Source organism: Erpetoichthys calabaricus, chromosome 5 (assembly GCF_900747795.2).
Source record: "Erpetoichthys calabaricus chromosome 5, fErpCal1.3, whole genome shotgun sequence".
NCBI lineage: Eukaryota > Metazoa > Chordata > Cladistia > Polypteriformes > Polypteridae > Erpetoichthys > Erpetoichthys calabaricus.
Window position 1 is genome coordinate 246,440,166 of NC_041398.2, and position 121,496 is coordinate 246,561,661.

The 121,496-nt window shown below is 40.9% G+C and overlaps 1 protein-coding gene across 2 annotated transcripts; it reads right to left on the minus strand.

Annotated features, from left to right (window-relative positions):
* Positions 1–24,147: 24,147 nt before the first annotated feature.
* On the minus strand, positions 24,148–114,329 carry anapc10 (anaphase promoting complex subunit 10). 2 transcript variants are annotated; one of them, XM_028802730.2, is made up of 5 exons: positions 114,173–114,329; positions 107,534–107,660; positions 96,085–96,175; positions 88,285–88,405; positions 24,148–24,769 (listed from the first exon to the last, which is right to left on the minus strand). In XM_028802730.2, exons 2-5 carry the CDS (start codon positions 107,646–107,648, stop codon positions 24,539–24,541), a joined length of 558 nt encoding a protein of 185 aa, XP_028658563.1. In that variant the 5' UTR covers positions 107,649–107,660; positions 114,173–114,329; the 3' UTR covers positions 24,148–24,538. The 2 variants fall into 2 exon arrangements, with proteins under 2 accessions (XP_028658563.1, XP_051784153.1); XM_051928193.1 differs by having other exon boundaries at positions 114,169–114,329.
* Positions 114,330–121,496: the final 7,167 nt, after the last annotated feature.

Consider the following 121,496-nt stretch of genomic DNA (forward strand, 5'->3'; position numbering starts at 1 on the left):
TTAATCGTAAAATGAATATTTAATTTACTAGATCTTCTCAAACCCCGTTATAAGTTATATAGCACATTAAATACTTTGTGTTAAGTGATTCTTAAACTGACTTCTTCTTGCACTAAGAGGAGGCGCCGGTGTTCTAACGAAACATCCTACCTATCGAAATAATCTACTCACTGATACTACGCATGCACAGACCAAAATTACGCAACTTTTCTACCTAATGTTGAAGTTTGAGGTAAGTGTTACTGTATTTCAGTAATATGTATGCTTTTCTTAGCCTTACTACATTAATGCATTTATTACAGTTTACTGCATAGGTATTTACTGTCAACATTTTATAAGTTGTAGGCCTATATTTTGCATGTGTGACTTTTAATCTTGTACAGCCCATTGTATCCATGCACGAGTAATGACCGTCTTGTGAAATCTTTGCATCAGGCTGTGTCTCTTTCCGTGCATATAGAATAAATTGAGAAATGTTAACATTTCCATAAATAAACTATGGTAGGATACTTCGACAAAGTAGGACAAATCGTCAGAACACCGGCAGCGATCGCCGCACAGAATACATTCACTTCATGATCTTCCTTCTCTCTGAACATTTAGAATGCTAACATAAATACTTAAAATAATTTTCATGGTGAAATGCATTAAAGCATGCATTAATCATATGGTGGCACGGCGGCGTGCCTACCTTGCATTTGCATGTTTTTCTGGTGGGTTTACTCGGCGCTTCAGTTTCCTTTCAAAGTCATGTAGGATGTGGGGTTTTGTTGTGCTATATTGACCCTGCTAGTGTGTGTTTTGCTTGTAGTCATCCTGCGATGTGCTGGCGACTCGTTCAGAGATGGGCGCAACTCTGAATGGATGGCATAATTAAACATGTATAACGAAGATATTTTTAAAGTTCTGAACACTCCGTGGGCTAAGTTTATAACTAGTTTTAATTTCACAAAGACGTTTATCGTGTGGTGATTGGTTATGTGGTGAAAGAAAAAGGAAGGATAGGAACTGGGGTTTTGGTAGCCTACGTCAGATAGAGACAGCACGCGTGCAATAAAGATAGCCCGCTCAGAAGAACATGCATTGAATTCTGTGTTCGTGTCTCCGACCACCAGATCACAAACCCAACATTTACACAATATTTAAGTTAAACCTGTGCGATAGCCATTCATACATTCAGTTTTTTGGAGCCTCGTCACACCTGCCATAAAGTTCTCTACACTGAACATACACCTGGGGACCCCTTACTGCAAGGGAGCAGCACTACCGCCTCACTACCGTGCATGTGTAATACCCGCTTTAATGCATTTCATCATGAAAATGATATCAAGTATTTATCTTAGCATTCTAAATGTTCAGAAAGCAGGAATATCATGAAGTGAATGGATTCTGTATGGTGATCGCTGTCTTCTCTTAGTGCGGAGGAAGTCAGTTTAAGAAGCGTAGTGATTAACCACTGGGTCGGGGAACACAACACAAAGCATTTAATGTGCTGCATTCATTTATGACGGGGTAAATTAAGTCATTGATTAAACATTGATTTTAGGAAGACGTTTAGTTTACGACATTCTACTTTAATTATGAAGTAAACTATGAGAATAAAGTGGAAATGTTGACTTTGTTCTCGACATATAGTTTGTTTTTTTCTTCCCAGTATAGCTTAGCTTGAAGCAAGGTCCATATTAATGCAGTTTGCCTAAATGATGGTTCAGTTGGTAAAGATGTCATCACCAAGTTGCACTTGTTGTATTTTATTTTAATTTGGTGAATACTGTGTAATGCACCTGGGCTTGAAGTAATAGTGCAACTATCAGTAATAATACTATTATTTATTTTATTGTTATTATTTATTAGTTTAAATATTATGCAGTTTAATGATGATAAAGTTGTTTAAAAAGTCACTTTAACGTGTCAGTGGACAGAGATTGTTAACATTAATAGAAAGTGTAGTTGGTTTACAAAAAATATGTACTATTTATTCCTTTTCTAAGATATATTCGGTGCAATACAATTTTTGACCAGCACTTCTGGATGTTTTACTAAGTCTAAATGCCTCTTTGTATGGTTGAAAATATGTTGTCAAAATTATAGTTTGTTTTTGCAAAATTTGTTCAATAAAAAGGTTCTATATTTTGACTGCATCTGTCATGCAATGTGATAACTTCTCCATTAGTGCCACCCCCTTGAAAACTATCACTTTATGGGGCAATGCAAAACTGTATTAATACTTGTGTGCACATTAAAATGTTTTTTTTTGTACAATGTACAATACTCTTGACAGTGGAATAGGATATTCTTAGCCAGTAATTGCAGTGGAAAATGTGGTTAACATCCACTCATGCATGGGGAAAAAAATACCGTCGAATACCGGGAAACCGGGATAATTTAGAAAAATACCGTGATATAGAATTTTGGTCGTACCGCCCACCCCTAGTGAAAGTTATCGATTAGTCCTGCAATTGACACACATTCCAAGATCTTCTGGTTCATCAGGTGCTTCTCTCATGATGTGCTCCATAAAGAGGTTGAAAAGGTTGGGTGAGAGAATGCAGCCTTGTTTTAATAGAATGTGTCATTATAATGAATTAGGAGGACCTGCAGAATTTATTTTTTAAGTTGGCCATTTTCTAGAACATACCATTTCAATGAGGTTCCCAAAGTGTGTGTTGTGGGAGATGTTGCAGGAATATGGGGTAACAGAGCCCCTCCATTGCATGCTATTTTTTCCCCACGTGAATGTGGCGACAGCTGTGTCCAAATATTTGGCCTTAAGTTGAATTCGTTCCCCGTGGGTGTCGGACTCAAAGCTGTGTCTTGTCATCACTCCAGTTTGTGGTTTTCATGGACAGGATATCAAGGCAGGTGTCCGTTTAAGGAGGGTAACGGTAGCATGGCTGCCTTCTGTAGATGAGGATGTTGTCCTCTTTGACTGCGACTTTCGGTACGCACTGCAATGATTCACTGACAAGTGTGAAGCGGCAGGGTTGAGGATCAGCACCTCCATGTCTGTGGTCCTGATTTATTTTTTCTTGGGAAAGAGTGGATTGCTCCCTCCAGGTGAGGTGGGGGAACAACTGCCCTAAGAGGAAGAGTTCAAATATCTTGTTCACAAGTGGTGGAGTAAGGGAATGTGAGATGGACAAGTGGATTGGAGTGGCGGCAGCCGTTTCACAGGTGATGTACCGGCCAGTGGTGGCGAGTATAAAGACAACGCTCTCAGTTGACCAGACGATCTACATCCCTGTCCTCACTTAGAGTCATGAGCTGCGGATAAAGAGCTAAAGAGTGAGATGGCGAGCACAAACAACAGGAATGAGGCTTAGCGATTCAGGAGAACCTCAGAGTGGAGTTACTGCTTCTCCTGATCGACAGGAGCTAGGTTGAGGTGGTTTAGGCATGTTGTAAGGATACCCACCTAGGAGGCTCCCGATAGAACATCTGCAGGCCTGTGCCACTGAGTGGAAACCCTGCAGCAGACCCTAAGATTATATCTCTCAGCTGGTTTGGGAATGCCTGGGAATTCCTTAGGAACTGCTAGAATCTGTAACAGGGCCTACCTAGCTTGGCCTGCTGCGACCGAGACCCTCACCAGGAAAAGCAGAAGGGAAGATGAGAGCTGAGATGAGAAGAATTAGGTTACCATTGTGACTGTTCACATTTCATTTTTTTATAGACATTAAGTGGGATTAGAAGATGGATGGATGAACAGATGGAAGGCATTTAGCAAAAGGTCTTCCTCTTTCAGCTGCTCTTCTTTATGGATCACCTGTCTCCATCTATCCCTGTAGTTTACATCATTATCTGCACACCGACTGCCTTCATGTCCTCCCTCATCACATTCATAAACCTCCTCTTTTCCCAATGTACCCCTCATCTCTCCTCTGAACGTGCCCAAACCATCTCAATCCAGTCTCTCTCACTTTGTCACCAAACTGTCACACCTGTGTTGTCCCTCTAATACACTCAATTCTTAATCCTGTCTACCTTTGTCACTCCGAGCGAAAATCCCAGCATCTTCAGCTTCACCACTTCCAGCTGTGCCTCCTGTCGTCTTCTCAGTGCCACCACCTCCCTACCATTCAACATAGCTGGTTTCACAGAAACCTTCCCTTTCACCCTTTTGCAGGTACTCTTCTATCACAAATCACTCTTCTCCAACAAGTGCACTTTGCCTGCACTCTCTTCTTCACCTCCCTGCCGCACTCTCCGTTGCTTTGGACTGTTCAACCCAAGTATTTAAATTCATCTACCTTCACCACCTCAGTTCCTTGCAGTCGCACCCTCCCACCATCTTCCATCTCATTCACGCCATCTTACTCCTACTGAATCTCATTCTCCTTCTCTCCAGTGTGTACCTCCACCTCTCCAGGTTTACCTGAACCCGCTGTCTCCTCTCAATACAGATCACAATGTCATCTGCAAATATCATAGTCCACGGAGACTCCTGTCTGACCTCATCTGTCAACCTGTCCATCACCACTGCAAACAGTAAAGGGCTCAGAGCCAATCCCTGATGTAATCCCACTGTCCAGGCTGTCATTCCTACCGCACGTCACCAGAGTCACACTGTCCTCACTCACATCCTGCACCACCCTCACATACTTCTCTGCCACTGCTGACTTCCTCATACAACACCAGAACTCCTCTCTTGGCACCCTGTTCTATGCTTTCTCAAAGTCCACAAACACGCAATGCAATTCCTTCTGACCTTCTCTGTACTTCACCATCAAAGCTCTTAAAGCAAACATCGTGTCTGTAAGACTCTTTCCTGGCATGAAGCCACATTGCTGCTCACAGATCGCCACTTCTCCTCTCAGCCTAGCATCCATCACTCTTTCACAAGTCTTCATGGTGTGGCTGATCAACTTTATAATCCCTGTATTTTACTGCAGTTCTCCAATATTCTTGGAAATTGGTACTAATATACTTCTTCTCCAATTCCTCAAGCATCTTCTCACTTTTCAAGATTTTGTCCAACATTCTAGTTAGAAGCCCTACTGCCAATTCACCTAAACCTCTCCATGCCTCCACTGGTATATATTGCTGCTGCCTGCATATAAACAAAGACTTAAACAGGAAAAACCGGTTTACAGGAACATCTACAAATGAGACAGTGAAGCTGAGGGGGTCATACAGGACTGCTTTGAAACAACTGATTGGGAGATGTTTGAGGATGCAGCTGATGGCAACATCAATGAATTCACAGACTCTGTCACAGGATATATCAGCAAGTGCATTGACGATGTTGTCACTAAAACCACCGTCTGCATATATCCTAACCAGAAACCCTGGGTAAATAGGGAGATCGGGGCTAAGCTCAAGGCGCGGACCTCTGCCTTTGGCTCAGGGGACTGTGATGCATACAAAGCAGCCAGATACGACCTCCGTAGGTCCATCAAGAAGGCCAAACGGGACTACAGGGACAAAGTGGAGTCAAGCTACCACAGCTCTGACACCAAGCGCCTGTGGAATGGACTGTGCTGCATCACTGACTATAAAAAGAAAAACACAGTCAGTGTTCAGCCCACTGCATGTCTTGCAGACGAGCTCAACACTTTCTATGCTCGTTTTGATGCAGCCAACAAAGAACAGGTGCTATATCCTCAAGGGGGCAGTGAGTCTGTCACTCTGATCCTTGAAACGTCTGATGTGAGAAGGTCCTTCAAAAAGGTCAATCCTCGCAAAGCTCCGGGACCAGATGGCATCCCAGGCCGTGCCCTCAGGGTGTGTGCTGACCAGCTAGCAGGTGTGTTCACCAACATTTTCAATCTCTCCCTGAGGCAGTCAGTGGTCCCCACTTCCTTCAAGGCATCCACCATCATTCCTGTCCCAAAGAAACCGGTGGTCTCCTGTCTGAATGACTATCGCCCGGTTGCACTGACATCGGTCATTATGAAGTGTTTCGAGCAACTAGTCAAAGGTTACATCTGCTCCTCCCTCCCTGACACGCTGGATCCTCTCCAATTTGCTTACAGAGCAAACAGATCGACAGAGGATGCCATTGCGCTAACAATAAACACTGCCCTCACCCACCTGGAAAGAGGAAATACTTATGTAAGAATGCTGTTCATAGATTACAGCTCGGCATTCAACACCATCATCCCCTCAAAACTCGTCTTGAAGCTTGACGACCTTGGGTTGGGGACGACCATCTGCAGATGGATTTTCTCTTTCCTCACAAACAGGCCCCAGGTGGTGAAAGTCGGCAAACACACATCCTCATCACTCATTTTAAACACAGGAGCGCCGCAGGGCTGTGTGCTTAGCCCCCTCTTGTATTCCTTGTTCACCCACGACTGTGTTGCAAAACACGGCACAAACACCATCATCAAGTTTGCAGACGACACAACCATCATAGGCCTTATCACTGACAACGATGAGACGGCCTACAGAGAGGAGGTGCTGGCATTGAGTAATTGGTGCCTAGATAACAACTTGTCTCTTAACGTCAGCAAAACCAAGGAGATGATTGTGGACTATCGAAAACAACAAGGCAGAGAACACCAGGCCATCTACATCAGCGGCATAGAAGTTGAAAGGGTTAACAGCTTCAAGTTCCTCAGAGTAAACATGTGGACCCTTCACATAGACACTGTGGTCAAGAAAGCTCGCCAGCGGCTCTACTTCCTGAGGAGGCTGAGGAAGTTTGGCATGAATGCCAACATCACCTCAAACTTTTACAGGAGTGTGGTCGAGAGTCTGCTGACAGGCTGCATTACCGTCTGGTATGGGAGCTGCTCTGCCAGCAGCCGGAAATCACTACAAAGAGTGGTGAAGGCAGCAGAGCACATCACGGGCAAGAGTCTTCCTGCCATTGAAGACATTTACCTCCATCGGTGCTTGTGTAAGACAAGCAGCATCATAAAGGACCACAGCCATCCAGCACGCCAGCTGTTCTCCTTGTTACCGTCCGGCAGACGATACAGGAGCCTGGCTGCTCGGACTACAAGACTTAAGAACAGCTTTTACCACCAGGCCATTCGACTCCTCAACAGCAACACCTGAACACTTACATACACTTACACTACATCTACATTGCACTACTCACACACAAACTGTACCTGCACACACTCAGAATACTGACTGGAACATGCATCTGCACTTTATGGAATATGCATCTGTACTTATAAAACATTATCTGTGCAATAACTGTCATTTGTACTTGCTGCTCATTCAACTCATATTGCTCTATAACTTCTTTTAAAACATACACATTTTATTTTATATGGCTTGTCTATTTTTAACTTGTAATCTTTTTTTAAGCTTTATTGGATCTAGGCTGAGTGACTTGTTTTTCTCGTCATACACATTTCATTGTATGTTGACCCTGTGTTAACCTATATATGACAAATAAACCTAAACCTAAACCTATATCGTCCAGGCCAACTGCTTTTCCACTTTTCATAGCTTCCCACACTTCAGCCTTTGCTCATCCCTGGTACTTTGTGATTTCCTATCTCCACTTCATCCAACCAACACTCTCTCTCATTTTCTATATTCATAAGCCCCTCAAAGTACTCCTTCCACCTTTTTGACCCACTCTCCCTGCTTGTCAGCAAATTTACATCTGCATCCTTTATCACCCCGACCTACAGCACGTCTTTCCCTGCTCTGTCCTTTCCGATGCTTTACTCCTTCCTTCGTGTCCTACCTGATTCTCATATAGCTCAACATACCCCTTTTCCTTAGCCTTTGCCACCTCTCTCTTCACCTCGCACCACATCTCTTTGTACGACTCTCTGCTTTTATCATCACTTTGGTTATCCCAATTCTTTTTCACTATAATCTCTTCCTCTTTATGCATTCCTGTACTTCCTCATTCCATCACCAAGTCTCTTTGTCTTCCTTCCACTGTTCCTCCCCAATTTATCCAGGCCTGGGACCGGTGCTAAAACCACACTGGCTTGTGTGACCCCGATGGCTGGGTTAGGGGGAAATTACTACTCAGGGTGGGTTAATTTCGTATCACTAATCAACTTCACTTTCACACTTGGGAATACTGGAAGAAACTCAGAGAAACACCCGACATGGCACCTCACTGCGCAAATGATAATACAGTGCTATGTAAAAGTTTGGGCCCCTTCTGAGGTTCATAAGAAAATGTTATGGTGTATAAAATCTACAAATATATTTTTATTATTATATTTTGCTCAATCCCAACAAGATGAATTCAGATGTAGGAGGCATTATAACAAAAGGCATATCATCTTCCCTTACACCTCACTTTTATAACAGTTGTTCACAGCATAGTGCTAAATTGGCATTACAGCCTGGGAAAGGAAGACTGAGCTGATACCTTAAGGCTATTAATTACTTTATGGATGGACATTTGGGACCAACAATTTGGTTTACAGCCTGGGAAAAGAGGACATGAGGCAACATCAAAAAACTTTTATCATCTGGGAAAAGATAGATTAAAGAGTTTGAGCAAAATTCATCCAACATATTGACAGCCAATCAGGTGCATGGAACATTCATGGGTGGTAAAACTACGGCATGAAACTTTATAATAAATATGCCTCATTTGAAAGCAAAGAAGAAGAGAAACAGCGATGACAAAAGAGCGACGTCAGTGAAGACAACAAAGACACGTGTGACCAGTTTTCATCCAGTCGTCAGTTAACAGCATTTTCATGAACGTCAATTGCTAAATCACAAGCCGCCTGAGACATTCATCCTTCTCATCTCTACTTTTTTTTCGTAAGCTTTTTCTAAAGACTATACATATTCAGACTTTCCTATCAGTACCTATTTTCTATTATTCTTTGTTCCAGTGGTATTATTATTCTTGTAATAAAGACCATGCTGCTTTTAACTTTCTATGCTTTGTCTTAATGTCTATAGAGTGATTGAAATAATAAGTTAGATTTCTTTGAGCACCTGGTGCGGCCGGAGGTTTGCCATACGCTCTGTGCTGCGAGGTTTATTAAGGCTGAGGGTGTGAGCTCCACCCAATAGTAGGGAACAAGACATAAAGAAGGTATTCTTGGCTGATAAATGGCCGATAGTCAAGAGTGCGGAGTCTTTGTATGTTTAAATGTATTCTTGTAGACCAAAAGTAATATTTAGGTCTGAGATATCATTAAAACATCGTTATGTTGTTCGTGCCGATTAATAAGTAAGTCTCTTGAAGTGCTGAGTGAGTGACAGGCGGTGTTATTCCTAAGGCACTTGTGTGGTTTAAAGTGCTAGAGGTTAATCAATGTGTGTGTGTCACTCATGGGGCGCTGTTGTGGTTAGGGTCTGTGTGTGTGTATAGCTATGTGTGTGTGTGTGTGTTCATCACAGGTGGCACAGTGGTAGTGCTGCTGCTTTGCAGTAAGGAAACTGTGGAAGATTGTGGGTTCGCTTCCCAGTTCCTCCCTGTGTGGATAGCGCTTTGAGTACTGAGAAAAGCGCTACATAAATGTAATGAATTATTATTATTATCTTAAAGTGCAACAGTAGACCAACCCGATAACGAACTTGATGACCCCTTGAGGGAAAACAGGTAAAGGGTAAGTAGAGGGAAATATTACGATAATACAAGAAGATCACAGAAATATGCCTTTTTTACTAGAGAAATGTAGACAAGGGGATGTTTATCCATCCAAAAGTCTCAGTGTAACATTATTGAGTTGTATGAAATAAAATAACATGTAAAAAAAAAATGGGATGTGCAAAAGTTTGGGCACCCATTTAATTGCATTAATTTGCAGATCTGTAGTCATGTAATTCTTACAGGTTGCAGTATGAAATAGCTTTGATTAGCTCATTAGACCTTAAACTACAAAGACAGAAGCAACCAATCATGACAAAGGTTATTTAACATACTGTGGGTAATTGAGAGATGTGCTTGTCCTTGGTTCTCTCTTTGCAACATGGGAACCTCTAAAGAACCCTCTACTGACCTAAAAAACTAAGATAATTTGTCATTATGACTTAGCAGAAGGGTACAAGAAATGATCACAAAGGTTTGGACCGTTTGTCTCCACAGTCAGAAATGTGATCAGGAAATGGAAGACCGTAGGAACAGTCCTTGTGAAGGAAAGATGTGGCAGGCCAAGAAAAATATCTGAAAGGTACAGCCAAAGGCCGGTTGGAGTGGTCACAGACAAACCACAGACCACCACCTCCAGAGAGCTACAAGAACATCTGGCTGCTGATGGTTTCCTTGTACGCCGTTCAGTGCACTTTTGCACCAGGAACAGCTCGGTGGAAGGGTGATGCACAAAAAGCCTTTTCTGAGTCCTCACCACACGAAGAGTCATATGAGGTATGCAAAAGCACATCTGGACAAAGCAGAAACATTTTTGATAAAAATGCAGTGGACAGATGACTCTAAGGTCATGTTATTTGGTTACAACCAGAGGTGCTAAGCATGGCGAAAAAAAACACACAGCATTCCAGGAGAACTTGCTGCCTACTGTAAAATTTGGTGGAGGGTCCATCATGTTATGGTGCTGTGTGGATAGCACAGGTACTGGAAACCTTGTTAACTTTGAGGGCCACATGAATCAGTTCAAGTATCAAGAGATTCTTGATAAGAATGTTCAAGAGTCTGTCACAAAGTTGAAGTTACTCCGGGGTTGGATGTTTCAGCACGACATTGAACCCAAAGCACCATTCAAAATCGACCAAGGAACTCATGCAGAGGCACAAGTCCAATGTTCTAGAATGGCCATCCCAGTCCCCAAACCTGAACATCACTGAAAAAGTATGGATTGCTTTGAAGCAGGTTTTCCTCGCTCAGAAGTCATCAAATCTGACTGAACTGGAGGCATTTTGTATGGAAGAAGGGTCCGAAATACCACCGGCTGGAATTCAGGGACTTGTCAGAGGCTATAGGAGAGAGGCGTCTACAAGGCTGTTATTTCAGCAAAACTAAATATTGATGGGATTATTCCTTTGGGTGCCCAAATTTATGCACCTGCCTATTTTTGTTTAAATGCACATTAATTTGGTTTGTTGGTCCGTTACAAAATATTACACTACTAAAATGTTGCTATTTCCATAAGGTATAAAATATGTGTGTTATCGTATTTCCCTCTACTTACCCTTTACCTGTTTTCTTTAAGGGTAAGTGTACTGGTCAAGTTCATTATCGGGTTGGTCTACTGTTGTACTTTAAGATGAACACACACATACATAGCTATACGCATACACACAGACCCTAACCACAACAGTGACCGATGAATGACACACACACACGCTGATTAACCTTTAGCACTTTAAAACCACACAAGTGCCTTATGAATAACACAACTTGTCACCTCCTAGGACTTCATGAGACTTACATACACACTGACCCTTATCACAACAGTGCCCTATGAATAAACTCACAGCTGGTTAACCTCTGGCACTTTAAACCACACAAGTGCCTTATGAATAACACTGCCTGTCACTCTCTCAGCACCTTCAAGAGACGTACTTATCATCGGCACGAACAAAAAACAATGTTTTAATGATATCTCAGACCTAAATATTACTTTTGGTCTACAAGAATACATTTAAACATACAAAGGCTCATCACTCTTGACTATAGGCCATTTATCAGCCAAGAATACCATATTTTACGTCAGGGGTCCTCAATCACAGTCTTGGAGGGCCGCAGGTTTTTGTTCTAAACCAGTTGCTTAATTAGAAAGCAATTCTTGCCAATAATTTAATTTCACGGCTTGTTCATTGCTTAACTCTACTAATGTCAGGTAATTCTAATATCTTAGATTTTCTTCCCCTTTCAAAGGATATCATCCAATCAGGGGTGTCGAACTCCAGGCCTGGAGGGCCGCAGTGGCTACAGGTTTTCATTGTAACCCTTTTTCTAATCACTGACCAATTTTCATCGCTAATTAACTAATTTTCCCTCCATTTTAATAGCCCTGTTTTTAAGGAGTCAGTCCTCTGAATTTATTCCTTTCTTCATTAAATGAGAGCTAAACAGAAATGAGATGTGAAACAAGCCCGACAGATCACCAGCTAAATTTGGATTTGAAACTCCAACCAATCTCTTAATGAAAAGCTGATTCTTGCTGTTAATTAAACTCGTTATTTAATGCCACAGCTTGTTGCTGCTCTCATTCTGCCATGGCAGACATTTCTAAAACTGTTGATTTTCTGTTTTTTTCTAAGAACATCATCAAAATGTTTTGGTGACCTGAGATCAACCTTACTGAGAGCTTCACCTTTCGTTATTTTCAGATATTATGTGCTGAGCATAGGTGAGCTGGTCATGTGGTGGCTTGTTTTGTGTCTCATTATTGTTTGGCTGCTAATTAAGGAAAAAGAGACAACTAAGGGGTCCGAGTCAAGTTAATTAACACTAAGGCAAAAGAAATTAATTAGCAGCAAAAACATGTCACAAATGAAGAAGGATAGAATGAAAACCTGCAGCCACTGCGGCCCTCCAGGAACAGAGTTCGACACCCGTGATCCAAATGATTTGAAGGCTAAAATGGATGAGTAATTCTCAGTCCTATACTTTTTTCTCTTCACTTTCCTTCCAAGTATTTAATTAAACCCAACAGTGTATGATAAATACACACAGAGGTGTAAATGGTAACAAGCTAATAGGAGAAATGCCGGTCTCTTTAGTTATTTGCATGTTATTGCTAATTAGGAGCAATTAAAACACCAAGAATACAGCTGTTTAAGACTAAAATAAGCAATAGCGGTTCAAAATCTTAACGAGCAAGACAACTAAAATGATGCAGAAGTGTTACTTGAGCAATAAGTGCTTCTTATTAAGCAAAAACCTGCAGCCACTGTGGCCCTCCAGGACCCCTGCTTTATGTCCTGTTCCCTACTATTGAGTCGAGCTCTCACCCTCAGTCTTAATAAACCTCGCTGCACAGAGCGTATGGCAAACCTCCGGCTGCACTAGGTGCTCAAAGAAATCTAACATTATTTCAATCACTCTATAGACATTAAGACAAAGCATAGAAAGTTAAAAACATCATGGCATTTATTACAGGAATAATAATAATGCCAATGGAACAAAGAATAATGATAGAAAAGTCTGGATATACACGGCCTGGCCAAAAAAAAAGTCGCCACCTGGATTTAACTAAGCAAATAGGTACGAGCCTCCTATTGGATAATTACTGCATGGGCGATTATCTTTCAGCTGGCAACAAGTTATTTAACCCCAACTGGTGCAATGAGTTGCTTCTTATTTCTTAAACAACCATGTCGTGAGACACATCTCGTGGTCGTGGAAAAGATGTTAGTCTGTTTGAGAAGTGTCAAATCATTGGCATGCATCAAGCAGAGAAAACATCTAAGGAGATTGCAGAAACTACTAAAATTGGGTTAAGAACTGTCCAACGCATTATTAAAAACTGGAAGGATAGTGGGGACCCATCGTCTTCGAGGAAGAAAATCCTGAATGATCGTGATCGGCGATCACTTAAACGTTTGGTGAAATCAAATCGAAGAAAAACAACAGTAGAACTCAGGTCTACGTTTAATAGTGAAAGTAAGAGCATTTCCACACGCACAATGCAAAGGGAACTCAAGGGATTGGGACTGAACAGCTGTGTAGCCGTAAGAAAACCACTAATCAGTGAGGCAAACCGGAAAAAAAGGCTTCAATTTGCTAGGGAGCATAAAGATTGGACTCTGGAGCAATGGAAGAACGTCATGTGGTCTGATGAGTCCAGATTTACCCTGTTCCAGAGTGATGGGCGCATCAGGGTAAGAAGAGAGGCAGATGAAGTGATGCACCTATCATTCAAGATCTTGGTGAAAAATTAATGCAACACTGGATGGAACTAAATCTTGTGACTTTTCAGAAGCTTATCGAAACAATGCCACAGCGAATGCGTGCCGTAATCAAAGCTAAAGGCGGACCAACGAAATATTACAGTGTGTGACCTTTTTTTTTTGGTGGCGACTTTTTTTTTTGGCCAGGCAGTGTATATAGTCTTTAGAAAAAGCTTATGAAAAGGATGAATGTCGCAGGCTTGTAGTTGCTCATGATGCTTTTCTGACGACCAGAAGGAAACAGCTTTACGTTGACGTCCCTTCTTCTTCCTTCCTTACTATATCGCTCCTCAGACGAGGCGTATTTATTCTAAAATTCTACTGAGGGGTTTTACAAGATGTGATTGTTAGGTATCCTGATTGGCTGGCTGTCAATTTGATGAATGAATTCACTGTCCGTTTTCCCAAACAATAAAACTTATGTTCTCTGAGGTGTTGCTATGTCTTCCTTTCCTAAGGTATAAAATAATTAGCTGTCCGTCTTTTCTCAGGTTATAAAGTAATTGAGCCACCAGCATGTCTTCCTTTCTTTGTTGGAGCAGCTGATTGGTGTGAAAAACTATTTGCCCCCTTCCTGATTTCTTATTCTTTTGCATGTTTGTCATGTTTCTGATCATCAAACACATTTAACCATTAGTCAAATATAACACAAGTAAACACAAAATGCAGTTTTTAAATGATGGTGTTTATTATTTAGGGAGAAAAAAAATCCAAACCTACATGGCCCTGTGTGAAAAAGTAATTGCCCCCTTGTTAAAAAATAACCTAACTGTGGTGTATCACACCTGAGTTCAATTTCCGTAGCCACCCCCAGGCCTGATTACTGCCACACCTGTTTCAATCAAGAAATCACTTAAATAGGAGCTGCCTGACACAGAGAAGACCAAAAGCACCTCAAAAGCTAGACATCATGCCAAGATCCAAAGAAATTCAGGAACAAATGAGAACAGAAGTAATTGAGATCTATCAGTCTGGTAAAGGTTATAAAGCCATTTCTAAAGCTTTGGGACTCCAGCGAACCACAGTGAGAGCCATTATCCACAAATGGCAAAAACATGGAACAGTGGTGAACCTTCCCAGGAGTGGCCGGCCGACCAAAATTACCCCAAGAGCGCAGAGACGACTCATCCGAGAGGTCACAAAAGACCCCAGGACAACGTCTAAAGAACTGCAGGCCTCACTTGCCTCAATTAAGGTCAGTGTTCACGACTCCACCATAAGAAAGAGACTGGGCAAAAACAGCCTGCATGGCAGATTTCCAAGACGCAAACCACTGTTAAGCAAAAAGAACATTAGGGCTCGTCTCAATTTTGCTAAGAAACATCTCAATGATTGCCAAGACTTTTGGGAAAATACCTTGTGGACTGATGAGACAAAAGTTGAACTTTTTGGAAGGCAAATGTCCCGTTACATCTGGCGTAAAAGGAACACAGCATTTCAGAAAAAGAACATCATACCAACAGTAAAATATGGTGGTGGTAGTGTGATGGTCTGGGGTTGTTTTGCTGCTTCAGGACCTGGAAGGCTTGCTGTGATAGATGGAACCATGAATTCTACTGTCTACCAAAAAATCCTGAAGGAGAATGTCCGGCCATCTGTTCGTCAACTCAAGCTGAAGCGATCTTGGGTGCTGCAACAGGACAATGACCCAAAACACACCAGCAAATCCACCCCTGAATGGCTGAAGAAAAACAAAATGAAGACTTTGGAGTGGCCTAGTCAAAGTCCTGACCTGAATCCAATTGAGATGCTATGGCATGACCTTAAAAAGGCGGTTCATGCTAGAAAACCCTCAAATAAAGCTGAATTACAACAATTTTGCAAAGATAAGTGGGCCAAAATTCCTCCAGAGCGCTGTAAAAGACTCATTGCAAGTTATCACAAACGCTTGATTGCAGTTATTGCTGCTAAGGGTGGCCCAACCAGTTATTAGGTTCAGGGGGCAATTACTTTTTCACATAGGGCCATGTAGGTTTGGATTTTTTTTTCTCCCTAAATAATAAAAACCACCATTTACAAACTGCATTTGGTGTTTACTTGTGTTATATTTGACTAATGGTTAAATGTGTTTGATGATCAGAAATATTTTGTGTGACAAACATGCAAAAGAATAAGAAATCAGGAAGGGGGCAAATAGTTTTTCACACCACTGTATAACTGGGAAGAAGACATGCTGTGATTTGTCCTGAATTAGTTCATCTGTTGTCTTGTCTTAATAATAATAATAATAATTCATTACATTTATATAGCGCTTTTCTCAGTACTCAAAGCGCTATCCACACAGGGAGGAACCGGAAAGCGAACCCACAATCTTCCACAGTCTCCTTACTGCAAAGCAGCAGCACTACCACTGCGCCACCTGTGAGGACTTTTGTCTTGAACAAAATATAATGGCAATACAAACCCAAATGTATAGATTTTGTGCACCATAACAATATATTACAATGAAGTTGCTGCCTCAAAAGCTTAGCAAGTTCTAAATTGATACGTCGATTTTTATCAGGCGGGCCCAAACTTTTACATAGCACTGTATAAGAATATTAAATTGTTTCAAGCAGCAGCATTAAGAAACCTTTATTTATTTTTACAATTCCCAGACACCTAATGTAGAAAGCATTGTGTTTGGTCTGCACACTTCATGGAAATTTCAGAGTTTTACAACAAAGCAAGGAGCTTTCCTGCTCATTATCTGTTCCAAATAAATGCGTATTCCCCTTTTTTCTTTTTGTTGACTACAACTTGCAAGTGCATGCATTCCAAAAATCCACCATTTTTCCCTCAAACATTTGGTGCAAATTAGGGCGGACTGAAGAGATCTCTGTATGCTCTCCGCAGAGCAAAACACAAAGTGCAAGTCCATGCCAGCTACCAACGAACAGCCAGACACCGCTTGTAAATATAAGGTGGCCTGGCATCTCAAAAGTATAAAATTGAGGATAATAAAGAGCATATTTCTGCATCTGTCTCAAGTTAATAAGGAGAAGATGTGTTAACAGTCCTACCCCATTAGCCTGGATGCTTATCTTCCCTCATCGACATGAGACTTCTCCATGTATTCTTCTGGATTCGATTATATTTGCTGTAAATTCCGGGAATTTATTGTCACAAATACGAATCAGCCAGCTGGAGGGAAGAATTGAGGCTGCTAAGTTAACTCCTCATGAAAAGAACGGACACTGTGTGCGCAGGTTTGGATTGAACGGGTCAAATGATCTGCCCAATGGCACCACCTATCAAAAACATCTTTTAATATGAAATGCCCGACAGTATGTCATTCTTTGATTTTTCCTACATATGTTGCTAATTGTGAGATTCATAAGGGATGTGTAAGTGTGGCCTGAGGGGAGCAGACTGTGGGACACAACCAGGAAAGGTTGGGGTGCCAGGTGGGCAAACCCCTTTTTAAAAATTGAAAACAAATCAAAAGACGGTCGTCAAAACGAGTCGAAACACGACATTTTCTCTCTCTGTGTACTGGGACGGAACGCAGTCTTTGGCGTGAGTCATTCAAATATTTGACGCCACCTTCCTGGAGTGTGCCGGCCTTATAGGGCTGGGACTGAAGGGGCGGAGCCATCTCTGGCCATGGAGGCGGGGTTAGGCATTCTTTTTTGGTATCCTTTCCCAGGTGCTGCCGGAGTGGAAGTGCTTATCTTACCAGAGCCAGGAAGGTGGTCCCCAGATGCGCATGTTCAACAGGGGACTTCTGTATCAAAAATACACAGTCTTTTCTAAGCCATACATCTACTTACTCTTCAGGTCAACACTTGCTCTATTATTAATAAAGTGCAAAGTTTTTGTTATAATTATAATGGTAAGTTGATTATGGCTGGCTTTCATTTATTTATTTATTTTTACCTCCTGTAACTAACATCATAAGAAGTTTTACGACTGAGCGGAGTTCTTTCAGTCCACCAAGCCTGTTTACAAATGTGTATTCCACACAAAGGGCACCTAGCAATGAATCAAACCCAGGACTTCTCAGGCCAAGAGCCATCTCTGTACTAAACGCTGCACCACTGAGCCACCCCTGAAAATAATAAAAAGATTTTAAAAAATAAGGTTAAGTGTAAAGGACAACTTTCAGTGTAACACACCAGCCTAACAGGTAGTTTTATACTTCTGTGGGTTTCCAAACTAGGACACCTTGGGAGGACCACTGCCGCCTGTCATATGGTGGATGGAACTACTCCTGGACTCTGGCTTCTGCTGGTCCATCCTTTATATACCTCCAGCCTGGCACGAAATCATCTTCCCATCCAGCTGGCACACCCATCTGCCCTTTGTGACCCTGATATACAGTGCATCCAGAAAGTATTCACAGCGCATCACTTTTTCCACATTTTGTTATGTTACAGCCTTATTCCAAAATGGATTAAATTCATTTTTTTCCTCAGAATTCTGCACACAACACCCCATAATGACAACGTGAAAAAAGTTTACTTGAGGTTTGTGCAAATTTATTAAAAATAAAAAAAATTGAGAAAGCACATGTACATAAGTATTCACAGCCTTTGCCATTGAGCTCAGGTGCATCCTGTTTCCCTTGATCATCCTTGAGATGTTTCTGCAGCTTCATTGGAGTCCACCTGTGGTAAATTCAGTTGACTGGACATGATTTGGAAAGGCACACACCTGTCTATAGAAGGTCCCACAGTTGACAGTTCACGTCAGAGCACAAACCAAGCATGAAGTCAAAGGAATTGTCTGTGGACCTCCAAGACAGGATTGTCTCAAGGCACAAATCTGGGGAAGGTTACAGAAAAATTTCTGCTGCTTTGAAGGTCCCAATGAGCACAGTGGCCTCCATCATCCGTAAGTGGAAGAAGTTCAAAACCACCAGGACTCTTCCTAGAGCTGGCCGGCCATCTAAACTGAGCAATCGGGGGAGAAGGGCCTTAGTCAGGGAGGTGACCAAGAACCCAATGGTCAGTCTGTCAGAGCTCCAGAGGCCCTCTGTGGAGAGAGGAGAACATTCCAGAAGGACAACCATCTCTGCAGCAATCCACCAATCAGGCCTGTATGGTAGAGTGGCCAGACGGAACCCACTCCTTAGTAAAAGGCACATGGCAGCCCACCTGGAGTTTGCCAAAAGGCACCTGAAGGACTCTCAGACCATGAGAAAGAAAATTCTCTGGTCTGATGAGACAAAGATTGAACTCTTTGGTGTGAATGTCAGGTGTCACGTTTGGAGGAAACCAGGCACCGCTCATCACCAGGCCAATACCATCCCTACAGTGAAGCATGGTGGTGGCAGCATCATGCTGTGGGGACTGGGAGACTAGTCAGGATAAAGGGAAAGATGACTGCAGCAATGCACAGAGATATCCTGGATGAAAACCTGCTCCAGAGCGCTCTTGACCTCAGACTGGGGCGACGGTTCATCTTTCATCAGGACAACGACCCTAAGCACACAGCCAAGATATCAAAGGAGTGGCTTCAGGACAACTCTATGAATGTCCTTGAGTGGCCCAGCCAGAGCCCAGACTTGAATCCGATTGAACATCTCTGGAGAGATCTTAAAATGGCTGTGCACCGACGCTTCCCATCCAACCTGATGGAGCTTGAGACGTGCTGCAAAGAGGAATGGGCAAAACTGTCCAAGGATAGGTGTGCCAAGCTTGTGGCATCATATTCAAAAAGACTTGAGGCTGGAATTGCTGCCAAAGGTGCATCGACAAAGTATTGAGCAAAGGCTGTGAATACTTATGGACATAGGATTTCTCAGTTTTTTGATTTTTAATAAATTTGCAAAAACCTCAAGTAAACTTTTTTCACGTTGTCATTATGGGGTGCTGTATGCAGAATTCTGAAGAAAAAAATGAATTTAATCCATTTTGGAATAAGGCTGTAACATAACAAAATGTGGAAAAAGTGATGCGCTGTGAATACTTTCTGGATGCACTGTATGTGTACTGCATGAGTGTGTTTACCTGTTCATCCCTGTCCATGAATTATTCTTTCCTAGATAGACTTCTGTGATTCTGAACCGAACTGATTAAACTGAAAGTGAGAATTCAAGGTGTGGTTTGGGCAGCTTACAGCGACGGTGACAGCATAATCATAATGTGGCCATGCAGTTCCATAAACTTAGAAATTAAATTTTGATTCCTGAAATAAAATAACTAGCATAATATAATCACAGAATTCAATGAAATCAAAGTATGATGATCATCTTTAAACATTTACCCAATTCCTGTTTAGTCCTACTCCATGTATGCAAACAAGAAAATAAGAAATTTAACAAACATGCAGACGCCATTCTATGGAGGAATATTTTGAACATAAATAAATAAATGTGCAAATAAATAAAACCTGCATGAAATGTAAGCAAAAATAAAGAAACGTGTCACAAGATCTGTTTTTTGTTGCTTATTTACTTATTTAACTTTGTCCATAATATTCCTCCAAATGCATCATGAATTATACGGCTTGAAATAAAACTGTCACATTCACTCATCAAAGTTGAGCGGGTGGGCTCTAGCACATACTGAGTTTTGATTGGTGAATCATCTTCTGTAGATTACTCATGCCTAATTCAACATGTCGGTGTGGTAAGATGGCATTAATCGAGACAGCACGAGAATTAGAAAAATGCTTACTACTGCCGAGGAAATGGATTCTGCCAAAGTTATCACGTATTTCAGCGAGAAAACTGAAGATTTATTACAAAAAAATTACAAAGTAGGCAGCCCTTTAAGACTACGATATTGGTTAAAAATATTTTTGAAAACTTCGAAGAGTTGGTGCAATGAACTGGGCTACACGGCAGGTCAGGTGACGAAGTTACCTGCCCTGGATTGCCAATGCATTGACATACAGTATGCGGTTTACAAATACAGCAGACTGCAGATCTACACGGTGTATCAGAGAAGACCATCACAAAGTGAATGAGATACAGTGAGCTGCCCCGGCTGTATCAGTTTAGACACTTTGACACGGAAAGCCCAAAGCAGTGCCAACTAATATTCTGAATTGAATATTTGACCCTTGTTTTACGAGTCTAAAGTCACATGCATTCTCACAGCTACTTCTTCAAACAGCTCTGATCAGTGGCAAACATGATATTTTCTTACCTACCACACTTATCTATGATATTTAACAGGCACTGCAAAGGGTTCTAATCTCAGACATGTAGCAGTTGTGCGATAACAAGCACCCCGACTTAACCCTAACCAAACCTCAATTTAACTGCAGCATGCTTCTTGTCAGAAAACTGTCACAAGTCAGATGGCCCAATGCAATTCAAGCAGCATGTACTAGGTTTGCCAGGTAATCTGACTAGTATTCATGAACCTACAGTGTCTGCACAACCCTCGAACGCACCTGAATGCTACGCCACACTTACATTTTCTAACTTGTTAAATGCTAAGGTAGTATACAATCGTCCACTTTCACTTTACAGGCAAGCATATCCACAAATTTGGATCATCCATTTAATCCAATTCACACAGTATTACCTGAATATCAGATGTCACTTGGATGGACTTTCATAGGCAAAATGCTAGAAGAGAGCTGAAGGAAACTGTAAGAGAAGTGGGTGAGAAAGGCACATTTGTAATACATGTAAAAATAACGAGTGTTAGGTTTCAAAGCAAGATTCCAGTTTAAGGTAGTTTTATACTTCTGTGTTGAACCTACGCTGTAGTTATGCTCATAGCTTACATTGCCGGCTACACTGTCGACAGCAGCTTATACTCCTGCAGGCACATGTCTGAACGCCAGTTGCCGGTTTCGTAGCATGCGGGAAAAATGAATGATTCATAAAAATGCAGGCAAGCTTCTGTCCTCCAGGATCACTGCTCCTCTTGCTACACATTTTCTCCAATAGACGAACATATTTATCCCTCATATATTTCCACTTTTACATAAATTCTTTCAAACCGATGTTAGTCGATATTTTACTCCACAAATTGGCTGCCATCTGTTGCCTTTGTAGTGTTGTGATTGTGATGATATGTATGCTTCCTAACTTCTTTGATAAGGCTTTTCTCGATCCGCTCCTTGTTTACATCTGAATAGTGGAAGACGAGCAGGAAATGCATTAAATACATTACCAAAAAACTCGATCAGAGTTACAGGAGTCTGTGCAGAGTAAATCACAAAAAAATGTGTCTTCGGTCCTAACTTTATGAAGGGTACTGAATATTTTTTTTTTTAATTCTTCAACAAGTCTTTTCTCGATTTGTTCCTTGTTTATGCCTGAATAGTGGAAGACAAACAGAAAGGCGTTAAAGGAAATACATTACTAAACTAGCCAATCACAGTGGCAGGAGTCTGTGCAGAGTAAATCAAGTAAAAATGCGTCTTTGTCCCAAATATTATGGAGGGCACTGAATATTTTTTTGAATTTCTTCGACAAGCCTTTTCTCAATCTATTCCTTGTTGACTTCTGAAGAGCAGAAGATGAACGGTTATTAAACCAGCCAATCAGAGTCATACTGTAGGTGTCTGCATAGGGTTCAGGTCAACACGAAGCGTAATTGCATTTTTGAGAAGGTGGGTGTCAGGCTGTGCCGTGGGTATGTCGTAGGTGATTTGGACTGTGGCGTACGCTCAACGCAGAAGTATAAACCATCCTTTGGACATTTTCTTTTGGAATGAAATACAATGATCCATTAAAATTCAGTCAGCTTTTGCCCTTCAGGATCACAGCTGCTCTTGCTATACATTTTCCTCCGTGGACGAACATGTTTAACCCTAATATTTTTCATACATTTGCTAGCTTTCAAACCGATGTTAGTCAATATTTTGTGCCACAAACTGGCCGACATTACCTTTGTAAAGGTGTGATGAAGTATCTATGTATTGTGATGAAATGTAGATTTTTCTAACTTATTCGACAAGTCTTTTCTCGATCTGCTCCATGTTTACTTATGAATAGTGGAAGACGAATGAAAATGCGTTAAAGGAAATAAGTTACCAAACTGGCCAATCAGATTCGTAGGGGTGTGTACAGGGTTCACGTCAAAACAATGCGTAGTGACATTTGTAAGGAGGTGTGTGTCAGACTTTACCATACGCTAGAGGTCTACACCGTAGGCTACATGCAGAAGTATAAATCAATCTTTAGACATTTTATTTTGTAATAAAATACAAGGATCTGCTAACATGCAGAGTTTTTGCTCTCCAGGATCATCACTCATCTTGCTATACATCTACCTCTGTGGACGAATGTATTTGTCCCTCACATTTTTCAGCTTTTTGATAAACTCTCTGACTTTCAAACCAATGTTAGTTGATATTTTACCCTGTGAATTGGCTGCCATCAATTGCCTTTGTAGTGTAGGGATGAAGAATCTATGGATTGTGATGATATGTAAGCTTCCTAACTTCTAACTTCCTAACTGAATGCTTCTAAAGTCTTTTCTCGATGTGCTCCTTGTTTACTTCTGAATAGTTGAAGACGAACTGAAACGTGTTAAAGGAAATACGTTACCAAACTTGGCAATCAGAGTCGTAGGGGTGTGTACAGGGTTCACGTCAAAACAATGCGTAGTCACATTTGTAAGGAGGTGTGTGTCAGACTTTGCCATATGCTAGTGGCCTACACCGTAGGCTACATGCAGAAGTATAAATCAATCTTTAGACATTTTATTTTGTAATAAAATACAAGGATCTGCTAAAATGCAGAGAGTTTTTGCTCTCCAGGATCATCGCTCATCTTGCTACACATCTACCTCTGTGGACGAATGTATTTGTCCCTCACATTTTTCAGCTTTTTGATAAACTCTCTGACTTTCAAACCGATGTTAGTTGATATTTTACCCTGTGAATTGGCTGACATCAGTTGCCTTTGTAGTGTAGTGATGAAGAATCTATGGATTGTGATGATATGTATGTTTCCTAACTTCTTCTTCTGCTTCTGAAACATGGAAGGCAAATGGAAATGCGTTAACGGGAATACATTACCAAACTAGCCAATCAAAGTTGTAGAGGTCTGTGCAGAGTAAATCAAGTAAAAATGTGTCTTTCTCACAAACATTATGGACGGCACTGTATAATTTCTAACTTCTTCGACAAGTCTTTTCTTGATGTTCTTCTTTACTTCTGAATAGCTAAAGGTGAACAGAAACGCATTAAAGGAAATACGTTACCAAACTGGGCTATCAGAGTGGTAGGGGTCTGTGTAGGGTCCACATCGATGTGGCGTGTAGTCACATTTCTGAGGAGGTGCGTGTCAGACTTTACCGTAGGCTAGAGGGCAACGCCGTAGGCAAGAGACAGAAGTATAAATCAGCTGTTAAAAGTTTTGAAACCTGTGGCTACAAAGTAAGAACTGAGCTGTGCATTATTAAAACAACTGCAATCAATAATAGGAAAACTTCACATATTTTTCACTGGCACATCCAATAACTTTTCCACATGTAACAGTCAGAAGGTCTTTAAAACAAAAAAAAGTGCTTTAGCATGTAACCTTTTAATTTAAAAATAAAAATGAGCTGATGAATTCCAACGAGCTTCAGATAAGTGTTAGGGTGTATTTTACAAAGAATGACAAACTGTAAAAAAAAAATAATAATAATAATAATAATAGTCATAAAAAAAAATAAAAAACAAAACACGTACACCTGGAGCAAAGCAGTGGGTTTTTACAGAAGAGATCCAATATAAAATGCTTGAACCAAAAAGAATTTTGAACAGGGCTGTGTAAACTTCAGTCTGCTGACATTTCTCTCTTAACAACTTTTATACGTCCAACCAGTAAGGAGGACAATTGCTTTCCGTTCTGCTATAAAACTGCACCCAATCCAGCAGCTTCAAGACAAAACACAAAGATGAGCAAATGGGATTATCATCTGATCGTACGGTACATCATGAAATCCACAGTGGTGCACCTCGGGTATTTGCCGATTGAGCTCTCTTCAACTGGTGTGTAGACTTTAATTTGTCTCATGTGTGTGTCTCTTCCATTTTGATGGTTTGCCAGGACGGCAATCTGGATCATGAAGGTTCGAATGGGGTTGTTGAGCATATCCAGAAGGGGTATATGAATCCATCCGCTGGGTTCTACCAGTTCTAGTTGCTGAAAGGAAGCAAAGAAAGTTAAAATATTAAAATGTAAATATAATTTGAGTAAAACTTAATCTTATGCTCCTAGGCTCAAACTATATTAGGAAACAAAAAACAAACGCAGGTAATGAATTGTCCAGGACAGTGGTACCACGGCTGACTCACAACCAGGGCGCTGGGGTTCAAGTCCCAGGTGCTCACTGGTTTTCTCATGTGGGTGTGACGGCTTGGTGAAGTGTGACCACAAGGAGGAGCCACTGAGCTCCAAACCTCAGATACAATATCACCCAACACAGTTCAAATAAAGGATTTTATTATACAAGTACGAATTGGCAAACTTGCATAAGCAACCAAAGCACAAATACAAATAAGTGTCTCTTCTTTCTCTCCTTCCACTCCTCCTTCTGAGTGTCGCCCACTGCCTCCCGACTCCCACTCCTCCAGGTGAGGCAGAGGGCTCCTTTTAACATAGTGCCATAGTGTGTCCTCTTGGAAGCACTTCCAGGTCAAATGGAAACCAGGGAGGTCCTCCTCTGACATTCACTGACTCTGGGCCCTGCCTCTGGTAATGGCGCTTTCACAAAGCCAGATACCTGTTGGACATCTGAAACCTCTGTTATCCTGTACAGTGGGAACCTCGGTTTGCGAGTAACTTGGTTTACGAGTGTTTTGCAAGGCGAGCTAAAATTTTTAATAAATTCTGACTTGATAAAGAGCGAGCTCTTGCAATACGAGTAGTATGTCTGCTGAGTGTCATGTGATCACAACTGAGCTGATGGTTCTTCTCTCTCTCTCTCTCGCTGCGGGATTGTGGGTAATCGTCTCCTATTCTCCGTCTGAGTCGGCGTGCCTCACTCATATAGTCAACATCCGTACGAGCATATACCGTTTACTACAGCATTGTGATTGTGTGTGTGTGTGTGTGTGTGCTGTGACGTGCGAGTCCCCGTCTTGCACCCCAAAACACGAAGCCGAGTCTCAGTACTTTAGCAACACCAGCTTTATTCAGCTTGAAACAGCAACAGCGCGGTTATTTATTGTCGCGGGATCTGCCGCTCTCCTATACACAGACACAGCAGTTAGTCAGGCAGGATCGTGGCCAAGTAGAACTGTGCCCTGCGCATTTATAATGTTCCTTGTTCCTTGTATCACCCATCGACAGCAGGCGCTTATAGCATGTCTGTGATCTTTTCAGATTCGCTTTTACGGTGAACTGCTACAGCGCTGGGAGACTGCGATTGCTTTGGGACGCTCTTCTGCGTGTCGTCCCGTTGGGTGGAATCCCACAAGAGTTTAGAAACTCACTCACACCAGCCATGATTCTTTTCAATGGTAAAGTGCAGGTTAATTTGTTTTATGTATTGTTACTTTATATTTTGTATTAATCATTTTTATATGAATAGTTTTGGGTTGTGGAACAAATCATCTGAGTTTTCATTATTTCTTATGGGGAAATTTACTTTGATATACGAGTGCTTTGGACTATGAGCACATTACCGGAACGAATTATGCTCGCAAACCGAGGTTCCACTGTAGTTCATTTTCCCTAACCCTGATTAACCCTAGTCCTATAGAACCTCTGAGAACAAAAAAAAAATGTAAAAATCTAAACCAAATTAATATTAAAAAGTGTTACCTTATTGATTAAAGGACAAAGAAAAATACAGTAATGAAAATAGTAAGTCTTAATGCTTTAGGGCAGTGATGAGCCACTTCGGTCACGCAGGGCTGTAGGTTTTTGCTCCAACCCAACTGCTTAAGGAGAAGTTGATTTCTACTGATTGTCACACACGTGCGCATGGGAGGCAGCTAAAGGGCTTGAATGACCCGGATGTAGCAGAGTGCACGGACTCTTTTTCTCACTTTTCTACAAACCGTTCACGGAAAATCCTGCCTGGTCCTGATGATGTCAAGTCTGCTTCCGACCCCTTTGACATCAGTTCCGAGTCCGAGCCTATGGCTGAAGACCTTTCTGGGTCTGGTCTCTCTGATGTCATTTCTGGGTCCGAGCCTATGGATGAAAAACCTTTCCGGTTCTGACAACCCGATATCATTTCCTATATTGGCCTTTAAAAGCCACCACCTTTCCCCTATCCCTTCAGTTCTATTTTGGAATCTGAATCGTGCACCTCAGTGCTATCAATTTTTCACCCAGGAAACAATATACGGGTGACTGCCCCAAACCTTGCTATGGCTCTTGGTCGTGTTTGTGACATGATGAAACCCTTATTGCTCAAGTGACATTTTTCTGCTTCATTTTAGTTGTGTCGTTTGTTAAGATTTCAAGCCGAGGTATTGTATGAAGCCATGAAACATATACAAGGAATGACAAACACCTGGGACAAATAATGCTGTAGTATATTTAAGTATATATGACAATTGCTCACTCGGACAATTTGTTTTGGGGGCCCCCAAGAAGGCAGGGGCCCTAAGCTATAGCTTGTGTAGCTTATACGTAAATCCTGCACTGGGGATGCCAATTGTCCCAAACCATATGAGGCTCTGAAATGGGGGGTGGGGGTGGGGTGGTGAATTTCACACAGAAAAAAGTGCTGGTTGACCAAAATTGTATGCAAGTCACTTTAAATGAAAGCATTCAATATGCACTTTAATCAGAAGGTCTGAATTGATTAATCTGTAATTTTAAACTGCGGAGCAGAGGGGATGAATCAAGGAGAAATGAGTCTTTGTCCAAAACAATACAGAGGGCACTGTAGGTTAGTCTACCATACCGACTCACCACAAGTTGGACCTTCCACATTCAGGTGTACAGTAAACCAAAACCCTGGACAGGTGGTGTCAATTGAAACAATGAAGGGACTTACTAATTTGCTACCCCAGTGATGATTTAGGTGTGTCATAGTAAAGTAGGTGAAAACTTATTAGATCAATTATTTTTAAAATTAATTTAGATGACTACAGCTCATCAAAATCCTGGTTTTAACATTAAAAAGGTACAAATATAATGATTCTGGGCTCTTTCCATGTTCACAAGTCGGTACAGACAGCCGGATGAACATCGAGCTGTCCTCACGTTGCTGGAAAGGAGCCGTGTGCAAGTTCTCCTGAATGGCACCTATGAAACAGTGATGGGCGGCACTGTGGATTTTCTTTTTGATTCGATACCAGGTGAAATTGAGGCCAGTATTGCCGATACCGATCCCAATACTGATGCAGCCAGAGAGTTGTCTTGCAAGAATGGTTAATCTTTTCTAAAAAACAGTATTTGTGGACATCAAAAAGTTTTAAGGACTTTGCATGAGTAGACTATTACATACAGTGACTTCTTTGCTTATTAACAGAAATTATTGAACATATTCAGTTCTTGCAAACGATCTGTGGAACAACAGCAAGCACTGGCGTTACATTTTTTCTCAAATGGCATTTGTTACTATAAAACATGCAAAACACTAAAAGTACACAAAAGTGTAAAAAGTACAATGATAATGTGATTACCAAGCAATGTCACTTTCGGATTTATCAGATTCCCTTTCGGTTTTACTGTACGTTTCAATTTCATTGACTGAAGACAGATTCACTTCGTCATCCCGGCTGAAGGGAGGCTCCTCAACATCACTGCTCGTATCACTGCCAACAGCATTCAACACTTGGACTGGCGAAAAATGTCTTTTTTTTTTTTTAACAAGATGCCATTATTACTAGGCACATCAACAGGTGAGAGAAGACACGGCTATAATGGTGCCCGGGTAATGATTGGAACTACCACTTTTAGAACTGTTTTTATGGTCTGAGTAAAGCAAAGCTAATAGCGAGTAATAATTATTTATTTTTTTTTACAAAATGGACATACCGTTTTTACTCGTGTACCACATGCCCTTGTGTAAGACGCGCACCCTAATTTTTACAAAGAAAATCGCGAAAACCCGTTTTGCCCCATGCACGACGCACGTTGTGATTGTATAGGAAGCAGGGGAGGTTGGAGTAAGACACCGACATGAATAACTGTAATGGAGAATAATTATGTCTCATTTAATTCTTTCTGCACATATAAGCAGTACCCCTACTGCAGAACGTTCAGTGTTTGTCGCACCATGCTGCAAAAGGTGGGAATGACCAATTGCCCTGTGAAACGAGAAAAGAAAGAACCGTATAGAGATAAATCGGTAAAGGACTATAACGGCAAGTGGAAAATTATTGTGCTCACCAGACTATTCCGGTTTAATCATCATCTTCCGATTCGCTGCTGGATTCAGATTCGCCACTGCTACGGACGTCGTCGTAGTCGCTTTCCCATAAGGCGTCGTCTTTGCTTTGCCTCGTGTATGACGCACACCTGATTTTCTAATGCTAATTTTCGGGGAAAAATGTGCGCGTGGTACACGCGTAAATACGGTAATATAGAAAGTTTGAAAATGTGTTCTAAGTATGTCCATTCATCAAGCTATAAATATAATATACTCCTCACTAAAAACAGACGTTTATTATTTTCCATTCAACCAATTACAACAACCTTACATCAGATTACAATTCTAACGTTACCTGGGTACTGCCTGCCTTTCTGGAAGGGTTCTTTAAGATTAGGCTACAGCGGTGTGGTGCTGAGGTGTCACCCACTGCACTCGGGTCCCGATCCAGGTGGTTCAGCATGTGGTGGGTGTGGCGACGCGTGATCAGTGCATGCATCATCCCACCCACCTACCTACCTACCTATCTACCTAATGTCAGGCGTTTCAGCCCGAGTGTCAATGCAACTCTCTTCTGATCACCTCTGTTGTAACTCCTCGTGTTCAGCAACGCCACCGACTTTTATGTGTTTTACTACGTTTTTGGTGTTCTCACAATAACTTACGGTCCTCCGACACGTATCACATTTTGCTTCATTATTGTTCACTCAGTGGAGTAAAATAACTCCAAACAATGATTCGCTTCCTTTCTGTCATTGCCTCACATACTCCGCACCACCGCTTGGGCATGCAGGGCGATGAAAAGCACGGAAGGAAAAGTAGCTCCAGTTTTACACAACATGACATGTTTAATTGAATAATGATGCCCTCAGCATTATATGCTTTTAAAAAAATACTTTCTAATAAACTTGCATAATAATGAAAATGTGTAATAACGATACTTTTAATGTGAACATTGATGTTTAAATTAAAAAGGGTCAGGATCGGAAGCATCAATACTTCAATATCAATCCGCCCATCCCTACTGTGAAGTGCTGTGTGGTGTGAAAGTTTTCTGTAATTTCTTCTATTTGCCTCCTATGTCTGACATGGTATTCTTTTTAGCAGGAGATGTTCCAAGTGCTGCGGTGGGTTGGCACCCTGCCCGGGGTTTGTTTCCTGCCTTGCGCCCTGTGTTAGCTAGGATTGGCTCCAGCAGTCCCCTGTGACCCTGTAGTTAGGAATTAGCGGGTTGAGTAATGGATGGAAAGATGGATGGATGTTCCAAGTGCACCGAATTGCATGTTGCACAGGGTTATTAATGCTCAATTATGTAGTAACATACTGATTAAGACATCTAGTAAGATGCTTCTCAAAAAGTGAACAATTGTGAAAGTATTTGCCTTCTATGTCTGACACGGTATTTTTTTTAGCAGGAGATGTTCCAAGTGTACTGATTTGCGTGTTGCACAGAACCATTTGCACAGGGTTATTAATGCTCAATTATGTAAGACATCTAAGTAGGATGCTTCTGAAAAAGCTGACAAACATATTTATTATTATTATTTCTATTATCTTTATATATAATATGCTACCGTGGCAGTTTGTCTGTCTGTCCAGGATTTTAAATCACCTGTAGCTTGCAAACCGTTTGACCTACTGACCTGAAATTTGGTACACATACACTACATGGCGTCTACTATCCGCTTTCGGGGTCATGATTGACCTCCAAGGTTATTTCTCTTTTTATTTTCATCTTATTTTATTGTAGAATCATCTCTTGGCAGCTGCCAGCAGGGCGGCAGTGTGGCGCGTGCATAAGGGCTCCATTCTCATCCCTACCACCTTCACCGTCACTTCCTCTACCTCTTCATATCTTAAATCATTCTTGAGGCAGATTGAAGACTTAGGTGTCAGCTTAAGTGAAGAATTCAAGAAAATGTACTAAGTAATTGCAACACAAACACTGACTTAATCAGTTTTAAAGCAAAAAGATGGCGACGAAAGAAGAGAAGAAGCAGGCCGCAAGGGTGGAGAAAAGAAGAGCTGCTCAGAAAGGAGCAGGCGTATCAACCTCTGAGCAAACAAATGGTAAACGTACAGAGAAACAATATGAAAACTAGGAATGTTCAAGTCAAGTGTATTCATTGCATGTTATCGAGCAGTGCGCTGTTACTGGCTATTAATAATACTTCAGATAATACAGTTGTATCCAGCACGGGGCACATGCACCCTGGGAAGAGGTTTGTTAGAGATTGCAGCTAAGGAATCCATTCCCGGGAATCCCGGGCTCCCGGAAATGACACAGTGCATGGGCATCTCACATGTGAACGGTTTTAGAGCGAGCGACAACATATTTTTAATAAAACTACTGCAATATGTTGACACCAATAAAAGACTAACCTTAACTACAAGCAGTTCATGCTGTCATATAAGTACATGTATCTAGTTAGTTGTGGTAATAAGAGCGTAGAAAGCACAATGTGTCGAGCGTGCAGTCGTCCAGGCGAGAGCATACCTTCATGTAGAGTATGCCAGCCACTGAGAAAGCACGCTCTGCCTCCACTGAAGTAGTAGGCACTGTCATCAGATACTGATACACTTGTTCTAAACAATGCCCACACTTGCCGTTGCTCTGAAACACCGCCGTTTCAGCTTTTACTGATACATCCAGTTTCTTGTCATCATTCTGTGATGGCAAGTTTCTTGGCACAGATAATGCGGATGCAACAGACTGACAGATTGCAATTTCAAGTTGCTGTTCAGAGCTGTTGTCCAATGAAGTGCAAGCTGCAGCAATGGCGCCACCTTAATTATTTTTAACTATAACTCTGTTATTTCATGATCGATTTTTACACGCTATATATGCGAGTTTGGCTGTTCCCATTCAGCCGGGAATTCCAGCAGTTCGGGAATGGGAAATGTCTGGAAATTCCAGGCTCCCGGAATGGATTCCCTAATTGCAGCCATTACCAGCCAAACAATAGACATAAAGATATCTCTTATATCCTTTCCTAGAGGTACAGAGGTGATTCTAAACAGAATAAAGAATCAGTAACACTAAAGGAAAATTATACTAGCTTCTGTTTAATACAGGCTTAACACTCATAAGAATATAATACTCAAAGGAGAGCTACTTGGCCAAAGCATGATACAATCCTGAGATCGGCGCTTGCCTAACTTTGAGACAGAGTGTGGGAATGCATCTGTCTGTAGGTGAGCTCTGCTGTTCTGGCCAATGTCTAAGCATTTATACATTTCCAGCAGTACAAGAGTCTGAAACACGATCATGCAAGCTCCAAATATAAAGTAGGTACATTCTGGTTTGCGGGTTCTTCACGGACAGAAAACAGAACAGCCTTTAAAGCAGACACTGAACTTCTGCACACTCCTTCTTTCCCTGATTATCCTGCCTTGGCAGCTAACAGTTGTTTTTTGCTCATCTTCTTGTCATATTGCTAACCTGAGCGACTCTGCCTCCTCTGTCAGTCAGCTTGCCTTTTGTGTTATGTGAGAGACACACGTCTTTTTCTGTCTGTTGTCTTACCTCGGGGTCAGGTTGTTTGGGCGAGTGATAAACTCCATCCAAGGCAAAATACCGATAGCCAACCAGTACCGTAAGGGAAAGTTGAAAAGTTCTTTGAAGAGAGAGTTCAAGAAGGCATGAACCCACCAAAGTGCTCAAAGTGATTAACGCCAAGAATTTAAAATGAATAAATGGATTTGTTCTGTGTGCTCATCATCATTTTTACAAATAATTGCCGTTTACATGTGATGATGGCAATAACAATCTACAGAAATTAAAAACAAACTGCTTGTCGAACAATCATTGCCCCTTCAGATCAAAGCACAAAGCTGTACCAAACTCATCAGTACAAGATTTAACTGTTGCCGAAAAGTTTCATTTATATAGGTCGGCCTTTATGATTCGCAGGTTTGCAATTTGTGGATCCATCTATTGGCAATTTTGCCATCAATAATTAAATAGAAATTATTCTGGGAGTTTTGCAACCTACTGCGGAAAACCACCGATGACACTGTAGCAGTGCTTCTTAAATGGACTGCAAATCCAAGCAGCCCCTGGAGTATGTGTCATTAGGCAGCTTCAGCGGTTGCTGCCAGGGCTGCTAGGAGAAACAACGCAACTTTTAAAAGGGAGCTATAAGATCGATGGGTGTCTTTTGGTTTCTACGCTTCACTGCACAACTGGATTACAGTTCTCTCTGGATTTATGTTCTTGTCCTCATATTCGTGTAAATTTGTCCGAGTTGGAAAACATGTTCATCTGAGGAGCGCTTCAGATTTCTTCAAATCTTCACTTACTTCGGCATTACAATAAGGCAAAACTTTGCATAAATTTCAGGAGATGGTTCACTGGGGATTTCATTTCCTAATTACACCATCATATGTGTCTGTGAAACTGGACTGTGTTGTGTGTATCATTTTTGTATTATTGTTTTGTTGGATCTGTAATACTAATAATTTTTATCATTTACTACCACAAATATACACACAATTATAAGTAAAGTTTTGCAAAAACTCATAGTTACCTAAAGAACTGCAGACCTACGCCAACATATCTTTGTCTCGGCAGCTAGCCTTGCACACGCGACATTGTTCTATCTTGCATTTTTTGCAACTTTTTGCATCTCATTTAGTGCAATAAACTTCGCACGTTGTATAATCACGGGCTCAAAACATACTGTATTTGTGGATTGATGCATTCATGGGGGTCCTGCTCTCCTAACATCCGCGAATCACAAGTGGATCTTCTTCTTTGTCTGAGAGGATATCCTGCGTATGCAAAGGGTCCGCTGTCCAGCACACACATTTCCACGTGGCACGGGCAAGAGCATCCTCAGGGTCTACGTTAACGTGCTTCATATCATCCCTAACGAATCACAAGTGGATCTTCTTCTTCTTCGTCCTTTGGCTATCCAGCATCGGTGCAGGGTCTGCTGTTTGGCACACATATTTCCACGTGGCACGGGCGAGAGTGTCCTCAGGGTCTACGTTAACATGCTTCATTTCATTCTTAACGAATCACAATGGATCTTCTTCTTCTTCGTCCTAGCGGCTATCTTGCATCAGCAAAGGGTCCACTGTCCGGCACATACATTTCTACTTGGCACGGGCGAGAGCGTCCTCAGGGTCTTCGTCAACGTGCTTCATTCCGTTCTGAACGAATCACAAGTGTATAACTGTAATTATTTAATGCTCTCTGGTTGCAAAAGTATAGAACATTAGTGTTAACCTCAGTCTTCTCTTCAAGAGAAATGGGTTGCCCATCTCCTGCAATATGATTTCAGTTGGCATCATTAATAGTTTACAGTACAGAAGCCGAATTATGGAAAATATGGTTAGCAGCAATACTCATGATGCCTATGAATAACATCTATCTCAATTTATGATGGACTTTTTAAAATACAAGTGAATTGAGTGGAGCCGTTGTTACAAAGAGATCTAAAAGAATCCAAAAGCCTAAATGTTTGGTCTTGCTGGACTGCTGACACTAAGTTATGTTAAAAAGTCTATTATTCATCAAAAATGTTTTTAACTTTTAGGATGGTTTTACATAATTATTTTATTGACAATAGTGTTGTCTTGTTTGAGCTATTTTAAGCTGCTTTTTCACAATCAAATTATTCAAGAAATATATTAAAATACAGCACACATTCATATGCCTGTTTTAATTATTCAGACAAAATGAGTTGTTAGATTAATCGATTAATAGAAAGAACAGTCAACAGATTTACCGTTTACAAAATAATCGTTTGTGGCGGTCATAGGGGAAACCCTTATTGTGTACAAGGCCCTCAATCAAGGTAAGCCAGGCGTAGACCTTGTAACACACACTTCTAACAGGAACCCCAATGAAGATAACAATAATACTAATTCATATACAGTTGACCCTTGATATACGACTGGCCTGACATGCGAACAACTTGCTTTACAACCAAAATTTTTGTTTTGAATTACGACCAACACCTTGCATTACAACCCGAATGCGGTCATGTGTATCCGCTTGTGCGATTGTAAAGAAACAGCCGAGAGCGTTTATAAGTGTCAGTCGGAGCCCAGATACATGTGTTTGTGGACGTAATTTCGGTTAGTGCAGTGATTTATATAATTTATTTCGATAATTGTTAAGGAAGGTAGCGAAGGTAAAGAAGGTAAAGAAAGCGATCACAATCAAAACAAAGAAGGAAATTGTGTGGAAATATGAGAGTGGCGTTTGTGTGACCGATATCGCTAATATGTACAGCATGTCGAAATCCACCATCTCGACAATTTTACAAAGAAAAGATTTGTATAAGGAGGCTCCTTCCAAACAATAACCACCTTCCGTTTCTTTCTCCTCCTCCTCCCTTCCTGCAGCCCATAGATGTCAAATTAAATGGTGAGTACAGTACGAAATTGTTGTTTCTGGTAGGCTAGGCACTTTTTATAACTTTTTGGTTAGTACATTAGAAAAATTATTGGTGTTTTTGGTAAATTATGCACATTATACAACCCTTTTCTATTAAACAAAGTTAAGTAAGTGTTGCTGTGGGAAGTTCAGAACACATTAAGGGCATTTCCATTATTTCCTATGGGAAAAATAGTCTTGACTTACAACCAACTTGAGTTACAACCAGCCCTCGCGAACGAATTGAGTTCGTAAGTCAAGGGGCCACTGTATTTATATAGCGCTTTTCTCACTACTCAGAAGGGTTTAAGTCTGAGCTCTGATGAGACCACACAAGGACATTCACCTCTATCTCCTTCAGCCACTCTGTAGTCAACCTTGCTGGGTGCTTCAGGTCATTGCCATTGTTTTCCTGTTGACAACTTAGCGGGTTTTCCTCAAGAATTTGACTGTATTTTGCCCCATCCATTTTTACTTCTATCTCAGTGCTTCCCAAACTCAGTCCTGTGGTCAGACATGATCCCTGGACACCCTTTGTAAAGGACAGGGTGTATCCTGATTTCCAGGCTAAGTTGCCCACCACAGCCTGGTCATTCTAGTCATGCAATCATCAACTTCCTTTAATTGGCTGTCTCTCTCACCCCCTTCACCATCCAATATCTAATTTTGTTGCTTTTATAGCCTGAAATGAACATTTTCAGATAAAAACTGTATTTACAACGTATGCTACATATAACAGCCAAGCGAAAGAGATAACAGCAACAGTTTGTAACGGCCAAGTCACTCTCCCTGAACGGCAGCTACACCACCAAGACACCTGGCCCCGCAAGCTAAGAAACGTTAGACGCGACAAGCCATACTTCTTCCAAATAAACGACGATCAAAGATAAGCCAAAAGACAAATACTATGTGAAATAATAAACAAATATAAAAACATATAAAAATCTAAAATAATAAACAAACTGCCACCTCATCATAAGCAAATTTACAAGTGGCATAAAAAAATTTGTCGAAAAAGGTGGCACATGCGAACGTAAAAGCACTGGTCGTCCACGCATGTCACATGAAATTGAGGAAGCTGTGAATTCAGCAAATAGGGACCAGTTGACTCATGTGAGGCAAGAAATAGTCTGCCATTTTGATGTCTGTCGCACTACACACGGTGCTTATGTTAAGGGCATGCAACCTCAAGGACCAAACTTTGAAGTTTCCTTTATCCAGTGATGTGCGGAATATGTTTCTGTCTTATACAATTTGTGTGAAATCAATTTTTGAAATCTGCTCTTTCATTTTGAATAGCCCTGTATTTTACTTACTTTATTTACATGCTTCCGTTAGGTCAGATTATCTCAGGGCACAACATGAGCCACTACAGCTTTGCTGATGACACACAGCTGTATTTATCAATAGCACCTGATGACCCCGACTCTGTTGTTTCACTAACAAAATGTCTTACTTGTGTTTCTGAATGGATGAGTAGTAATTTTCTCAAGCTAAATAAAGAAGAAAACTGAAATTTTAGTGATTGGCAATAATGGATATAATGAGGTTATTAGAAATAAACTTGATGCATTAGGATTAAAAGTCAAGATGGAGGTAAAGAATTTAGGGGTAATTGTTGACTGTAATCTGAATTTTAAATCACATATTAATCAGATCACTAGGACAGCATTTTTTCACTTAAGAAACACAACAAAAGTTAGACCTCTTATATCATTGAAAGATGCTGAGAAATTAGTTCACGCTTTTGTTTTCAGTCGACTAGATTACTGTAACGCACTCCTCTCAGGACCACCCAAAAAAAGACATCAATCGATTACAATGAGTGCAGAATGGAGCTGCTAGAATATTAACTAAGAAAGAAAATCCGAGCACATTTCTCCAATTTTGATGTCACTACACTGGTTACCTGTGTCATTCAGAATTGCCTTTAAAATACTGCTTATGGTTTGCAAAGCCTTAAATAATCTGCTCCTTCATTTATTTCAGAATGTCTGACATCTTACATTCCAAATCATAACCTTAGATCTTCAAATGAGGGTCTGCTTAGAATTCCAAGAGCAAAACTAGAAAGAAGTGGTGAGGTGACCTTCTGCTGTTAGGCACCTCAAGTCTGGAATAACCTGCCAATAGGAATTTGCCCGGCTAACACAGTGGAGCACTTTAAAAACACTGCTGAAAACACATTACTTTAACATGGCTTTCTCATAACTTCATTTTAATTTAATCCTGATGCTCTGTATATTCAATTAATTATCATTACTATTCATGGTGGCTCCAAAATCTGTACTAACCCCTACTTTCTCTTCTGTTCTTTTACCGGTTTTCTGTGGTGGCGACCTGCACCAAAACCACCTGATCAAAGCACCGTGATGTCCCTACATTGATGGATTAAAGGCCAGAAGTCCACATGGCCATCATCATCATCAAGTCCTTCCATGAGAACCCTGAATACTATGAGGACTGATCATTGATGTCAGGTAGAATGCCTAGAGGAGGCTGGGTGGTCTCGTGGTCCCCTGCAGATTTTATTTTTTCTCCTGCCATCTGGAGTTTTTTTGTTTTTTCTGTCCTCCCTGGCCATCGGACCTTACTTTTATTCAATGTTAATCAGTGTTTTCTTATTTTAATTGATACTTTGTCTTTTTTTCTTCATCATGTAAAGCACTTTGAGCTACATTATTTGTATGAAAATGTGCTATAGAAATAAATGTTGTTGTTTATTATTTCACATAGTATTTGTCTTTTGGCTTATCTTTGATTGTCGTTTATTTGGAAGAAGTACAGCTTGTCGGGTCTAACGTTCCTCAGCTTGCTAGGCGACGGGTCTTGGTGGTGTAGCTGCCTTTACAAACTGTTGCTACAGTATCATCTCTTTCACTTGGCTGTTGTATGTTGCATACGTTGTAGTGAGTAAATATGGCTTTTTTTGTGTAAATCTTCATTTCAGGCTGCAAAAGCAACAAAATGTGAATATTTGAAGAGTGTGTGTGTGTGTGGGGGGGGGGGGGTTCTTTTCTATACACACTAATTTGTTGCATTGGCAGATGCTTGCTGATGTAGCCCTACACTAACTCCATATTCTTTTTGCTAGTCCAACTTTCTTCCTGGTTCTTTTAGGTCCATTTTCACCTTGATAATGACACATATGATAATGTGTTATTAAACCTAATTTTATCCTAATCCTAGCACATGTACACTAAAATTAAACAATGCACCTTGGACATATTTCATATCATCATAATCTAAAATCAATGTTAAAGTGAGGTGTTATCCAGCTTGAAAAACAGTGACACTATACAGAAGTACAAGTGTCATATTTACTAAAGCGAATGACATTCAAGCATAACTGTGCCTGTAACACAATGATGCTAAAAAAAGTTTTTATCTATTTGCAAAAGTAGACATTATATAAAACCACCGCCACACACTTGGACCCCCAAAGCTGCTCCTGTGCACTTCAATATAAAGTACTGGCAGGTGTCAACCTCAAGGCTTGATGCTTGAAGAGCCTGACAATGACGACAGAAACGGCAAAAATAAAAAAAATAAAAAAAGAAGTTTGGTCGTGAATTGAGAAGAGAATGAAGAGGAAGAAGAAGAAGAAAAAAAAGTAATAGCTTTCACATGTCGAAAAATCCCGAAAGAGCCTCCTGAAAGCAGAGTAACCTGGTTTCTTTCTTTCAAAAATCTACTTGAAGTGTTCTTTATAAAGAACAGTACCAGAAAAACTTGAAAAAGTGAAGAAAAAAGCCCCATAAAAGGTTCCAGATCCCATTTATAAAAGGACCTCACACTACGTTCAGCACATAATTCTTACCAGAAATTGGATTATTTAGTAAACAACTTGAAGCCAAAGGCAGCAGTGCAAATACTGAAAAGGAAAAGAAAAATAATGATAAAATGGAAAGTCTGACTTAGAGCACCTTTTTCTGCTTGTTTTATTTTACTGTGCTTTACTTCACATGCTGAAGACTACAGGGAAAACAAGTTACATATCTCCATGACTCACACATGCACACAAAACACCATTATAAATATGCAAATCTGATTTCAATGTCAGCAATTACAACTTGGTGTTTGCGAATTCAGACCTTCACCCCATTCACAGAACAATATAAACACTTTTCAAGCGGGTGAATGATGACTTTGGCAACGTGTGAAGAGCCAACTACAATTCATGACATGACCGTAGAATCTGCCACCCACACTGCTGAAAGAGCAGCTTTCAGACACGTGCACTGGACTGTAAAACCACTAGATCCTGTGCTACCCATATTGTCGCTTTCACTTTAGGTGAAATAAACCGGCCTTTATGTCTCCCTCATGTCTATGATTCCAAACGCTTACTAACTAAACTATGACTAACAGCCCTTTAAAATTCTTTCAAAAAAGGAACGTTTTGTATGAAGTTATACGACAGTTGATACTGCCCAGTTCCAAACTGTAAATGTGTACAGTGGTCTGCTGGGCTACCAGCTCTACAAATCAGGGAATCCAGGTATGCTTTCCAGTAGCCCAACTTTAAATACGGGATAGGTAGACAGACAAAAGTTAAAGGCACTATATAATAGATAGATAGATATGAAAGGCACTATATAATAGATAGATAGATATGGAAGGCACTATATAATAGATAGATAGATATGAAAGGCACTATATAATAGATAGATAGATATGAAAGGCACTATGATAGATAGATAGATAGATAGATAGATAGATAGATAGATAGATAGATAGATAGATAGATAGATAGATAGATAGATAGATGTGAAAGGCACTATATAATAGATAGATAGATAGATAGATAGATAGATAGATAGATAGATAGATAGATAGATAGATAGATATGAAAGGCACTATATGATAGATATGAAAGGCACTATAGATAGATAGATAGATAGATAGATAGATAGATAGATAGATAGATAGATATGAAAGGCACTATATGATAGATATGGAAGGTACTATATGATAGATAGATATGGAAGGCACTATATAATAGATATGGAAGGCACTATTTGATAGATAGATATGGAAGGCACTATATAGCAGATAGGAAAGGCACTATATGATAGATATGGAAGGTACTATATAATAGATATGGAAGGCACTATATGATAGATATGGAAGGCACTATATAATAGATATGAAAGGCACTATATAATAGATATGAAAGGCACTATATGATAGATATGAAAGGCACTATATGATAGATAGAGAGAGATAGACAGATAGATAGAGATAGATAGATAGACAGATAGATAGATGGGCGGCACAGTGGCGCAGTGGGTAGCACTGCTGCCTCGCAATTGGGAGACCTGGGGACTCGGGTTTACTTCCCGGGTCTTCCCTGCGTGGAGTTTGCATGTTCTCCCCGTGTCTGCGTGGGTTTCCTCCGGGCGCTCCGGTTTCCTCCCACAGTCCAAAGACATGCAGGTTAGGTGGATTGGCAATCCTAAATTGGCCCTAGTGTGTGCTTGGTGTGTTTGTGTGTGTCCTGCGGTGGGTTGGCACCCTGCCCGGGATTGGTTCCTGCCTTGTGCCCTGTGTTGTCTGGGATTGGCTCCAGCAGACCCCCGTGACCCTGTGTTCGGATTCAGCGGGTTGGAAAATGGATAGATAGATAGATAGATAGATAGATAGATATGCACACACACCACAGTCTAAACACACACCAGAATGAATAAAAAAAATCAACTTTCATCTTGCAAAACAATGGTTGGTGTGGTAGTGCCTTGCATCCCAAGGAAAGACAACTGACCTGCTTTACTGAACAGAATAAATGGCTTCAGCTTCTAATAACCAATTAGCATTAAAGTTGATTAAGGATGAATGAAGAGAGTTTACCTTTAGGGAATAGCTGCCAAAAATGCAGTCACAAATAAATAATTATAAACCAGTCATTTCAAGCAGTAATAGTAATCTCAAATAGTAATCTCAAACAGAACAGGGGCATCTCTAATATCTTGTGCATATCACACTACGACAGAATGGGAAAAACAAAGAGATGGACGGAGGTTATGGTTGAACTTGTACTTTCTTAGATGTCTCACCCACTTTTGCTGTTCCTCTGATTGTCTCATTTCTTATTCTGTCCTTTGTTGTAACTCCACACATCCATCTCCATATCCTCATTTCTGCCACAGCCAACTTCTTCTCCTGCACTCCCTTTACTGCCCAAGTGTCAGCTACACACATCATTGCTGGTCTTACTTACAAACCTTTATCTTTAACCTTCGCCTTAATTCTTTGATCACATAAGATTACTGATACCTTCTTTTAATGGTTCCATCCACACTGCACTCTGTGGGTTATCTCTGCATCTAATTTTCCATCTTGAGCTACCACTGATCCTATATATTTAGATGTATCCACTCTTTTCAATAGCTCTCCCAGAAGGCTAATTTCTAAATCCAAATTGATCATTAAACCTCATATATAAGAAAAAGATGAGTGAAGGAAAAGAAGCTTTCAAAGATAAAAGGGAACACAAACTCAGTCTGAATAACATGAAGGTGGTCTGGGCATCATTACTGGACTCAAGCAAAGCTAACACCCTGAACCAATTTTTTAATATATTTTCCATCCCACTACCACGTCTCCCCACACCATCCCTACCATGTCAACTGGAATGCCAAGTGATGAATCCACCTCTGACCATCAGTGTGGCCCGTCCATAACTAAAGACCAAGTTAGGAGACAACTGACAAAGCTACACACAGGAATAGTTGAGGAACCTGATGGAGTCCTTCCTCACGTTCTTAAGGCCTGTGCTGACCAACTTTGTGGTGTCCTCTGTCACCTGTTCAGTGTGTCCCTAAGGCTCCAGGAAAATATCTGGCATTGTTCCTGCTCCAAACTAGGCAGGTGCCTCTTCACCTAATGACTACAGACCAGTGGCATTTAAGTCTCAAACAATGAAGACCTTTGAGAGGATGGACCCGGACTATATGAGTCCTCTTGTGGTAGACCACCTGGACCGACTGCAGTTTGCCTGTCAGACAAAGACTAGACTGGAGGATGCAATTATCTGTCTGCTCCACAAAGGCTTATTCTCACTTGGACAAAGCTAACCACACTGTGAGGATGATGTTTTTTTTTATTTCTCCAGTATATACCATCAACATCAACCGTCAATACCACCCAGCCATTGCTGTTAAGGAATAAACACAGAGATATGCAGGTGGATGAACCTGTGGGGTCCTGGATGATGGACTATCTGTCAGACAGACCGCAGTTTGTAAGACTCCAGGGGCCTCATGTATAAACGGTGCATATGCACAGAAATGTTGCGTAAGAACGTTTCCACATTCAAATTGCGATGTATAAAACCTACACTTGGCGTAAAGCCACGTACTTTTCCACGGTACCTCATACCCTGTTGTACGCAAGTTTTCCGCTCGGTTTTGCAGACTGGCAGCACCCAGCGTCAAAGCAGTGCTACTGTTCCTGTGTGGTTACCCTTTCTTAGATCCACATCCACGACGGCGGCTTTATCAAATACACTGAAATTAACTGCATATCGTTCATAAATTTAATGCATCTGATTGTAATTAACCAGTAACAAATAATGGTCCATAGAATGGTCAAACTATTCTAAATACCATAACTGCTTTAGCGTTGTTACTCTCACTGCACCTTCTTCTTCTTCTTCTGTCAGCTGCTCCCGTTAGGTGTTGCCACAGCAGATCACCTTTTTCCATATAACTCGCACTGCACCACTCGGAGTATTTATATCACTGTATCTGAGTGTGAATCATAGATCTACAGCGATTGGAAAGAGAATTATCAGGATACAGCATCAAGCACACGCTGCCTCAGCCATTCGCTATTTGAACTGCTCTCATCCGACCAACGCTTCACAGCCTTTCCTGTTCGGACCTCGCGGTTCACAAACAGTTTCATCCCAAGAACTAGACACGCACTCAATCAGTCCATCAAGTGCTCCTTGTAGAACTGTTTGTACTTGCAAGTTACCGTGAGGTAATTGTACTTATGATACAGTTATAATATTGCACAACTTGAGCCACTTTATAAAGTGCGTATTTACATATGATGGCAATATCATTTTTAAGATGAAATGCAGCAAAATATGTTGATTACATTATACAAATAAAACTTAAACTTTAAGCACAAGGTGCTGCAGTGCTAGCGAGCTTGAGCTTCGTTCACGGTTTGTTCCTGCCTCGCGCTGTATTCATGCTGTGGCTGGCGTGACACTGAAAGGATAGATGGATAGAATAATTAAACCATTACGAAGATATTTCTATGTTCCTTAAAAGTTTTGAAGAATTGGCATTCTAAGCTTACAGACGGCTTAACGTCTATTGCAGAGCTGATTGTGTGGCGATTGGGTATTTGGAGAAAGAAAAGTAAGGACAGGAATTGGAGGTTAGTATGTTTGAAAGTGACGGTACTGCTGCAATAAAGTATTTCATTGAAGGTCGCGCATGGCGCAGCAGGCATATTGCTATAAGACATGAACAATCACTGCGCCACCGTGTTCCCATGTTTAATAACATGCTTTAACTCATATCATCATGAAAATTATATCACATATACTTCTCAGTATTTTAATTACTCAGAGAGCTGTAATATTACGAACATAATGGATTCTGTGTCCTGTCAGAGGAAGAGCACATAGTGATTCAGGCACATACAGCACATATAAGATCAAATACACAACAAAGCATTTAACGTGCTACTTTAGTTACGATGGGATTTGAGAAACTAGTAAATTAAATGATTTTAAGATAAAGGTTATGATGTTCTACTTCCATCCATCCATTCATTTTCCAACCCGCTGAATCCGAACACAGGGTCACGGGGGTCTGCTGGAGCCAATCCCAGCCAACACAGGGCACAAGGCAGGAACCAATCCCGGGCAGGGTGCCAACCCACCGCAGATGATGTTCTACTTTAATGACAAAATAAACTACGTGACTGAAGTGGAAATTTCAAGATTAAAGTTGACATTTCGTGCTTTTTTCAAACTGTCTGCCTTTTTTTTTCACTGTACCCTAATAAGCTTTCATATGACACTCAGACGGTGGGCTGCAAGTCGCCTTTTCACGCAGACTTTGATATGTAACAACTTTTTTATTTCGGGCACTGTGCGACTTTGTGAACTTGAGCTTTCGAGTTTCTCCGACACGCTATGTCACTCGATCAGCTTCCTTTTGTTGCTTATAGAACTGTTTAAACCAACAAATAGTACATTTTTCTTTGCCTCCATTTGGTATTCGCTGAAATTCTTCTATTTTTCCTTGTACTTTTGCCATTGTCTTTTCACTGAACACTGGGCTTAAGGGCTATTTATATTGATTTGCATATTCAAAGCTGCGTAATTCTGGGTGGAGTTGGGACAGGACAGCAAGCGCGTGCATGTGCGTTTATTTCCATGCTGAGCGGGATTTATGTAGCGGAAGAACGCGGAAGTTGGCGAACGCACAGATTCCTGCATCTGGATTTTTCTGTGCATAAGCACATTTCGGCTTTTGTGCTTACGTCATGTTATAGTGCGAATTCTACGCACGGCGTTATGCATGAGGACCCAGGACTGTGTGATTAACATGGAAGCACAACAAGGAACAGGCCCGTCTCCTTGCCTCCTCACTCTGTACACCTCAGACTAGAAATGTAGCAGCAGCTCATGTCACTTGCAGAAATTCTCTGGTGATTTTGTACTTATGGGTTATATTGATAAGGGGGATGAGACAGCAGAGGGGATTCAAGTGGAGAACATTGTGTCTTGGTGCTGATGTAAAGTTGTAGACAATTCTATCAGTAAATCCAGGGAACTGCTTATTGACTATGAAAACCCCAAAAAGCCTCTATGTCCAGTCACTATTCAGGCAGTGAATGTAGAGGTGGTCCACTCCTACAAGTACTTGGGGGTGCACACATTAATGACAGGTTGGACAGATCTCGGAGCACAGAGGAACTCTAGAAGAAAGAGCAGAGTAGACTCTTTTTCCTAAGAAGACTGTGCTCCTTTAATGTGTGAAGTGACATCCTTCACATCTTCTACGACTCTGTGATGGCCAGTGTGGTGTGCTGGGCTGGTCACATCTCTTCAACAGAGGACCACCGAATCAACAGGCTAATTAAAAGGGCAGGCTCAGTTATAGGAAGCACTCTGGACCCCACTGGAGTTAGTAGTGGAGGAGAGAGTGCCATTATGAACAATACTGCACATCTTGTCTGTGACACAGCAACTAAGGACTTTCAGACAATGAATTATTCAGCAGAAGTGTGTCAAGAGACACGATAGGGGTGCGGGGTTGCTTCCTTCATACCAAAGGGGAATACGTCTGTATAGCGCCTCAATGCGACTGTGATATAATAAACAAAAACACAATCCCTCCTCAGCAACCAATAGGCTATCTCAAAATAAGAAAATACAACGACAATAAGCACGATAAAACACCTAATAATAAACACTAATGACAAAGTCCAAATGCAGCGGGAACAGGTGATGTGGAACAAAGGAGGAAAATGACAATCCAGGGAACAGCATGCTGTAAGTAATGTATTGATAGTCCTACTAGTATTCCGGATGTGGCAAGGGATGTTGAGATTGGGGAGTGCTCCCTCCGACGAAGCATGATGATAAACCTGACTCATTACTCACATGATAGGCAGGCATAAGACGCAATGATCCACGATAAAGACAATAACCACAGGTGACGATTATCACTGACAAGACAGACAGGTCAACTCCAGACTCAAACAACAGGCCTTCCTACTGACTAGCTGGCTTCCCTTTAAAAAGCTCCTGTGGGCCAATCTTGTCCCCTGCAGCCCCAGCACTCTCCTCAGACGTCCAATCAGGGCTACAGCAGGGTCTGCTGGGAGTTGTAGTTCATAATTTACGTTGCGCCACTACAATCTAAGATAGCTGATCATTAGGACACTGAAGGAATGGCTGCTGGCAATGGGGCTTTGCAGCCATGTGTGATTAATAAATTAAAAATCAGTCATTTCAAGCAGTAATGGCCATTATACACACTAGTAATGTCTTTTTATTTTTATATACTTTATTATTCACAGAGCAAACTCTGGACATACTGAAAGTTAGTAAGAAAAAGAGGATGGTGGCAAAATTGGATGCCTTCATGAAAAATCCCCTCCTTGAGCACTTTCAGCCACAGGCTCATTCTACCACAGTGTGCTCAGAAGGGCCTCTGGGGGTCTTTTCTGCCCACTGCTATCGGGCAATTCAATGTTTCCACTCACTGTACTCATTAAGTTTCTTTGAATTTATTTATTTATTTATTTATAGCTGACTAGCTGTCTCTCGTGGCTCCGCTTGCGTAGGACAAACTTTAAAAATCAATAAAAACATTTTTCAAAAATGTAATAATTTGTACTGAGAAGAATTCATATTGATAGTTTTCATATCCAGGGGCCTCTTGATATACAATATGTTTGGTTTTGCTATCAGGGGCGAAAATGTAGCTGTGATCTCTTTGGCAAAAATGTAAAAAGTTGGCCAAGCGGAAGGTAGGTGCGCTCCAAGGTCAAACGTTGCAACTGCATCTGATTGTGTTCAGCTCTGATGGGAGGGCGTCCCCCGTGTGGGAAGAAAAGCACGTGGCTATGAAATCTCTGCCAATGAACAGCTACCCTCTAGAATACTGTGATCTCTCTCTCACAAAATGTCACCCCTTACGCCTTAACAATCTCTGGATGATAATGTCTGCTGAACAAACAGGTATCGCTGGCTAAGCGGAGGCAAGGTGCACTCCAACACGTGATGAGAGGTACAGCAACTCCAACAAAGGCTGGCATGTGAGTGAGGAAGTCATTGCCCGGCTCCCTACTCCTGAGGTCCTGCCTCCCCCTCCCCTCAGCCCGCAGCCTGTCTCTCAGATTTACACGAATAAATCGGTGCCTCAACTGAACTATGATTCTTGGAGCGATGAGAGAATTTGCAGCATCAACCGAAATGTTCAAGCAAATTATAGAAAAAAAAAACAGATCTAAATCCATTACGTAGTTCTCTTGTGAAAAGCGGACAGACAGACAGACAAACAGATGTTGGATTTTATAAAAAAAAAAAAAAAATTATATATATATATATATATATATATATATATTATATATAGATTGGTTGGATTATCTGTCCAGTGAGTCTGGATTTGTACTTTTTACGTTTCTGTTGCTGTATGCATTTGAATTTCCCCATGGGATTAATAAAGTTTACCTAATTTAATTACCCAAAAAGGAAATTGTCTTTTCCTATGACCTTTGGGGGTCACTGCACAGGGTTTAGCCATTGTAGAGCTCCCCAGGAGCAATTTTCAGATTAAGGGTCCTGCTCAAAGCCCCAATGGAACAGGATCCTGTTACTGCCAGAAGGGATTCTACTGCATTTGCTGTAATTTTTAAATCAATTTAATGGTATCACAATAGATAAAGGTATTAATTTCTATCAAAAACATTTCCATTTCTGGGTGACCCTAAAAGTTTGAATGGTACTGTAAATAGAAGGAGAATATGTAAGCTCCACCAGGCCTGGGCTTCAAACCAAGAACTCTGCAGCTGAGAGACCATTACACCATCATTGTCTAAATATCATGCCCCTTTGCTTCTGGGTCTGTGTGGTGGCGTGAAATTTTGTAGAGAAGTTGATAAATATTTTGCATGTTTTTATATGTATGTCAGACAAAGCAAATGCAATATTAGTGTTTTATTTCATTGATGAGAGTGACAATACTTTCCTGTCTAACCCCAACCTCCAGTCTTCAGGACTAACTTAGAGTGAAGAATTTGATGGCAGGGTTGGGTGAAATGGCTCAGACCAGTTTGACAAGAGATTCTCTGCAGGACATACTCTCAACCAACCACTGCAGGGAGACCAGACTACCTAGCTGGCACGCTCCACTCAACACATGGTTTTGGGGGCAGGTGTGAAAATAAGCCAGTAACTTGGGGATGTGTCACACCAGAATTATGTTGGTCATAATCTAGACCATAAGAACACAGCTAAGCCACATAAATATACTGTACTGTACACTGTACAGAAAAATAAGTGTAAAAAAATCCTTATCTTTATTCCTTCTCACATCTCAATTTTTTGTCTCAACATACGACGTTTCGAGTTTACAACACTCACTCCCATAAAAACTTAAAAAAATTGAGACGTGAGAAGGAATAAGGATAAGGATTTTTTTTACACTTATTTTTCTGTACAGTGTACAGTACAGTATATTTATGTCCTTTTCCTTTTTCTGTGGCTTAGTTGTGTGTTTATGTTCTAGATTATGATTTTGCAAATGTGTTAGGATAGGTAAGTGACTTAGGCTAGGGTGTGTTTCGACTTACGACAAAATTTGGATTACATCTCTGTTGTAGGAATGGAACTGTGTCATAACCCGAGGACCCCCTGTATTTCTATTTTTGCTATAGATTTAAATGCTTAACTCTCTTGTTGATTTCATTATATTTCATCCTTTCTCTGTGTGGTTTGCTCCCTTCATTGTGCCTTAATAATGACAATTAAAAACACCCAGGCAAAGAACACTGAATCACGAAAGGCTACTAAGTAACTAATGAATTAATTAAACAATTAGAACACCTGGAAAAGTAGAATGAAAATCAAGATGAAAATGTTAAAAAAATGTAAATTTTTTTCCTGTGTAGTAACCTTAGTTTTTTTTTACCAAACTTAGTTTTTAAATTTCTATATTGTTCCCAAAACACAGAATCTGGGAAATAACAGTTCACTTAATTAGCCCAGGAGTCCACTTAATAACAGAAGATGGTTGGAACAAAAACCTGCAGCCACAGTGGATCCCAAAAGACCAGGTTTGGAAACCACTGGTCTATGGGATTTGAGGAATTCTGACAAAGGCTACACATTAACGAATACAAAAGGGAAAAGTCGAGTAATATAAGACTCTACCAAGGCAAAACAGTCTGAAACGTTCAACAGACTTGAGCTGCAGACCTCCAGAGCTCCACTCCGTTTATATTATATGTCAGTGATAACACCTGGTTACAACTATGGTGGTCAAGTAAATCAAGTGAGAAAAGCCCTGCAATCCAATTGGCTGCCCAGTGGAGCTACTGAATGGCGGAGGTCTGCGGCGGGACCCATCTCGAAATGTTACTAAGTGATGCAGGTGAACTTCACAGCATTTCTGATTATAGATTTGAACTGGGAGATTTCTATTTCATAATTTTTATTTTTTTGGCACAAATTTTGAGGGCCCCCACCCCACACACCCACAGACACACATAATCTATTAAACAGGCTTACTACTGCTTAGGGCCTCAAAAGAGCTAGAAACAGCCCTGCATACATTGCTCCCAAAACTGAAATGGTTTCTTCATTTAAAAGGTAAAATGGCATTCCTTGTGAAAGTATTATTTTTATCCTGCCTTGCTAATACTAATTTGTCATTTTTTTAAGTCAACTTCGGTGTGGTGATTACTGTATACATTAATACATGAAGTAATTACCTTCACAGTGCTTGCCGTAGACACTGAATCAGCCTTTACTCACAGGGCAGGAAATATGAAGCAATTTAAAAAATACATATAAAAATAAAAACAAAAAAACAACATACTCTGTGATATTTAAAAATATAATTTTATGGGAAATTTGTTTTGGCACAAATAGATTTGTTTTTACACATTCTGTACGCTGCCCAATCATAATACCCTGTCAGCCAAGCACTTGCATTAACCTGCCCGGACTGTTTGCACAGAACTAAAATGCAATTTTTTTCATTCAATTGATAGTCTGCTAATGGAGCAGGGCTTGAACATTCAAGGTCTTTCAGAGGATGGTCATTAAATATTCATTAGCATGGTGGAAGAAATTTATAAGTACTGCTTCTGTGTGGCTCTTCAAGTTGAAGATGTAATTAAAGAATATTAAAATACTTTATGGAGTGGATTCCAGATGGTGAGATTCTGAACTCTTGTTAAAGCACTCAGATATGAATGCAGGCCCTAATACAACATGCTGGCTTGCTTGGACCCCAGCCTACTCCCAAATGGGTGTCACCTGGAAGCATTCAGGAAGATTGATCCATCCCGGTTCACAACAAACGTTTCTGTCTTTCTGAAAAAAACGGTAGGACAAAGACAGCTTCATATACAACATGGGGAACAGGTTATCATTCTATATAATCGTGCCAATATGGAAAACATCATTTTGGAAAGACACATACTTTTTATTTAAAATATCTCTATTATAATAAAAAAAATCCTGGGACGAGACAAGACTTTTTAGCCTGGGATGAGACGTGACTTTTTCAGTGAAATACTTTCATGTCCCGCGAGACGAGACTTTGTGCCACGAGATTTAACCAGGCCCGGGGCCGGAAATAAAAGACAGAGTAGATGACAAAGTAGAACGTCGTAAAGAATTCAAAAACGTTGGAACGATACACATGCAGAGCAGGTTACAGATAACGGAAGTACGAAAATTCAAAAGTCTCAGAAAAATGATAGTAAAGATTGCATTAGCGCAAACAAACGGAAATTATTACTCAGTGAAATAACAGAACAGCGAAAAGAGATTGAATATATTGTTCAGATTTAAACTTTAAGTCGGTGACTTGTAGATCGTCTAATTCATGTTGCCATCAGGGAAAAGTAGTGTTTCTTCCCAATGAAGAGGCCTATCCGCGAGATTTAAAAGATTTGTTGTTTGGCGAAAGTGAAATCCACATACACGAGCGGCAGAGACGTGAAGTGGCTGGCGTGCAGCGCAGGCTGCAGGATGGTTGGCGAGCGAAGTGAGCGGGGACAAAAAAAAAAAAAAAAAAAAAAAAAGGCTTGCTCCAGCTAAGGTCCTTATAAATACTGAATTCTTAGCAGGTGCACATTCAATATTTAAAGAGAAAACAAAATATACCATAAAAAGTAGAAACCTGATTTTTGTCACGTATCACAAAGTATTACTAATGTATACCCAAATAGGCAAAGCTCTCAACTGCTTAAAACGTTTTCATTCCCATAAGGAAGAAACAGCAAATGAACTCTGCAGTTTAGTATGCAGGGAGAGCAGTAAAAACGTAACAAATACGAGAAGAAGTGAGAGTTCTGCTCAGTTGATTCAATGGGTTTTATACAAGGACATTATCCATTAATCCATTTTCTTAATCCAATCCACAGTCACACACTTGACCCTTGGGAACAGCATAAAGGCTCTGGTGGGGATAATCCATCACCAATGCACAGGGTGCCACTGAATTCTTACGCCTATTCTCTTCCTCCCCACTACAGACCAAATAATTGACAACCTCTGACGTCACTTCCTTTGTCCGTCTACCTGGACATGCCTCTTCCTGCTTGGCTGACATTTAACCGGAACTGTCGCCATCTTGGATAGTCCAGTCCGAGACTCTCGTCCATCCTTAGGGGCACTCTTTTGCAGAAAAGCTGCATTTATTTGATGACATTTACAATATACAGTGGAACCTCGGGTCACGACCGTAATTCGTTCCAAAACCCTGGTCGCAACCCGATTTGGTCATGACTTGAATGAATTTCCCCCATAGGTTTGTATGTAAATACAGTGGAACCTCGGTTTGCGAGCATAATTCGTTTCTGGAAACGTGCTCGCAGTCCAAAGCATTCATATATCAAAGTGAATTTCCCCATAAGAAATAATGAAAACTCAGATGATTGATTCCACAACCCAAAACTATTCATATAAAAATGATTAATACAAAATATAAAGTAAAAATACATAAAACAAATTAACCTGCACTTTACCTTTGAAAAGAATCATGGCTCGTGTGAGTGAGTTTCTAAACTCTTGTGGGATTCAACCCAACGGGACGACACGTGGAAGAGCGTCCCAAAGAAATCGCAGTCTCCCAAGCGCTGTAGCAGTTCACCGTAAAAGCGAATGCGAAAAGATTGCGGACATGCTATAAGCGCCTGCCGTCGATGGGTGATACAAGGAACAAGGAACATTATAAATGTGCAGGGCACAGTACTATTTGGCCACGACCCTGCCTGACTGCTGTGTCTGTGTATAGGAGAGCAGCAGATCCTGCTACAATAAATAACCGCGCTATTACTGTTTCAAGCTGAATAAAGCTGGTGTTGCTAAAGTACTGAGACTCAGCTTTGTGTTTTGGGGTGCAAGACGGGGATTTGCACGTCACAGCACACACACACACAGTCACAATGCTGTAGTAAACAGTATATGCTCATACGGATGTTGATTATATGAGTGAGGCACGCCGACTCAGACGGAGAATAGGAGACGATTACCCACAATCCTGCAGCGAGAGACAGAAGAACCATCAGCTCAGTTGTGATCACATGACGCTCAGCAGACAAAGCATATACATACTACTCGTATTGCAAGACCTTGCTCGCTTATCAAGTCAAAATTTACTAAAAATTTTAGCTCGTCTTGCAAAACACTCGTAAACCGAGGTTCCACTGTATAATTATTCGTTCCAGACCGTACGAACTGTATATAAATATATTTTTTTCAAAGATTTTTAACCACAAAAATAGTTAATTATACCATAGAATGCACAGTGTAATAGTAAACTAAATGTAAAAACATTGAATAACACAGAGAAAACCTTGAACAGAGAAAACTAACATTGCAGGAGTTCTCGCTACAGCCTTATGAACTGCTCTCCGTAAACACTTTTTTTTTTTTTTTTAATGAGTTTTAAGCACAGGGAAAAAAATGAAAATTTGAAAAATCCTTAATTTATAGAAAAACTAACCATAAACAACCAAGAAAACTAACCTAGCATGAGTCGAGTTCTGGCATGAAGGAAGTGAGGAGGAAGAACTAGCCACTCGTAGAAGGGTAGTTCTGCAGCAAGTTGCCATGAATCTTTCTGACTTTCTCGCATAACATCACCTCACTTACGCTATTCCCCTGCAAGTTGCTTCTCGTTCAGCACACTAGCAACAGTTTTTCCACCTCTTCCAGCACTTGAAGTCTCTGCTTGGTTAACACTAACTCCTTTTGCAACATCAGCTGCTTTAATGGCCTCTTTCTGCTTTAGAATAGTCTAAATCGTAGATTTTGACTTCTTGTACTCGGCGGCAAGATCAGTAACACGAACGCCACGCTCATACTTTTCAATAATTTCTGTCTTTAATTCGATTTCAATTTTCTTCTGACCTTTTTTCTCACCAACACTACCACTCTTCACTTACTTAGAGGCCATGGTTAACTGCAAAATGAATGCAAAAGCACACGAAATAAAGCACAAAGAGTTCACAGCGAATGCACGCACGTCTGACCGAGAACAATGTACAGGGAGAGACTGAACACGTGCGGAAATCATCGGCGCGTACGAACCAGAAGGGAAACTGGCTTGTTCGTCACCCGAGTGTGTGGTCATGAACAGATGCAGAAGTTTGGCGAACTTTTTGGTTGTAACCCAATTTGTACGTGTTCCGAGACGTTCGTCACCCGAGGTTCCACTGTATGGGGTTGCAGTGTCACACAAAATATTTACCTGTGTCTTGTCTTCTTTAACACCTCAATAAAAGGATGAGCCTTTCTATGTTTGTTCGGTCGTTATGTGTCTGTCAATCCAAAAAATGGAGCATCACAGATGTTTTTAGTAACAAAATGCATTGCATTTGTTATTCCAACAAGGATTGTCAAAAGTATGAAAATATTGATAAATATCGATTTTAACATTTTTAAATTACTTCAATGTTCATTTTTTTTAATGGTATCGATTCTGCAGCATATGTTACAAAATGCACTTCTGCTTCGTTCTCAGTTGACAGTTGAGCCTCGTGGGCTATCAGATGGCATGGCTGAATTTGCAGCCCTGTTTCCACCCACTCACAGAGGTGTTAATGAGATGGCAACTTCAGAGTCATCAGACCCTTCACCAGCACACTTTACCTCCTTAGCATTACATTTTTTTTTGCAAAAAAATGAAAAAATACATGTAAAAAGCATTCCATTTCTTGGCTTGAAAATATGACATTTTAATTAAATTTCACCTTTCTACTGTAAAATATGTGAACAATTAGATAGATAGATAGATAGATAGATAGATAGATAGATAGATAGATAGATAGATAGATAGATAGATAGATAGATAGATAGATAGATAGATAGATACTTTGTTAATCCCAGGGGGAAATTCACATACTCCAGCAGCAAAAAAAAATTACATTAAAGAGTAATAAAAAAAATGCAGGTAAAAAACAGACAATAACTTGAATAATGTTCAATGTTTACCCCCTCTGGTGGAACTGAAGAGTCGCATAGTTTGGGGGAGGAATGATCTTCTCAGTCTGTCAGTGGAGCAGGACAGTGACAGCAGTCTGTCGCTGAAACTGCTCCTCTATCTGGAGTTTGTCCAGGCGTGAGGCATCCTTCTTCTCAATGCTGCCTCCCCAGCACACCACTGCGTAGAAGAGGGCACTCGCCACAACCATCTGATAGAACATCTGCAGCATCTTACTACAGATGTTGAAGGATGCCAGTCTTCTAAGGAAGTACAGGCGGCTCTGTCCTCTCTTGCACAGAGAATCAGTATTGGCAGTCCAGTCCAATTTATCATCCAGCTGCACTCCCAGGTATTTATAGGTCTGCACCCTCTGCACACAGTCACCTCTGATGATCACGGGGTTCATGAGGGGCCTGGGTCTCCTAAAATCCACCACCAGTTCCTTGGTTTTGCTGGTGTTCAGTTGTAGGTGGTTTAAGTCGCACCATTTAACAAAGTCCTTGATGAGGTTTCTATACTCCTCCTCCTGCCCACTCCTGATGCAGCCCACGATAGCAGTGTCGTCAGCAAACTTTTGCACGTGGCAGGACTCCGAGTTATATTGGAAGTCCGATGTATATAGGCTGAACAGGACCGGAGAAAGTACAGTCCCCTGCGGCGCTCCTGTGTTGCTGACCACAATGTCAGATCTGCAATTCCCGAGACGCACATACTGAGGTCTGTTTGTAAGATAGTCCACGATCCATGCCACCAGGTATGAATCTACTCCCATCTCTGTCAGCTTGTCCCTAAGGAGCAGAGGTTGGATGGTGTTGAAGGCGCTAGAGAAGTCTAGAAACATAATTCTTTACAGCGCCACTGCCTCTGTCCAAGTGGGAGAGGGATCGATGTAGCATATAGATGATGGCATCTTCCGCTCCCACCTTCCCCTGGTATGCGAACTGCAGAGGGTCGAGGGTGTGTTGGACCTGTGGCCTCAGGTGGTGAAGCAGCAGCCGCTCCATGGTCTTCATCACATGTGATGTTAGAGCGACAGGCCGGAAGTCATTCAGCTCACCAGGATGTGATACCTTTGGGACTGGGGAGATGCAAGATGTTTTCCAAAGCCTCGGGACTTTCCCCTGTTCCAGGCTCAGGTTGAAGATGCACTGTAGAGGACCCCCCAGCTCTGATGCACAGACCTTCAGCAGTCGTGGCGATACTCCATCTGGACCTGCTGCTTTGCTGGCACGAAGTTTCCTCAGCTCTCTGCTCACTTGCGCTGCTGTAATTGTGGGTGGGGATGTCTCTCCTATGTTGGTATCAGCAGAAGGATGTGTAGAAAGTGCAGTACTCCAAGGTGAGAGTGGGTTAGGGTGGTCAAACCTGTTAAAGAAGATGTTCATTTGGTTTGCTCTCTTCATGTCTCTCTCGATGGTGGTACCCCGCTTCGAGCTGCAGCCAGTGATGATCTTCATCCCATCCCACACTTCCTTCATGCTGTTGTTCTGCAACTTCTGCTCCAGCTTTCTCCTGTACTGCTCTTTCGCCGCCCTGAGCTGGACTCGGAGTTCCTTCTGCACGCGCTTGAGCTCATGCTGATCACCTTCTTTAAAGGCCCTTTTCTTCTGGTTCAAAAGGCCCTTGATGTCACTTGTAATCCATGGCTTGTTGTTAGCATAGCAGCGTACAGTTCTTACTGAAACTACAGTGTCCATACAGAAGTTGATGTAGTCAGTAGTGCAGTCAACAACCTCCTCAATGTTCTCACTATGTGATCCCTGCAGGATATCCCAGTCTGTAGTTCCAAAACATTGTCTCAGAGCATTCTCAGCCTCCGGGGTCCACTTCCTGAATGATCGTGTGGTTACAGGTAGGACTCTCACTTTTGGTTTGTAGTGAGGCTGAAGCAGAACCAGGTTATGATCTCCTTTCCCAAGCGCAGGCAGCGGGGTGGCACTGTATGCTTCTTTAACGTTTGCATACAGTAAATCAATAGTCTTATTTCCCCGGGTGTTGCAGTCCACATACTGGGAGAATGCAGGTAATGTTTTGTCCAGCGTCACATGGTTAAAGTCTCCAGCGATTAGCACAAGCGCCTCAGGGTGCTGCGTTTGTAACTTAGCAGCAGCAGAATGGATGATGTCACTCGCTATCTCCACGTCGGCCCGAGGAGGAATATACACGATGACAACAATGACGTGTCCAAACTCTCTGGGCAAGTAATAGGGACGCAGACTTACGGCCAACAGTTCGATGTCCCTGCAGCAAGTGGAGATTTTGACTTTAACATGTCCAGAGTTACACCACCGTGTATTAACATAGAGAGCGAGTCCTCCTCCTTTGTGCTTCCCACAGGTACTTGCGTCTCTGTCTGCTCTAACTGTGCTAAACCTGGGTAGCTCCACATTAGCATCTGGGATGGTGTTAGTTAGCCACGTTTCGCAGAAACACAACAAACTACATTCTCTGTAGGTTCTGACATTTTTCACCAGCGCAGCCAGTTCGTCGATCTTATTTGAGATTGAGTTCACATTCCCCAGAATAACAGAAGGCACCGAAGGCTTAAAACGACACTTTCTCGCAAGCCGCTTCATTTTTAGCTTAGTGCCGGCTCTGCTGCCACGATACCGCCTTCTTACCTCGTCAGGTAAATAGGGAACCACACCGGCACTGGCATTTGTTCTCAGCGCTCGAAGTTGACTACTTACATGTACAAAGTCAAAAGTGTATAAAGTATAATAGTGATACAAAACATTTCTTGGCTTGAAAATATGACATTTTAATTAAATCTCACCTTTCTACTGTAAAATATGTGAACAATTAAATGTACAAAGTCAAAAGTGTATAAAGTATAATAATGATACAAAATAGTAATAATAATGAATAATAATAATAATATGAATAGCACACTGCACATGTGCCAGTGACACAAGCATCACTTTCGGATTTATCAGAACCCTACACCGCTGCCTGGGTAATGCTCGGGCCTGACGCGTACGTGGCACATGCCTATTCCGTTTCCCAAGAAACGCTCAGCACTAACGCTGTTGCCATTTTTACAGCCGGAGTAATCCTCAATCTAACACTTGTGCGAGACGCGTCTATACCGTTGCTCGAGTGACATTTGGGACTAACACTTTTAGCATTATTTTTACAGCCTGAATGACACTTGGGTCTATAATGCTAAGAAGGTTAATATGGCATATAGGGATGGAAAATCACAAGATAGATGCAAGCCTGTAGGCAAGATTTGCTACCACACAATGCCAAGTAAAGTGGCTAACACAACCAATTTTAGTCAAACACTTGAAGGATTGACATGCCAATCAATACAAAGAATTTTGAAGGGTGTCTTGTTTCTAAATTTCATTACAAAACCCGGAATCATTAATAAGTGTAAACCTTTCTACAGGTTAAAGTATTTTTTGTAGTCAGTATAAACGTTTAACGGATCAAAACAGGGGTCTGAAATTATTTTAATCTCTGTGACAATTTTATTCTGTCCTGTTGATTCTGCACACTTTAGCACTAGAGCTTTGTCGTTGCCATGTAGTGTGCTACCATAGTGTGTTACTTCCTTTTGTTATGAGTCCTTTTCAATTTACATGTCATTACATTTACTGTAGTATAACTTTTCAGTGCTCAGTTGCATAAACCCACAATCACAGCAGCCCAGGTAAGCAGAGAGCTGAGGAGACTCCGTGCCAGCAAAGCAGCGGGTCCAGATGGAGTATCGCCACGACTGCTAAAGGCCGGTGCATTGGAGCTGGGGGGTCCTCTACAGCACATCTTCAACCTGAGCCTGGAACAGGGGACAATCCCGAGGCTTTGGAAGACATCTTGCATCACCCCCGTCCCAAAGATATCACGTCCTAGTGAGCTGAATGACTTCCAGCCTGTCGCCCTGACGTCACATGTGATGAAGACCACGGAGCAGCTGCTGCTTCACCACCTAAGGAGACAGGTCCGCCATGCCCTCGACCCTCTGCAGTTCGCATACCAGGAGAAGGTGGGAGCGGAGGATGCCATCATCTACATGCTACACTGATCCCTCTCCCACATGGACAGAAGTAGTGGTGCTGTAAGAATTATGTTTCTGGACTTCTCTAGCGCCTTCAACACCATCCAACCTCTGCTCCTTAGGGACAAGCTGGCAGAGATGGGAGTAGATTCATACCTGGTGGCATGGATTGTGGACTATCTTACAGACAGACCTCAGTATGTGCGTCTCGGGAACTGCAGGTGTGACATTGTGGTCAGCAGCACAGGAGCGCCGCAGTGGACTGTACTTTCTCCGGTCCTGTTCAGCCTATATACATCAGACTTCCAATACAACTCGCAGTCCTGCCATGTGCAAAAGTTCTCTGATTACACTGCTTTCGTGGGCTCCATCAGGAGTGGGCAGGAGGAGGAGTATAGGAACCTAATCAAGGACTTTGTTAAATGGTGAGACTCAAACCACCTACACCTGAACACCAGCAAAACCAAGGAGTTGGTGGTGGATTTTAGGAGGACAAGGCCCCTCATGGACCCCGTGATCATCAGAGGTGACTGTGTGCAGAGGGTGCAGACCTATAAATACCTGGGAGTGCAGCTGGATGATAAATTGGACTGGACTGCCAATACTGATGCTCTGTGCAAGAGAGGACAGAGCCGACTATACTTCCTTAGAAAGCTGGTGTCCTTCAACATATGCAATAAGATGCTGCAGATGTTCTATCAGACGGTTGTGGCGAGTGCCCTCTTCTACATGGTGGTGTGCTAGGGAGGCAGCATTAAGAAGAGGGATGCCTCATGCCTGGACAAACTGGTGCGGAAGGCAGGCTCTATTGTAGGCACAGAGCTGGACAGTCTGACATCTGTGGCAGAGCGACGGGCGCTGAGAAGGCTCCTGTCAATCATGGAGAATCCATGGCATCCACTGAACAGGATCATCTCCAGACAGAGGAGCAGCTTCAGTCACAGACTGCTGTCACCGTCCTGCTCCACTGACAGACTGAGGAGATCATTCCTCCATCACACTATGTGACTCTTCAGTTCCACTCGGGTGGGGTAAACGTTAACATTATACAACGTTATTGTCTGTTATACCTGCCTCGCAATCTCCACCTTGCACTGTGTTTTTATCACTCTTTAATTAATATTGTTTTTATCAGAATGCCGCTGCTGGAGTATGTGAATTTCCCCTTGGGGATTAAGAAAAAGAGAGAGAGAGAGAGAGAGAGAGAGAGAGAGAGAGATACTATCTCTCTATCTCTCAGTGGTGCTACTGCTCTGTGTGTTCATATACTTAGTGCATTTAATACATTAGGGCTCAGCTGCAGCCCAACTAAAGCACGTGTGGCATGACGGAGAGCACACTGACATGCTAGTCTTTCTTGCAAAAGAAAAAAAATAAAGACACTGTAGTTTATTTACACAAGAAGGCGAGGTGTACTGTTTGCATTTCTGCAAAGCTTGTAAACTGTGTGTTCAATACTTTTCTCAGTATTGTATGAAAGTTTTGATACCCCTAATTTCAACAGATAGCACATCACCAACATTAACGCTGCCTTTCCAAATCCCGCACCATATGGCATAAAACAGAGACACTACTGGTGAAAAGTTTTAGAACACAATTAGTTTTTCCAGTTTTTCTTCAAATTGAATCAGCTGGAATACAATGAATAACATAAAATGGTGAAAAGGTAAGCAGTAAAAGTTTAAATTTAAAGTTTTAGGTTAGCAAAAACTGAAAAAAGGAAATTATCAGAAAATTACAAATGGGGCTTCTTCACGGAACAACTAATAGATTACAACCTACAGATGCTCTGCTACAATGCAAGTAAATGAAGCCTTGCAAGTTGAAGCAAACAATTTGCACAGGTGACCCAACTTCTGTTGATTACTTAAAAACCCACTGTGTGTCTTAAAGCAGAGGTAGAACAGACTGTGTTACAACACCCTCTGGTGTACTACTACGTTTTCACCATTTGAGGTCAGTCATTGCATTCCAACTGATTAAATTTGAAGAAAAACTAGAAAAGCTGAGGTGTCAACCAATGGCCGGTGGTGTACGCATTGCATTTTTCATTCCAACAGATGGCAGATCACAAACATTAACACTACTTTTACAAATCCCACACTAAATGGTATGTAACTGAGACATATGCTTTGAATTTCTTATTCCAACAGATGGTTCATCACAAACAACACTGCTTTTACAAATTCCACAATAAATCTATACATATAAAAGGCAAAGCCCTCACTGACTCATCACTAATTCTCCCACTTTCCATATAGGTGGGAAGCTGAAATTTCGCGGGCTCATTCCTTGCAATGTACTTACAAAAGTTAGGTATGTTTCATGTCCTATTGCAACACCCAAGGGGGGGAATCGGGTGTACCCCCTAAACTGTATATATGGAATATATATGTAGGAAGGCCAAATTTCCCATGCTCGTCCTTTACACTGTATTTACAAACGTTAAGTTTATTTCATTTCACGTCATACACTGTAACGAACTTTTGAAAATAACGTCTTCTTTTTGGCGGTTCTCACCATTATGCCATAAGGAACTTCCGGAACTGACCTCTCCTTTTTGTGGTTTCATTCCTTATTTCCATTAACAGAGGATTTATTTCATGGCAGAGACGCATAAGGGCCACCCCTGGACCCCCTTCCTTTTTCCGCACAGCCGCAGTTCGTGCACCTACCACGTGGTTGGCTCCCTGCCTATATATAAAGTGCAATATAAATAAAATTTATTATTATTATTATTATTATTATACATTAATGACATCCCGCGCTCATGTGCCTTCCTCACTCGTTTCCTTACTTTCCTCAGCTGTTCGTCATGCTCACTGCTCCCTTCTACTTTACTCCACCGCTTCAAACCTGTTATTGTTCGCCTTCCTTCACGTCTTCCTGCTGGTGACTCCTGCCTTTTTATTACAATCATCAAATTCACTCTCAATACTAAAATAAGCCTATGACAATTACATTGATAATCATGTTACGTTATTTGTAAAATGTTTCCTTTTCTTTGTCATAACTTCTTTAACACACTACTTCTCCACTGCAAAACGCTGGTATTTTGCTAGTGGCATATAACAGAGACATACAGTATGTAGTGCATGGTACAGTGAAAACGTTAACACTGAGGCCTACATTAATTACTTATATTTCAAGCCGTATTAGACGCATGGCACAGCTAGTTATTCAAATAATAGGTTATAAAGGTTTTGTCACAGCCTGTGCTGGTAACAATCTAATCTTTACTGGAAGCCACTTAAAAGAGTATCATAAACACAACCAGCACTAGCCTGTTATTTTTTTTAAAAAATGTCATGGAGAGCACAGATTTTCTGCAAGGTTCTGCATGGAGTTAGAAGCTTACAAAATGTACGGTGCTCTCTGACCCCAAGGGGAATGCGATAACGACATTTTGTTGTAACTGTAAAATGACAATATCATTATTATTATGATTACCATTTTTCAAAATTGCACAGTTCTCCTCTGATCACCAGCATATTCCCTCCTATTATCGGATGGCTTACTACCATCTCTCTGCCCCTCTCAGTAGATGATGGACTGGCGTTAATAAGCATTAGCAAAGCATGTTTCATTTTCATGTCTAAGGCACTTCTTAAAGTGTGGTTTTATTAACGCGTCATGTTTTTAAACTTTTCGACTTTAACCCATGTGTTGGTGAGGCTGCTAAACACATGGGAGGCTCTATATTTTTTGCCAAGCAGCTATCCTTAGCACTAAATGAAATAAATAAATTCATGTCAAAAAAAAAATAAAAATAAAAAAGACTTCAAAAGGTCAGTGAGAAATCAGATTTAGTTTTAAAAAAATTTGGCATATGAATCCAGCTATATAAATCCAAAATGATGGCATCTTTAGCTTCAGCTGTTCTGACTTCATTAGGTGTGTTCTTAAGTCTAAGGAGGATGGACTGGGATAAGCTTTTAAGTGTGGAGAAAGTCGAGGAGCAGTGGAACAGGTTTAAAAATGTTTTACATGTAATGCAGGACAGATACATAGCTAAATTTGGAATTAATAGGAAATTTAAAAAAACTCCACAGTGGATTAATAAAGAGTTAAAGAAGCGGTTGCAAAGGAAAAAACTGCTTTATAAGGGCATATAAGACCAATGACTGCAAAGTGAATCGTAGAGCGTATGAGAACATGAGAGCAACCATTAAGAAGGATATCAGGGAGGCTAAAAGACAGTTGGAGACGAATACAGCAGATAAGGCGAAAGAAGACCTTAAGAGATTCTGCCAGTATTTTAGCAGTAAAAGAACAGTCAAGGAGGAGGTGAAGTGCATCAGAAATAGTAAAGGGGATTTAAAAGATACAGACAATGAAATAGCGGATGCCCTAAACTTACATTTTTCTGAGATGTTCAAAAGTGAGCAAGTGGATAACCTCTCAGCAGTAACAGGGGCTACTAAGGAGGTACTGAGGGATTTGGAAATTGCAGAGAGAGAAGAGCTGCTCAGATTAAATAAGATGAAATCAAACAAATCACCAAGACCAGGTGAGTAGTGCTGTGAGGTATACCGGTTCATACTGAAAACCATTTTTTATTTTTGTTATGATATGGATTTTTCTTATACTGCAACACCTTGTTTAAAATAGCCTAAACAACGTTTGGAACGTGGTGTGGCGGGAAACTGCTTACGGGGGGACCTTTTGCACTGCTACACCGCTAAACACGCATGCAATGGAGTACATGTGTTAGTGGAGGTATTGAGTGGTGAAAATGGACAGAGAACATTACGAAACTGAAGCTGTAGCAGACGATAAAGTTGAAAATGATGACACAGAAGAACGTTTGCTGAAAAATGGAGCTGTATCTGTTGTCTGGAGATACTTTAGTTTTAAAAAGTCGGATGTGGACCAAATAACTATCTACTGCAAATGCTGTTGAGCTAAACTTGTCGCCAGAGGCGGCAACACGAGCAATTTGCTGCACCACCTTAACCACAAACATGCTTTGGAGTACCCTGAATGCATGAAACTAAGATTGGCACTCTCCACGTCCTCAGGTAAACCTGAAAAAGCTAGAGGACACTCGAGTCGGACGTCACTTGTAGACGCGTTTGCTAAAGATACTGCCTACGACAAATAAAGCAAGCGGTGGATCAAGATAACCAATGCTCTTACAATCCATAGCTAATGGGTCAGTGGACAGAGATTGTTAACATTAACAAAGTGTAGTTAGTTTACAAAAAATATTGACTATTTATTCCTTTTCTAAGACATGTTCAGTGCAATACAACTTTTGACAAGCACCTCTGGATATTTTAGTAAGTATAAATGCCTCTTTGGATGGTTGAAAATATGCTGTCAAAATTATAGTTTAAGTGTTTGCAAAATGTGTTCAATAAAAAGTTTCTATATTTTGACGGCAACTATCATGCAATGTGATTTCTTCTCTTCATTAGTGCCACACCCTTGAAAACTATCACTTAATGGGGCCATGCAAACCTGTATTAATACTTGTATGCACATTAAAATGTTTTTTGTACAATGTACAATTCTCATGACAGTGGAATAGGTTATTCTTAGCCAGTCTACTGCAGTAATTGCAGTAGAAAATGTGGTTAACATTCACTCATGCATGGGAAAAAAATACAGTGAAACCGGAATAATTTTGAAAAATACAGTGATATAGAATTTTGTTCATACCACCCAGCACTACTAGTGAGTACATATATAAAACCATGACACATATTTTTAGGAAGTCACTGCGCACTGGAGAGATTCAGAAGGACTGGAGAACGACAAATATCATCACCTTTTACAAAAGGGGTGACCGGGCAGATCCAAGCAACTATAGGCCAGTAAGCTTAACATGCATCACAGGAAAATTAATGGAAGGAATTATTAAGTATACGATTGAACAACACCTGCCTCACTGAGTCACATGTTTTGGGCCTGCACCAAATTAACAACATTCTGGACCAAAATCTTTAAATGCCTATCAGACAGCCTTGGCGTCCCAATCCCTCCTAACCCACTAACAGCTGTGTGTGGTGGGCTCACTGAGGGTCTTAAAGTGGAGAAGGACAAACAAACAGTGATTGCCTTTACTACACTATTGGCACTTAGACTTATCTTGCTCAACTGGAAGAATCCTAACTCTCCTCTCTTAAGTCAGTGGGTAACTGATGTTTTATACTATTTGAAATTGGAAAAAATCTTAGAGAATCTCACTTAGAGGATCTGTGCAGAACTTCTTCAAAACCTGGCAGGATCAAATTAATAATATTTTAGAATAAGCTCTTAAAGCACAGAGGAAGCAGATTCTCTTCCCATTTCTTTTACTTCTCCATTTATCTTCATCCGCTTATTGAACTCATCAATTTACTTATTTTTACTAGCTTTAAGTTTTACTCTGTTGGCCATGCTCTCTTTCTCAGGGGTGGGGGTTGATTTGATTTCAATCCTATTTTTTTGTAAAAAATGATCTATTTGTATGGAATGATTACAATAAAATAAAAAGAAATCCTTCTCAGAGGTTTCTTCCTGTAGCTCAGTGTCTCCCATCTCGTATTTATAATTGCCCACATGTATCACTTTGCACTACTCTACATTAATGTGAATTTCCCCCTGGGATTAATAAAGTATCTATCTATCTATCTATCTATCTATCTATCTATCTATCTAACTTCGTTTTCCAGGTGTTCACCCAGTCCTGAAGGTTGTCCAGGTCTCCTGAGTGTCTGTCATCCCTCCAATTTTAGTGTCATCTGTGAATTTGACGTGTTTACTAACTACACCAGAATCAATGTCATTAACAGAAATCAGAAACAATAAGACGAGTCCAAGGACAGACCCCTCAGGGTCTCCACTCCATTCTCCTCTTATCTGTACTCTTTGTCTCCTGCTGGTTAACCAACTAGAGGTCCAAGTTTTGGAGGTTACCTCTGATGCCTACAGCTTCTAGTTTCAGAATTCATCTTTAGTGTGAAATACAGAAACACTCCACACCTTGATATGACCAGACCACTGAGTTTCCAGTCATCCACCTTGCCCCTTTGTTTCTGCTTTTTGCAGTAGAGCTTGTGCAGCACATCTGGACACACCTGTCTGCTTGATGAGCACCTCCTGTCTTGTCTCCACCATGTGCTTTTTTGGTATAAGATTTGCAGAATAAACCACCAAATCTACCGCAATATCTCCTTTTGAGTACGGTAGCCTCTGGCCTACTTTTTTCTTCCCCCTCTACACAGCTCTTTTCGTTTCAGTTCAATCTTCACATGACGTCATTGATCATTAGCAGCTTAATCAAGCATAGAACTAAAAAAATATCTCCATTTTTAAAAAATATCTCCATTTTTTTCTACCTAGAAGTACACTGTTATTGTGTTTGTGTCTTATTCTTAAACTGAAAGATTTTATTGTACTGCTTTACAGACATCACAGAACTGATGTTGGCACAATACATTACAATTACTGGCTGCCATGTCAATTGACATATGCTGAGAATATATGTTGCAAGAATGAGTAATGGCCTGATGTTGACTAAGCAAAAACGATGACAGTGTTGTGCACTAAATTTCATGCAATTCAGCAGATTTTCAGTCCATTATCTAAATCTGTTTTAGAGCTCAGTTCATCTCAAAAGTGATGAAAGCTAATTACTTAGAGTCGCTTCTCAGCACATTCTTAATTTCCATGAAAGCTTTATGAATCCAGACTCCAGACCAAGCCAAACTATTCAAAGGGCTCTCCCACCATAAAACAGTCCGTATTTTTATCATTAGCAACCCTCATCTTAGATCATTTTCCAGAATTCGTAAGCAAAGAAAGTGCCACACTTACAATAATAAAAATTAAAAAAAAAAAAGATAAAAAGCTAAAGCAAGTCAACTATTACCCCAGAATACATCTTGGATGTTGAAAACAGCCTACTTATGTATGTCAGGTTTTGCTTCATTATAACCAGATTGGTTCCTTCAATTAGTTAACAAATTAAAATACCAGTTTTTTTAATGCATATCCACGTAAGCATATTCCTGCCTTACTCTTGATGACTACTGGGCTAGGCGCCACCCTCCCCGTGACCCTGTTCTGGTTAAGCAGGATAAGAAAATGGATGGATGGATGGCTTAAAACAATTCAGGGTCTCAGGAAACACAACCTACCTTGGTAGGGAAGGTACGATTGACATTAAAAGCAAAGGAAATTTCAGTACTTGAATCGCTGCAGATTTTCCTGTATTACAAAATTTGGTTTCTATTCACTAAACTGTTATTTGCTACTTCCCACCTTTGGGAGGAGTAGTGGAGTGTAAAATTTGTTACACCTGGCAAATAAGATTGATAACTGTTTTGTATGTCATTATTTGTTGCATTTGCACTTATTTATTCGGTCAACTCCTTCATCCGAGGCGACTTACAACATTTATGAAACTAATTGATTGAAACTAATCTAATTGATGATGGCTTTAATAGATCCTTGTAATCCATTTTATTCTGAGAGCTTTACTTGATTGATTTTGTACCCTTGTCCCTTGACACTTGTTCTTAAGCAGTCTCCCAAACTGATGTCTACTCGATTATGTTGACCTTATTTGTAAGTTGCTTTGGACAAAAAAATTCCCTAAGCAAAATGCATATAAATGCAAACATAAATCTGTAAAAACCCGAAACTTAACGATGAGCCAATGGTGTTTCTGCATTAAGTGCAGCAAAGTAAGTAATAAACTTTCAGTTATTTCACTTATTATTAAAATATTGAGGATAAGCCTCAGTTTCATCTTCTTAAGCACTTTTTCCAATTTTCTATCATATGCTCACAGCAATCTGGCCTTTCACACGCATTTATTTTCTATGTCATACATGCGCATCTGGGGACCACCATACAGGCTCTGAGAAGGTAAGCAATACCAACCTGGAACGAGAAGGGGCAGTGACGCTAACCATCGTTCCTCTATCCTCTGCCATTCCAGAATAATGCTGGCTAGCCAAGTGAAGGCTCCATCCCTTCCAGTCAATACGCCATTAAAAAAAGGGGTGATCCCTGGAAGGAAGCATTCACTTGGAACCAGGACACCACCAGGTCACATTAGGACACGACCTAAAGTTCTGGGATGCGCTTGGTTGCTTTCATCTGCACAGCTTCAAGTGCCGCTCTGTTTTTCTTGTAACATGGTCACCAGAACTGCACAATATACTCCAGATAATTTATATATATCTTATTTAACACTAGTATTAGGGTGTTGTACCGTGTTAGCCATTATGAATGTAGAGAAGAGCCAAGTAAAATGACACCTTTTATTGGCTAACTAAAAAGATTACAATATGCAAGCTTTCGAGGCAACTCAGGCCCCTTCTTCAGGCAAGATGTGATTACATCTTGCCTGAAGAAGGGGCCTGAGTTGCTTCGACATCTTGCCTGAAGAAGGGGCCTGAGTTGCCTCAAAAGCTTGCATATTGTAATCTTTTTAGTTAGCCAATAAAAGGTATAATTTTGCATGGCTTTTCTCTTTATTTAACACTAGAATTCCTGAAGCCTACGAAAAAACTCAAACCCGGACCACCTTAAATCTGTTCGCACCTCTCTGTCAGCATCTTTTGTGTTGTAAATGTGTCAATAAATGCAAACAGCCTGCTATCCCATCCTGCCACAGCCACAGAAAGGGCAAAAAGCTCTCTCAGCTCAAGCCTTGTTTATCTGGGAGTGAGGTACCGGGAGCTGCAGAGGGTAAATAATATCTCATTATTTGGAACACATGCATTCCAAGTGTGATTTGTGTCTACAAAGATCTATGCAAGTGTAGGATGACAGGAAATGCAAGAAATGATGAACACGTACCTAAATGACAAACTTTTTTTTATGTTTTAGTACTAACAACAAAATTTTGACACAAAGTGTATAATGTGTGAAGACTGAAGTCCAAATGTCAAATAAGTACTTTCACAAAATGTACAACAGAACAAGTGTGTTTTTATTCAAGAATATAACCGAAGAAAAAAATCAGGTTAGTGTGGTTTGTTGTCACGACTTCTTTGGTAGTACACCAGTAAGAACGACCGAATCCTAATCAAGAGGTCGTGGGTTCAAGCCTTGCCACTTTCCAAAATAAACGTATTGAGTAGTGAGCTGCTCTTATTGTTACTATTATGCAATAAAAACATACATTTGATTGGAGTCTGTAAAAGCCGGTGTAAATGTATGGTACTTGTAAAGGTTAGCATATTTTTTATTCAGTTTTATTCTCTCAGTCGTGTTCACGCTTCCCGATTTGACACCGCTGTTTTCAAATAAAGACGTGCTATAACAGAAGTGAAATCAGATGAGGATGAGGGTTCTACATCGGAGAAAGAGAACAGAAGCCATCACCGCAAGAAACGTCCACTCACATATAGGAACAACGCAGCTGCACCAGGCGTAAAGGTGAAAGATGGCACCATTTGGATGCAAGACGAGGTCAGGAGTCATCCTGTCAGTCAGTCTGCCCCACCCCTGTCCTTCAACAAAACAGCACGGCTTACAGAGCTCCCCAACGTAGCGTGCAAACTCCTGTTTGTGATTATGTTTTGTGATGGTCTTTATACAAAAACATTTATATGTTACTTATATAAAACCCAGATTGAATGTCATTTACCTTGATTTATTTACATATCTTCCTACAGCGTAAAGTCACAAGTAGACTGCAGAGCTTCCTCTGTTTGATCGACATGGGCATGCTGACCCAGTACATGCATACTGAAGTGACTTCAGCTGTAGGGGCAAGCTCTACACAACTGTTACGGTTCTTCTGCCTTTGTCCAAAAACGGTGCCATAAGCTTTATGACCTTAGTCTTGGAAAGTCTTTCTCCTGTGGGGCGACTGGGATCTTTTCCTGAACAAGATCAAACACAGTTGAGACAGGAGCTTCCACCTGCAGCTAAATCATCAGATCATGAGCAGTTCCTTCTCTTCTCCATACTCTTCTGTTTCCATCATTCTGGTACATATTGTTCTTAGTTTCATTTGTCCAAAGAAAACTGTTCCAAAACTGAACTGTTTTTCTTTTCTTATATTTTCTGGCAAAGTCTAATCTTTCCTTCCTATGCTTGAGGCTTACCAGTGTTTTGCTGAATGTCGAGGAAGGGGTCTTCTTCTCCAAGGACAGAATTCTGTGATCATCCAGCACAGTTGTCTTCTGTGGTTTTCCGGGTCTTGTGGAGTTGCTGAGCTCTCCAGTGTGTTCCTTCTGTTTAAGGATCTACCAAATGGTTGCTTTGACCACTCCTGGTGTTTCTACTATCTTTCAAATGGATTTGTTTTGTTTTCTCTGCCAAATGAAGGCCTATTTTTTTTTTGGACCTCATATTGAGAATTCACAGTGACAGCTTCCACATGCAAATTCCACACTTGGAATCAACTGCAGTCCTTCTACCTGCTTAACAGTTGATGAAATAATGAGAGACCTGCTCACAACTGGCTATGGAACAGCTTGTCAGTCAAATGTCCAAATACTCTTGAGCTCCTGTAAATGGGGGGTACCATGTATGAAAATGGCTGTCATTCCTAAATGGCTCATTAATACTGAAAGCCTACACTTCAAATCGTGGAATGATTTCTTCATTTCAAATCCAGTGTGGAGGCGTACAGAGCCAAACTTATGAAAATTCTGTCGCAGACCAAATACTTATGGACCTAACTGTCAATAATAGAAACCAATGTGAAATAAATAGATTATTAGAAAGTTTTAAAAAATGTTGGATGGTTGGGAGACAAAGTCAGAGAGGTGAGATTGCATTGGTTTGGATGAGAGAAGGGTGCTAAGGATAGAGCTGCCAGGCAAGAGGAAGGCCCAAGAGGAGGTTTATGGATGTGGTGAGTTGTGGCAAAGCAAGATGACGAGGACAGGAAGAGATGGAACAAGATGATCCACTGTGGCAACACCTAACGGGAGCAGCCAAAAGAAGATGAAAAAGATTAGAAAGGTTCAAAAATAGTGCTGAATAAAAAACAAAGCAGGACCAGTCAAAATGCTTCAGTGGCCAAGTGGAGTTTGTCCACTTCCCTTACGGTTATCTATGGACACTTTGGTTTTTCTCCACATACTGGAGCTATGAGCACATGGTGGTTGAAAGTGAGGAACATTTTCAGTTCCCCACATCCCTGTAATGGATTAAGTACATCCGAAAAAATGGAAGAATGAATAAATGAAAGCACAAAACCAATGAAAATATAAAACGTCTGCAAGGGTCTGAGCACTCTTGAAAGGCACTGTTGCCAACAACGCGGTGATCTTATCCAGCATTAAGCCTCAATGCCTGCAGTTAACTCTGATAACTGTCACCATTGCACAAAGCATATCCAAAGCTAAATGACTCTTTCTATAAATACTTTTAAAACCTAAGGAAAATTCTAACTTTTGTTGCTTTTCCCCTTGCTGCACTTGTCAAGCTCTGGCAGGAAGTTCTGAACTTCTAATCTGATCTTGTAACAGCTGCTTAAAAACATATGATGAATTCTTGGTGGTCTGCTCATTTATTTAAATTACAACCAGAAAAAAATATTGCACTGTATTTTTTTTTTTTTTTTAAGAACTGCTACCAGGCTAGTGTGCAATGAACGCGGCTCATGGGAATTTGGGTACCCTTGTAAAGGCTCCCCAGATGGTTTTAAATTCAATTTGTGTGAATTCCTGTGATAAGCTGCATTTTAAAGCAACACGCATGTTAGAAATTTATCAGATGAACAGAGTTTTGTTAAGAGTTACATTACTTATTCGGCCTCTTTTACGTTTATTTATTTAGCTGTTGCATTTATCCAAGGATAGATATATTGACCATAATCATTTCTATAGTGTGAACAGGCTGAACGCACCCCCAAGGAAATGTGGTCACTGCTCTAAAACGGTGATTCAATGGGAAACAAATACAGTCTTTTACCTCCTCTTTGCTAGATTAGCTGCAGGCTTGTTGCTGCTGATCTGCATCTTGCGTTGCACTTCGAACATTTAAAAACCTGTACCGCAGCTGTCCTTTTGTCTCACTGCCTTGTCTCTCCCCCCCGACCCCACAAGACATCCTCTGCTCCTGTTGGGGATCCCTGCTCCTGAGGTGTGCCCTTATGAAGAGGAAGATTTTCAGTTCTATTAATTGAGAGATGGAGCTGTGCCCTCCGGGTAGACACGGAGCCCGGATCACTCCTGAAAGAGACTGTTTGTTTGTTTGTTTGTGTTTGAATAAAGTTTTTGTCTCTGGAATCTTGAGTGTATCTGTGCAACTTTGTGACCCAAGCGTGACAATAGTTTTATAAAAGGAGTACAGGCAGGTGAGGTGCCTTAAACCAAATACTGAATCAGTGATGGAAATGTAACCCAAACCACTTAAATATACAGGGTGGTCCAGATCTAATTCTGCAATTTTCATTAACTTATATACAGTAAGCTATAACTTATTAAGTTTATTACATAGAGAATTCACAAAAAAATCTTTTTGTTGCCAATAGATGGCAGCACCTGCCCTGCATTCAAATTCTTTCGTCTCGCATTGTTTTCCTGCATTGCATTAAAAGTTGCATAATTAGATCTGGACCACCCTATACTATTTAATTCTTCAATGACTAGGCAATACTGGCTTAAGCCAGCTAGAAAGTCCAAAATCCACTCCCAGAGAGTGCTACTGAACCCAATGTCACATTACCCAACTTTATTGCCATAGGGCATGTCAGATAATACGACTGAAGTTGCTGATCTTGTCACTGCACCATGTCACATCACACAACTGAAACCTGCAGGCCATGTCACACCAGCTGAGCACAGATCTTCCAGCAGAACTGAGCGAACACGGTGTTATAGAGGTGGATGTAACAAAGTTTTCCTAATCAGATGAATGTGGATAGGACATCTTTTTTCCCCTTGAGAGTTACTTATACAAAATGAAAAAAACACAAGGGATGCTGCCATTTTTCTCCATTCCTCTTTGCTAAACTGCTCAACTTCCGTCAGGTGTCCTGGTGATTCAAGCTTCGGGAAATCAATATTTTCATTTTGAAGCCATTCCTGTGTGGCCTTGGCTTGATGTTTAGTGTAAAGTGGATACACAGTTTCTTAAATATGTCTTGTAAAATTTTATTTTATTTTGATATACCTTTATTTTCAGATATTCTAGATGTTAGCTGTGCTATCCATCTTAAGACATGTTGATATCTAAGTAACCAACGTAAACATCTGTGTTAACATTTGTAGTGCACCATGCAATGCACATGTCTCTGTTATATGCCATGTTTGTGATCTGCCATCTGTTGGAATGACAAAGGCAAAACATATGCTTTCATTATGTGCCATTTGGTATGGGATTTGCAAAAGCAGTGTTAATGTTTGTAATGCTCAATCTACTCACCTCTGGAAATGTATTTTGTGAATGCTTCTAATGGTGGCTGCTGAAAGAATGTGAAAAACAAAAACATTCGTAGGCCAATAGAGTGCAACAGACATTAGAACATTAGAATAATTTAGATGAGAACCCAACAAAGCTAGTCGTTCTATCCACTTAGTTCTAAAATAACATCAGGTTGAGTTTTGAAGGTTCTTAAAGTCCTCCTGTCTACCAAATTACCTGGGAGCTCATGTAGTATATAAACAGTGCGTACGCACAGAAAGGTTGCATACGAACATTTCCACGCTCAAATCGCGATGTATAAAACCTAAACTTGGTGTAAAGCCACGCACATTTCCACGGTACCTCATACCCTGGCGTACACAAGTTCTCCGCTCGGTTTTGCAGATTGGCGGCACCCAGCGTCAAAAGCAGTGCTACTGTTCCTGTGTGGTTACCCTTTCTTTCTTAGATCCACATTCCTGACGCGGCTTTATAAATACATTGAAACTAACTGCATGTTGTTTATTAGTGTAATGCATCTGATTGTAATTAACCTGTAACAATATAATGGTCCAGGGAATAGCCATAGTATTCCAAACACCATAACTGCTTTAGCGTTGTTACTCTGACTGCACCACCTTCTTCTTCTTTCAGCTGCTCCCGTTAGGTGTTGCCACAAGAGATCATCTTTTCCCATATTACTGGTACTGCACCACTCGTAGTATTTATATCACTGTATCTGAGTTTGGAGTCACAGCAGCAGCTGATCGGAAAGAGAATTATCAGTATACAGCATCAAGCACACGCTTCCTCAGCCACGGCAAAATGCTTCAGAGCCTTTCCTGTACGGACCTCGTGGTTCAGAAGCAGTTTCATCCCAAGAACTTTAAACGCATTCAATCAGTCCATCAAGTGCTCCTTGTATAACTGTCTGGACTTATAAGTACAATCACCTCACTGTAAACTTGGGATACAGTTATAATATTACACAACCTGCGCCACTTTATAAAGCGCATATTTACATATGATGACTATATCATTTTTAAGATGAAATGCAGCAAAATATGTTGATTATATTATACAGATAAAACTAACTTCATTGCAATAATCTATATTGTTAATAAGTATACTGCTGCTGGATAATGTGAATTTCCCATTGGGATTAATAAAGTATCCATTTATCTATTAAACAGGTGAGGACACGGTGCCGCAGCGCTGGCGAGGAGCAGGCGCTCCGTTCACAGATTGTTCCTACCTCGTGCTGTATTCTTGCTGGGCTGGCGCGACACTGGAAGGATAGATGGATAGAATAATTAAACACGTACTATGAAGATATTTCAATATTCCTTAAACGTTTTGAAGAATCGCCATTCTAAGCTTACAGACGGCTTAACGTCTATTACAGAGCTCATTGTGTGGCGATTGGGTATTTGGAGAAAGAAAAGTAAGGACAGGAATTGGAGGTCAGTACATTTGAAAGAGACAGTACTGCTGTAATAAAGTATTTCATCGAAGGTCGTGCATGGCGCAGCAAGCATCTTGCATGAGACATGAACAATCACTGCGCCACCATGTTCCCATATTTAATAACATGCTTTAACTCCTATCATCATGAAAAAGATATCACATATACATCTCAGTATTTTAATTATTCAGAGAGCTGTAATATTATGAATGTAATGGATTCTGTGTCCTGTCGGAGGAAGAGAAAGCCCGTTTAAGAAGCACGTAGTGATTCACACACACAGAGCACATAGAAGATCAAATACAAAACAAAGCGTTTAACGTGCTACTTTAGTTACGATGGGATTTGAGAAACTACTAAATTAAAAGATTTTAAGATGAAGTTTATAATGTTCTACTTTAATGACAAAATAAACTACGTGATGAAATTCCGAGATTAAAGTTGACATTTCGAGCTTTTTTCCTCACTGTGTGCCTATTTTTTTTCTCTGTACCCTAATAAGCTTTCACATGACACTCAGACAGTGGGCTACAACTCGCCTTTTCACGGCAACTTTTTTATTTCGGGCACTGTGTGACTTGAGCTTTCGAGTTTCTCCGACACTATATGTCACTTGATCGACTTCCTTTTGTTGATTATACCACTGTTTAAACCAACGAATAGTAAGTTTTTCTTTGCCTCCACTTGGTATTTGTTGAAATTCTTCTATTTTACCCTGTGCTTTTGCCATTGTCTTTTCACAGAACACTGAGCTTAAGGGCTATTTATATTGATTTGCATATTCAAAGAGGCGTAATTCTGGTTGGGCAGCAGGCACGTGCACGTGCATTACTTTTCACGCTGATCGGGATTTATGTAGCGGAAGAACATGGAAGTTGGCGAACGCAGAGATTTATGCATCTGGATTTTTCTGTGCGTACGCACATTCCCGTTTTTGTGCTTACGCCATGTTATATATAGTGTGAGTTCTACACACTGCGTTATACATGATGCCCCTGGTCACTTACTCTGTGTTTCTCTGAAGAAAAATTTCCTAATGTTTGTGCAAAATTTACGCTACACAAGTTTCCAACTGTCTCGCCATGTCCTTCAAGAATTCTACTGCACTAATTCCCTTCAGAATTTTAAATATTCAATCGTGTCTCTTTTCTTTTGCTTAAAGGCTCAGCTCTTTAAATCATTCCCCATAATTCATCCCCTGTAGTCCTGAACTAAGCCTAGTTGCTCTTCTCTGGACTTTTTCTAGTGCTGTTATGTCATTTTTGTAGCCTGGAGACCAAAACTGCACACATGACTCCAGATGAGGCCTCACCAGTGCGTCATAAAGCTCATCAGTCCTGTCTACTAAACTCCTCAGAAAAAACATCAAGTCGAGTTCTGAAGGTCCCTAAAGTCCTCCTGTCTAGTCTATCACACTACTTGGTCACTTATTCCCAGTGTCTATGGTTCTCTGTGTGAAGAAAAACTTCCTAATGTTTGTGTGACATTTACCCTTAACAAGTCTCCTACTGTGTCACCGTGTTCTTGATGATCTCATTTTAAAGTCACAGTCTTGATCCACTGGAATAATTAGCTTCAGAATTTTGAACATTTCAATCAGGTCTCCTCTTAATTTTATTTTGCTTAGACTGAGAAGGCTCATCTGAGTCAACTCTAAATCTTTCCTCATAATACACCCCCTGTAGTCCTGGACCTCAGCCTAGTTGCTCTTCTCTGGACTTTGACCAGCACATGAACATGAAGACCAAAACTGCTCACCGTACTCCAGATGAGGCCTCACCAGTGTGTTATAAAACTTGGGCAGAACCTCCTGTGACTTGTACTCCACACATCAAGGTGCTATATAACCTGACATTCTGTTAGCCTTCTTAATGGCTTGTCTGGCAGTCAAAAGTGTTGAGTCCACTACAACTCCTAAATCCTTCTCATAATGCATATTTACTATTTTCAGAACTCCCATTGTGTATCCAAACCTAACATTTTTACTTCCTACATGTAACACTTTACATTTACTTATATTAAACATCATCTGCCTCAGATCTGCCCGAGCCTGTCTGCTGTCCAAGTTCCTCTGTGATGGTTCAACAGATTCTCGATTATCTGCCAATCCCAATGGCTTAGTATCATTTGTAAACTTAACCAGCTTGTTATTTGTATTCCTATCCAAATCATTTCTATATATTAAAAAAAGCAGCAGCTCCAGCACTCTTAACATCACCCAGTTCTAATAAGGTTCCTCACACCATCACCCTGTTTCTTGTGTCCCAGCCAATTCTGCACCCAATTACACACCACACCCTGAAGTCCCACTTTTTTAGGTTTGATACCCAACCTCTCACGTGGCACCTTATCAAGATCAAACTACAGAAGAGTATAAAACTATTACAAAAGACTACAAAATCCTTAACAGTAGCCCAGTTAAGGGTTTACATGGCCACGTAATTGAATTATGTGCAGAGAAATCTACCTCTGACAACTAGGCCGATATTCCTAGTAAAGAAATTAGGTTAAGAGTTTAGATGGCATTTTAGAAATCAGGTTTCTGTAAATAATCAGTTAACTGAAGCAATATAACATGCTAATTGTTATGAGTCTCAGACTTACCAGAATATTAAGCATTAAAAGCCCAGCGCTCTTTTTAAAATGACTCAGTACTTCTCTCAGCAATACATTTCACATATACTGTATGTTTTATCCCCTAGTAGTATAAAGTATTTTAACAATTTCAGCAGGCTTTCATTAAAGATTTAGATTATTACTGCCTTCCTCTCCAAGGAGCTTTAAAAGGTAATACTTACTTGACGGGTCTTTGGGTGTTGAATGAGCACAGCCATTAAGCTCAATATGTTAAATTTAAAGAAACAATCAATCAAATATGTTAAGCTAAGCTGCCATCCTCAGGTGAAGTAAAATACAGATTTTGGGTAGCTAAAACATGCAGCTTTCTCTTAAAGCCATGGTGACCTAACTCCAAAACAGCTTCTGATTTTCGCTTCAGGCATACCTGCCAAATTGAAAAGAGCACTATTTCGACACACAGAGCGTGATTATTAAACACCGGTACTACTTTGTACCAGTGCCATGGAAAAATATCTATAACCACATATGAAAGATTCTATTCATTAACTTGTGAGAAAATGAAGCATTTTGTAATTTGAAAATATGGATAAAAATACATGCAGAATGAAGAAAAGAGTTATGACAAGTGGTAGGTTAAAAAAGCCCATTAACACCACAACAATTTCTTACTGATTCGAGTCTTTATGTGCAGAGCTCAGTGATTCAGTAGTTATATTTTTAACATCTTCTGCAAGGAGTTTTCTAAGCAAAATAAACCTGAAACAAGTAAGCAGATGGTACGGCCCAGTGGTGGAAGTATTGAGTCATCAGAATTTGTTCAATTAAATTTTGAACCATGCGACTGACGGCACATAGTGAAGAGCAACGACAAATGAAATTTAAGACAGAACCTATGAGGCACTTCACACAAAACGTCAGGGAAATCTGTAAAGAAAATGACGTGGACACAAAGCAAGAAGATTTCAAAAGTATCAAAATGAGATACTGGGACAACTCAGCCACTCGTTAACCAGATAATCTTAATAAAGCAAATGGTCAAATCTCAATTGTGAAAGGTCCAATGTTCTATTGTACAGCACACAGTACACTCAGGGCGTCAAACTCGGATCCTAGAGGGCTGCAGGTTCTCATTTCAGCTACTTTCTTAATAAGTAATTAAATCCTATTGCTAATGAAATCTATTTCTTTTGCTTTTTAAGACATGAAACCCTTAATTATTTTATTTTTGGTTACATAACCACCAGCTTAACAAAAAAGAGATACAAAGCTAGTTAACAGATGACTGGCTAATTTGATCCCATTTGTACTCCTGCGTCTACCATACAATTTTTGATTTAATGAAATAATCAAGAAGAAGTGGTGAAGGTTTCACAAATTGGCACACATCCTACGCTTGATCAAATTTATTTTACTGTTTTGCCCTACATTTTCCACCATTTTTTATTTAAGGAGGTCTCGTTGATAACAATTACCCAGTGTTTCATAGAAAGAAGGATGATAAAATGAAAGTTTTAATGAAACTGACATTTGAAATTAAGGTGAAGGCATTGTTCAGTACCAATCTAGGGTGGTAGTAAGTTTTGACTGGGCATGGGAGAAAATTTCATTATACAGGGGGTCCTTGGGTTACGACACAGTTCCGTTCCTACAACAGTGATGTAACCCGAATTTTGGTGTAAGTCGAAACACACTGTAGCCTAAGTCACTTACCTATCCTAACGCATTTGCAAGATCATAATCTAGAACATAAAAACACAACTAAGCCACAGAAATAGGAAAAGGACATAAATATACTGTACTGTAGTAACAGGAAAAAAATGACAAAAAATGAGTGTAAAAAAATTCCTTACCTTTATTCCTTCTGATCTCTTTACAATGTCTAATTTCACTTCCATCATGATGGCTTTCCACTGACTTTCATTTAGGAGCCACGACAAGGGCTAAAATGTTGCCAAACAAAGCAACATAAACGGAACACTTCCTCCGCACTCAACCAAACTAGTTTGCCAACTCCCTCACTCATACGGCGCGTTACTGCGTATTCTTCTGTTGCACGCAACCAAATTAGTTTGCCCACAGTCTGTAAGTACGACACTAACGGCGTAAGCCGAAACACTCACGTCTCAATTTTTTTTTAAAAGTTCGTATGGGAGTGAGTGTTGTAAACTCGAAACGTTGTATGTTGAGATGTTGTAACCCGAGGGCCCCCTGTATTGAATTTTACAATCTTTATATATAATCTTCATTTGGATCTTGATCTTTGTTTGTCCACGAATTGCTGCCTCACGAAAAGCTACGTAAAAATGACAGTCTCATTTGGGGTGGGAGCTGTGGGGATCGATCTCGGGTCGCTGGTGTTCAGATTCATTTGCCTTGCCACTCTCCCACAGCGCATCCTCTTAAGGGACTGGAACGACTTGATATTTGTGATGCTGTCTCGCGAAAAGCTCAATAAAGTGAAGCACGGACGCTACGTCTTCTCTGCGATGGCGGAAGTCGCCGATCTTGCCGCTCACCCATGATTTGGATCTTGATCTTTGTTTGTCCGCGAATTCATGTTCCCCTGACACTGCCTTGGTTGTTACTTTTGTTTACAAACGCTGTCGACACCACTGTTTGTGTTTAGATCTGGCGTTGACACCTGCTTCGTTGTTGAGACTGTGGTTTTTTGTGTTTCTATCGACCGTCGTTGGCAGCACTTCGTCCAAATCGAATGTTCACTCACGACTTAGCCTACATTGATTGGGACTGTATTGATGACATGATAGATGTCATGCAACATTTTGAAAATCGAGAAGAACCTAGCATCCCAACATGGGAAGACTATGATTTTGAAGGTCTCGAAGACGATGCGGAAAACGCCGCTTATGATGAACCATCCATAAGTCGTGGGAAGAGAAACAGAAATGCTCCTCCACCACCACATAATTACTATTCGGACAGTGATTCCGAGTAGGCCGTTCCTATCGAATCAATGTCCAAGGGTTTTGTTTTGTAATTTTGTTTCCCTTATAAAAAATCATAATGCTGTGCGACGAAGGGCCCAGTTCACGACTGGCAGCCGCATTTAAACAGGGAGCCCTTCACAGACAACTTTAACACGCGCAATGTAGTTGGGCGCACACGGCTAGTACAAAATACTGCCAATACAAAATGTGCCTCTTACATCATGAATTGTATGGTATTACAATGAAGAGGAACTCCATCTTTTCCAACTTCTATGTGAATCTTCTCCATTCAGCTCGGACCTGCACCTCCTCAGTCAAGCCCTTCTTTTACTTTATCTACCCACCTCACCTTTGGCACCCCTCGCTTTCTCATCCACTGTACTTCTCTTCCCCTTTGTCTCTCGTCATCACTTTTCCATACCACTCCAAGGTACTTTCTTGTATTTTCTTAGATCTCTCTCTCTCTCTCCCACTTTTGATTGTCTCATTTCATATTCTGTCCTTTTTCTGTAACTCCACTCATCCATCTCCACATTCTCATTTCTGCCACATCCAGCTTTTTCTCCTTTGCTCCCATTACTGCCCTCAGCTCCATACATCATGGCAGGCAGTGTGGCACGGTGCTGAAGGCTTTGGACTTTCAACCCTGAGGTTGTGAGTTCACACCCCAACACTGGCACTGTGTGACCGTGAGCAAGTTACTTCATCCACCTGTGCTCCAATTGGAAAAACAAAAGAAATGTATCTAATTGTATCTCAAAGGTTGTAAGTCGCTATGGATAAAAGCGTCAGCCAAATATGTATATGTAAATCATTACTGGTCTTACCATGTAACCCTGATATTCTATATGCATTTAATTATCACTTTTATCATATCTCTGCAATCCGTACTAACCCCTATTTTCTCTGCTGTTCTTTTTCCGGTTTTCTGTGGTGGCAATCTGTGCCACCACCACCTGATCAGGGCACCAGGCAGTCCCTCCATTGATGGATTGAAGGTCAACTGTCCACATGACCCTCATCATCTAATTTCTTCCACGTGAAGCCTGAAAACCATGAGGACTGATTGACATCATTTATGTTAGAGGGGCTGGGTGGTCTCGTGGCCTCGGAACCCCTGCACATTTTCTTTGTTTTTTTTTTCTCCGGCCCACTGGAGTTTTTTTTTTTTTTTTCCATCCACCTGGCCATCGGACCTTACTTTATTCTTTGTTACTTAGTATTGCCTAATCTTATTTTTATATTTTTCTTTCTTCATCTTGTAAAGCACTTTGAGTTGCATCATTTGTATAAAAACGTGCTATATAAATAAATGGCGTAGTTGTCTTAAAAACCTTACCTTTAACATTTGCCTTCATTTATTGTGCGACATCTCCACATGACTGAAAATGAACCACAAGGGCAAGCAACAACATCTTTCATTGAAAGCAGGAGATTTAAAAACTTAATTGAAAATAAGAACTAAGGTATAACACGCCATACTTAATGGACTTTGGCAGAACCGTCAGTCACCATCTTGTGATGGTAATGAAGTGAAGGTAAAAGTTGTTGCTGCACAACAACGACATCACTGTACATGAAACTGGGCTGCTAACACAGGTTACATGTTTTGTACACGTTTAAATTACTGTGTCCTATTCTTGAAGAAGTAAAGCAAGTTGTAATATTTTCTCATAAATGTGCCACTGCATTCACAGGCTTGTTTTCAAATTGAATTCTATTGGCACCGGCAAAGCGCAAAGTTATCATCGTATTGGAACAGTTCTCATGATATGCTCAAATGCTTCTGGTAGCAGCAAGTTGCAGTTTCTTCCCCTTCTCATAAGCCAGGGACACGATAACAAGTGATCAAGATAAAGATAAACCTTTCACCTATACTCATCTGGAAAAACAGGCAGATTAATAATAATAATTCGAGGAACATTCAAAAAGTTTTTGGAATTTATATTTTAATTGGAAACAGTGAGGACAGGAGGAGTAGTAATTGGTCGTGTCTGAGAGTGTCATGTGACCGGGAAAATTGCATCGCAAAGGAAGGTGACTATGTAGAAAAGTGATGTCATTTGTTTTGGAAATTCTTAAAAAACAGAGTTAAAAAAAGTATGGAAACTTTTTGAATGTCCCTCATACATTTAATTTATAACTAGCCGTCCCCTGTGGCTCCGCCCAGGTAGTAGTGAAACAGGACAGTGAGGAGGATCCTGCTTGACTCCCCACTCCTGACGTCACGCTTCCTCCTCCCCTCGGCCTGCAGCCTCTGTCTTGTATTAGCACCAATAAATCGCTCCTGCAAGTGAACCATGATATTTAGCACGATGAGAGAACCACAAAATCAGCTGGAATGCTCAAGCAAATTCTAGAAAAAAACCCAATCTAAATCCGTTAAGTAGTTCTCTCGTTTGCTAGCTAAGCGGAGGTAAGGTACATGCCCAGAGGCTGGTGTGTGAGTGAGGTGGTCCCCACCCATGTCTCTCGGATTCTAGCAAATAAATCAGTGCCATAAGCAAACTATGATACATAGCACAATGAGAGAAATCATAAAATCAACCAGAATGTTCAACCAGTTCTCTCGTGAAAATCGGGCAAACATACAGACGTTGGATTTAATTTATATATCTATATACAGTGGGACAAAAAAGTATTTAGTCAGCCACCAATTGTGCAAGTTCTCCCACTTAAAAAGATGAGAGAGGCCTGTAATTTTCATCATAGGTATACCTCAACTATGAGAGACAAAATGAGAAAAAAAAATCCAGAAAATCACATTGTATAATTTTTAAAGAATTTATTTGCAAATTATGGTGGAAAATAAGTATTTGGTCACCTACAAACAAGCAAGATTTCTGGCTCTCACAAACCTGTACCTTCTTCTGTAAGAGGCTCCTCTGTCCTCCACTCGTCACCTGTATTAATGGCACCTGTTTGAACTCGTTATCAATATAAAAGACACCTGTCCACAATCTCAAACAGTCACACTCCAAACTCCACTATGGCCAAGACCAAAGAGCTGTCAAAGGACAGCAGAAACAAAATTGTAGACCTGCACCAGGCTGGGATGACTGAATCTGCAATAGGTAAGCAGCTTGGTGTGAAGAAATCAACTGTGGGAGCAATTATTAGAAAATGGAAGACATACAAGACCACTGATAATCTCCCTCAATCTGGGGTTCCACGCAAGATCTCACCCCGTGGGGTCAAAATGATCACAAGAACGGTGAGCAAAAATCCCAGAACCACACGGGGGGGACCTAGTGAATGACCTGCAGAGAGCTGGGACCAAAGTAACAAAGGCTACCATCAGTAACACACTATGCCGCCAGGGACTCCAATCCTGCTTAAGCCAGTACATGTGCAGGCCCGTCTGAAGTTTGCTAGAGAGCATTTGGATGATCCAGAAGAGGATTGGGAGAATGTCATATGGTCAGATGAAACCAAAATAGAACTTTTTGGTAAAAACTCTACTCATCGTGTTTGGAGGAGAAAGAATGCTGAGTTGCATCCAAGAACACCATACCTACTGTAGGGGTGGAAACATCACGCTTTGGGGCTGTTTTTCTGCAAAGGGACCAGGACGACTGATCCGTGTAAAGGAAAGAATGAATGGGGCCATGTATCGTCAGATTTTGAGTGAAAACCTCCTTCCATCAGCAAGGGCATTGAAGATGAAACGTGGCTGGGTCTTTCAGCATGACAATGATCCCAAACACACCGCCCGGATAACGAAGGAGTAGCTTCGTAAGAAGCATTTCAAGGTCCTGGAGTGGCCTAGCCAGACTCCAGATCTCAACCCCATAGAAAATCTTTGGAGGGAGTTGAAAGTCCGTGTTGCCCAGCGACAGCCCCAAAACATCACTGCTCTAGAGGAGATCTGCATGGAGGAATGGGCCAAAATACCAGCAACAGTGTGTGAAAACCTTGTGAAGACTTACAGAAAATGTTTGACCTCTGTCATTGCCAACAAAGGGTATATAACAAAGTATTGAGATGAACTTTTCTTATTGACCAAATACTTTTTTTCCACCATAATTTGCAAATAAACATTATTCAAGTTATTGTCTGTTTTTTTACCTGCATTTTTTATTACTCTTTAATTTAATATTTTTTGCTGCTGGAGTATGTGAATTTCCCCTTGGGATTAATAAAGTATCTATCTATCTATCTGACTAAATACTCTTTTGCCCCACTGTATATCTATCTATATATATTGCATAGTTTACTGTCAAGTAATGCAAAGAGTATGCAACATGTGTTTCGCCCTTATTTGGGCTCATCAGGCGTACACACTCCACTGCACCCCTCACGGGGATCGAACCTCGGATGTCAGCATCAGAGGCGAAGCATCTTTACATTGCACCACGGTGTGTGGTTCATTTATTTGACAGCCTGGAGATTGGGGTAATTACATTCATAGCATTCGTAGTCTGAATCACAATCTGATTGTATGGGTGTTTACCTACGATCCCCATGAGGGGTGCAGTGGAGTGTGTATGCCTGATGAGCCCAAATAAGGGCGAAACACGTGTTGCGTACTCTTTGCATTATTTCACAGTAAACTATGCAACATTCTATGATCTGCTTCTCGCAACTGAAGAGGGCACCGTGGTGGATGTTTACCAACTTGTAGACCAACCACAAGCGTTACCTGGTAGGTAACCACCCATACAATCAGATTGTGATTCAGACTACGAATGCTATAAATATATCTATAGCGAGAGAGAGAGTTGTCCTTCCCATGCTCAAAGAGTTTCTATTACAGCAAGGAGGAATCATAGAGCAGCTGATCTTGGATTGTTCTGAATAGCAGCCCTCTAGAGTGGTGGAAAAAGAAAAGAGGTAAATCCCCGTTTTCCCAGTCAAATCTCATGTCTGTTCCCACTACATCTGTGGCCAGGGGAGTGCAGGGGGAAAATCGTCACAGCTGAGGGGTCTCCGCTTCACACAAAGTGTTGACACTCTCAATTATCCATCCATTATCTAACCCACTGAATCCGAACACAGGGTCACGGGGGTCTGCTGGAGCCAATCCCAGCCAACACAGGGCACAAGGCAGGAACCAATCCTGGGCAGGGTGCCAACCCACCGCAGGACACACAAAAACACACCCACACACCAAGCACACACTAGGGCCAATTTAGAATCGCCAATCCACCTAACCGCATGTCTTTGGACTGTGGGAGGAAACCGGAGCGCCCGGAGGAAACCCACGCAGACACAGGGAGAACATGCAAACTCCACGCAGGGAGGACCTGGGAAGCGTTACCCAGGTCCCCCAACTGCGAGACAGCAGTGCTACCCACTGCGCCACCGTGCCACCCACACTCTCATTTATCTTAAAAGGAAATATAACATTTTAAGTTTTTTTTACAGATCCAGTCAGGACCCACAGCTTAAACAGTTAATTCACGCAGAAAATAAAAACAAACTACCATCACTGGAGCAGTGTTTGATATTAACTCACAAAACAAAAAGAACAATTGAAATTCGGATAGTTCTGCAGTGCAGCACCTTTATATTATAGGTTTATAGGGTTCTTATTGTCATATGTATAGAGTACAATAAAATGCTTACTTGCATGTGCTAATCAACATGCAACTCATCTTATGTCACTGCAGATCAAATAATGTATGTCAATTTTTAACATTATAAAAAAAAGAAAAAGATTATAAAAAACTAAAAGCTGAATGACACTGATTTCAATTTATTTTGCAGTGTTTTGATTTAAGGATGCCTAATTGTAAGTAAATTTTAAAGTTGTTTGGAGTGGAAAGCTTATCACACTGCTCCCTAAAGGGTATTCCACAGCTGAGACTACGGTTTCCATTCTCACCTTCCCTCCTGTGCTTCTGCAGCCATGCTGATCATCCATAGCTTCTTCAGTGCGGCTCCACGCACTTTCAGATAACTCGTTAGAACAAGTCTGGATGAGAACAGGCCATTCAGCCCAATAAAGCTCGCCAGTCCTATCCACCTAATTCTTCCAAAATACCATCAAGTCAAGTTTTGAAAGACCCTAAAGTTCGGCTGTCTACCATACTGGTCACTTACTCCATGTGTCTATGGTTCTTTGTGTGAAGAAGAACTTGTTTGTGCAAAATTTTCCCTTCATAAGTTTCCAACCATGTCCCCATGTTCTTGATGAACTCATTTTAAAGTTACAGTCCCAATCCACTGGACTAATTCCCTTCAGAATTTTAAACACTTCACTCAGGTCTCCTCTTCATCTTCTTTTGCTTAAACTGAAAAGGCTCAGCTCTCTTAATCTTCACAACTCATCCCCTGTAGCCCTGGTGTCAGCGTAGTCGCTCTTCTTTGGGCTTTGTCTCGTGCTACTATGTCCTTTTTGTGGCCTGGAGACCAAAACTGCACCCAGTGTGTTACAAAGCTTCAGCAGAACCTCCTGTGACTTGTATTCCACACATCAAGGCGCAAACCTGACATTCTGTTAGCCTTCTTAATGGCTTGTCTGGCAGTCAATAGCGTAGAGTCTGCTACAACTCCTAAGTCCTTCTCATAAGGTGGACTGTCATTTTTCAGACCTACAATTAACATCGGCCAATTCTGATAAGGTACCTCACACCATCGGATTCCTGTGTCTGAGCCAATTCTGCACCCATCTACACACCCCATCCTGAACTCCAACTTCTTTTAGTTTGATGCCCAACTCCTCATGTGGCACCTTACCAAATGCTTTTTGAAAGATAAATATCATATACTCCACTTTGATTATACCCTTTTGTTGCTCCCTCATAGAATTCCAGCATGTCGGTAAAACACGACCTCCCTCTTCTGAACCCACGCTGATTATTCAGTAAGCCTCCTGTTCTTGCCATGTGTTGGTCCATCTTTGCCTTAATAATTCCTTCAATTAATTTAGCTCTGGTGCACATTAAGCTTACTGACCTACTGTTGCTTGGATCTGCCCGATCATCCTCGTTATACAATGGGATAACATGTGACATTTCAGAATGAGATTACAAATATTGACAGTACTTAAGTGCAGGAAGTTGGCAGATACCCATGCCTAGATTTCACTGGAGTAACTCCTTAGCTAAAATGCATGGAAGAAAGATATTCATGATATCTTCAAGATATTGATATTGTTAGAAAAAGAAAAGAGAATGGGGTTATTAAAGAGTATCAAGTTTGCCTCATAATCTTTTGAAACAAAGACTATGCAGATGAGCAGCTAAATAGTTGCTGGTGAAACAAATCATGAATGCACACGTTTCCAGAAGTGTGGAGTGATATAATTATATGTGAACCTGGCAAATAAAAAAATAAAACCACCACTTAATACAAAACATAAACTGTATTCAATATCTGCTTTAAATAACTAAGTAATTTACAATTGTTTTCACTTTTACATGCAATAAAATGGACTATAACTGACTGAAAAGTTTAACCATCCAAACGACTAGTTTTAATTTTTTTTCTAACAAGATGGTACAGTAAATATTTCTCTTTTTGACTTTGCTGTGCTAAAATGCAGCTAATAATACCCCAGCAGAAAAGCACCACTGAGTGGTACAATGGTGACATCTAGTGTGCACAAACGGTAATTAATAAAACTAAATAGAGAAAAATAATACGAGAGAACTTGAAGAGGGGTTTAAGAACATAAACAGCATCAAATTTGTTTTAGGCTTGAATCGGATTAATTGAAGAATTCAAAACTGAACATTATTTTTGTAACTGGTCTAAAGCTTTCTCGTAAATCAGACCTTACTGAATTCTGTCTAGTGGGTTAGTAATTACATGCTAGTTTAATATCAGGGGTCAGTTTTTGCCTGTCGCTTAAATAAATGTACAACATTGTGGGGCAACTGCTTATCCTGAAAGAAAGAAAGAAAGAAAGAAAGAAAGAAAGAAAGAAAGAAAGAAAGAAAGAAAGAAAGAAAGAAAGAAAGAAAGAAAGAAAACAGAGTTTGGTTTGTGGCGTTCTCCAAATGTCTACCCAACTAATATGTCTACTGTGTGCACAAGGCTGTAACATAATGGAATGACAACAAAAGTGAAGGGGTCGGAATACTTTCTGAATTAACTGTACACTTACAAACGACTCGGTGTAATCAATTACAGAGCAACAAAATGATTGCTTTCATTTTGGAAAAAACAGTAAATCTAAGTTTACTGTCATATGTTACAAATTGGATAATTGTATTAATCTCACTAGAATTCAAAAATACAAATCATTTACATGGAACAGAAAAATTACAATTTCACTCTCCTCGCAGCAGGAGCTTTTGCACCAAGCAGACATCATAGCTTGCGTTGCAATGGTGTTTATCCACCGCTAGTGTGAGCTCGAGTAACAAAGTAAAATCTGAATTAGCTGGGATAAAACTCAAGCCATTAAAACATGGGCACAAAGTATTTTTAAACTATTATATTGGACTGAACTCATTTATATGTTTTATTATTCAATGACCTAAATGCAAATTGCAAGTCTCTTTATGGAGAGCTTCAATTAAAACTGGAGTGCTCACATACCCTTACTTCTTGCAGATTGTGAAAATTATTCCCCACTCTGACCGAGATCTTGCTGGGTGTGTAGCTTTCATCGGACTTATAATCAGCATAAATGCATAGCATCTTCACTGTGGTTTTTCTCCTGCATAAAAACACACATTTAAAAATGCATCATCTTAAAATTTGGAATTAATTTGGTTGACAGGGACACATAATAAAGATTGAAATCAAGACTTTTCCACTATAGCATTTTTAACATTTTACAAATGTAAATTACAAAGCTATTACAATTTTAACAATAAATCCAGAAAAAAGACAATAAAAAAAATAAATGCAGGATGATTTTATTCCCATCCTTCCACAAACTGTCAATTTAGGCAAAACTATATTAATGATCAATTTCTATCCACCATATCTAAAATTTTTTCTTTTTTTAAACAAAAACAGATTTCTCCCTATATTGATTACATTTATCTATTTGTGAATAGGGGAGGATTTTAATTCTTTTTGAATAAGAAAAATGTTTACCACCAAGAAGCAGAAACACACCCTGACTATACAGTAAAGTGCCTGGCATTGACAATATTCGACACCACCAGGTAGGTGACATGATCCAGTGTCTTGGATTTGAATCCCGCTTTCAGTTATTTTCCGTGTGGAGTTTACACCTTCTCCCACATCTGCTGGGTTTTTCACCGGTTACTCAAGTTTTCATTCAACATCCTCAAACATGTCTTGGGTTAAGCTGATTTGTGACTCCCTATTGCTGAAAATGCACGGGCACACTTATCCATGAAGATAGTACCGATCTACTACCCAAACCCAACACTTTATCCTAGGCATTTATAATGTTTCTTGTTCCTTGTATCACCCATCGATGGCAGGCGCTTATAGCATGTCCGTGATCTTTTCAGATTCGATTTTATGGCGAACTGCTACAGCGCTGGGAGACTACGATTGCTTCGGGACGCTCTTCTGCATGTCGTCCCATTGGGTTGAATCCCACAAGAGTTTAGAAATTCACTCACACCAGCCATGATTCTATTCAAAGGTAAAGTGCAGGTTAATTTGTTTTATGTATTTTTACTTTATATTTTGTATTAATCATTTTTATATGAATAGTTTTGGGTTGTGGAACAAATCATCTGAGTTTCCATTATTTCTTATGGGGAAATTCAGTTAGATATACGACTGCTATGGACTGCAAGCATGTTTCCGGAATGAATTATGCTCACAAACTGAGGTTCCACAGTACTTTATCTTTTCAGTCCCACATCAATAACATCTCCTTGTCTTCATATTTCCACTTGCGTAACTTTAATCGTACTCGCCCCTCCGTCACTCCCCACACCACTACTCCTCATTCATAGCCTTGTCACTTCTCGTCTCGATTATTGCAATTCCCTTTTCTTTGGTCTTTCTCGCAAATCTGTTTATAAGATTCAACTGGTCCAGAATTCAGCTGCCCACCCACATCATTACTGGAACCCCCTCTATTCACCATATCACTCCCGTCTTGCAGCAGCTTTACTGGCTTCCAGTTTAGTTCTGCATTCAATTCGAATGCGCCACATGGCTGCCCTGCCGGCCGCTGCAGAGAGTTGATTCTACAATAAAATAAAAAGAGGAAAAATCTTGGAGGTCATTCATCACCCCGAAAGCGGATAGTAGATGGCACGTAGTATATGTGTACCAAATTTCAAGTCTATAGGTGAAATGGTTTGCGAGCTACAGGTGATTTAAACTCCTGGACAGACAAACGAACAGTCATGGTAGCGTATTATATATAAAGACTAGCAAAATACCTGCGCTTCGCAGCGGAGAAGTAGTGTGTTAAAGAGGTTATGAAAACATATATATATATATACATATATACATATATATATATATATATATATATATATACATACATATATACATATATACATATATATATATATATATATATATATATATATATATACACATTCCTACATATACACATATCTCGCTTATGGTTGGCCAGCAAGTCAGGTAACATCAGCCACGGTGACTTCAGTTGTGAGAAGAAGATCATAGAGTGGTTGAAAATAGTTTACTGTCAAATAATGCAAAGAGTACGCGACACGTGTTTCCCCCTTATTCTTGGCTCATCAGGCGTACACACTCACTGCACTCGCTTACGGTAATCGAACCTCGGACGTCAGCGCTAGAGGGGCTTCGCAGCGGTGAAGTATTGCTTTAAAATTTTAATTAAGAAGAAAAGAAAACCTTTTTAAATTAAATCTTAAAAAGAGGTGTAAAGATATTGACAATAAGCTACGCAAACCCACAAAGACATGCAATCGTTTAAATCAAGGCGCGAGTCGAAAAAACACCATCCCATAATATTAGTTAACGATTAACACATTTCTATATGTATTGTAAGCATACAATACAACTGATAATATGAAATCACTCCGTAAATGCACACGTTTAATTGCACATGTGTTAATATGTATGCTTACACGAACTTAAAAGGTTTAAATAAAACAGAAATATATACCTTTTATTTTTACTTCCTTAACTTGTGGAGGGTGTATCCTGTAGCAAAGCCCTAACTTTTTTCGTGAAAGCCCGTTTCAGTCAATAAGTTTTAAAAACAGGTGTAAAGATATTGACAATAAGCTACGCAAACCCACCAAGACATGGAATCGTTTAAATCAAGGCGCGAGTCGAAAAACACCATCCCATACTATTAGTTAACGATTAACACATTTCTATATGTATTGTAAGCATACAATATAACTGATAATATGTTGCGCTTATTTATCTGGTGTACCGACATTTTTGCGTGTTTAACGGCTGAAATCTAACGTGGTTTGTGCCCTTCAGAATGAAAACAGTTAGCATTTACCTTTTTAATAAAAGGCGAGCTTTTAAGCCTGAGAAATCACCCCGTAAATGCACACGTTTAATTGCACGTGTTAATATGTATGCTTACACAGTATTAAAAGACACTCAAAAATTAACGTCATTTACCTTTGTTCCCGCGTTTGATAAAAGGCGAGCTTTTAAGCCTGAGAAATCACCCCGTAAATGCACACGTTTAATTGCACGTGTTAATATGTATGCTTACACAGTATTAAAAGACACTCAAAAATTAATGTCATTTACCTTCGTTCCCGCGTTTGACTCGTGCTGTAAATCTCTTCCTTGTTTTTAGTTCACGTGATTATGTAGGAGGCGTGATGACGCGATACGTGACTCCGCCTCCTCCATTAGAGTATATGGACAAAAAACAGGTTCCAGTTATGACCATTACGCGTAGAATTTCGAAATGAAACCTGCCTAACTTTTGTAAGTAAGCTGTAAGGAATGAGCCTGCCAAATTTCAGCCTTCTACCTACACGGGAAGTTGGAGAATTAGTGATGAGTGAGTCAGTCAGTGAGGGCTTTGCCTTTTATATATATATAGATATATATACTGAGTATACTTATATATAAAATATATGTTGCCTTACCTTGCACAACTGAAATACTTTATGGCACAATAACAATTTAATACATTTATGGTCACTACAGTATTTGGATTTAATAATCTTCATGTGGGAAAAGGCTGACTTGCATAAATAAGTAGAGCCGAATAATGCAGTCAAGGAGGCAGCACATTTCTTCATGTTTGGGTACTTTTCCCCTGTGAGTAAGTTCCAAAACTGTCCAAGAGCCCCAGACTTCAGCTGAATGTCAGCCTGTAGTGTCAAAATCTCATCCTCCACTGAAGAGGAGTTTTAGATGAAACAGTGCTGCAATTTTTGAGTTGGGTGAATCATCCTCAACATCTTCCCTAAATGGATAGCACTTAAATGTAGCAATTGGCTCAAGTAAAGCTGAGTCTTGAAACCGTCTGTCAAAGTCTGACAGACAATATTCAATCTGCTCTGTGTAGTGTATGCTGTCAATTTGCACACATGCCTTCCATTGCGTCTCCAGCTCTGACGCCAGGTTTTGGATGTTCCCCAAATCAAGGCGCCGCAGCTTTGAGGACAGATGTTGCATTTTTCGATTGAAAGCATTAACTGAGCTAATCATATTGACCATGGTTTTCGCTTTTCCTTGCAGCTGTAAATTAAGCTCATTCAACATGTTGGTCAAATCGGGGAAAAAAATGCCAAGTCCAGCGGCCTTTGATCGTTATTAAGTTGCTTGTATTCTGCATGTTTAATGAGCAGGAGAAACTCCTTTTTTCTCCGGCCAGGGGTCTTGAAATCTCAGCAGGAATTTCTCCCTAGCCATCTGTCTCAATGAAGGCCTCTTTTTATCATCTCTCCATCTTGGAAGGACTTCTTATGCTTAATGATCGAGTGACTCACCCGGAACGATGATTCGGTGTGTCTGCCTTTGCTTTTGAATTCAGCCGAGTGAAAAATGACGGCTGTCAAATTTAACTGCGATTTTAGTTCCCTCTACTTTCTCTTTCTCAGATCGCTTTTCGGAAGGAAGTCAGTTTCGTAGTTTTTATGAACAGTTCGAAAGTGCCTTTCCACATTTTCCTTCTTTGGAATAGCAATGATAGATTGACAGATCAGACAAATGCACTTCGATTGTGACATTGTAAGAAAAAAAAAATCCTCTTCCAATTCCACATCCAGCCCATAAACCCCAAACAAATTTTTTTTTAAAATCCCTTCTTTAGTCGATATAAATTGGAAGGCTAACTAGATCACAGCCGGAGTTTTGCAGTAGCTCACGCGTTAGATCGATTGTGCGGGATGACCAGTGTGTTAGAAGAAAAGAGATCTCAGACTGGCCGCCCTGTATGTCAATCAAGTGGCAAATGCCAATAGGAGGATATATGATAGACTAACGTTTAAAAAATAATTTTTTTTAATGCAACGCGATCTACCTGCACTACCTTTGCGATCTACCGGTCGATCGCGACCGACGCATTGGGCACCCCTGCTTTAGATCCTCTTCCTCCATCCACTTGACTGTCCCCTTCGTCCGTCTTACCACCATGGGGAGCATAGTATTCAGTTGCTCTGCTCCCCAGCTCTGGAACTCACTACCATCTGAGCTTAGAAATATCATTTTCACTTTTCTAAACCAAGGGAGATTGATGGTCATTTTATATTTCTTCTATTTCCAAATAATCGCACCAACAGTTGTCACCTTCTCACCAAGCTTCTTGCCGAGGGTCTTGTAGCCCATTCCAGCCTTGTCCCTGATGTCATCCGACAGCTCTTTGGTGTTGACCATGGTGGTGGAGAGGTTGGAATGGAAGAAATTGATTCTGTGGACAGGTGGGCTTTATACACATCACGAGTTGAGATCAGGAGTATCTGTGATTGATTGATTGTAATCTGTGTGCCAATCTGTGGGCACACAGCCAAACTGTGGGAGCCAGAATTCTGGCTGGGTTGTAGGGGATCAATACCTTATTTCTCTCAATGATACGCAAATCAATTTATAACTTTTATGTAATGCGTTTTTTCTGGATTTTAGGTTGATATTCTGTCTCTCTCCATTTAAAATAAAACTACCATAAAAATTATGAGACTGGTCATTTCTTTGTAAGTGAGCAAACTTACAAATTCAGCAGGGGATCAGATATTTATTTCCCCCACTGTACATGGGTGAAAAGGATCAGACATGAATAATACAGAACAATGTATTGTGGAAACCATGATATGTGTTTGAAAAGTTGATGGTGTAGCACAGTAAAGCCAGCAGAGTCCATTTCAGATGGTAAATGCTGGGAAACAAAAGGTCTACAAAGCAAGAGAAAAAATAAAAAATCTTCAGCCCACTGAATTCAGGAAAGGCCATGTTTCTTGGATTCGCAAGCGAACTACGATACATAGCGAAATGAGAGAAGTCGCAAAATCAACTGGAGTGTTCAAGCAAATTATAGAAAAAAACTGATCTAAATCCGTAAAGTAGTTCTCTCGTGACAAGCAGACAGACAGACAGACACTCGATTTTATCTTCTTCTATAATACGCTACCACGGCTGTTCGTTTGTCTGTCCAGGATTTTAAATCACCTGTAGCTCGCAAACCGTTTCACCTATAGACTTGAAATTTGGTACACATATACTACGTGATGTCTACTATCCGCTTTCGGGGTGATGATTTTATTACTTTTTTTATTTTATTTTATTGTAGAATCAACTGTCGGCAGCGCGCAGCAGGGCGGCCGTGAGTCACATGCGTACGGGTGCCGTTCTCATTCCCTACCACCTTCACTAATCATTCTTGAGGAAGATTGAAGACTTAACTGCCAGATTAAGTGAAATATTAAAGAAAATGTACCAAGTAATTGCAACACAGAAACTAACTTAATCAGTTTTAACGCAAAAAGATGCCGACAAAAGAAGAGAAGCAGCGGGCTGCTAGGGTGGAGTAAAGAAGAGCTGCTCAGGAAGGAGCAAACACATCAAACTCTGAGCAAACGAATGCTAAATGTACAGAGAAAGAGGATGAATACTAGGAATGCTCAAGTCAAGTGTATTAACTGCACGTTATCGTGCAGTGCGCCGTTACTGGTATTACATATTAGTAAACCTTCAAAATAATGTGCAGTTAAAGTCTCAACAGCATTCTCAGCATTTCTGGAGCTTAATAAAGCCAGATAACTAGTAGAATCTTCACCAAGCAGCTCTGAAAATGTCTGCTGTGTTTGGGTCTCCATACCTCTGTGAGTCTGACGTGAATGTCATGAAATCAAAGTTCAGAACAAGACTGACAGACGAACATTGAAATGACTCCATAAAAGTAAACCTGAGTGGCTCCACTCCACCAGACACCTCAGTGCCAGTCATCTAAATAAACAACACGTCACACATGCAACTGGACCTGTGAATAAAGTGACACAGTGACATGTGACAAAATGACAAATGAAGTAGTCATATCTGTGGATTTGGAAATTGCATTGCTTTTTGTTTTGTTTTGACAGCATTCACGTTTTAATTCAATAGTGTGAGATACACTAGAAAATGCATACAGACGTACAAAATGCACTTGCAGGTGAACTCAATATTATACGTAATGTTTTAATGCAAAATGTGAGTTGTGGACACCAACATTTTGTAAATGTTCAAGCAAAACAAGCTTACTCAGTTTGTTTGGGTTGAAATAAGCTATGAGAATAAACGTTAGGCAACATTAGTAGCTCTCGTCCATTTTCATTTTGTAAAAGTAGGTCTCAGGGGGAAAATAGGTTATAGAGACCCCTGTACTAAACAAATCTCCGCCAACCGTTTACTTTTTTTGCCCAGAATGGGCCAATTTGTAATGATGGACTCCATTTCAAGGAGAATTAAAGCACGCAGGACACACCTGAGCACAATTTGGAGTTCTAAAGGAAAAGGTCTGAACTGAGATGGAAAGATTTCATTTTTTAATTTTAATAAATTTGCAAACCCTTTTTAAAGCATGTTTTCATGTCGTCATTGCGGATTATTGAGTGCAGACTGATGGACAAAAAATGGAAAATGTATCCAATAAAAGTGTGCAGAAAGTGATGGGGTCTGAATAGTTTCTGAATCAACTGTAACTGCACGGTCAAAAGTTCTTGTAAGCAAAGTAACACTTGTATTTTTTATATTGTATTTTTATAAAAGAAATAATTAAATTATGGCATAGTGATTTGAGAAAGGAATTTGGTAGTTACCAGACATCTGGACTTTTCAGGCTCCTAACAAGAAATTTGTATGTATGAATTTGGAAATAATTATAACCATGTGGTTTTCACTCAGAGCCTGAGTAATATAAATATTCAGATTACCTTTGGTAGAAGCATTAATGACATTGAGTTTGAAACTTTCACCTGTCTCTTTTTGTTTAAGTGTCTTTATCCTTACCTAAACTGGATGTTAACAAGATGAGGTTGTGAACCATCAGACTGCCAATAGGTTTCCAAGTTATCATCACGTAGCTGGTCAACACCGAAACCTGCGACAGAAAAGTAGGAAGATTTCAGTCAAGGTGTTTACAGCATAGACAATAATCTGCTTAAAACATTTTGCAATAATGTACTACAAATTGTGAATTTCCCCTTGAGATTAATAAAGTATCTATTGATCTATCTATCTATCGATCTACAAGTCAATACGTACTGGAGATGGGCTGAGCAACCTGTCACAGAAATGGTTTGTGGGTACTGGTGATTGAAAATGAAAGTTATGTGGAATAAAGTCCACTGCAACAACACCCGGCAGAGTAAAAACGACAGAGTTGAATGTCAAACAAATTTTAAAGCAACTGTTCTACTTACAGCTAAGACTAGAAAGTGTTGATTTCTCTTTTATATGTTAGAAGTGGGGCGGCACGGTGACACAGTGGGTAGCGTTGCTGCCTCGCAGTAAGGAGACCTGGGTTTGCTTCCCACGTCCTCCCTGTGTGGAGTTTGCATGTTCTCCCCGTGTCTGAGTGGGTTTCCTCCCACAGTCCAAAGACATGCAGGTTAGGTACATTGGCGATCCTAAATTGTCCCCAGTTTGTGCTTGGTGTGTGGGGGTGTGTGCCCTGTGGTGGGCTGGCACCCTGCCCGGGGTTTGTTTCCTGCCTTGCACCCTGTGTTGCCTGGGATTGGCTCCAGCAGACCCCCGTGACCCTGTAGTTGGGATATAGCGGGTTGGATAATGGATGGATGGATGTTAGAAGTGGAGTCCCTAGGAAATTTTACTAGTTTAATAAAAAAAATCCTTATTCCCTTTATTTTATCAGTAATTTGGAAGCATCATATACATTTTCATTAGTGTGCTGACACTCAGAAGCATTTACCATTTAAATCAAGTAATATTTCTTCAAATACTTACCTAAATAACTACTGAAGTAAAACAGTGGATAAATGATAGGTGTTGCAGTTAAATTCAGAAAAAGATATAACCTCATGTACTCAGTGGTAACTCTGAAGAGTCTTCTTATATAATTCACTACCATCGCTGTCCGTTTATCTGTCCAGGATTTTAAATCACCTGTAGCTCGCAAACCGTTTGACCTACTGACCTGAAATTTGGTACACATGTACTATGTGACGTCTACTATCCGCTTCCGGGGTGATGAATGACCTCCACGGTTACTCCTCTTTTTATTTTTATTTTATTGTAGAATCAACTCTCAGCAGCGGCCAGTAGGCCGGCAGTGCAGCACATACGTACGGGTGCCGTTCTCATCTTACCACCTTCGCTGTCACTTCCCCTACCTCTTCATATCTTAAATCATTCTTGAGGCAGATTGAAGACTGAAGTGCCACCTTAAGTGAAAAATGAAAGAAAACGTACTAAGTAATTGCAAAGAGGATGAAAACTAGGAATGGTCAAGTCAAGTGGATTCACTGCATTATCGTGCACTGCGCCGTTACTGGTAAGGCAATAATAGCTTTTAATTATTGACTTTTGCTGCACTAAACAGCCTCTATGTCCAGTCACTATTCAGTGAGTGGATGTAGAGGTGGTGAATACTACAGTACTTGGGGGTCCACATCACCGTTGGGTTGAACTGTTTTCATGACACCTTGGACCTCTAGAAGAAAGGGCAGGGTAGGCTCTTTTTTCTTAGAAGACTGTGCTCCTTTAATGTAGAGAGTGACATCCTTCACATATTCTATAACTCTGGGATGACCAGTGTGGTGTGCTGGGCCTGTAACATCATTTCAAGAGAGGCTCACCGATTCAACAAGCCAATTAAAAAAGCAGACTCAGTTATGGGGTGCACTCTGATAGTGGAGAAGAAAATGAAAACAAAACTGAGGGTCACCATGAACAATGCTGCACATCCTCTCTCAGACTCAAAGACACTGAGGACTTTCAGCCAATGAGTTTTTCAGCACAAGTGTGTCAAGAAATGTGACTGGGGCTCCTTTATTGCAAACATCAATATGCCTGTATATCGTCTTACTGGGACTGGGTCCCGGACTTTTCTTTCTTTTTAATTTTCTTCCTCTTCAATCATTCTGGTGTTTGTGTATATATTTTATTTATTTTTCTACTGTACAATCCCTCTTAACCGGCCACCTCGGGACCCGACCCATGGCCAGTTGCTGTGTTGGCCGGTTAATCCGACGCTTATCTATTTTCATGTAGAAAAATAATTTCTAAGGTATGTACTGTACCTCTTCGATGTTCCTGAAGAAACCATATCCACAAGGCTTTATCCACGATTTCGCACACGGGTTTTTTTCTCGTACAACGACTGGACAGTGTGGTGTAGTGGGTCCACAGCTCAAGTCAAAAAGGCCACTTTTTAAATAAAAAAATCGCCGCACTCGCGGCTTAGCGACTATGGTTAATGGAGAAGGAAGCAGATAGAGGAAAGCCATTGCAGGAGAGCGCGAGCGCAGATTCGATGGAGCAAAGGCAGGCAGCTGGGAGGTGAACCCCTGATGATGAGTGTTTGGCCAACACTCGGTGGGGCTGAGGAAAGCGGTTGCTCTAGCTGAGCGATCACGGAGCTGGAGTGACCGGTATTGAAGACGACTGGCCGTTGAAAGGCAGCGGCAGTCATGGAGGCTTTGGGCTGGTTAAGCCCCAGCATGAGCGCCCTGGCCGCTGTGGAAAGAACTCAAGTCTCGATCCGGATGTAGCCAGGGATCCAAGGGTTACCGGACCAGTGTGGAAGGCAGCTGCACCTGCAGGTAGGGCGACTCCCCTGTTGCGAAGCCCGATGGGAGAAACAGGGGAGCCGCCAGGTAGAAAGAAGAAGGCACCGTGGAAAATTCATAAAGGAATATGTCAACGGAAATCACTCTGAGCGTAGGAGCCCTCTCACCTTCCAGGAAAGAAGGAAGTGCATACATATAAAATATTTTAACAGGTCGGTTAATCCGTTGGCCGGTTAATGCGGGGCCAGTTAAGAGGGATTGTACTGTATTTATTTAAAGACTTCCTGTGAAAAGCCAAATATCCCCCTGGGGACAATACATCTGAGTTCTATCTATTTATCTATCATGCTCTTAACTCAAAACTCTTGAGCATTAATTTAGCTGTTACATATCATTTTGGACAAGGATTTTCCGTACATATTCGCGTACAAGTCGGGTCTTGAAACCCGAAAAAAATCGATCATAAAATCAGACCCCGACTCATATGCACGTTCAAAAATAAGACCATTTTTTTTTTTTACATCTTCCTGCTTCCACCCATCTCGCATCAGTTTCTCACACACATTAAATTTTGCTGCAGCAGCACAGTTACCAATTTCTTTCACTACTTTAAGGACGTTTAATTTAAAACCAGCTTCATATTTTCTTCTGATCGAACACTCCATCGTAGATAAGGGATGCTCTTACGGTACAGGTGTATGAGGTTGTGAGATACAAAAAACACAAAACAGTGCAAACGTCGCTTTGGATAGTGCAGGTATTACCGTGTGGTCACGTAGGAAAAATAAAGAGAAAAAAGGCAGTGTGCCCCATGGTTACTCTCTCAGGTGGGCGTTAGCATATCGTAATCTCTTGGACCAATAGTGGGAGTTTTCCACCTTCAACTTATATACATTATAAAATACCATAAATTATATGTTAAAATCAAGTGTGGGAGAACTTAAACGCGAATGTATATGGTAGTCTTCATTCAATACATTTCTGCGCTTTCTAAACCTTGCTTATAAATACTGCAAAATAACATCAGTTTCCTTATCTGCAGGACTCTGAAAAGCTCAATCAGTCGTCTCACAGAGTTGACTATTTTAATGCTTCATAGGCAGAATGTTTGAATTGTTTAGCTACTATTCTGTACACAACTCATAACAAGTCAGTAAGGATCACACACTACTGGTCAAAAGTTTCATCACCTATAATGATGAGAACAGTTTACAACCTACCGATGTTCTGCAGCAATTAAAGTAAATTAAGCCTTGCAAGTTGAAACAAACAGTTTGTACAGGTGTCCCAACTTCGTCTGATTACTTAAAAACCCTCTGACTTAAATTAGAGTTGGAACAGACTGTGTTACTGCACCCTCTGAAGCAGGGGTCACCAAGTCCGGTCCTAGAGGACCACCGTGGCTGCAGGTTTTCATTCTAACTCTTTTTTTTTTAAATGAGTGCCCTGTTTGTGCTGCTAATTAACTTCTTGTGAATTCATTTTAATTAAATTGCTTTTTTAAGATTTGTTCCCCTGAATTTCTTCATCGTTCATCTGAATTGCTTAATTTCTTTCCTGAAATGGCACCCAAACAGAAATGAAATGTGAAGTGAGTGAACCAACAGAAGACCAACTAAGTCGGGGCCTGAAACTCCAACCAGTTCCATAATGAGGTGCCAATTCTTGTTGTTAATTAAACTTGTTCTTTAATTCCGTGGCTTGTTGCTGCTCTCGTGGTGCATTAGCAGACATTTCCGAAATGGTTGATTTTCTCTTTCTAAGAGCCCCCTGTTAAAATGTTTTGGGGACCTGAGCAGATCGACATTCCCGGGACCTTTACCTTTCTTTATGTTCAGATATTGCATAATGGACACCAGTTGTTTTGGCTCATTTTGTATCTCATTATTGTTTGGCTGCTAATTAAGGACAAAGAAACAATTGAGGGGTCTGAGTCTTCAAGAACAAGTCAATTAAAATGAATTCAAAAGAAGTTAATTTAGTCAAAGTTTTGATTAATCAAAGTGGCCGGCACCTTTTGCTGATATAACAGCCAAACTGTGGTAACCCTTCTGATTCAGAATGCCAGTCACTCTCTGCAAGTCATCAGCTCTGCCTCAAGCAAAAGAACCCCTGACCATCACACTTCCTCCTCCGTGTTTGAAGATTGGTGTCTCACATGGAGGAAAGGAGCCATCCTTCCACTAACTTGACATTGTATAAACAACCTGCATGATGAACTGAAGACTTCAAAGATTCATCAGTCCATAAGACTTTCTCCTAGTCAGCAGCAGTCCATAGCCGGTATTTTAAGGCATGGCTTTCTTACTGCCCCTCTCAATGTCAAACAAGTCAAGTTGGGGAGCATACGCCTACGACACGACGAAACAGCTCGGGATCCTGGTTGGCAACTCCCCCAGGCAGACACGCAATCCAGTCCCACCCTCCGGTAATGACCCTCTATCTGCCACAGCCAGGTGTTACGTGGGCAACCCCTTGGCCTACTCCAGCCACTCAGGCCCCCAACAATGAGATGACCAATGGACTCCTTTGTTATTGTGTCTCTCCAGAAAATCCTTGGGTCCCGCTGGTTTGACTTTGTGTTGCTCATGGAGTCCCGAATGAGGCACATGACCTGCATTGTGAGGGAGCGTCAGTTACGGTACTACGGCCATGTGGCGCATTTCCCCGAAGGTGATCCAGCTCGTAAGATCCTCAATGTCAAACCTGCAGCACAAAATCTCCTCTTCACAGTAGACACTGACACTTGCTTTTAATCACCTGCACTTGTGCTGTGAGGCGTCAATCACACAAGCTGGTGACCCTTAGAAACTTGTCTTCTGACTGGCCTGTGACTTTGGCTCTGCCAGATCTCTTCCTATCAGAGTTTCTTCCAGTTTCCAATTGCCTTTGGATTGTGTAGGACACCACTGGACTTGTTTTTTTTACAATTTCTCTAAATGAAAGGCAGTTGGGAGACCTGGGGACCTGGGTTTGCTTCCCGGGTCCTCCCTGTGTGGAGTTTGCATGTTCTCCCCCGTGTCTGCGTGGGTTTCCTCCGGGCGCTCCAGTTTCCTCCCACAGTCCAAAGACATGCAGGTTAGGTGGATTGGTGATTCTAAATTGGCACCTAGTGTGTGCTTGGTGGGTGGGTGTGTTTGTGTGTGTCCTGCGGTGGGTTGGCACCCTGCCTGAGATTGGTTCCTGCCTTGTGCCCTGTGTTGGCTGGGATTGGCTCCAGCAGACCATCCGTGACCCAGTGTTCGGATTCAGCAGGTTGGAAAATGGATGGATGGACTGCGGTGGGTTGGCACCCTGCCCAGGATTGGTTCCTGCCTTGTGCCCTGTGTTGGCTGGGATTGGCTCCAGCAGACCCCCCGTGACCCTGTGTTCGGATTCGGCGGGTCGGAAAATGGATGGATGGATGGATGGATGGAAAGGCCTACACTTCTAAGGGTAATTAATCCCGCTTTGTCTCATTTCATTTGTTACTTGCCATTTTCTTGCCTTTGTCACTGGAATATTTTCCAAGCAGCACTTCAGAGTCTGTTCCAACTCTGCTTTAAGACACACAGAGTGTTTTTAAGTAATCAACACAAGTTGGGACACCTGTGCAAATTATGTGCAAGGCTTAATTTACTTAAATTGCTGCAGACCATCTGTAGATTATATATTAGTTCTTCCATGAAGGAGGCCAATTTGTAATATTCTGAAATTTCCTTTTTTCAACCTAACCTTTACATTCAAAGCTCTGTCAGTTTACTATTTACCTTTTCACCACTTTAGATCATTCATTGCATTTCAACTGATTCAATTTGAAGATAAACTGGAAAAACTCAGGCATTCTAAAACTTTGCCCAGTAGTGTAAGTAGAACTAAAACTACAGAACTTCAGTTCTTTAATCACCTCATTGACTTCCAATTAAACGTCAGAGACAATTTAAAACCTTCCTTCTCACACACATCATAACCATCAGTCCACTGCTGTACAAAGGTCTATTTCAACTTTCCCCACAACAAACGTTTTTGGTTTTTTCTGCATTCAGGTTGTTCCAGCAAAATTCCTTATCTTATCCATCCATATTGAATTCAGCCGCCTGCTTGGTCTCTTCTTATCTCTGGAAATGCAGTTTAAAACTTCTGCTGTCCATCTACCATCTGTTCTTCTGGATACATGCCCTACCCAATCCCACCTTCTTTTTTTTAATGGTAGTGTCGTGCATGTCAGGGCTCATCCAAGGTATGTAATACCCTGCCAGGGTGAGAGGGGGCACTGCCGCTAATTGTGTCGTCTTTTTTCTCCTCCGCAGCAGTGAGAAAATGTCCCTTGAGGGCAGTTAATCCTGCCCCTTCTGGCACCCGAAGTGCTATGAAAACCTAAAACCCTCAACTGTTGGAGTCTCATTTGGACCCGGACAACCTAGAGCAGGGGTGTCAAACTCCAGTCCTGGAGGGCCGCAGTGGCTGCAGGTTTTCATTCTAACCATCTTCTGACCAGTTTTTGCTGCTAATTAGCTTGTTTTGCCTTAATTTTAATTAACTCTTTTTCCTTAATTAGCAGCCAAACAATGATGAGACACAAAACAAGCCGCCACATGACTAACTAACCTGTGCCCATCATACAATATGTGGAAATAAAGATAGGTGGAGGTCTCAGTAAGGTTGATCAACAGAAAATCAACAGTTTTGGAAATGTCTGCACTAGCAGAATGAGAGTAGCAACAAGGTGTTGGAATTAAATAACGAGTTTAATTAACAGCAAGCATCGGCATCTCATTAAGAAATTGGTTGGAGTTTGAAGCTCCAATTTACCTGGTCATCTGTCAGCTCATTTCATGTTTCATTTCTGTTTGGCTACCATTTAATGATGAAAAGTGTCAATTCAGAGGACTGAATCCTTAAAAACAGGCCTATTAAAATGAAGGGAAAAAAGGAGTTAATTAGCAGTGAAACCCGGTCACTGATTAGGAAAAGGGTTAGAATGAAAACCTGCAGCCACTGTGGCCTACCAGGCCTGGAGTTCAACACCCCTGACCTAGAGGATGGAGCTCCAATATTTCAACCCGCAATAACAGCGGAAAGGCTGTTTATGTTCTGTTTTGTGTATTCTAAACTAACATTTTTACTTCCTATGTGTAATTCTTTACATTAACTGACATTAAATTTCATCTGCCACAAATCTGCCCAAGCCTGTATGCTGTCCAAGTCCTTCTGTAATGATATAACGGATTCCAAATTATCTGCTGATCTACCCACCTATCTTGGTATCATCTGCAAACTTAACCAGCTTGTTACTTATATTCCTATCTAAATCATTTATAGATATTAGAAATAACAGTGGCCCTGCTATTAGGCTGTAACATAACAAAATGTGGAAAAAGTGATGCGCTGTGAATACTTTCCGGATGCATTGTACCTCATGCACTTCAGAACAGGTCTTCCACCTGAAGCTAAGCATGTTCAGGCCCGGCCAGCATTTAATAATAATAATAATAATACATTTTATTTATATAGCGCCTTTCCCATGCTCAAGGCACTTACAGAATATAATAAAGAACGGCAGCATATACAGTATATAGCATCGTACAAACCAGATAAATAAAGAAGATTAAGACAGTGAATTCTGAAAAAAAAGAAACACACAACATAATTGATGGTCTAGCACACACACATACAGGTTATATTAGCATCTTGACAGAGAAGTAAACTGAGAGAAGGGTAATAAAGTCAAATAGAGCTAAAAGACAAACTGAACAGATGAGTTTGGAGTTGTTTTTTAAAAGAATTCATGGAGTCAGCTGACCTGATTAATTTTGGTAGGTCATTCCAGAGTCTGGGCACTATACAGCTGAAGGCCCTGCTGTCACCCATGGAGTGTAGATTAGTGAGGGGCACAACAAGATTACCAGAATCAGAGGACCTTAGTGGGCAGGCAGGCACATAGTGATGGAGAAGGTCACTGATGTAGTTTGGCGCAAGGTTATTTAAGGCTTTGTAAGTTATTAGTAGGATTTTATATTCGATTCTGTAAGACACAGGGAGCCAGTGGAGACGGAGCAGGATGGGTGTGATGTGCTCGCTGTTGCTGGTCCGTGTAAGGACTCTTGCAGCTGAGTTTTGAATAAGCTGGAGCTGTGATATAAGATTAGAAGGGGAGACCATCTAAGGAAAAATTGGGTTGCTGCTGGATGAGGTGCTGGTGCTGCCAGCAGGTGTTGCTTACCCTGTGGTGTAAAAATGGCACTCTCTCTCAGATGAAACGTAAAACCAGCGTCCCAATTTCCTGGGGGGGGGTCAAAAAGAGATCCCTGAGCATCCTATGTAAGGAGTAGGGTGTTTCCCGGTGTCAAGGGCTAAACTGTGTGCCACAACCCAGGTATTATTGCCCCCCCCATCCCCATCCCTAACTGGCTAACTCTTTCTCTCGCCATTTCACCACTTAATAGCTAATGTGTAGGGAGTATACTGGCATAAAAATGGCTGCTGTTGCATCATCTAGGAGGATGCTGCTCATAGGTTGTGGTTGAAGTGGCTCCTCACTGACTATGTAAAGCACTTTGAATAGTGAGAAAGCGCTAAATACATGTAATGTCTTTTTCTCTTCTTCAAACTTGCTAATGAGAGTCGTCCAGGTCGGAGTAGAGTTCGCAAGGAGGTGCATGTCAGATTGCACCGTAGATGACACTGACTATGGCATATCTGTGGCGCAGGCTCCACACACACAAGTGTAAATAAGCCTTAAGCCACCATATGTACATATCCATATTTTTACATTAACTGCATGACTTTTCTTTGTTAGTGCTTCCATATTACATTTTGTGGTTATAAGCTAATTTATTTCACAGAAAACATAGTTAAATAACAATTCCTATGCACAGTAGAACCTCTGGTCATGTTACGATCAAAGAGTCCGCCAAAATTTCGCATCTGTTCACGACCACATGCTCTGGTGACGAACAAAAACACTGGCGGCCAGTTTCCCTTCCGGTTCGTACGCACCAATGATTTCCCATTTTCTTCCGTTTACGTATACAGGGCCTAACAAAGACGACGAACGTGTTCAGTCTCTCCCTGTACATCGTTCTCAGTCAGACGTGTGTTCATTTGTGCTCTATTTTGTGTGCTTTTGCATTCATTTTTCAAATAACCATGGCCTCTAAGCAAGTGAAGAGTGGTAGTGTTGGTGAGAAGAAAGTTTAGAAGAAAACTGAAATCCAATTAAAGAAAGAAATCATTGAAAAGTATGAGCGCGAGTGTTCGTGTTACCGATCAAGTACACTGTGCATTCTATGGTATAATTAACTATTTTTGTGCTTAAAAATCTAAAAAAAATAAAAATGTACATACAGTTCATACAGTCTGGAATGGATTAATCGTATTTACAGTGATCCCTTGCTATATCACGCTTCGTCTTTCGCGGCTTCACTCCATCGCGGATTTTAAATGTAAGCATATGTGAATATATATCGCGGATTTTTCACTGCTTTGCGGATGTCTGCGGTCTACAGTACGTGTATTTCCTCAGTTGATTTGCCCATTTGAATTCAAACAAGGGACGCTATTGGCGGATGGCTGAGAAGCTACCCAATCAGAGCACGTGGTTAAGCTCCTGGGTGCTGTGCTAACTCTCGAGTGTCTCGCAACCATTCTACGAATGGCAAAAGATCTCCAGACATCAGTTGAAGAATGGGACCCGCAAATGATTCGTTCTTTGCAATTTAAAAATGCTCTTGACGGCGCCACGGAAGTGTATAGGAACCTCTTTACACAAATGAAAAAGCAGCGCCAGCAACTGCCCATCACGATGTTCCTTACACGCAAAACACTGCCTAGTACGCCTTCAGTGGAAGAAGAAGACGACGGCGGTGCTACACAGTCACCTGAAGAGGCTCCTTTAGAACAGCTGTGACAGTGCAGTAAATGTCAGCGTTATCTAACAAGTCGGTGAGTACCCAAAACTATTTTTCTACGTACTTAGTACATGTATGTATGTTTATTGTAACTGTGCACACATTTTTTCCTTGCATTGTTGGTATTTATTGCCGGTGGCCCGTCTATCGTAATGGCTGTAACAAATGTGATATCGGAGACGCTCTACAGTATCTTTAAAATAACATTTTGGTTTTATGTACAGCATTTACATGTTATAGATTTTTCACGTATTTTTATATTACCTACTCAATTACAATATGTTTAAAACTGTATTACGTATTAAATAAAACTCCTCAATGATATACGATATGTATGTTTGTGAGTAGTATAAAAACTGTGTTTACATACATAATTTCAATGAATCTTACCTAATAACTAAGAGAATATAAAGGGTTTATGCTGTATAACTGTACGGGGAATATTTATAAACCATGTGGGAGAGTTTATGAGGACTTTAAATATATAAAAATAACCATATAAACATATGGTTTCTACTTCGCGGATTTTCTTATTTTGCGGGTGGCTCTGGAACGCAACCCCCGCGATGGAGGAGGGATTACTGTACATACAATCTTATGGGAAAATTACGTTCGGGTCGCGTACCGAATTTTGGAATGAATTGTGGTTGTGACCAGAGGTACCACTGTGCTGTACAAACATTTAGCTCATTTGAGGCCATCACAGTGCTTGACTTCAGTCATTTTACTTGCTATTCAGTACCTGTGGACTCAAACATGCAGGAGAACCATTTAATCACATATGATTGAGTTCATCTTATCTGTGCTTCTAAATCTCACCTGGTTTACATGATGATAAAGACCACACAGCCTGTGATCCTATTTCTCGGACTGTTCCGGTTCTCTCTAGCTGCTTTGGATCAGCACCAGGTGGAGTCTTGTTCGCGTTTGCCATTGTGAAGGTGGCCTAGAGCACAATACACAAACATTTCAAATGCAAAAAATATTTAAAGACATATTTCTTTTTACCGTGGATTACTCTGACTAATTCCGGATTTCACAGTTCATACATTTTCATGCTAAATCTCTCTAAACCAAACTATCAAAGTTAGAAAATGTATGCATGCAGTAACATTCCAGGACCTAATCAATCATTTTGAAAGTTGAACAATTTTTAATTTTTATTTATTACTAGCTGTGTAAGCCTGTAATGTAAAAAGCCCAGAGTCCAAGAAACTATTGAAATCGTCTGGGGAAAAAAACTGAGATGTAGACATGTTGGGTAAATGAAAGGAACTCCTCTGGGCATCTCCCGCCTAGGAGGATTTGTTTTGCCGACGTGCCCGCCTCGCTTGTGCATTAGAAGTGGGAGGAAAAGCAAAAAGGGATATTGTTTTGCCGATGTTAGCGGCTAAGCAACTTTGTATTTCTTCTGAGGTTTCGTTTTGCTGACGTGCTGGCCTTGCTTGTGCATTAGCGGCTAAGTGAATTTTCTGTTTCCTCTGAGGTAGAGCCCTTACCCTGACTCCACCTCTCACTTCCAGGCCAGACATACACTTCCACTTGTAGACATTTATATATAAGATTTTGCCAAAGACAAGGGTATCACATTTTTGCTTAATAAATACTAGGGGGATTTGCCCCCTGCTCGCTTCGCTTGCCAACCCCCGGGCCAGTGCTACACGCTAGTCTCTTTGTGGTTCTGCCGCTCGCGTATGGGGATGCGGATGTACAATTTAAACAGATTTTTAATATACTTGGGAATTCTTACATTATCATAATACAGGGTGGTCCAGATCTACTTATGCAACTGTTCGACTGACAACCATCTCCCCGCCATTTTGGAATGCAGGGCAGGTGCTGCCATCTATCGGCAACAACAAGAATTTTAGAGATTTCACTTATGTGTAGGGCAGGTGCTGTGAATTCTCTATGTAATGAACTTAAGTTATAGCGTAATGAAAATTGCATAATTAGATCTGGACCACCCTATAGAACTATTTTACATTACAGCGAGTAATTAACCATATTAAAAATAGTAAAACATAATAAATTGAAAGAAAATTATGTTTCATTTTGCGTTAGAGGTATTCGTTGCATAATACAATTTCATTCTGTTTGGCTTTGAAGTTAACACGCAAATACTTTTTAAACGTACACTTTCACTATAAAAACAATTTTTTGAATTAAATTTTGTCAAAAACAGAGTTTTGATTCTGTGTTTGGACTTTCATCGTGACAACACAACATATAATTGCCCGTGAATGAATTTCGTTTCCTTCTCTCCATTAAATAAAACGACTTTTTCGAATCTTTGGCCCTGTGATTTGTTAATTGTCTTTGCAAAAGCTATTCTAACGGGAAACTGTTCACGTTTTAATACGAATGGCATATCAACAATACCTTTGTTGTCTAATATTACTTGTCTTGGATACATCCTTCTTTCAACAGTAATCCGGCTGGTGGAAGACCAGACGGTGTTAACGGTTGTAGATATTCTTCATGATATTGTAAGTTGATGTTTTCATCTTCCACACCATCACCACCAACTGTTTCAGCAGGGTCCATTGATAAGCATTTAACCAATTTGCCGTGTAACCGATCGACAATTTTCGTGTTAATTCGTTTGACTTCATTGTTTCTCGGTGCTAGGATTGTCCGTGTACTCATTTCTTCTGTTGATATCCCTTTGGGATGAAATTCTTTAATAAGATTTGGACATAATAAGTCTTCTTTAATTGGGAACGTAAAAATGTATAAGAGCTAAGAGAGCAGGAACTGTGTCTGTCAAAAACATTCACACGAATGAGAGGTGAGAGTACCGGGGGTGTGGTTGAATATGGTAGAGAGGAGGGCGTGACTTGAAAAAAATCTCATGGCCAAAGTCTCACCTCGCAGGACTTGAGCAAATCTCTTGAAAAAAAGTCTTATCTTGTCTCATCTCGTTCCAGAATTTTTTTTTTTTATATATAATAGAGAGACATTTGTAACAACTTCTTTTGGCTGCTTCCATTTAGGGGTCGCTACAGAGGCTCATCCCTCTCCATCTATCCCTGTCTTTTACATCATTTTCTGCCACACCAACTGCATTCCAGTTCTCCCTCATCACATCCATAAACCTCCTCTTTGGCCTTCCTTTTTACCTCTTGCCTGGCGGTTCCATCCTCAACATTCTTTTACCAATGTGCCCCTCATCTCACCTCGGCATGTGCCCAAACCATGCCAATCTCACCTCTCTCACTTGGTCACCAAACTGTCGTACCTGTGTTGTCCCTCTGATATTCCTAATCCTGTCTACTTTCGTTACTCTGAGCAAAAAAATCACAGCATCTTCAACTCTCCCACTTCCAGCTGTGCCTCCTGTCTTCTCATCAGTGCCACCGTCTCCAAACCAAACAACATAGCTGGTCTCATAGAAACCTGCCCTTTCACTCTAACAGGTACTCTTCTATCACAAGTCACTCCTGCCACTCTTCTCCATGTTAATGTTTAATTTACTGTAAAAAATAAAAAAAACTTGCACCTGTGGTTGCCAGAATTACCAATAGAAAGTATGGTGTCAATATTTTTAGGTCTATGGTATAACTTGTGTTGGTTTGGACATGTTCAGAGGAGAGATGCCGGGTATATTGGGAGAAGGATGCTAAGGATAGAGCTGCCAGGCAAATGGAGAAGAGAAAGGCATAAGAGAAGGTTTATGGATGTGGTGAGAGAGGACATGCAGGTGATGGGGGTGACAGAACAAGATGACAAGGACAGAAAGATACAGAAGAAGATGATCCGCTGTGGTGACCCCTAATGGGAGCAGCCGAAAGAAGAAGATGATGATGCAATAACTTTTTGAAGCTTTATATTATACAGTAAATTGTTTGTTTGCTGCACATTACAATATACATTAAGTAAACCATCTACTCTCTATATATAAAATCCAAAGCCTAAAAGTGCAACGATTTTGTGCAACGATTTTATGTCACGTGTCGGGCTAATTTTAAAACCTACAAACAGTATATATGTTTGGTATCATTCTTTTCAGAATTTATCGAACTTTAATTTGATGTTGTTAGATTTTCAGATTCTTATTCTGTTTTTAAATTATAAGCTAAAAAATATCAAGAACTCGCGTCCCGTGAGATGAGACTGTTCCAAGAGATTTTTTTTTTTTGTTCTTTATTTTGCCTTATACAATTTCTTGTATTAGGAATTTGTTAGTTTTCGCATACCCCTTGGGGTCAGAGCGCAGGGTCAGCCATTGTACAGCACCCCTGGAGCAATTTCAGGTTAAGGGTCTTGCTCAAGGACCCAGCAGAACAGTATCTCTTTTGGCAGTGACGGGGATTCGAACCGGCAACCAGCACAGATCCTTAGCCTTAGAGCCACCACTCCGCCCTAAATTTAATAATTATATATAAATAATAGATTTAATAATAATAATTCTTTGCATTTATATAGCGCTTTTCTCACTACTCAAAGCGCTCAGCAATTGCAGGTTAAGGGCCTTGCTCAAGGGCCCAACAGAGCAGAGTCCCTTTTGGCATTTACGGGATTCGAACCTGCAACCTTCCGATTGCCAGTGCAGATCCCCAGTCTCAGAGCCACCATTCCACCTTTAATTTAATTATTTAACCAGGTCCGGGGCCGTAAATAAAAGACAAAGAGTAGGACAGCTGCTGTACAGGCTTTTAAATGTTCAAAGCACCGTTGTGAGATGCAGATCACATGACACGGCAGCAGCAAGCCAGCTGCTGATCGAGCAAAGAGGAGGTAAAAAAAATAAAACTGTATTTGTTTCCCCATTGTATCACCATTTAAGAGGGGGTGTCAGAGGAGCAACCGTGTCTCCTTGGGATGCGTTCAGCCCCCCCTCTTCACAACGCGAGCGGATGGCACATAGCGCAGGCCGGGGGGGGTTGGCGAGAGAAGCGTGCAGGGGGGAACCCCCTAGTTAGTCATTAAAACATCAAAAAATGCTCAGCCCAGTAAGCATCAATAAAATAACAGAAATCGGTAACAAACATGTTAGGCCATTTCATATCATACAGTTGTTTGAAAAAGTATTCGACCCCCTCTGCAAAGCCACCATATTTCCATCTTACATCATTACAACCAATAAAAATCACAAATGCAGAGTATGACAGCAAACTTTTATTTCTCTGTGTACATATTTTGAAACCTTTAGAGCTTGGTGAACTAAACAAATGCAAACTGACAGTCATGTTGTGAAAAATGCTGTTGAAAAAGTAATGGACCCCTTCACATGACACACAGTCAATACTTGGTAGCAGCACCTAATAACTGCTTTCCATCACTTTGGATAGCCATCTACAAGCTTAGCACACCTGGATGAAGGCCATTTTTTCCCCATTCTTCCTTGCGGATCTGCTCCAACTGGGCAAAGTTCGAAGGCTTTCGTTTGTGAAGTGCAATTTTGAGATCACGCCACAAATTTTCAATCGGATTCAGATCCGGACTCTGGCTTATAGGCCACTGCCAAAACCTGGATCTTCGTTTTGTCAAACCATGCTTTGGCTACTTTGGCACAGTGTTTTGGGTTATTGTCCTGCTGAAAGTGGTAGCGTGGTCCGAATCCCAATTTCATGGCTAACGCTTGAAGGTTTTCTTCCCAAATCTGGATATAGTTCTTACCATCCATTCTTCCTTCAACACAGACAAGGAGACCCAGTGCCTGCCCTAGAGAAGCAGCCCCCAAAGCATGATGCTCCCCCCCACCATGCTTGATGGTGGGTATGGTAGGCAGTCCTTTCCACCTGCCGGACAAACACATTTGTGTTGAGGCCAAAAAGTTCAATATTGGACTCATCAGACCAAAGTACATGACTCCAGAATGCAGAACTCTTGTCAAGATGTCTGCTAGCGAATTCTAATCGAGCTTTCAGATGACATTTTTTTTAGTAGTAGCAACTCTTTTTCTGGCAACTCTGCCATACAGCCCCTTCGATATTGTAGCCTTGTGCACATCCACTCCAGATGCAGATAATCACTGAGAGTCCCCTTAGGATTTGTCCTTACTTCTCTGGACTAGTTTTCTTGACATGTTCTTTGTTATTTTAACAGGACGGCCTGACCTTGGCCCATTCACTCCGCTTCCAGTTGTCATTCCACTTCGCTACGATGGCCTTCACAGTGGAGACACTGAGGCTAAGGAGCTTGGCAATCTTCTTGGCATCTTTAAACGTTTTAATCACAATGCGTCTCAAGTCATTAGAAAGTTCCCTCATCTTCATTTTTGTCAGTTTCTGAGGTTTCACCAAATAAGCCACTTGTACTGATTTCTCAGTTGGAGGTTCCTAAGAACTGGCCTAAATAATCACTTGTCAATCAGTCAACCAGCTAGAAGATTAATGGCTTGAATGTTTACACCTCTTTTCATTACACTTATCGATTTGTTAACAATCATACAGTCTCCAGGCTATTAGGGCTCAAATACTTAATCAACAGCAGACTTCACTGATATGTTCTTTATCGTTGCAGCATAATTATGATTTTCAGGATTTTTTAGTGTCCAAAGCGCCCTCATTTATATGTAACAGTATGAAACTAAAGATGCATTTTCATAGAAAAGTATTACAGGAAATTTAAACTTTGTCTAGGGGGTCGAATACTTTTTTCAACCCACTGTACAACCCCAATTCCAATGAAGTTGGGACGTTGTGTAAAATGTAAATAAAAACAGAATACAATGATTTGCAAATCCTTTTCAGCCTATATTCAATTGAATACACTACAAAAGACAAGATATCGAATGTTCAAACTGATAAACATTATTGTAGTTTTGCAAATCTTCACTCATTTTGAATTTGATGCCTGCAACACGTTCCGAAAAAAGCTTATTTATTTAAGTGCCATACCGTACGCTTAAGGCGTACAGAAGAAGAAATTAAGAACCTTTAAGTAGAGAAATAACTAGTTTTTCAAGAAAAGCTAAAGTTTATAGAAGATACATTCTTCTTTATTTTATTCCTTTTATTCTATGTGTAACTATTGTCCCTTTTATTCTTGTGTGGATTATTTGCTTTTAACTTTCACTAAATATTTTAAAAAGAACTTTTGGACTGTGGGAATTCTTTCGACACGCGTTTAACCCGTGCCTGACAATACCTTATATATTTCGACAACCACATTTTAACAAATATGTGCACTAATTCTGTATTTAGTAGTGTGTAAAAGTTACACTTGCATTTCACCAGAGAACTTGTCACACCGTTACCGCCTGCATTCAGTAAAGAGCGCTATACAAAATTAAACTGAATTGAGTTCTTTAGTAACACCACACGAAACATCATTTAAGGAAGTCGATGCTGTCTATGTGCTCAGTGACAAACACATTAACCTGCAGGAGCGATTTTAGAAATCGGAATAAAGTTACCAAACGCTACAATCCTTGCAATAATAAATAAAGGAATGCCTTACATAAGTCGAGCCGCGAGAAGCCGAAAACGCAAGAATAAAGAAATTACGTACCAGTGACAACGGGAGTTGGCTCTCAGATTCGCGTTTTCAAAATCATCCTGCTAGCACTAAGAGGTTATTCCAGCCTGATCGGACGTGACGCTTTCGAATCTCCCACTTGCGCTTCAGCCCGAGCAGCAGGAATATGACGTCACCGACCGCCACCTCCGTCGCGCCTGTGATGACGACAAATCCTTTGGCCAGTCCAAATAGAGACAGGCGCGAGTAGAGAACGAACTGCCTGTCACTAACCCATCTGCGGTGCCTGCCAGTTCTGCGCACTCTTTAATATTTTCAACTTGTTATTATTAGTTACACCAGTAACGGCGGATCGTGCAGTGAATGCACTTGACTTATAGTTTTCATTCTCTTTCTCTGTACGTTTACCATTCGTTTGCTCAGAGGTTGATGCGCTTGCTAATTCCTGAGCAGCTCTGGTTTTCTCCACCCTTGCGGCCCGCTTTTTCTCTTCTTCCGTCGGCATCTTTTCGCGTTAAAACTGATTAAGTCAGTGTTTGCAATTACAATTACTTAGTACGTTTTTCTGAATTTTTCACTTAAGTGTTGCCTCAAGAATGATTTAAGATATGAAGAGGTAGAGACGGCGAAGGTGGTAGGGATGAGAATGGCGCCTTTACGCATGCGCCGCACTGTTGCCCACTGTTCAGAGTTGATTCTACAGTAAAATAACAAGAGTAATAAAAATCATCACCCTGAAAGCGAAAAGTAGAGGTGACGTAGTGTATGTGTACCAAATTTCAGGTCAATAGGTGAAACGGTTTGTGAGCTACAAGGGATTTTAAAATTATGGACAGACAAGGTAGATTATACAAGAACAAGATGTTTTGTGCACGGTTTACGTACGTGTGAAGACGAAGAATCCATCCAGACTCCGTTAGAGAGATTCGAAGATTTGTTTGAAACTGAACATGGTATCAATTAATCGTAAACAGTTTAAAAATGTCATTAACACAATTCCCTAGTCGGTAGTACAAATAATTCATCACAAAATGTCGTAAATTGTTCTAAAGTCTTCTAAATTTCCCATTGGGGTTAATAAAGTTTATCTAATGTAATCTAAATTTTAAGTGGACGGGTACTGTAGATGCCGAGATATAGGTGTGGTCAAGCACGGGTAAAACACGTGCCGAAAGAAATCTCAAAGTTCGTTTTAAAAATATTTAGTGAAAGTTAAAAGCAAATAATCCACACAAGAATAAAAGGCAAAACAAAAGGGAAAAATGTATCTTTTCTAAACTTAGCTTTTCTTGAGAAACTTTAATTATTCCTGAATTTAAAGGTTCTTTACTTCTTCTTCTCTACTTAAAGGTTCTTTACTTCTTCTTCTATACGCTTTAAATGTACGGCACAGCACATAAATTAAGTGCTGTTTTCTTGCATATTTACTTCACACACTCAAAAGGCCCATAAGCCGGTTGGCACATTGGCATTTGCCCAGGCACGGTTTAAAACCTTATGCCTTCCACACCTTACTCATGGCAAGGCTGTCACTAACTAACTGAAGAATGATGTTTACTCCAAGCTGTTAGAAATGGCAAGAATATACCAATACGATTCTATTTACGGTGGTTATAGGAACCGCCCATAGTTTATGCATTGTCATCTAATAAATATTCATGAATCTTATAGAACTAGGAAAACGGCTCTTACAGGTGCAACTTCCACAACGTCCAAATATTATAATTCGTAAAAATGTAATATGTAGATTATTCCTTTTCTCTCAAACAAAAATTCAACAACATTTATTTCGATAGCACGTTTTCCTATGAATGATGTACCTCAAAGTGCTTTACAAGATGAAGACAGAAACATTTATAAAAAATAAGATTAGGCAATACTAAATAACAGAATAAAGTAAAGTCAGATGGCCAGGAGGACAAAAAAAATAAAACTCCAGAGGGCTGGAGAAAAAAAAAATCAAAATCTGCAGGGGTTTCCGAGGCCATGAGACCGCCCAGCCCCCCTAACATAAATGAGTCCTCATGGTTTTCAGGCTTCACATGCAAGAATTAGATGATTTTGCTGGGGGACATCTGGCCTTTAATCCATCAATGTAGCAACTGCATGGCACCCCGATCAGGTGGTGGGGGCACAGATCACCACCACAGAAAACCAGAAAAAGAACAGCAGGGAAAGTAGGGGTTAGTACGGATCACAGAGCCACTGAAAAAAAAAAACGATAATTAACTGCATATACAGAATATCAGGGTTACACTAAAATGAAGCTATAAGAATGCCATGTTAAAATAACGGGTTTTTAGCAGTTTTATAAAGTGCTCCACTATATTAGCCTGGTGAATTTCAATCAGTAAACTCGTATTCCAGATATGAGGTGCCTAACAGCAGCAGGCCACCCGCCTCACCACTTCTTTTAAGTTTAGCTCCTGGAATTCTAAGCAGACCCTCATTTGAAGATCTAAGGTTATGACTTGGAGTGTAAGGTGAGAGGCATTCTGAGATGTAGGATGGAGCAGATGATTTACTATATGGCTTGGTAAACCATCAGCAGTATTTTAAAGTAAATTCTAAATGACACAGGTAACCAGTGTAATGACGCTAAGACTGGGGTGATGTGCTCGGATTTTCTCAGTCAGCTGCATTCTGCACTCATTGACACCAATTGATGTTTTTTTTGGGTGGTCCTGAGAGGAGTGCGTTACAATAATCTAGTCCAGGGGTAGGCAACGTCGGTCCTGGAGTGCCACAGTATGTGCAGGTTTTTGTTCCAACCCAGTTCCTTAACAAGAACTCAATTATTGCTGATGAAGCACATATTGCTTAAGTGACATTTTAATGCTTCATTTTAGTGGTCTCGCTTGTTAAGGTTCTCCAACCTTAATTGCTTATTTCAATCTTAAACTGCTGCATTCAGTGTTTTAATTGCTCCTTATTAGCAATAAGATGTAAAACAGGGGTAGGCAATGTCGGTCCTGGTGAGCCGCAGTGGCTACAGGTTTTCATTCAACCCAATTGCTTAATTAGAAACCAATCATTGCCAATCTCAGACCTTATTTAATTTTATGGCTTGTTAGTCTGTGCAATGTAAGGCTTTTATATCGTAGATTTTTTTCCTTTCCAAGGATATCATCCAAATGATTTGAAGCCTAAAACAGATCATTTTCAGTCTGTCACATTTTTCTATTAAGTGTTTTATTAAATCAAACCGTGCATGATGAACACACACAGATGTAATTGGAAAAAAGCTAGCTGGAGAACTGCTGGCTGCTTTGTCTTTTACATCTTATTGCTAATAAAGAGCAATTAAAACACTGAATGCAGCAGTTTAAGATTGAAATAAGCAATTAAGGTTGGAGAACCTTAACAAGCGAGACCACTAAAATGAAGCATTAAAATGTCACTTAAGCAATATGTGCTTCATCAGCAATAATTGAGTTCTCGTTAAGGAACTGGGTTGGAACAAAAACCTGCACATACTGTGGCACTCCAGGACCGACGTTGCCTACCCCTGATCTAGTCGACTAAAACCAAAAGTGTGAACTCATTTTTCAGCATCTTGAAAAGTTATAAGGGCTCTAAATTTGCTATATTTCTGAAGTAAAAAAATCCTGTCCTAGTGATCTGATTAATATGTGATTTAAAATTTAGGCCGGAGTCAATATCTGATCATTTGCTAAACCCAGTTCACTCAATGAAATGCCTCCAAAAAACTTCCAGTGAAACTTGAGAGAAATTCAGTTTCTCAGATAAAAAACAAACTGACTGAAAAACTACAAACAAATTATATTAAAATCTCTGTAAGTGAAGAAATCCTTTTAAAAATTCTTACTGGGACAAATCCATGCTGAGAATTTTTAAGACAGAGATATGGGATTGTAATGTTTGTACCTTGTAATGAAGGAATCGAAACATTTTATGAATGCAAATTTGCTAAAAAAATCTGTCACGATGACACACGTTTGCAACGGTCATCTGGAATATGTGTGCGTCACTGTGAGTTTGCACCTTTCCCCATTCCTGTTATTAGTGGAATGGCTTAATTTGTAAGGCCAGCCAATTGTACAGGGGGAGGGGAGCACCTGAGTTAGAGAGCCAACAGACTGTACGGGGAGGAGCCAACAGACTTATGGGGAGGAGCCAACAGACTGTATGGGGAGGAGCCCACAGTATGTAAATGGCTGGCGGGAAAAAGGAGAGGAGAAGCACAGAGCCAAGAGAGAAGTTGGACACCATCACAGGTAAAGGCAAGAGGGAAAGGATTGACACCGCCTGGAAAACATCAGGTGAACCCGGGTTCATTTCAAGATGAAGTAATTTTACTTTCTGGTGAAAGGTATTCGGGAGAGGACCTGACGGGCCAGCACAAGGAACTGTTAACCTGCGTGTTTCCCGGAGTAGGAGGTATGGTCGGCACCTCATTCCCCATCGCAGACTGAGCTTGACATTCTGTACAAATAATATTTAAAGGACTACAAATGCATTTTTTTTTCTTGCTCAAATTTCTGTAGTAGTAGCTTATGAATTTAAGTGTTTTGTGTCATGATTTGTGTTTGGTGGGAAGTGCTGCAGCATAATATTATGTATTTAGGGTTTTTTAATGTTACAGTAAAGAGCCAGCTTCTGTAGCCGAGGATTGGACCACCAAGGTCCCCGCCTTCAGCCACCACCCAACTCACACTGCACCCGACCTCCTTGGCCCTTCCCATAGGTGGTGAGCCCATGGGAAGGGGGACCCACGGGGCTGTGCCCGGCTGAGCCCAATGAGTGCAAGCCCGGCCACCAGGCGTTTGCCATCGAGCCCCACCTCCAGGCCTGGCTCCAGAGGGGTCCCCGGTGACCCGCTTCCGGGCGACGGAAAACGGCGTCCAAATTTTTTATTCATCATAGAAGGTCTTTTGAACCGGAGGGTGTGTTCCAACTACAGAGGGATCACACTCCTCAGCCTCCCTGGAAAAGTCTATTCGGGGGTTCTGGAGAGGAGGGTCCCCCTCGAACCTCGGATTCAGGAGGAACAGTGTGGTTTTCGTCCTAGCCGTGTAACAGTGGACCAGCTCTACACTCTTAGCAGAGTCCTGGAGGGTGTATGGGAGTTCGCCCAACAAGTCTACATGTGTTTTGTGGACTTGGAAAAGGCGTTCGACCGTGTCCCTCGGGGAATCCTGTGGGGGGTGCTCTGGGAGTATGGGGTACCGGACCCCCTGATAAGGGCTGTTCAGTCCCTGTACAACCGGTGTCAGAGCTTGGTTCGCATTGCTGGCAGTAATTCAAACCCGTTTTCAGTGAGAGTTGGACTCCGCCAGGGCTGCCCTTTGTCACCGATTCTGTTCATAACTTTTATGGACAGAATTTCTAGGCGCAGCCAGGGTGTTGAGGGGGTCCGGTTTGATGGACTCAGGATTGGGTCACTGCTTTTCGCAGATGATGTTGTCCTGTTTGCTTCATCAGGCCGTGATCTTCAGCTCTCTCTGGATCGGTTCGCAGCTGAGTGTGAAGCAGCTGGGATGGGAATCAGCACCTCCAAATCCGAGACCATGGTCCTCAGCCGGAAAAGGGTGGAGTGCCCTCTCAGGGTTGGGAGCGAGATCCTGCCCCAAGTGGAGGATTTCAAGTATCTCTGGGTCTTGTTCACGAGTGAGGGAAGAATGGAGCGTGAGATCGGCAGGCGGATCGGTGCGGCATCCGCAGTAATGTGGGCTCTGCATCGGTCTGTCGTGGTGAAAAAGGAGCTGAGCCGTACGGCAAAGCTCTCAATTTACCAGTTGATCTACGTTCCTACCCTCACCTATGGTTATGAGCTATGGGTAGTGAATGAAAGAACGAAATCGCGAATACAAGCGGCTGAAATGAGTTTCCTCCGCAAGGTGTCTGGGCTCTCCCTTAAAGATAGGGTGAGAAGCTCAGTCATCCAGGATGGACTCAGAGTAGAGCAGCTGCTCCTCCTCCGCAGCGAGAGGAGTCAGATGAGGTGGCTTGGGCATCTGATCAGGATGCCTCCTGGACGCCTCTCTGGTGAGGTGTTCTGGGCACGTCCAACCGGGTGGAGGCCCCAGGGAAGACCCAGGACACGCTAGAGGGACTATGTCTCTCAGCTGACCTGGGAACGCCTCGGGATTCTCCTGGAAGAGCTAGAAGAAGTGGCCAGAGAGAGGGAAGTCTGGGCATCTCTGCTCAAGCTGCTGCCCCCGCGACCCGACCTCGGATAAGCGGAAGAGGATGGATGGATGGATGGATGTTACAGTAAGTGTGTGTATTGTCTTCTAATAATCATTTTTTATTTAACCCTGCTTTCACTGGTGTGTCTCTATACTTGGGATGGTGTAGTATGAAAGTAGTGTTGGTCACTCGCGCCCCGGATTATTTTATTTCTTTTTCCTTTGCTGCCGCTCTAGGGGGGCTGCGCATATTATAATCGTGCCAATTCTAAGAGAGGTACATGTTATTGGCAGGAGGTTAAATAAATACATACATAGGTAGATAATTTACACACCCACACACTTTGGTCTGAAGACTATAAAGCAACTTGTGACTTGCCTGTCCCAGTCACAGTAAGGCGCTATACAGATTGTCAGACACGTGCACATGGGAGACAGATAAAGGGCCTAAATGAGAGTAATTCCACGCCAGACCAGGGGGTGGCGGAATACACTTACTCTTTATCTGACTTCTCTGCAGACCAGTTACAGGAATTTCCGCCTGCCCATGATTACATCACTTTCCCTCCCGGGGGTGGGGGGTTCAGGGGAGTGGCAGGGGGTCCAATTCATGACATCACTTCCGGTTAAGGCCTTGACAACACCACTTCCAGTTCCGGCCACATCGATGATGTGCCTTTAAGACCACCATCTTGTCAATCTCAAATCAGTTCTGTGTTAGACTTGAACCTGTACACATCTGTACAGCTAATTTATCCATTTGCACCCAGGAGTATTATACGGGTGGCTTCCCCAAACTTTTTTTTCGGCTCCTTTATTTGTCGGTCGTTGACAAGATGTATTGCCCTTTTGGGATAAAGGAGCCCGCCGAGTAGTGTTTTTTGACACACTGTACTGCTGAATAATTCATTGGCTGGAAGTCATCAGTGTTGTTGTGTCAGAGAGTGGATGTGCAGCATTGTTCATAATGACTCTCAAACCGATTTTCATTCTCTCTTCTCCTTCTACCTGTAGAGGGGTCCAGAGTGTGTCCTCTCATAACAGAGCCTGCCCTTTTAATTAGCGTGCTGATTCAGTGGACCTTCCTTGAAGTGATGTCACCAGCCCAGCACACCACACTGACCATCACAGAGTTCTTGAAGATGTGAAGGATGTCACTTCCCACATTAAAGGGGCACGGTCTCCTAAGGAAGACGAGTCAGCTC

Coding starts and splice junctions, on each gene's coding strand:
- anapc10 (XM_028802730.2), bottom strand. CDS start 107,648: ATGGCAAACGCGAACAAGACTCCACCTGGTGCTGATCCAAAGCAGCTA. Junction 96,176..107,533: donor TTTATCATCATGTAAACCAG/GTGAGATTTAGA, acceptor TTTCTGTCGCAG/GTTTCGGTGTTGACCAGCTA. Junction 88,406..96,084: donor CTTGTTAACATCCAGTTTAG/GTAAGGATAAAG, acceptor GTTTTTATGCAG/GAGAAAAACCACAGTGAAGA.